Source organism: Equus quagga, chromosome 2 (genome assembly GCF_021613505.1).
Source record: "Equus quagga isolate Etosha38 chromosome 2, UCLA_HA_Equagga_1.0, whole genome shotgun sequence".
NCBI lineage: Eukaryota > Metazoa > Chordata > Mammalia > Perissodactyla > Equidae > Equus > Equus quagga.
Window position 1 is genome coordinate 84,551,020 of NC_060268.1, and position 144,179 is coordinate 84,695,198.

Below are 144,179 nucleotides of genomic sequence, written 5' to 3' on the forward strand. Positions count from 1 at the left end.
GGGTGTGTGTGTGTTGTGGAGGGGGTGGTGTATGGTGTGTCTGTGCGTGTATGTTTTTATTTCCTTTCCATGTGCTGCCCCATCTATGACTAGGAGGGTCAAATCCATGGCAAGTTCATTTCTGGGCCAACTCTGCCAAATTATATGGTGTGAATTGATGTCCACTCGGGCATAGAACAGCAGACCCTGATTTAGGTTCTTAGATTGAACTTGTCTACGACTGTTAGGGTGAAGTTCAGTTCATATCCTTTAATTAGTCTAATTAATCTCAATCTACCTCATTTTATATCTTTTAGGCAATATAGCTATGTGGGATATATTTGGAAAAAGTAGTGCTGTGAAAATCCAGAAATACAACCATCCTGTGGAAAACAATTGCTATTTAGCTATGTTCTAAATTGTTTTTTTTAAGATTTAGGATTTCAGACAGTTTCCTATATGAATTCTTGGTGGTAATCAAATAACTTTATGTGAAACAGCGGTGTGCAGATTATTCTATGGGTGCTGAACCGAAATATGGCAGTCAGTTAGAAGAGTCACATGATTTTGTTAAAGACTACGTCAGGCTAGGATTCTGGAAAATAATTAGTCTTAGACAAAGACTTTCTCCCCGATATAGAAGTTCCATACAAGTATTAAATCTCAAAACAATTTAATTCATGCCTATCACTTGAAATTTTTATAATTTAGACATTTAAATATCAGAGTTCCATTTAATGGGATGAACAGGTTGTAGAGATTTGTTAATTTGAAATTCCATTTGGTAACAGATGCAATAACTTGTCTGGCATTAAAACTGAGTTTAAGGTAATCACTGCACTTGCTCTTTTGTTCTAAGTGCTTTACAATCCTTCATTCACATAAAACATCTGTGAAATTTAGTTAGGAGTGTGGTGAGTAAAATTTAATCCCTGTTTTTATACCAACATGTTCTGAAACATGCGTACATATATTTCAATCTTCCTTGTGTGAAAAACCCATGTGGGAATCAACAGGAAAGCATTTTAGTGAGATTCTGAACCTTTTGGGCAAGAGAAGATTAATGTGCTAACAGAGTTAAAACTATGCCAAGCTAAAGACTATTTCCTCCGTTGATTCTGACACCAAATGAAGATTCGGGGATCACTTTGGTGGCAAAATATGTCTTTGTTAAAGTGAAAGCAATTAGTTTCTTTTGTAAGTCATTGATTAAATATAGGCAAAGTAGAATAAATTGTTTTGCTGGAGCTCTCCCTGTTAGGTAGGAATGGAATATGTATGGCACGTGTGCCACCACCCACACCTCCTTTATCCACCACAGACAACACTAACCAACTTTGTTCTTTTCTGCCAGACCAGGATCAGCCTCAGACTCCTTCTCAGCACTGTACTCCCAGCAGCCATTAGCCGACGAGCATAGTCACCAGGGAGAGCATACTCCAGGGAGAACCTCTCTGAAGTTCCTATGGTAAGTCATAGGAAAGTATATGCCTTGGAAACGTTTTCCAGTGTGGATCTAATAGGAAGGATACCACTAATAAAGCTACCAGAGAATTTAACATAGAAGATGTTTCAAGCAAATCTCATCGCTCAGGTTCTAATATGGAAATATTTATCTAGCACCATCTATGTGTAAGGCATTGTGTTAGATAGACACACACACACACACACACACACACACTATATCTTTATCTATGTCCCACCTCATTCCACAAAGAATTTGTGATTGTTCATATTTACACAGAGGAATATGTTTATGTGTGCATATGTGGGTGTATATATGTGTGTGTAAATACAGATACAAACAAATTTTGGAGAGATGCCTGGCAAAGAAAACAGTGATAGGGATAAAGGACAGGATGAGATGAACAAACCAGGCATATCTTCCACAAAGTGTTGTAGATCTGCTGGAAGTAAGGCAAACTTTTGACTTCACGTTTACTTCTCAGTCATCAAAGCAAAGAAGGAAATTGGATCAGTTATAAAGACTTACCAGATAATAGACCATATGTGGAAACCAAACAAGAGAGGTTTTCCAGATATTAAGATGAGAGGGAAAATCTTCCCATGGATTCTCATTCAGAGAACATTGTACTGTCTGATGAGAAGAAGCTTGTCAATATCCATACAATAATTAAAATATTCAATTGGATGTGACAATTCTTCTAAATAGTCCTCGAAGTATACCAGTGATCTAACACCCATGTAAAATACAGTAAAAGCAAGTCTATGAAGAGGTACAATATTGCAGGAAAAAAATGTAGCTCTCTTATGATCTTGCATTTACCCAGAGTAAAATTTAGAAAACTGACATTCAAACCAAACTACATAGAGGTGATCATTCTGATGGGTGGGGGAAGTGGTGGTTAGTGAAATCCAGAGGGTGGCCATTCATGCCCCCGTTCCCGACACAGAGAACTGTTGTCTTTGATCTGTGTTATACATGAGACTTCTGAGTTCTGCATCTCATATTTAGATATCTAGTGTGAATAAAAGAGCAGAGAGTTTTTTGGGTTTTTTTTGCTGCATTATCTCCCCAAACCCCCCCATACACAGTTGTATATCTTAGTTGCAGGTCCTTCTAGCTGTGGGGAGCAGAGAGTTTAAAGTGGAAATCTTCAGCAAGAATCTCAGATTCAGGAATTATGTAGAGCTAATTAAAGTAGCATCCTAATTCTTTGACAATCAATTCTGGGCAGTGGAAAGTGGAAGTCCTTTTTCTTATGGCAGATATTTTCCCCACCTCAACACAGCAGGATGAGATTCTGTCTCAGAAACTGTTCCTATTCTGCTACAGATGGGAAAATGGGTACACAATGCCTTCAGGTTCTACTCTGCAAAACAGTGTTCTCCAGGAAGCATTATTCTTAAAGGATGATATGGAAACTCCATGATCAAATAAGTTTGGGAATCAATGGGAAAAACAAGGTTCAACAAGTTATTTTCTTGCAGGACATCTCAAGGCCTTTCCTAGGCTCTTGTAAGCTACAAATCTCTAAGAGTAGTCGAGTTTTTTGATGCTGATTCATTCACAGGTCCCTCTTTTCACCAAATGTCTCATTGAAGTAGCTTTCAAGAGCAGTCATAGCACAAGTAATAAATATTTTAGCCTAGAACATTTTCCTAGTAGGCATTGCCAAGTTTAGCATAATGTTTTTGAGGTTCATCCTTGTTGTAGCGTGTATTAGTATGTCATTCTTTTTTATGACCAAATAGTATTCCATTGTTTAGATATATTGCATTTGTTTACCATTCAGCAGATGATGGGCTTCAGGGTTGTTTCTACCTCTTGATTATTATGAGTAATTCTGCTATGAATATTCAAGTACAATTGTTTGTGTGCACGTATGTTTTCATTTCTCTTGGGTATATATCTATTTGTGGATTGCTGAGGCAAGGGAAACTAATATTTAACCTTTCGAGAAACTGCCAGATTGGGGTCACCATTTTACATTCCTATCATCAGCGTGTGTGAGTTCCAATTTGTCTATATCCTTAAAACACTTGTTACTGACTTTTTGATTATACCCATCCTAGTGGGCATGAAATAGTATCTCACTGTGATTTTGATTTGCATTTACTTAACAACTAATGATGTTAAGCATTTTTTCATGTGTTTATTGGCCATTCATATAAATGACTGAGATATAAATTGGTGAGTTTGGCTGCTGGCATTTTTGGTAACATCAATTTACATGTTCCTTCAAATTAAAATTTAGCTCTATTTTAAAAGTGAAAATCAAACTTATGTTTCTAAATGAGAATATTTACTTTTCAGTTGAAAGGGGTAAAATATTACATGAAAACATCTAATAGAAAAATGACCACATAATAGAGTTTGAACTTATGGCTAGTATAAAGAAAACTAATAGGCTTTTCACCTAAGTTCTGCCTAATATTTTGGCTCTAAGCAAAACTTGACACCAAGTAAAGATTCACAGAGTGTTTGATTAGCTTTTCTTTTCCTTCTCAAGCCAAAATAATTAGTTTTAGGAAAAATAATATAATAAAGGCACGTACTGTCTGACCGATATTTCCATTTCATTTTTCTCTGCTTCTCATCTTCTGCCAACCCCAGGAATAGGGATTGTTTTTTGGAATCTTGACCAGGAAGAGACTAGGGAGATCATAAGAGGACAAATGAGTGTGACTCAGTGTTTCATCCCTCAAAAATGTCTTCTTTTATTTACACATGGTAAGAAGAAGTGAAAAGACCTCAGGCAGGATATATGATTCTCTGAAGAACTTTTCAATTCCTAGATCATATGCTGGAATCTAGATTATAAAACTCACAGCACAGGCTAGAACAATACACAAAATCAATAGGAAACTTTCCTTTGAACAATAGCTTTGCTATCCCATTTTCCGTGGTAAATGATGCCTTCTACTTCATCCTGTTTGCAGTATTAAACTTGGTTTACTGCTCTAGAGGCCATGACTACTCCTTAGAATAAGACAATCGCATACAAAGAGACAGAGGGAGGAAAAGTGGGCTTTGGAAATTCAGTGATCAGGAAATCTACAAAATTGAGTTCCCAAAATCATGGGAAGGAAACTGGGAAAGTTTTAAAACACGTGGTTAAAAACAAGATATGCTCTCTTTATCTCCGCAATTCATTAGCTCATTGTCAGTTCATCAAATATGCATGTACAGATAACACAGTGACGTGATTCTTAACTCTTGGACTGTCTAATATCATGTAGCAGAGAGAGAGAATCAGAGCTACTAACTAACCAAGTACATAAGCAAGGGATCTAAATTTCATTCTCTGTTTCCTCATCATTAAAGAGGGATAAACACGCACATTTTCTAGCTCCATCACAGAGAATTTACGAAAAGGAAGTGATATGATGAATGTGAAAACACTGAAAACTGTAAAGTCATCTTATTAATATTAATCCTATTATTACTCAGTTCACTCACTTTTCACATCTTCTAGCTGCTCATTGAGAATCATGCTGAAGAAGGAAGGATGAAGCAACTGCCAAATTCTGATTCTGTGAATTCATCTGTGAATTTCTCTCTTTTACCAGGTATCTCTGGTCATTGAAAGTTGATTCCATTTGTCAAAATGGGAAGAGAAGCTCTGGCACTGACTTACTGAGTTTTCAGTAAATAAATGCATATTTGACAGCTTTAAGATAATGAGAACTGAGAATGGGGTTAGGTGTGGAAATTTGCTCTTTTCAACTTAGGTGGCTGAAGTTTATCTATAGGCAAAGTGATGACACTGTAGAGTGACTTATCAACACACAGCACAGCAAAAGATTTCCTTCCCTAAATGTTCTCAATTCTTGCCTCCTCCATCCCGTTGTGATCCACATATTCCCGAGACTTACCAGGTCCCACTGGTATAAAAGGTGGATATTGTGAAGAGTAGAGACTGCTGACTCTATATTTTCTCCTAGTGTCAGGGTCTCAACTAAAAGAGTCAAATCAAAACTCCAAGAGATGCCAAAGAAATGTCACTGCTGGTCAACAGTCCTAATGAACGCATAGATTTGGAACCTTATTGATGCTGAGATTTATTCAGTAAGTGCTCTTGGAGTCTAAACACTGGAACAAACTGTTTCTTCACTGGTTTAATAACTCCAAAGACCTTGCTACCATTAAAAGGTAAAGAATTGCTTCGTTCACTCACGATTCAGAGTCACGTTTCTTCAGCTCGAATAAAGTGGTAACAATAAAACACCTACACACACACAGGCAGATCATTGAGAGAGTGGCTTTTAGCTTTCCTTCAGCCAAGTAAGCTTGAAAAATTGTCCCCAGTGAAGCCTGGCCAAAACAAAATAGCTCTCCCAGTGGCCCATTAGTTGCCTTCTTTCTTAAAATAACATACCCCTTGTGTATATTCCTTCAGGAAATTTACACACCTGGCCAACCATATTAAGATATTTTACTCTGGTATTGTATCTGCCAAAAGATGTTATTTATGTTCCAAGGATGCTCTCAGATGGACTGTTTTTCCAAATCTGAGCATGAGAATTTTCTACATAATAAATCGTTTAAAAGCAAAATGAATTCCTTATATTGCTAACTAGGAAGAAAAAGAAAACAAAAATAAAACAAAACAAAAGCTTTTCTTTAGATGGCATTCATGCTGAAGTAAACTACTTTGGCCTTTAACAGAGAAAGTGGCAAAAGATGCCCAAACACCAGAATATGACTGTCACCACTTCTTTTCTCTTTAGCGTCTTCTCTTGTTGGCAGCATGATGCTCAAGATGGTGGTTCAGAGCAGTGGTTTGGATGCCGTGTAGTTTGCAGGCATATGTTCCTCCTCTAGATCCCCAGAGACAACCACAGTCTTCAATGAAGTCAAGTCTCTGCTCTTAGTCACAGCGGTTCTGTTTTTATACCCTGGATGTATTAGACAGCCACTTTAAGTTTTCATAGAGAAAAATAAATGTCCATTGCTTGAAAATTATAAAGATTGAAAATTCTTTTTTTTGGAGTCCCAAAACACTGCTTTGTTTATTTTGCTATACCCAGCACTAGCCCAATGCCAAGCATTTATTGAGCACGTAAGATGCTCCACCAATTTGTTCAAAAATGTTTAATGTCTCCAAAATCACTAAGTCGAACAGATGGGAGTCCAGGTTTCGTGTCGTGGTCATGGTCCACTTCTGGTCATGTCATTGCATGGGATCTTTGTAATGGCTTGTGACAGACACTTATAGGTCTGAGGTGGTTGGGTTGCCAAATTGAGCAAATATTTGGCACACACTTATACTAAAAAAATTGTCATTTATCTGACATCCAAATCTACCTGGATGTCCTATATTTTATCTAGCAACCCTATATGGTGGGGAAGTTGCAAGGGTTGAGGTTTGCTTGAAAATAGTGAATTTGCTTGACTCTATTTGGTAAAGAAATTGGGTCATTTTGTATAGACCGCATTTTAAAGAGCATGTCACATGAAGATGACTAACCTAGTAGTTGGAAGAATAACAAATTGTCAGGAAAAATTCTTTTGCTGTTTTGCTGTCAAAGACTGTAAACAATAACATATTTGTAGCCAGAGTTGGCCAAAGCATATGCTTCAAGCACCAGCAAAATAGAGGAGAGAGAGAAAGATCAGCTTTACAAAACTTACCAGGAATTTTGCAGTCAGAAAAATCTCTTAAGGCAGGAGCTATTTGAATTCCAGGAGATTTATATAATACATAATATAAGATTATATATAATCTCCTAAATATATATTAATGTATAATATATAATAAATATAACGATACTAATTATAATAATATATAGTTAATATTACATATACACACATACATAAAATAATATTTTACTTTGAATTTCATCTGAAAGTGTGGGAAGTTTAATTTGGACACCCGTCCTCAATTATTTTTTTTTTTTCTTTTTCTGGGAAGACTGTAATTAGAGATTCCAACATGTAACTGTATGTGCCAGTGGGCCTGATCTCAGCCCTTCTTTGCTATTTTTTGCTTTAAAACTGTTCCAAGCCATGCACCTCCACTTACCGCAGTGCATATTGGGTAGGACTCCTCTAGACTTCTAGAGTCTTCTGGCCTTATTATCCCACTCTAGCTCAAGCTCCATTCTTCCCAGCCTTACTTATCTCACCTAACACATGGTGAAATGCATCTTAGATTAAATTCATCCGTATTAAAGTGTGAATGAACATTTCCTCTCTCCTGGGTACATCTGCATTTCTAAATTGGAAATTGAAGCAATCAAGCCAAGACTCCTGGATACAGGCATTTGAGTACTTGTGGGTTGGAGACCTTCTTCCTCTTTTCCGTTTATACAGGGAAAGGCATTTATACACAAAAGTGTATGTAAAAGCAGTTTAGAAGTACCTATTTGCCACAGAACTAAATGTTCATGTTAAAATTGGCCTTTTTGTTGTTATTACATGGGGCAAGAGTTGAGAACACATCGGTAATTTTGGTGGTGGACTCTGACATTAAACTTGAAAAATAGCTACTTTGAAAGTTCTGTCTGTTGTTAATAAGGCAAAATAAAAATCCTGAAACTTCTTGAGGTTTCATTTAAATTTTTTGGCACCGTCTTCTGATTCTAAGGAGGAAAAAATGGAATGAGGTCAAGTTGAACATTTGAGTATCAACCATCAAATCATTGATCTTACTGTTCTTTTCACACACAGACACGTAATGAGTGTGTATTATACACACACACAAGCCATTTAATCCATTTCTTGCATTATAAAACTTGCATCCTTTGTGCAAAGCCTCTGGGTAGGAGTATAATTAAATCACTCATTACAATATTTTCTTAAAATATAACAGCAGCAATATTAAGAAATAAAACCCAGCCCCTAAACCAATGTATTTTATGTTATTACTTCATCGGTACACTTTACTTTGAACAACTTCCTTAAAATTTAAGTTTTACCTCATGATCTATGATAGAATAGTGGGGCTCTTTTTGAATCTATTCGAAGAGTGAGAAAAGGGGTCAGTGTGGGAAGGGGTCATTTTTGAAAAAATGAACCTGGTTTTTTAAAACACAAATTGCAGAAATGTGTGACTTTGGCTAAAAAGGGATAGAAATATATGTGGATTAAAAAAACACAACTTACCAAAACTGTTAGGTTTATTTTTTAAGCTTCTTTAAGGGAAAACAAACAAACAAGCATTTTAACCTTCAGAGTTTTACTAATATTTCACATATTTCCTAAAGTTTAATACAGCTTCACCTTTCTTGTTTAGCATTACTAATATTTACAGATTTTAAGGTTTCCATTTTTTCTAAGCTTAACTTTCTCCATTTCACATAAACCTGTGTTTTTCAGCATCCATGTTGCCTCATATTGGTTCAAATCTCATGATGAGTGTTCTATGATAATCTAGACACTTCTGTTCATCTCTGTAAATTATGGATAAATTCTAAAACTGTTAAGTTGAATTCAAACTGGAATATATATATGGAATTTATTTATAAATAAATATATATAAGTATATATATATTCATATATATATATAAAAGCCAGGCAATTTTAACACTAACTACAATGGTATATTAGCTATCTATTATTGTATAACAAATTACCACAAACTTAGTGACTTAAAAACAACCTTGATCATGGTGATGGTTTCATGTGTGTATGAATATGTTCTAACCCATGTTAAATATGTGCAGTTTTTATATAACAACAACAACAAAAGTGATTCACGTAAAAATAAATAAATAATGAAATCACACATATTTATTCTCTCACGGTTTCCATGGGTCAGGCTCTTGGCACAGCTTAACTGGGTGGGTCCTCTATTTCAGAGTATCTCACCAGGCTGCACAGTGTTGTCTGGGCTGGCGTCTCATCTGAAAGCCACACTTCAGAGGAATGATCCCCTTCTTAGCCCTCTCAGGCTGCTGGCAGAATGCAGTATCTGGAGAGCTGTTTGACCATGAACCTCAGTTCCTTGCCACCAGACGCCTCTGCAACATGGCTGCTTATTTTATTCAGTCTTACAAGGCCAGAAGGCAAGAGAGTCTGATAGCAAAAGGGAGGTTCTGTCTTTTGCAATCTAATCACAGACATGAAGTCCCATTACATTTTGCCACATTTGATTGATTAGAAGCAAGGGGGTGACTATCAAGAGGTGAAAATGATGGGGGACCATCTTAGTGTCAGCCCACCTAAAAGAGTAGGCAAGAAAATGATAGAGCAAAGTTATGCATCTTCTCTAATCATGTCAGTAAATCTTATTTTAACTTAATCATACCAAGTGTTTATCTACATATTGCTCATACATATTATTTGAGATTTGCTTAGCCATAATTTTTACTTTAGAAATAATACAGACCTTATGGCAAATTACAGCCAATGGAATGTGGGCAGAAGTGCTGTCTGACTCTTTTAGCTTGACTGAACAGCTCCTATGCTCTTTTCCTTCCATGATGACATGGATGAAAGAAACCCAGGTCCCTCAGTTATTGCTCAAAGGAGAGACCCCAAGAGGCCCCCAATGTACATCAGAATATGACTTGAGCTAGCAATTAATCTTTCTTGTGTTAAGCTGCTGATATTTATTCTGATTCAAATAGACTCCAGAAGCACCAGTAGTAATTGTCATCTGCAAAAAGCAGACCAACTGAGGCACTCACATCTCTGTAATAACGTTACTGATACCAAATATTTACTGAGTATTTGGATGTAATAGATTCTGTCCTAAGCATTCACATACATTTAACCATTGCGGGATAACGATATTATCCCAAGTTAAAGATGGAGAGAAAACCTAAAATAAGCTATTGGGTAAGCAATCCATACGCTTGGAAAATACACTTCTATAAGCTGTTTGAAGGTGAGAGTGAAATCTCAAGAAAATTTTGGTTACTAATTTGCTCTACATAAAGAAGAAGCCAAGGAATTTGAAACACAGAATAAGTAAGACAGCAGAGAGAGGTGAGTGCACATTGGTAGAAGAGTAAGGGATTTGCTGGAAACCGTGTGATGTAGGGCCTTTCCTTCACTTTCTCTAAGGAATATTTAATGCTTTCCACACTTCTCAGCAATGTTGTGTGTGTTTGTGTAGAAGCGTGTTTGTGTATAAGTAGATTTTAGGAGACCTCTAAGAACACGAAAAAGGTAATCGCTAAGGTCAGGCCCCAATTGTATGTATGATTAAACTGAAGCACAGAAATCCTAACTCATTCGTCCACAGGCATGTATCTATTATACTTTAAAGCTAGACTTCTAAATGCAAACGCTGATCTGTTGGGCTCCAAGAACTATTTCCTTAACCAATCCACTACATCATGTCTCTCTCTCTCTCTTTCCAGAAAAACTGTCCTTTTTGACCAGGAGGAAAATTTCAAGAGAGAAGCACAAATAAAATAGAGAGGAGGCTAGGAAATATGATTAAATTCCAGAACCAGTATGGAAGTTTGGATAATCAGAGATTAAAATGAGAAAGATAGGTCACAGTTGAGAAATGAAGAGCTGAACTATTAGTCAAGAAAAGAGAGTATAGATTTTGGAGACAGAGTAAAGATGGCATGAAAGTTCTTGGTGGCCATTTGGCTCTTGGTGTTGAGAAAGAGGGAGAAATCAAAAATGACCTTGAGGTTTTTAATTCTAAGGATTAGAAAGAAATAGTGCAAATTAATCAAGGTGAAAAAAATAGAAATTAAATTATCATTCAATTAAAGTCAAACATTTATTGAGCTCTAATACAAATAAATGTGTTTGACATTGTGGAGGATGTGATGATGAATAACACATGGCCCCTAGAAAGATAGAGTGATATCATGTTTCTGTGGTGGAATTTAAGATACTTTGAGAAATTTAAGGGAAAAGACTTAAAGGTGATAATTTTGTGGCCTTCTACATAAAAGTGCAGATTAAAGTAATGGAAAGATAAAATTTTCGAGGATGGAAGTACTAGCTCTTTTTATTTCCTCTTAAAATACAGGTTGCATGCTATACAAAGACCTTTGGACTAGGAATCAAATATCTGAATTATTTTTTATTCTCTGTCTCTAGAAAATTTTTATGACCTTGGAAAATTGGATTAACATCTATAAAAGGATGATAGACTAGGTAAATTTTAGAGCCTCTTTTGGTGATTAAGCTTAGCTGTGAAAGAAGAGACTTAAATTTTCATATGTGTATAATATTCATTACACCATATTTCATATGTTTATGAGATTTTATATGATATCTTTGGTCATGTCTTAGTCAGGAAAAGACTATAGTACACTGTGGTGACAGTTAATTTTGTGTCAACTTGATTGGACTAAGGGATGCCAGATAGCTCGTAAAACATTATTTCTGGGTGTTTCTGTGAGAGTGTTTACAGATTAGCATTTGAATCCACAGACTGAGTAAAGAAGTTTGCTCTCACCAATGTCCATGAGCATCCTCCAATCCATTAAAGTCTTGAATAGAACAAAAAGGTGGAGGAAAAGCATATTTGCTCTTCACTTAAGCTGGGACATCCATCTTCTCCTGTCCTTAGACATCGGTGCTCTGGGTGTTTGGACCATGGACTCCTGGACTCAGAGTGAATTACACCACAGCTTTCCTGATTCTCTAGTTGCAGATGGCGGATCGTGGAATTCTCAGCCTCGATAATGGTGTGAGCCAATTCCTATAATAAATCTCTTCTGATATGTGTATATTAATATATATCCTATTGGTTCTGTCTCTCTGGAGAACCCAGATTCGTACAGATAACAACCTCAAAATTTTAGTGACTTAACACAAGAAATGTTCATTTCTCAGCCATGAAGAACCCTTCCAATCAAATTTGCATTTGGACGAAACTCTGGGCAACGGTTCTGTAAGCAGTAACTCAGTGACCCAGACAATAATCTATGCATTTCATACACTGTCCTCCCCAGTTGCCATGACAGAAGAAGAGGGAGTGGGTGGCTCACACAGTGTCAATTAAATGCTGTAGTTTGTACTTACATTTCACTGGATAGAATTAGCCACATGGCCACTTACCTTCAAGGGGGCTGGGAAATATTTACTTTCATGTACCTTGCCTGCAGGGAAAACAATATTTGTCAACATAAATAATAAAGGCTACCATGCTTACTTGATAGCTAAAAAGTAGAAGAAATCTTTCTGCTCTGTTTGAAAGTTTTCCTGGCTCTAAATGAAGTTTTATTGATACCTCTAAAACAATTCACTTTTCTGTCACCCAAATCTCAGGCTTTCCCCATCTGATCCATTAGAACATATCTTGGAAAGCAAAGCCTCCATCAGAATATGGTATTACATGACATTGTAACCTTTTTCCCCTCCAGAAAACCACCCTTTATGAATAAAACATGGGTGACCTTTAAAAACTTAGCACTTGTACTAGGTGATTGCATATTAACAAGCTTTTTGAAGAAATAGGACAGGCACTGTATGTTTCAGTTAAGGATAGATAATGGAACTATTCAAATAATTTATTATTTTATTCAATACAAGGAAATGCAACAACTATTTTACAAAATCTGCTTACACTTCCCTGAGTGTAATCGTATGTGACTTCCCACTTATCTTAATCGTGCTTTTACTATTAAATTGAAGATTCCCATCGAAATTACAATTCTTCCTATCTACTTGAATTTCTCCATTTTTGGTTAAATATCTCTGAAAATTTTGAGGTTTGTTAAGTAGGAGGCAAAGTAAGGCAGAGTTATGTACAAAGGAATTGAATCTCCTGACTCCCAAACACAAATCTTCAGATTTCGCAGTATCTGGCATACAGAAGATACTGAATAAATAATTATGAAATGGTAAGGATGTAAGGATGTTCTTGGACGTTGAACTAAGATGAAGGTAACAGGCGTTTGCTAGGGAATTCTGTCAACATTATGAGGGAATATTTAATCAAATTGCAAGAAACAGAGTTTTATGCTTGGGTCAAGGAGAGAAATGTTGCAAGGGGAGTGAATGAGGCAAGGGAGATGGAATCAACTCCCCAACAACACAGAGTTAGGAAGAGGCCTCTGCTCAAGGCAATGTGTTTCTAATTCAATCGTGTAGGAGAATTACCTTCAACCTAGGTTCTCCAGAGTTCTAGGGTTCTCAGGGGGTATCTCAAGAGGCACGAAAATGGGGCCAGGAGTCTTCATTCAGGAAAGCTCAGCATTTGTCTGTTTATATAAAAGGAGCTCAACATAAGATTTTATTTATGAAAAGATTCTATTGCTAAAAACAAAAAAGATCTAACAATCATTTGTTTAGAATATGATGATTCTTTTAGGTAAAAGAGGATGTACTTATATCAATCAACAAAATGAGGTGGGAGATAAAAAGATATGTGCCTTCTTTTCCCATCAATCTTGTTCCTACCATCCCTCAAAAATCTCCAAATGCGTATTTTGCTGGCAACAGTGATCTCTGGGAGCCAGAGGCCTAGGGCCTTCTTCTGGCTCTAGGAAGTACACCAACGGGCCTGGAGGCTCCATCTGACTCCCGCTTCCCAGAGGGAGGGAAGCACAGAACTTTAGAAATGTACTGAGACAGTCCGAATTACTTGAAAACAGCTCTGTGTCGACTCTATTAGATAGGTCACAGCTTTATTTGTTCTGTTGTAGTGGAAAATGTGTAGGATTGAAAAGCTCTCTTGGAGACACAAGTTATACCACAGCCAAATCTCCCACTCCTCCATCCCTTATGGTTTAGTCTAGTCGTACCTAGTCAGGCTGTTACCAGTCAATTTGGGCAAATTCTTTGAGCTCCTGTTATTTCAGTATCTTCATATAGAAAATGTACTAGGCTGCTTGCCTGGAGAAAATCAACAGAGATCAAATTCTGAAAAGCAAAAAGTATAGTACTAACCATGTTACAGTTACTTTTCTTATGCAAATCAAGTCTCTGGTATGTAAACTCAGACACAATTAATCCTTTTACATTTTTGGAGACTTTTTGTTAAAGTAGAGATTTTAAACTCGCAGATCCCCTATATTAGAAGGCATTAACAGTGTAGCTTTAAAACATTACAATCTTGAACAGTGATTTCTTTATAATAAGAGTGGAAAAAGTTTCAAAGCTGCTTTACTTAATAAGAGACTACCTCTGCTTTGCAAACAACCCGTGTTTTTGTCAATATATGCTTTAAGATTTTCTTTGGGAAATATATACATTTCTGGATCACTAGCTTGTGTGGACATCATTAGGCAAACTATTGCACTATGTTTGCAGTAACAGGACTAAGGCATGCCTCCAGTCCAGCTGTGCTAGAAGTGGTGTCACCAGGCCACTCTCCTTTATTTCACATAGTCTCATACTCAGGAATGTTCTGAGGATTGTGGCTTGCAGCAGGTGAACAGGAAGAAACAGAACTAGGGCTCAGAAAAGTTTGGGAAGAGGCCAGAAGAGGAAAAGCCCTTCTGAGAATGAGAGCATTGCGTGTCTTGAGGAAAATAATAGGATACTGTTGGTGGGAGGTACTCTATTGGCAGCAGAGCACCTTTTTCTTTCTTCTCTTTTCTTTTTTGTTTTTTGCTGAGGACGATCTGCTCTGAGCTAACATCCATTGCCAATCTTCCTCTTTTCGCTTGAGGAAGACTCACCCTGAACTAACATCAGTGCCGGTCTTCCTCTATTTTGCATGTAGGTCTCTGCCACACCATGGCTGTTGTCAAATGGTGTAAGTTTGTGCCCAGGAACCAAATCCAGGCCACTGAAGCAGAGCACGCCAAACTTAACCACTAGGCCACGGGGCAGACCCCAGAGCATCTTGATAGGGACTTGGGGAAGTTTGTGTTCAATTGGGTAGTAAACTATATGCTTTATTTATATAAAGGGAACTTATACCATTGCCTATATCTATAATTGGCCGCCGAAGTGTCCTACATTGACTACAGTCAATCAAATCATCATCCCTCTTGTGACAACTGCTCAATGTCTAGGATCACCAAATGGAAATTATATGTGCATGAGGTTGAGATTCTATAGAACACTAAAAAATTGTTAATACAGATTCAGAATTGTTATGTATCTAGAATTATCAAACATATAAGTACAGCTTTTAAACCTATAGAAAATAATGTATGAATAACTCATAGACTATCTGATCAATCTTTGCAGCACTCAGCAGAGCCAGTTACATACTTAACACAAACGTTAAAATCTGAGGGGCCGGCCCCGTGGCCCAGTAGTTAAGCTCACGCACTCTGCTTTGGTGGCCCAGGGTTTTTCCGGTTTGGATCCTGGGTGCAGACATGGCACCATTCATCAGGCCACGCTGAGGCGGCATCCCACATGCCACAACTAGAAGGACCTACAACTGGAATATACAACTATGTTCTGGGGGGCTTTGGGGAGAGAAGAAAGGGGAAAAAAAAAACAAAACAAGAAGATTGGCAACAGATGTTAGCTCAGGTGCCAAGCTTAAAAAAAACAACCAAAAACATTAAAACCTGGGTGTTCCTCAAAGCTGTAAGATCCTCAAGCGTTAAAACGGTACTTTTAAATTTTCTTCTGTACTTACAAAAATCCTTATAGTAACAGAGAATTCAATTTTTATTGAAAACTCTGGAATCTTTATACCTATCTGAATATTTCTGACATTTCTCAGATCCTCACCTATTTTCACAGTTGCAATGGGAAGGAATTGATTGCATTTCAACAGTTATCAATACAGCCCACTAGGAATTTGACTATAGGGAGATTTCTTAAATTGTTTAAAACTGAGGGCTTGATTGAAATTATTCCATCTTGTGTAGTACTCCTTTAATTCAAATATTTTAGTAACCTGTTCCTTTTAATCTCTATGAGTAAACTAGGCAGTTTCATTTAATCTACAATTATGGCAATAAGCCTCATAGCTTTGCTTTGCTTTGCTAGGCAAGCTTGGATAAGATTGCCTTTAGGTGGCTCGATGCTGCTTCATCTTTCTGCTATATGTGCCGCCTCTCCAGAGAGCGGGGGATAGATATATCCAAGCATTGAAAAGACAAAATCACTTACATTTGTCATTTTAGCATTTAGGCTCCTAGGATGGTCTAAAGGATTCGGAAATATAGAATAAAGACATCTCTGTGCAAGAGGGAGTCGGGGGATGTTTGCATGGCACTTTCCCTAATGTATGAAGCACACACAGCAGTTCTCTCGGCGCCAATGGGGGGAGGAAGGGAAAGAATAGTGCACGAGGCCCACTTGAGAAGTTTTCTCCAATGTGTCATTAAGGTGTTTCAGAGCATCTGTGTGGCTGCCGTGTGAACTGGATGGGAACACAAAGTAATCAATTTCAGTTGAGAGCGCTAATTTATCACCTTGCCATCTTTTATGGCAAGGTAGAGATCTCAATCTCTTGTTCTCCTGCTCTCTCTCTCTCTCACGCCTACACATATACACACACCTACCTCTTGTATGTGCTCACAAACTCTTCACTCGACTCATCCTTTTTTTTAAATATCAAACTGCCGAACCAGAAATTTATAATCCTTTTTTGCCTTTAGTTCGCTTGGATTTGGGGTTGTGAAGATAGTAGCTTAATCAACATTTTCCTTGCACATATTGGAGGGTATTTACATTATTTTCCTGTGACTCCTAAAATAAGTTTGAGGATGATTACAATATTAACATAAGCCTGCTTCCAAAATACGCTTTCTATCAGTAAGCAAAGTATTTAGTTTCTTAGAGCTGAAAATCTCAATCTGAGGGAACAATTTAATAAAGCGGCCCAAATCTTAATTCCTAGAATCAATATGCCTACAAAAGTCAGACTTCAAAACGGAGACGCAAACTGTCCGACTGCTTAGAAGGAAGCACAGCCTGAAAGTCTGTGGCCCCACACGCTTGTTGCTCCCACTGACACAGCCAGAGCGCCTCACCTCGACCTACACCTGCGGGTCCTTGGGGAGTCTGGCATGGTGAGACCCCTTATTGGACATGGAATAGGGGACAAACTGACCAGCACAGGAAACAGCGTGATGAGATGGCAATCAAACTCCAAAAATAAATTTTGCTGGTCGTAGAAGTCCCCAAGGCTCAAAGCAAACACTGAATTCTTTTTCTCAGCATCGGAAATTCAGATTTCTAAGGAATCCAGAAGAGCAACTGGGAGATTTTGTTTAGCCCCTACTTTTAACCTTTTTAAGCCAAATCTAGATTCAGCTTTGGCATCCTGGCCAGCTTTTCATTAAACCATAATGTAGGAGCTCTCATAATTTGCAATAAATATCATCAGAGTGGGCTTTTTCTGGAAGTCTGGCATTTGTGTGTGTTATTTATATTATGATATGCGGCACCTCCCCCCACCAAAAAACTAAATCTCTTTTGGCCGCTGGGGCCAAAGTTCATCTGTCCACCCCAGATGTGTTTTCCTTCAGAATCCCTATAAGTTCTCAGTGTTTTCTTCGTGAAATCTAAAATCCCACCACAAACATTTTTTTTTTTCCTTTTAACTCCTAATATATTTTTTCTGCAAGCCCTGATGTTCTCTCTGTTACTCCCAATATTTCTCCCTAGACCCCAATTTCCTAACCAAAGCACATTACTGATCTGATGCTTTCAACAGCCTGGTAGCACATCAATAAACTAAAGATTATTGTGCTTTGTCAGGTTTTATTTTGTAACATTATGGGAAATTCTCCGCTGTCTTGGATGAGTGCATAAACTCTGATTGCTTGACAATTAACAGAGCTAGTAATAGAAAAGGCAATGTAATTTACCTTCGTACAAGGGATCTCAGTTAACAAAAATTAAACTATTGAACTCTCCTCTCCAAGGAAAGGGATGTCGCCTCATTATATTAAAAAGAAAAACAGATTCCAGTGGCAAGTGGGCCCTCAGTCTGGCTGGGTGAATTTATTGTTCAGATTATGTGTTTTTCTGACATGCATACAAAATTATGGCTTTTAAACTGGACCAAACTCTCTCTTCATTAAATGAGTATTTCCCCCCTTTGGTACTATAACTCAAAGAGAGCATTCTAGATAAATAATGTCGAGGGGGAGTATTTAAGTGCTTCGTGGTTTGGATGTTGAGGATGTTCCTTATCTACAGGGCTGGAGTACAGCTCTTGCTGTCTCTATCTCTTCCACTCTCTGCATCTCTGTCTTTCTGTATCACAGCTCTAAAGAAGAAAATATACAGTGTAATTAAATACAGAGCCATCACGCTAAAAGTGAAGAACTCCCACAGAGCAGAGCGCTGGGTTTTACAGACTCCCACGGAGACCATATGAAGCTTGCATTCAAAATGGCATCTGCAGCTCTGAGCCTGCCTTCTGCCCTTTCTGCGATTCTGCTTAGTTCAAAGAAATACTGTGTTTGAACATAGACATCCAGATAACTTGGCAAAGTTGCGAGGGAAGTTGAGGCTTTGCTTCCCTCTTCATTGGGAATTTCAACCTCTAAAATCTCTCTGGTTTTTTTAGAGTCCCTACGTGCCCTCCTAACATTCCCAAATTAGACAGCTAAAATTGTTATGTGAATGATGAGCAACTTAAGCTTTAAGCTATGTGAATGATGAACAACTGTTGGGCTCTAGAAGAGACTGTTGCAGTTCTGGTTACCATGGAAGACACACAAAATTGTAAGACCTGTTTCTCCCTTCAAGACGTTTATAATCCTGGGGTCAGGAAACTATGGCCCGTGGGCCAAATCCAGCCTGCCACCTGTTTTTGTGTGATCTGTGAGCTAAGAATGGTCTTTACATTTTTAAATGGTTGAAAAAATTCAAAACAAGAATAATGCGTGGTGTCACGTATGTAAAATCCAAATTTCAGTGCCAATTAATAAAGTTTTATTGAAACACACACATTCTCATTCATTTACAGATGGTCTATGGGTGTTTTCACCCTACAGTGGCAGAGTTTAGTAGTTGCTACAGAGATTGTATGACCTGCAACATCTAAAATATTTACTGTCTGGCCCTTTACAGAAAGAGTTCGCAACCTCTATTATGGGCTCATTGGGGAGCCACTTCTAATAACCATAAAATAATGAGTGAGCAAAGAAATACAGTATATTACCAACTGATAAATTGGGAGGTTGTGGAAAATTGCCATATTTAACCTGGAAAGGTATGTATCACTGAGGATTGTTTTGTTTGAAGAAGCCCTCAAGAAGTGAAAAAAGACAGCAGCACACTTTAAAAGAGAGCGAGTTTTGGATGGGTATGCAGTAGTGGGAAGGACATTCCAGGTAGGGAAGACATGGGAACAAAGATGAGATCTGACTTGGCAAGAGTAAGTCTCTAGGAAGAGACGTTTGTGATCCTCAGGAGCAATGAGGATCTTATTTATTGACAATGTAAGGTAAGAAGGTGTTAGAATCCTAGGATGAAAACCATGGGAGCACACCCACCATATTTCATGCGGCATTTGGGTCATTTTTCTGTAACTACTCTTGAATAGGATGAGGTGACCGCTATAATTTTAATTACATGGTTAATTCCAAACAATTATCTAATAAAATCACAGGGTATGAGAAAAATGCAATGAGCAGTTTTACATATGGTCATTTCAACTTTAAAATAAAACACAGGATGCTGAGGTTAAGAGCATTATGAGCTGTTTGCTAGTGCAGGCCTCCATACTAGGGAACATTGGTGGAATATTATTTGAAAGCTGAAAGGCTTTGAGGTTTAATTAGAAATCAATGTAAAAAAATGCTTAATTATTAAATTATAATACAGTTGCACTAAATTTGACTTGCCATGTAATTCAAATATATTTGTCTTGTTTTCTTTCTATATTGGGGCTTGGGCAACTTCAACAGCAACCTTGCTTTTTATTTACTGTTTTGTCCACAGGATGCTATTTGATCTTATTTATGATATTATTGCATTATTTTAAAATAGTTTCCTCTTTCATTTATGGCTCTTATATGAGGAGCGCAAAGAAGCATATAAAGATTTTATTGCCAGGTGTTTAAGATGCCTTACATAATTCAGAAGAAGTAGCAGAGAAGTTAGGAAAGCAGAGCCAGGCAGCACGCAACCATGACAGTTGAAGGACAGAAGAGATGTGTCTAAAAGACAACACAGCTAGTTAAATATAGTGAATTCAGTCACACGGACATTGAATGTTATGTGTATCTAAGTGTGTCCGGGGGGGGAAGGGTGCATCTTTTTACAACAAGTAGGTGTGACTTCAGTGTTAAACATTTATTGAGCACGTACTCTGTTCTCAGAACTGTGTCAAACTCTACAGACACAGAGGCAAATGAGACAGAAGTTTACTATAGTCTAGCAAGTAAGATAGGCAAGGAAACAGATGATTAAATATAGGGCGATAAGGCTACTGTTAGAAATATGCAGCAAACTTTCAGAGAAAGTCTTCCAACCAAGACCCAGAGGCAGGAGTAGAAGTCAGTGCAAAGGTTTGGGGAGGGGAGCAGGGATCATCTCCCCATCCCATTCCCCGAGCCCCTAACCCCCTTGAGATGTCACAAATAGTTTTGTGTGGCTTCAGTTCATAGTGTGAACTTTGAGGGTGTGAGGCAGGGGTCAGCCATGCTCTGTCTTTACAGCTTTTCTTATTCTTTATTCTCTCTCTCTCTGCTAAAATATAGCTGTGAAAACAGTGACGTCACTGAGGTAGGTGGAACTTTTAGTTCCATTCTCGGAGATTTATAAAAGTACTTGAAATTGAAATCTACCCCCATGAACAAAGAGTAATATGTTTAAAGAATGAACAGTCACTTGTGAAAAAATATTTAAGATCACTGCAGACTTTTTTTTAAAAAAGAATAGAGAGTAAATATAGCTCTTAAATATCTAAGGATACTCTTTTGTTTTGCTTTCACAAATATTTAGCTGTGATAATTTCTCTTGACAAAAAAAGCTTCAATTGGTTTCTAATCCACTAATGCAATCCAGTGTGACCTTGTCAATGCTAATGCAACAGCCATATTTGAACAGCAAGCTTTGAGGCTGTGTAATAGTTCCCAAAGATAGATAATGATGAATGTTATGGATTTGTGCATTGGGGTTTAAAATTGCCCTGTGCTGCCCTGGGCCTCCTTACACATACAAATAATACAAAGAGTTTGAGACAGGGGGCATTGGGCCCGACTGGTGAAAAGCTTTCCTCTTCTCACGAAGAACAAACCTCTATCAGATGTGTTGAAATCTCCTACTTGACCCTTGTCTAACCTTCAGCCTCAAACTCACAAAGTAAGATACGGCTAATCCTGGAAAGCAGGTTTAAACAAACAAGCCAACAGTCTACTACGTCTTTGAGAAGTCTGATTTTCCTACTTTCCTTACACACCAAACAAGAAGGCTGTGACTCTGAGGTAGGTTACGAAGCCCTTGTTGGGAGGTTGTGGGACTCACACTAGCTATTTGAACACGGGTGTCCAAAATACCTGGTTTCCTGCTGCCTGACTTTTCTAGAGTAAGATTCTATGCTTCTGCAATTTTCATGGATTTTCATAATATATAGGAATTTTTAAACTCCTCGCAACAATATGTTAATTAACTCAAAGCATCCTTACTTCTAATTTTAATATTTTAATTTTGGTATTTTTTAAAATTAAAATGGTTATCATTCAATGAAGCTAACCAACAGCTCCTCTTATTTAAAACTTTTTTTTTTGGTAAAGCTGGAGATTTCTAGCGTAGGTAAAGAAAGAAAAATGTGAGCCATTTCCAACTCAGGATGAGCTTTTCATGAATACTAAAGCTTAGAGGATCTTTATTTATGCTGTAACAAATTATGGAGCAAACTAGATATTCTGATTGCACTTGGGAGATAATAAATAAGAATTATAAAAACTTAGTTGCCAAATTATCCATTAATTGTACAAATAGAGATATTTGGGATATTATATATATTTTGGTATAACCAATATATTGCCTTAACTGGCTGATGAAACCTAGAGATGTTTTCACCAGAAAAATCCATAAATTAACATGCATCCATACACACTTATACCAAGTTTTGCACACACCAAATCCTTCTGACTTTAGAATGAATTTAAATTCCTATGTATGTATTTATCTATGTATGTGTATGTATTCATTTTTAGGCCTTTCCATAGTGGGTATCTAAGACATAAAACTCTCAATTCTGCATTCACTATGTAAGTCCAATCTTTGAATAAAGTCTTGTTTGTGAAATTATAAATGTTTTTCTTTTGTCAGTGATAAGGGTCAGGGATTCAAACACTTTGGAAGTGATTTAAAGACCAGCACTTGTTCTAGAATATCAAAGGTTCGTTTATTTCCCCTATGGCCCAGACATGGAAAAGGCACAGCCAAGAGCCTGGAGCTCTTTGAGGATGTGAGTGGAAAACATGAGACCAGTAAGATGCTGTTGAAGAGGATCAGGGAGGCTGAGGGTCTGAACTGAGCAGGATACACATCAAGGGAATGGACCAGGAGCCCACTAAATTGCAGAATCCTTGACCCCCAACCTCTCCCTTCCATCCTCCAGAAAACAAACACAGAAACAGTACGGGAAGTTAGGGGCTGAATTGATAGTAGACCACAGGATTTCTAATTCTAATGTAGTCCTTCTATTGCATGAAGCTGTATTCCCATGATTCTTTTTCAATCTGATACTCAATGACTTTAGCCCCCAAAATGACCAGGGGTGCCTGAAGTCAGCTGTTATCTGATTGTCATGCCTTTATAAGTGATCTGACTTTCTCTTCCAGATTTTGTGAAGTCTATACAAATATCCTGCAGATTTTGTGAAGTCTATACAAAATACCTGGGTATGGGCTTAATTAAATTTATCTTAATTAGTACTTAGAACTTTTAACTACCTGAATTCTTTCTCTTTTCTGAAAATTTCTCGTCTTTTATCTTTCGAATATTGACTTTCTACTCTTCTCTCTAGTTTCTATCTCTGTGCCTCCTCTCAGATGTACATTAGACCTTCTGTTTCTACCTTCCAAGTCTATTTTTCCCTCATCCAGAATTTCTATCACTTTATGTCTCTGTGATATTTTTCTATCTTCCAAATCGTTAATTTTCTTTCATACAGTGTCTACTGTTCTAGCCATCTTTTGTGGTTTCTCCTCTTACAGGGGCTTGGTAAGAACACCAAATCTTTAAGAACATGTGTATGTGTGTGATCATGTAATAGGCATTTGCAACACTCCTTGTGACACATTAGACTTCTATGGTTTGTGTTCTGTTCACCTGTATACATTCATTTTGACTGTTTCCTTTCTGTGCTTATTCATGTAACACTTTAAAATTATTTTTACTGATATAGATTTACTCTCCCCAATTAAGGTAAATAGCATTTTTTTCATAAAAAACCTTTTAATAATCTCATGTAACAAAAAATTATAGCAGTAGGTGGTTCTAGTAGAGGTAGTTTAGACCTGGCTCTCTCTGTCTTTCTCCTCTGTCATCCTCAGAGTGTTGGCCGTATCTCTTCCATGGTCCCAAGACCACTGCTGCAGCTTCAAGAAGCATGTCCTTTACCACACAGGCAGGAGCAGGAAGGAAGATGACGGGAGCCCAAATGTCCTTTACCTTTGGTTGCTTTCTTTTACCAGGGAGCAAACTCTTAGAATCTCCCTGAAGCCTTGCACTTATATCTCATAAGCCAGAACTGCTCACACGTCTGTATTAGATGAATTGTTGGCAGTTGAGAATGGGACTCCATGGTTGGTTTAGGCCATTCATCCTTGGAGTTGGGCAGATTGCAGCCCAAATAAAACCTAGTAGCATAGACAAAGAGAGAAATGGCTCCTATGTTGGCAGCAAAAAGTGCCTCCTTTCCCCCAAATCAACAGATAAACTGCCAGTTCATTTTTTTCTCCTGGACATCTCCCTCTTTAGTCTTCTATCCAGCTTGTTCCTCCTATGGCCTGCAATAGTACATTTTTGAATTAGTCAATGAATTGTGGAATCTTGACTCCGAAAGGAACGGCTGTCATCCTCCTATCTGATGTTTCCAGGCAAAGATCTACAAATTGACACAGCACATTCGTACTGCTCTGTGACTGTTCTTTCATCTGACTTCTTCAATTTACAGCTCAGTCATGGTCCTTCTTATTCTCTTTCTCCCCTTCTCATTCTAGACTTGGGACTTTGGTAGTGGATCTAGTTTGTAAGTACACGGTATAGTTGGGTATCTCACTTTATAGGTGAGGACACCACATTTCAAAATATTTAGTTGGCTTAACTAAGTTCATGCTGATAGTGAGTTGACATGTGACTAAAACATGGTTGTTTGTCTCCCAGCCTCTTCTCTTGCCATTAAACTGCTCTCTATCCTACGAGTGATAGCCAAGTGTTATGCTAAATAGCACTTCAAGCCTTTTGGGAAAATATTAGAGCAAGTTCAGAGTTAATAACTATTTTTTCTTTGGAAATTACCAATGGATAAAACATCTGTAGCTATATAGTCCTCCTGTTTGAAATTTAGTTCTAACGATTGTAGATTGGATGTTAGTTCACTCTAAATCTGAATTACTTTTCCCCTGTGTACACCAGATTTTGAACTGGCAGAAAATATTTGAGGGGGTGTGTCTTTAACATTTTAATTCTAAAAGTTCTTATTCATTCAACTAATAACAATTTATTAAACAACTATCACGTGCTCGTTACTGTCTGTCTTAGCCTGAGTTCTCCAGGAGACAGAGCCTTAGAAAACAGCCTACGTGCTACTTGTTTGGTAGGGAGTACAGTCCCAGGAAAGCAAAATGGAGGGAAAAGGAGAGTAAGAAAGGGAAAAAGGAATAGTTCCTATGAAGTTTGTTATGGAGCCAGCTACCACAGTATAATAGCGCTCACATCACTGCTTTCCAAGACATCATTTAAATGGCTGAGCCTCAGGACAGAGCATCCTGGAGGAGGAAGGAAGAAGACTTTATCTACTGGCTCTGATCTTCTATTGGTCAAAGGTTTGCCATACAGACCACTAATTCTCCTGCATTTTTGACTTGAGTCATCAAGCCTTGGGGAAAGATGAGTAAGAAGTGAGGTGCTGTAGGGCTGTGTATCTACGACACTGGGTGGAGACCTTGCAGAACTGGGCTTTCTAGCATTAGCTGAGATGCGAATGAATAACCAAAGGCCTGGGGCACAAGTGAGCCTGCGAGGATCTGATATACATGCTAAGACAACCATGAAGTTTTTCTCCTTCCAAGGAGGCTAATGATTCAATATGCATACCAACAACAGCAACAAAAAACTACAATGGCTACATAATTTCCACAACAGTGATGCTATGAGACTAAGTATGTGGGCAAATTATTGCAGTTTGTTGAAAGGAGGGAAAGTGATATCTAAACTAATATCTGAAGGTAAGAAGGGAGTTAACTAGTCCAAAAGAGATCAGATAGAGGACAGAGGGAAGAGTGTTTTAGAGTGAGGGAACAGAACGTACAAAATCACAGGTAAGAGTGACCATAATTTGGGGGAAACGTAAAGGGTACAATAGCTCTGTCCAAAACATGTGGACTGTATGTGTAATGATGAAAATTTTTCTGCTTTCAAGCAAATTCATTTAGCACAAAAGAGGCATACCAAATGCATTTTGTAGAAATAACCTTTATGTATGTTATCTATGGGAGAAAGAAAGCCAGTGTATTTGACTGAGGAAAAAGGGTACAGCTCACTGTCTAACAATCCAGTCCCCATCAGGTATTCTTATTATAATATAATAACAATAATTAATAAGGATGATAGACAACCATTTGTATTCGCAACAAAAGAATAATCGTTGCTCATCTTCTTTTGGTAGTTTCCCTGCTGAATTAATCATACCCTTGATGAATTACTGAAACACAGTGTTATGCTTTTGTAGGTGTCCTCATTTTTTGCAGCTGTTTTTACTATGAAGTATTTTAGCCTTGTAATGGCAAAATTAAAGAATTGATAGAGGATGGGAAAAAGATAACTTTTCCGGCTGCTCCTTTAAAAATATGTCTTTTCTTGTGCATGTATGGGTTTAAAGTATGTATACATGTATTATTGTTACTCTCGATAGAGGAGCAATTGACTTTTTAAGAAATCCCTAAGCAAGATGGGCAGAAAAAGGATACATTTTTTTCTCCCCAGTTTTGGTGGATTGAAGCCAGGAGCATAATGACAATTTAATGTGCTTCATGATGTCACATAGAAATATAAAACCCATTAATGTGAAAAGAGACAGAATCTGCCATGTAAGCTCAGGGAATTAGAAAGTGTACATTCCTTAATCATTGAAACCTTAGTGGTTAGTTTAGTTGTTTGCTATTTAGCAGAAAAATTCAATGTGACAGCTTCAAATAGTTTAGAAATTTGGTATCAGTATCCTGTTTTAGAAGCCATTTGTTCAGTCCATTTCTTCCTACTATGCTGCTAAACTAATTCTGCAGAACAAACTCCCTTCAGTGATTTCCAATTCTCTAAATGATCCCCAAATTCCTTATTATGATGATTGCAATGTAACTTTATAAAATGGACGTCATCGTTCTATATGGGTGAAATGCCATAGGGTTGAACAAATATTAAGAACTAATGTCATGCTTTGCTGGTTAACTTTGGTTAACAGTCTCAAAATGGTGGTAACGTTTTCATTGTTGATTATGAATTTGGCAAAGTAACTTGATCTTTTGTTCATCCACAGGGTATTAATTCATATAATTATAATTATAACCATATAATTATGTTAGTGAAAATTCCATAAGCCTCAGCATATCTTTCTACAGTAGCAAACACACTGCAGCCATTATGGCCAAAATGGTGACATTCCTTGGCTGACGCTACCATAATGTCTGATGACATGAAGGGCTTTTAGCAATCGTGTTGTTACCAACTGACAGAATTTTAATGGCATGCAAGAACAAGATAGGTCTGCCCAGCAAAATTTTCCTATATTCAGAAGAACCGTATGCTAGCGCAGCTCGTCATTACATGGATTTAGATGGAAAATGAATCCTATCTTGTCCCTTGTAATATAATTACATGACCATCCGGTAATACGTCTAACATATGAGGCAGCTGTTAGGTTCTCCATTACTGGTATTATAAAGCTGTTCTACTCTACTGGCTAAACATATTCATTCTGTGCTGAGTACCTTAAAAACTGAAGTGCTGATACAGTTTCCTCCTAGAATTATTGTTGAGGTTTGTAGAGGGCTAATTCTGAGCTAGCCGGGAAAGATAAGAGTCATGTACCTTGAGATCAAAATATGTTTATTCAGGTTGGGTTGGAGAGTATTGCTTTAGGTCTGGGAGCCAAGTGGTTTTTCCCACAGTACGCTATTGAATTCAGTTTACTGTCCTGTGTCAGACAGCACTGGAAACCAGGGAGCTCTCCATCGCGGGGTGAGGCATTCTCTGCTAAGCCAACTTGTAGATCAAGAGAGACTACAACCCCGCAGACAGGCAGGGAAGCAGCTGGGCCAGGGTGGGCTCAGTTCATCCCTCCAAAGTCATCCATCAGGTGAGTCCACTTCGTCCCTAGGGTGGAGTGAGTGAGGGAAAGGACTAGATAGTTTTGCCACATAGCCTCACTTCTTAAGGAAAACCTTAAGCCAGGGACAGGATGCTTCTCCCTCATGGCCAACACCCAGGAGGTGAGAGAAGGCTAGCTTAAAGACTTTTTGTACCTTTTATAAGCAATGCCATTCTACACAAATATGACCGAGAACAAGATACACGAGTTACTGGCCATTTAGGCAGAGCAGTTTTTAAGTCCCTATCCTGTAATTCTGGAAGTGTTTAAAGAGCATATCCCTTTTCGCTCCATCCAGTCAGTGGTTCCCTATTGCCCTCGATAAAGTCAAAACCTGTAGGCATTAAATCTAGTGCCCTCTGGCATCTGGCCTGCTTAACCTCACCTACTTGTCTCTTCTGTTCCCATTTGTACCCTAACCTCCATTCTCACTGGATGATTCACAGGTCCAGGAATGGGCCACACTGTTTCTGGGGAAGCTTTGCACAAATGGCTTCCTCAGTGTCTATCTGGCTCAAACGAAATGGCTGCCATTATGATGCCCATTTTGTAGATAAGGAATGTGATGTTTGGTTATGTGAATCTCCCAAGGTCACACAGTGAGTGCCAGAGTTGAGAATTAAACCCATTTGTATCACTCCAGAGGCTGAGCTCTTTATCGCTGGGCTGCAGCCTCGGAATTTAAAGCAGCTCTAATTTGTTCTGGAACAACAGACACTTAATAAATATTTGTCTCCTCCATCACTGAAATATAAATTTCTTTTAATTGTAGTGATTTATAAGTAGGAGATTAATCCATTCCCATCAGCCATATTTCAGATTTGCTATAAAAATAAACTGAGTAATAGTATACTTTAAGTTTCTACTATCGGAGTTGTTTTTGGTAACTTCGGTAATATTCCAGATTGTCTGTAATTTGTAAACAATAATACAAACATCCCACATGTTCTAGTAATTGGATGCCAGCTATGAGATATTGGTATTAGCCTCACTATTCACAAGCTTTAGATAATACTTGATCTACTTTCTCTTACCATCTAGACTTTTTAAGGAAATATGTTTTTTAATGTATCAAGAGAACCTGCATTGTCTCTAAGAATTCCACCCCACTCATAATGTAGTTTAAGTGATAAAACCACTGGGAAAATAGAAACTGATAAAGCTAATTAAATACAGCTAATCAAAGCCATTATATTTTTGAAATGAAGTTTAAATTTTTATTATAAAATCGCATTTTTGTTGTGAAAAAATGGAAAATACTTAAAAGTATCAAAGAAAATATTATCACAATCATGCTATCTACAGATGACTTCTACTGGTATTTTAATATCAGTCTTTTAAGTATTTATTTGTTTATTTATTCCTTGTTTCATCATTGAGATCATCCTATATACAGGATTTTGAATTCTGCTTTGTCCCTTAGCACTTAGCAATTTATCATGTATATTTTCCTTGTTACTACAAAGAATTCATGAATAGAAATTTAATTTATCACTTTACTATGAGGATACTTTCTAATTTACTAACCACTTCCCTGTTGGATATTTTCTCATATCCAAGTTTTTGCCACTATCAATAACACAATATTGATCCCTATGGGGCATCAGGCATAAAACTTCATTTCTTTGCTTCAGATAACTTTCTTGGTCTGTATTCTAAAACCTTGAGTTACTGGATCAGTGGGCATCATATTTTAAAAGCTTCTGATACAGATTGTCAATATGTTTTATAAAAAGAGCAGTGTCAGTTTACACGTATACTAGTTATTTGTCTTCTTTAGTTTCCAAGCTATATTTTCTACATCTAGAATTAAAAAACAACAACAAAAAAACCACTTATTAGGAAGTTCCAATGTGCCGTTTTGTAGAGAAGCTGCAATTAAACCAGTTTCTACAGATGGTCAGGCGTCCTCTCCTTTCAGCATCATGTTGCCTTTGCTTCAGTTTCAAGGCTGAGGGAGGGAGTCCTTGGCATGAATCTCTCTGTGGATATGGTCTTAAGCGAGACCCACCTTTGCTTGGCTACCTGAAATCATCAAGCATGGGAGGAAAGAAGCAGAGTTAGAGGGACGCATGTTGTCAATAATTTTGTCCTTCAACTTTTCTCTCTGTGTTATGATTTCCTTCTCCACACACTTCCAGTTCCAAACACTACTGATAGCCATTGCCATAATCCTGCAGGAGCAGAGAAAATAGTTAAAAATAGATCCAGAAGGTCAGTGTGTATGTATAAAGTAGTGGTGTGTGTGTGTCAGTTTGTGTTTGTGTATATGTGTGTGGAGTGGGGTGTGTGTGTGTGAAGGAGTGGGTAGGGGAGATGTGGGATTACTGGGAAAGAGGCAGAAATGGGGGAGAAAGAAAAAAAACAAAACAAGCCATGAGATATGACACATTAGTTATTTTACCTGAAGCTAAAGTGGGTGATCCCTTGGAAACTATTTTAAATGTAGAATTTGACTGCAGCAGGTCTAATGTAATACTAGATACAACATTAGCCTTTCCATATGGTCTTTTCTCCAAATAAATTCTATTATCGAGAAGGGTCACTTACCCAAGTTTGCATAATTATCTGTTCAGTAAAAACTGAAAGATATGGCTGTTTGAAGATTTTGGCAGAAAAGTTACAAAAGTACAGTTGACCGTGTGCGCATGCTCATTGGTAAAGAAAAATCATTAACCTGTAGCTTAGGAAATTTCTGGCTTGTTTGCCTTGAGCTATGAAATAAACAAGTTTCCCTTGAATTTAGTATCTAGAAGGTCAGTTTGTCATAGCTGACTTTTTGTTCTATAATCTTTACATAGTTGTATTTCTAGTTATCTACACGTTTTTTATTTCTCTTAATCTCACTTAGAATCATAACACTTTGCTTAGATAGCTGCATTCATAGCACATGTGAAAAACTTCATGTCACCAAAGCTTTTCTGTGACTTTCAGGCGTGAGTGAAATCTATCTGATATTTTGAAATCTGGATGTTTGTGCCCTGAGGTGTTTCTCTTCCAGAGTCCCCATCTCCTTAGTGCACAGCATTCTGCATTGTTTTCTGAGTCTTAAGTTGCTTCTGTCTACAAGTTTACTTTCATATCATGTAAAATATTCCATTTTATTTTTAATCTCTAAAATAAATGATAATTGAGTATGGATCACCTGTAGTTTTACAGGAAAATGACACTTTGTATATGTAAAATAAGAACAAAAAACTATGCATTGTAGATCACACACACATACACACATACAGCAATTTAATGGCAATCTGTTTCTTAACTGGGACAAGGACTTTGCCATAGGTTGGATACCTTCAACACACCACACAGTTTGGAGGACGTGGGTTATATTTCCAGGAACAAATAGGTATTCTTATAGAGCTGTAGAATTAGCTTTAAAGACTTCACACATAAATACATCTCCGATCCTACTTAGTTATTTCCCGCCACTGGTACATCTCGTCTCTGCCAGTGGCTCTTAAGTAGGAAATTAGACATATGTGATCTGTTGACCATGTCTCCTTTGTTTTCCTTTATGTTTTTCCACGTGTGCAGAGTAAATTAGGGTTCCAAGAAGTGAATATTTGAAAACTTTGCTGGAACATGTGTGTCAGAGGAGTAAGGTGTACGTGATTGCCTGGACGTCGTTGTGGATCTGGAGTACCTGTTGTTTTATTGTTATAAGATGGATGAAAAGCAATGGTTTGACAAAATAGTCATAGATAAAATGAATACAATAATGTCTCCTGGTGAACTCACAAAATGTAATGAAAAGTTTGCAGTTAGTAAGGCTAATACTTCTTAGGTTAGGACTAATAAGGCTGATTGACCACATACTATCGGAAAATTAACTTTTTTTACTTTAAATAGGGGGCAGGGAGTGGGGCAAACATCACCAAACTCCTCAATATGCACAGGAGCCCTTCATAAGCAAATGCTATTTTAACTTTGATTATCACTTCCCATCACTCTCGTCCGTGTGGCTTTCCCAGGCTGATTCGTGCTTATTCTCTTCCCTTTGCCCTTGCCTAATACTTCTCTGCCTGCAATATAAATCCCTCCCCCAAATTCCTACTCTTCCTTAGGGACCTGACTCAGAACTTGGTTGGGTCTTCTCCAGGCCATCAGTGACTCTCTCCTTGTGACACCAAATAACACTTACCTACTATATTATAAATATTTGTTTACATTTCAGTGAAACTCAAAGGAACTCAAGTAGGAGCTCATATTAAAAACAATCATTATGTCTGATTTTTCCTCCCCCTAATACCTAACACTAGGACTGGAAGATAAAGGCTGATAAATAAATCTTGGCTGAATGGATGATGAATGAATGAATGATGAATGAATGAATGACCTGGGGTCAACCATAGTATCTCTGAAAGATTATTATAATGGCACCAACAAGGAGATAACTGATTTAATTTCACTAGTTTCAGAAAGCCTGGAAGCTTAAGTTTCACGGATACTGATAGTCCTACTGCGTGTTTTAATACAATACAGTATTAACAATTATGTGTCACGTTCCATTAAAGATCAGGATTTTATTCATAACTATATATTTTTTGTAAAGGGTAAATTAATTACAAAGGTGAAAACTATGATGATGCTGAAGAAGTAAGGAAAATCCTAAATAGTTAGAATACTCAAGTCACAGAAAATCTTGCAAATGAAGTCTGAGTATGTGGGTTAGTCAAGAGACTGAGTGCTCAAATCGGCACTTGAGTGAGAAGAGAATTTGAGAAAAAAATCCAATTAAATAGAAACAGTTGAAAAATGGACGTGTGTCTTCACGACAAAATTTCAAACCTCTTTCATAATTATTCATTTTTATCTTAAAAAACATGTTGGTAGTATTCAGTCCCAAATTTCCAAACCTTGTGCTCCTCCTTCGCTGCGATGTTATCATTTGGAAGGGAAATCTGGCCACAAAACTGTTATGTTAAGCACTTTTCCACAGGAACTTATTGCTTTAATAAGTTGGGAGAATGCTCTTGAAGAAAAAAAATAGTCGTTGAAGATTCATTAGAGGAAGAAAAAAAAACCTACTTGATTCTCCATGGAATTCACAGTTTCCTTGCTGTGGAATGCTGCACATACCCTGAGGTCCTAGCAAGGAGTCAGAGTGAGACAGCCACTCACCAGCGGAAAGAGAATTTTATGTTCTCAGGCACAGCCCAGAATGATGAAAGTGTGTACACCCGGCAGTACTTCCAGTATCCCCGTGGACTGGGGATTCCAAGATAAACAACGCCTCACGCAGGTAAGCACTCAATAAATATTTTTTGAAGGGGTGGATGAACATTGGAAAACACATTAATGCTCTTTGATGACTGTATTTCCCCCGGCGTAGGTCAAATTCTTCCCGTGTATGAGCGTATGGGAAATAAATAAAAACCAATTCATATCCAAGAGGATTTGCATATCAGTGGAATCTCCTGTCCTGGAACCTGTTTAGGAGTTCGTGTTTTATTCTATTAGGATTACAGTTTTTAACGAATTCTGAAAGCAGTATGCAACAACACAGCAACAAGCTTTATGGCCTCAATGGAAAGATATGGATCTTTTCTCTGATAAGATTTTTTTTCTAGTTAAACTTACTGGTTAAAACTTATGTTTTAAAAAATGTGTGTAACTGAGAAAGATCAGCTTATGATTTAAAAAAATGCTACTCGTATGAGTCATGTGGGGCGCAATGAAAGGGAAAGGAGGTGATTCACTTTCCCAGCACTGAGCCTTCCTCTGCATTTCCTGGTTTCCCGCCACCTCCCTCCACTGTCCCATAAAACCCCACCCTTATCGAAAGCTGGACAACGCTTGCTATTTAGGCTACAAAGTTCGGACACTTTAGCATGAGGTTGGTTTAAAGTTTCAGACCAATGTGGTAAGAAAGGGCTAGAACAGGAGAGGGAATGGACTTTTGACATCCAGACTCTCTCTGTGACTAAAACCCAATAACATTCTTAGGTTCAAAGCAATCACCCACTCACGCAACGGTCTCTCTGGATGATTAAAAATGGTCTAAGCAAGTACACGTGGGTTTAAAGAGCCACTCAAAATGACTGAAAAGCAGGCCGTCCACAGAGAAGCCATGTCACTTCGTTGACAAATAAGCATGGGCAGAGCAAACGATGGGCTTCCCGGGGGCCCTCAGGCAGGCAGAGAGGAAGCATCCGTGAGTGTGGGAATAATAAGAGAACATAGCATCCTCCCCATTCCTACTATTATATAAATGTTATATTTGTTAGGCTAGCTCCCTCCTTGACCACCCCCCAAGCAGTTCATAGACAATAAAACACCAGGAATCCCAGAAGAGTGGTAAAATGCTGACATGATTTAAGAAGGAAGACTCTGATAAGAAGATAAAAATCTAATAAACAGAGTCTCGAGAACCTTGGTGCGTCTCAGGCGCTTGCCAGTGTAAGCAAAACCCTCCCAAGGAAAACAAAAGGAGCCTTAATCGTAAGGACATTCCACTCACAGACCATCTGAAGGAGAAAGTTAAGGCCATGACCTCTGCAGGCTGCAGTTATGAGCGCTCTGACAAGAAAATATTTGATTTGGTTCAAGAAGCAAAATCAGTCACTGGATTTTTTAATATCTTTTTTCTTCAATAAAAAAATAAAATAACATATTTTGTATGTGCTTGTGAGAGAGTTGTGTGTACACAGTAAATATTTCTCCCACCTATATAGTTTTTCTGTTTAACTTGGTCTTAATTTCTTCTTGGATTTTAATCAACCCCAGGAAAAGGTAGATTCACAGGCCCATTGATTTCCCTTTTTTAATTAACACAAAGCTCCCAAAGGCTAATCTCAAGTTTCACAGATGAATCTGCAAATATGTAAAGACATACATTCTCTACAAGAACCAGAATGAGGGAGTCTACGAGGCCGTGAGTTTATTAACGAAGATTTAGGAAGGACTCAGAGAGTTTATCTGTGTCTTTCCAATCTAGAACAGAGAATTGCATAGAGAAATGCTTAAATGTTGCTTAGACTTCCAGGCTCACTCAAAACAAAACCTATAAAATGGTCGAAATTCCGAACAATTTTGTTGGAACCTTGATAAAACGTGTAATAAGAAGAATATATGTAGTTATGTGGGCATTTGGTATTTAAAGAAAATAAGTAGAATTGATGAGGAAAACTGCAGATGAGAAGCAGGCTCTGAGGACTGGAATTTGCTTGCCCTTTTGAGAGACATTTGCATTTGTGAAGGAAGGGAGGATGACCTTGTAGGGACCTGAAATTGGCCACCCCAGGATGTGTCTCTTTGGCATGGGGATTGTTTGGGGCTGATTGCTTTCAATAAAATGGGACAGGGAGGGAGGCTCTGGGGAATGGAACTTGCCCTTGTTGGGACACATTTACATTTGTAAGGTAAATCTCTATCTGTAAAAGGTGCCTCCCTCTCTGTACCAGGAAGAAGAAGAGAGATGACCTTGTCCATAGAAACTCTTAATGGGGAAGGCAAGAACTTAAGTTGGTTGCTGTCTGGCAATCTCATGTAACTGATTTAGGGTGGTGGCTTCTAACCTTTCTAACCTTTACTTAATCCGATTTGATTCTTGTCTAAAAGTCATGGGATCACCCAATGACCAGACCCCACCTGCACTGATACCATTTTAATTTTTTTTCATGTTCTTTCCTTTGTCTTGTAAAGAGATAACTCACATACCCATGCCTTAGAAAATTAGCCCTAACCCTCAACTCGGGGCAGCAGCAGCAGCTCTGCCTGCCCATGGGCTCTGTCCCCATGCCAGTGGGGGCAGCAGAAGCTCTGACTGCCCATGGGTCCTGTCCTCATGCTATTCTATTCTCTAAATAAAAGAGCACTACTGCCAGATCTTAAGAGTCTAAGAAATCTTTCTTTCGACTCCTCGGCTCACCGACCCCGCATCAGAATTACAGGAGGAGAAAAGTTCTTTGGAGATTTTGAAGGGCTCTTTCAGTACATTTATGAGCTTCAATGCTTACTGACACTAGTTTGCATGATGATCAGCTTAATTTTAAGATTCATGTCTTTTTTTTCACTGATTCAGAGGAGAACTGCATTTATGCCAAGAACACTAATTAAACTAGTGGTGCCGGGCATCGTTAGTTTATTTTTTTTAATATTTACTTTTTTCTCCCCAAGAGGAAGGAAAATGGGACAGAGGCATAAATGGGCATGATCTGGAAGAAGCTAGAGAAGAAATGAGACTGGGAGGGCAGAAGTCAGAACAAAATAGCCCAGGGTGAAATGAAGTGACTGTAAGGAATGGAAGACAGAAGAACAGGCTGAGGTGCTTGTCTTCCCATCCTCTGGGCAGGTAGACCAGGAAACAAGGCTGGGACAAAGTGCAAGCCCTGAGAATTAGCCTAAGCACGTAGGGCTCAGGAGCTCTTCAAGGCCATTTGAGGATCAAAGGTCCACAGAGACAGGTGATGAGAGGCACTGGTGAGGAAGACAAGCAAGTAAGAGCATAGTCTTGAGGCACGTAGCAGGTGAGAGCAGGATTTGCAACCATTCCCTGTTCTATTTGCTTAGAACCCTGGAGAATGTCTCTTGAGCATATTTAAATTTAGCGTTTTAAAGAACTATGAGACTCTGCCAAGAGAAACCGGGGCCAATAGGCTCATGGAATTACTTTCCTATATGGCTAGAACTTTGTTCTTTGAACGAAGCTGTTTTCATAAGAACAAACATATGTAATGCAGGTAATTTTTTTTTCGTGACTATACACATTTCAAAGTGAAGTGCAGATTCAACAATTTTGTAATCAATTTGAGAACATGAGCTAAGAAATTGTTTCTTTTGGGCTTTTGGCATATTTAGTCTCTCCATGTTGACCTATTCCAGAAGACCACCCCTTTATCTGGCAACACACAGACATAGCTACAAGAGCCCAGTCTTTAATATCATGCTTTCTTTGAGCATGAAAGTGGAAGGCCAAAATTGTCTATGATAAAATTGTTAGCAGAGTCTACAATTAGAATAAAGAAAATTGAATTATATAAAATTAAACAACTCTGAACCTTGACATCAGAAATATGTTCACGTGCTTGTTTTTATTCAGATTTAGATATTATATACTTGGGTTTGCCTGAGCTAATGTTATCCTCTTGGGTAATAAGGTTTAGTTTAAGTAACTATGTAATCACAAATATGCTGTTTGGACAACTGGTTTTCTTTAGAATGTGTACTAAAAGCATGGGTCTGGAGTCACGCAGCCTGGGTTCAAATCTTGGCATCATTGGGTACCAACTGCATGATTTGAGCAAATTGCTTAACCTCCGTGAATATCAATTTCATCATTTATAGAATGGAGTAAAAGTAGTGCTTATCTCAAAGGGTGGTTATGAGGATTAAATTAGTTAGTTTATGTAAAGTATTTAAAACAGTGCCTAGCACATAGTAACAATGACTCATTACTATTTTTTAATTGTAAAAGTAATATGTACATGTCAAAATTTTGTAGGATGCAGCAACGTACTTAAAAAAAAAATTCTTATGCTTGACAACTGGGGAATAATCACTCCTTCCCTACTTATTCTGTGTGTTTGGTTGTTGGATGTTTTTTTACAAAATTGGAATTACAGTGTATGAATGCTTTTATTTATTTATTTCATTCCCTTTCTCATTAAATATCATAGATAGAAAGATAGATAAATAGATAATATTATCTCATAGATGTAATGAAGTTTAGTTAATCAAATCACCTGGATGTCTGGATGCTTTAGAAATATATATCATCATAAATAATGCTGCACTGAACATCTTTGATACAAACTCATTCCTGTTTTTCCTGTATCTTTTGGGTGATTAAAAATAAATATTATTCTACTATGTGAGGGATGCCAAAATAAAAGAGAATGGTCATTAACTGGTTTCAACTTTGAAAGCAGGAACACAGCAGAAGTTGAACTCCTTAAGGTCTCTGTTCAAATTTAGGAAGATCAAGGTATCTATTACTTCTGCCTCATCACTCCCTCAAAAATCAATCCTCTGGATTTCTTGAAATTCACCAAATAAATTACTGAAAACCTAGGTTAGAAAGATTTGTACACATTAACATATGTAAGCTTAATTAAAAACTAATATGAGCAGTTTGATTTGATAACAAAAAATGAAAGATGTAGACATCTCAATTGAATAAACAATGTACAAGTTTGTTTGCAAGCTCCATTTATACAATGTAAAAGTAGCATGAACTAAAATGGATAGAGTCTGCCTCTCAAACAGCCTACTTTGATTTTGGACACACAATGACATTTTCTGCTGTGTCGTATAATGACTTCTGGGCTGAGGTGTGTTCCACACTGTTCAACGTCATGAAGCATCATGAATTATAAAACATTCTATCAGGTCTACTTGAGATTAGGAATATTTATGATATTTAATCTCAGTTTTAAGATTGCAAACCTTTTAATTTAAGACTTCTTCCCAATTCCTAGGATTCAACGTTATTTCTCAAAGGGGGTAGCTCTCATTATAGTTTTAAGGAGGCTGAACACTGAGCATTTCAGACCAATATAAGTGAGTTCTAATTTCCAAAAATCGATAAACATTTATGTATGCATCTTTAGCGGTCATTTAAGTATCAGTCATTTCCTAAGTGTATGTAGTATTCTAAATACAATTTGGGTTTTTTCAAATTCAGGTAGTATGGATTTTGTCTACATAATAATAAAATTGAAAAAAAACCCTTTTTGGTAAAAAGAGAGGTTAAGAATAAAACTCTCAAATATTTGTAAAGACAAAATAAAAAGATGAAACACAATAGTAGATATGCACAATAGAATGTTTGATGGATCATCCCTTTTCTTGAGTTTAGAACAAATATATTTTGTAACCACAATGTGCTCTTATTATCATTTTAAAGAAACACTTATTATTACTTGGCAATCTTTGAATATCAAGAAATGCCCTGGAAAGGGAAATTTATCAAATAGGCATGAAAAAGTAAGGATTTTTCAAACACTATTCAAATGGTTCTTTTTGATTTATTGTTCACTTTTCTAGAGCAATGTGAGACAAGATGTAGATACTGTTCTATTTTATTTCCAAAGTAAAGATTGCTTATTCAGACATGTTAAAAATTGCCAAAAAATTCTATAGTCTTTTCCTTATTTTAACTTCTAAATATTTCATCTCTTAGAAAACGACAAAAGTTAAACATTTGGTTATTCACTTCATAGCATAACAAACATAAGCATATATATATAATTTAGATAAAATTATGCATAAACTTGTAAACACGAAACAGAATCATGTCATACATATTATTTTGTAATTTGTTCTTAAAAATTATCATTATATTAAAAACTTTTCCTTTTCAATATCAACAATTTTAATTTTTTATTAGTGTTTGTATTTAGCAGTGAATGGGGACTTTGTTTTTACATCTTGCTATGATAACTGGTTGAAAACAAAAATTTCAGTGAAATAATTTGGGGGTTCTTTGGAGGAATTTTGATTTCAGAGGGAGGCTAAATGATTGTGTAGTTGGATTAATGATATTCTTTGAATTGTGTTCTATGGAGGTAAGAAAAACTTACCCAATAATTTCCAATCAAGGATTATTTGTTGGTCTGCCTGATTCCACAACTGCCTATTTTGCTTTGACAAAAAACAGATTGAAAGATTATAATTGCCATGAAGATTGTCTAGAAGGAATTAATTAAGACTGCAGAAGACAAACTCTTGAGAAATCAATTTGGACAGAATCTGAGAGAAAGATGGGTCACCTCAGTTATGTATGTCTCTTCTACCCTGAGCAGACTGAACACATTTCTCAGGCTGCTGTCCAAATGATGTGTGGCCTGCAGTGTGGAAGAAATGGCTCGAAAGTAATGGTCCTTATTCTAGGGGAAGCTGAAGGCCCTTATCCCATTTGCTGGATCTCCTTATTTCTTCCTCTCACCATATCCCAAGGACCCAGCCTTCTCTAATTGCACTATGATCTCATGATTCACCATCATTTGCAAGCAGAGCAAGCCCCCGGGACAGAACCTGCCATCATAACTTGTTGCCATTTTTCCCTTCAAAAGTGGTGATGCCTTTGTGACTGTTAAACAATTAATCAAAATTCTCCTCTTTTCCTTTTCTTCCCAAAGAGTTTCCAGGTACTGCTCTGTGAAAAATTGAGACATGCATTTGCTTTTTTTGCTGATAGCCAGTGAGAAGATATAGGCCTTGAGGTAGAGATAAGGAAGAAAAGAAAACTCCTTTGCTCAGTGGAAAAATGGAAGGGGAAAGGGGAAAATGACGTGATTTAAAAATACATCTAAAGACAGAATATACCAGAATCCAGGTAAACAATAAGATTGATCTATATAAAACATCTGATGCCAAAGACATTTACCCAAATTTTCATGCACTGTGTAAAGTCTCTACATCAGAATTTTATGAAAAAGAAATTTGCATGAATGCCTTCCTTTCTCTCCACATCACACACATAGAATTCTATAAACCAATTTATTCCTTTACTTCCTTCTCCTCTGTCTCCACCTTCTAAGTGTGTATTCTTAGACCAGGAAGAAGTCAGAGCCAGTTATTGTACACAAATCATCTCCTGGCTGAAGTTTTTGGTGGCAGCCAAGAGAGGAGAAGGGAAAAAAATTAGAAAAATTTCAATTTCAGGACCATTATTATTTTCATTAATCATAAGAGGCGCTGTCACCCCTGTCCTTATTCTTTCGAAGGAGATCTATTATACGGTCCATTTAGTCCGAGCCATATTACCTCATATGTTTTCCTGGCTGACCAAATAAGACTTAAGAGATAAAACAATTTACTGTTCATTATGATCCGTGTCACTGGAATCAATCTATTAACCTACATTAACTGGATATGTGATGATATCTCACATACACGCTTCCTCAGTTTAAAGAAAAGGCGAGAAAATGGGGAGGGGGCAGAGAGAGTGAGGGAAAAGGAGAGGGAAGGAAATCAGGGCCCATAAAGTGCAGCAGACGTATAATTTGCCAAGCGAATACAACTTCATTTTCCAGTGCCCACTGCTGCGCCCTCCACATCTTCACGCAGCCCCTGACCTGTAAAGAAGTCTAACAAATTGGCTTCTATTGTGGAGCCAAAAGGTGCCATCAAAGAAGGGACGGTTCGCTGGTCCTAAAGTATGATGGGAAATCTCAGGCTGGAATAAAGAGCTGCCGTTTTATGAAGTTAACCCATTAAGGTTAAAAGCAAGCAAGAAGCCGTGGCCGGTGGGGCAGCAGCACCAGAAAGAGCCTTCTTGTTCAAACACAGGAAAGGCAGCACGAGGTGAAGCAAGGGCCACACAAAGGTAAAATAAAAATCAGCATCATCTTCCTATTTTCAGCAATAAAAATTCCCCTGCTGTGTCTCCGGACAGCCCCTCTGTTTCATTCTCACTCCCTTTCCGTAGAGGAAGGGTCATAAGCATCTCAAGGGAAGGAAATGAATCAATGGGTGGTTTTAATGCACCCCTGCGTGAAAATGTAACTTTAGACGGTAGAGCAGTTAAGGTGGCAGGTACATCGCTAGAATGTGGCTCTATCATCCTGTTTATCCTACATTTGTAACCACTTGTTAAGAGCTTGTCTGGGCGTTGGCTTGTGTGGTGTAAATTTCCTTCGGAGACTCCAGAGCCCAATGCAAGGCTGCCCAGCCCACAGGCAGACCCCTCCATACACGGTGCACTAATCCAGACCATCCAAGTTGTCAAGGAGTTGAGCATTGTTAACTCACAGCCGGAGCAGCTTGTGCATGGTGTGGGTGAGCCACCACCTGTTTCCCTTGCAGGATGGAGGGAAAAAACTTCAGACTGTATATATTTCCCTTTCATGGGTGATTGGGCCCACTAATTACCATAGGAACCTGAGGGATAGAAATACAAAACTCTGTTCTTCATTCAACTTTCTTAGTCCCAGGAAGAAGGAAAACATCGGTGATCACTGGCTGCTTTCTAGCGGGTATAATTGGTGTAGGAAAACTTCCCCGGGTGGGGCTGTGGGTGAGGGGTGGGGAGAAGGGATGCATTTCTTGGCAGCTGCACCTGAGTTATTGCTTACTGACATATCCTGTTCTGGAGAACAGGAAATGAAAGGCAGTTGGAATTATTGGTAAGCCATGTCATTCCTAACTAGTAAAAGGCTGGGATCACACACACATTATTCACAAATATAAAAGTGCTGAAGAAGTATCCAGTTATTTTGCATGCTGGTGCCATCATTATACCTCTTCATGGGTTTTCATGGGTGTATTCCTGGGTCACCTCAGTAAAATTATACTCCTTTTGGTCCATATCAACAGAACTGTTTTTAAAAAGACCTCGAGGGATCTCTTCTGCTTGAAGATACACATTCAGCTCCTTCTTCCTTTCTCCAAAGTACCCACAGAAAAAAAAGTAAATGAAGCTAGCAGCGGAAACATCTTTGTACCCTTCGTTTCTCCACAAGGTTGTTGAGATGAGAAAAGACAGTTGGAGCAGTATTTCAACACAAATGAAACTTCCCGTTTGCAAACTTTTAAATCACTTAAAACATTTTATGTCAAAGTTTGGAGTGTTTTTCTTCATTCTCTTCATTTTCTCTCTCTCTTTATTTTCCCAGCACCAAAAGTAGGGAATATATCCTTTACTCTCTGTACTTGCAATGCTAGTGAGAGAGAGCGAGCAGGCCCTCCACCAGTGTTTATGGAATGAAGGGGAATTGTTAAGTCCTTCCAGAAATGAGTGGAGGGAGAAGTGAGTGCTGTGCCCTCCTCATGGGGTACGACTTGATTCTGATAACCATCTGCATTTTGTTTGGAGCTCTTCTCGTGGAATTTCCCTCACTCCTTTTCCTTCAAGTACCTTTCCCTTGGAGTCAGTATGTATTAAGACCTTTAGCAGGTGTGCTTCAATGAAAAGGTGAAGACTGAGGCATTGGGGCCACTTGGATGTTGTGTCCATCAGAGGGGAGTCCATAGTCATGAGAGTATTTTAAGTAATTTCAATCTTTTCTTGTTGTGGGCTTATTATACTGAGAAAAAGCAAGATCAGTAAATTAAATTGAATTAAATGTATTCATTCATTCAACATATATGTATTGAGCACCTGCCTTATGACATGTTCCAGGCAGAAAAGGTATGATAGTGAATAAGACAAAGCCCTGCCTTCCCAGAGCTTTTATTCCAGTGGGGTAAGGCCATGATAACAAATGAATAAGTACACAGTAAGCCAGATGGTGATAAGGGAGCTATGGAAGAAAATAAAGCAGGGGAAGCAGGATACGGAACATCACTGTATACGTAGGGGCGAGGGAGGGATACAGTGTATACTGATTTCTCTTACAGATATCTATTGCTGCACAATGAAACACCATAAAACCTATTGGCTGAAAAACATGTTTCACTTCTCGTGATTCTGTAGCTTGACTGGACTCAGCTGGGTAGTTCTCGACTGGGATCTTCATGAAGTTACAGTCATTTGGCAACCAGAACTGGAGTCATCTGAAGAATTGGATGGGCTGCGTGTTCAAGAGAGCTACTTTACTCACATTACTGGGCCAACAGGTAGAGTCTGGCTGGGCGTCACTTTGCCCCACACGACATATCCATGTGGCTATCCTGGGCTTCCTCACAGCATAGTGAGCTCAGATAGTCAGCCTTCTCAAGTGTTGGCCAGCTCCCCCTAGAGCCAGTATTACAAGAAATCCAAATGAAAATGGCAAGGTTTCTTATGACCTCACCTTAAAAGTCATGAAGCCTCACTTCTCCCAAGTTTTGTTGGTCAAAAGCAAGTCCCAGTGCCCCTCAGATAAAAAGGGCAGAATAACAGAAGATTTGGTTCCCTGGGGGGGCATCTTTGGAAACTGGCTGCCACAATTGATAAAGGGATGGCTTCACAGATAAAGTGATATTTGAGCAGAGCTCTAGGGGAAGTGAGGGAGTAAGCCATGTGACATCTGTAGGAAGAGATTTCCATGCAGGGTGAACAGCATGTACAGAATCCTGAGGCAGGAGTAACCGCGATGCATTTGAGGAAAGCCGGGAGGCCAGAGTGGCTGGAGTAAAATAAAGTTTAGTGGTGAGAATTAGGAATTAAGTTAGAAAGGGAGTGAAGGGGACAGAAAATGGACAACCTTAGAGACCACGGTACGGACTTTGGATTTTATTTTTAGTTATATGAGAAGCCAATTGATGATTTTAAGCAAAAAAACGGTATGATCAGTTTCATGCCCCAAGGAACTATTCATTTATGCACACTTCTAATTGAGGACTTGAACAACCAGTTTGTTAAAAGCATCGTGAGGTAATCAAATGAAAGCAGGATGGATAACCAAGGGCCTGGGTCTCGGTTGTAGGCTCATCAAAAACATATCTTCTGAAAATGGTCTAACTTTTCCTGGCTTTAGCTTCTCCTTCCGTAAAATGAGGGGCTGGGCCAGATATGTGATTTCAAAGAGAGCTCAATAGCCTGTCCCATGGGTGAGAGGGGAGGGTCCCATTGATTCTCCTTGTTTCAACCAGAGAGGCATTGTTTTATTGGGCTTCATATATTGAACTTCCACATAAGGTTTTGTTTGAGGAGAGATGTTTGTCATTAAAATACATTTGAAAATCCACTGGACTAGGTGAACTCTAAATTCCTTTCAGCTTGAAACTTCTGTGAGTCTGTTACTAAGCACCCAGATACGGGTACATTGAACAGAAGATAAAATGCATATAAAAACGTGTGTGTGGGGTGGGGCGGCTTGACTCCTATTCACAAGTAGAAGCAATAAAGTTCCCCTTGGAGCCCCCAGGCTGGCTTACTGCAGGACACACTCCCTCTGTGGGTTCTTACTTCTCATCGTGAGGGGAAGAAATGGAGAAGAAAGGTTGGCAAGTGGAAGGGAAAAGATAAAATGCTAGTGGAATCAAGACCAATCCTTAATTTTTGGAAGTTGGGAAAACTGCACCTTGGGGGCTTTCAAGCAGTTTCTGTCTTCTAGGTGGAGACTGGAATTTGCCTCTCAGACCAACCCTCTTTATAATGGGAAGGGCCCCTTTGGTGAGACCTTTTAACGAACCTTTTGTTCCCTGGGGAAGCTTCAGTGCTTCAAAGCTGGTTAGTAGTGAACATCGAAGGGTTTGATAAAGCTGTGTCCCAGCAGAAACCCAAGTGGTTCACCATTTCCATTCATAGTTGTCGCGTCTACAGTGTGGTACTTCCCATACTCTCAGAGCTTCATTAAAGTGCTTGTAAAAGTCTAACCGAGTCTCAAAGGCGATGTGAGAAATTAGGGAAACCAGTATACGTGCCTTCCAAGAGACCAAAGAGAAGACCAACTGTGCCCAGGGAACTCTGCTCTCAGAAGGGTCATTAGTAGAGTGTAAGCTCCAGGAGACAACGAGTTGCCATGTTCACAGTTGCATCCTTAGCCCTAGCAGGTCTCAGAGAGCATGCACTGACTGCCTGCGTACAGAAGCTGGGAGAGTGGTGGCAAGAATTGGAGGGTGGAATGGACTTGTCACAGGGCATGGTAAGGCAGTCACAAGGGAGCCTGCAGAAGGAGCTAGGGACAAGTGGAGGGGAGTTAATGTCCAGAAATTATGCAGGTGGGTTTTACAATAAAATATTCTGCAAAAAGGGAGGGCGACCTTATTCTGTAGTTATGGGATGATAGAACCAATGATACATTTATTACAGGAGATCGAGGAAAGATTCAATCTTGGATGCAAAGCTATAAAAACACCCAGCCAACAGAACTCCAAATGGACAATTTAATCACTCTTAGATTCTAGTACTACATAGCATGTTCTAGTTTGGGAGATAGACAAGCTCTAGAAATGATATCTTACTGCTGTATCTCCCTCATGCGTTGACATTTTCTTTGTATCCCATCAATGATTCTCTTGCATTAAAGTGAACCCCATTCTTCAAATGAAATCCTTTATTGATGGAGAAAACAACTCTTCCTCTTGCTTCTCTTTTCTCTGCTCTTCTTCCTTCTTCCCCCTCCTACTAAAATCCTTCATAGACTCACACACAATAATTAAATAATAATTTGGGAGTCTGTGAGGGAAAAAGATTACTTGGTGTCTTAGCTCAATACCGGGGATGTAGTAATCACGTAATATATGAAAATTGTTATTTTTGCCATTATCGTTCTTGCTATTATTATTATTAATATTAATATGTCTCCCTCTAGTCCAAAGTCTAGGTCAGCACTATCCAGTAGAACTTTCTGCAATGATGGAAATGTTCTATATCTGTGGTGTCTCTTATGTGGCCATTAGATACCTGTGGCTATCGAGTACTTAAAATGTGGCTAGTTCAAATAAGGAACAAAGTTTTTAATTGTATTTAATTTAAATGAATTTACATCAGAACAACCACAGGATAGTATAAGCCTAGACTCAATTTTCTGGAGTGAGTTGGGCCATCTTATTCTTTAAACCTGTAGTTTTAGAACTCTCATCAGAACACCTGGAAGATTTGTTAGGCTCCAATCCTAGATTTGCTGACTGTGTGTCACAGGTATGGCCTGAGAATTTGCATTTTAACAGGTAATGCTGATGTTGCTGGCCCAGGGACCAGACTTTGAGAACCACTGCTTTGGAGCCATCCATGGTTCTCAATTCTAGATGAACATGGAAATCACATGTGGGATTGATGCCCAGGCTATGCCTCAGAAAAACTAAACCAGAATTTTTAAAGCTCTAAGTCATTTCTTTATATAGCCAAGAATTCAATACAATTCTTAAATCAGGGAGCATGTGAAATTAGGCGAGTGCTTCTCAAACTGTAACGTGCTTATGAATCACCTGGAGAGCTTGAGAAAAAGCAGATATTGATTTACCAGGTCTGGGACGAGACCCAGGATTCAGCATTTCTAACAAGTTCCCGGATTATGTTGACGCAGCTCGTCCAACGCCCACACTTTGAGGAGGAAGGGGTTAGACGGTCTTTGCGGTTGCTTCGAATCTTTAAATTCTGCAATTCTAGAACTGGGCAGGAAATCAGACTCCTGGCCTGCTCACCAGAGTCTAGTGCTGCTGGAGGGAGAATGAGAATGCAGCAGAGTGATGACAAGACTGGCGAGCCCTGGAAGGAGGAAAGACAAGTGGCTCACTCAAGGCAGCTGGGTCCTCGCTGTGAGGCTGCCAACTGTAAATTATGCAGTTGAGCTCCTTCCTCAGACTAGGAGGGGGGCAGGCAGAATCAGACTATTGCTATCAATTTCCTATAAGGCCCCACGTAGAGTTCAAAGTCTATAAAATAGCACCACTGATTCCCTGCCACAGGAGAGGGAGCTGGAGCCCGGACCCGGCCACGGTTAAACAGGGCAGCTCCAGGCTCAGAACTGTCAAGTTGTCCAGTGTTGGAATCCCTTAAATTAAGAAAGCAAACCAAACATTGAAGGCTCTATTACACGATTGGATAATAACCAAGGGGCAGTACAGTACTTGTAATGTCAAATAAAAAGAACGCTTAATGTTTCTTTTGCTCATTTCAGGTCAAAGGTGAGTTACAATTGAGGCTTCAGAGTTAAGCAGTTAGATAGCGAGGTAAAGAGGATAAAAGAGAATGTGGCAATCCACCAAGGAGGGACCCAGGAAAGACGTGGCAGCGTGGAAGTTCTTTTCATCAGCCTTGGGGTGTTTTATTTCAGGAGAGGGGAGGAAGATAAAAATAATTGAGAATTCAAAATCCTATCAAAACTATTCCTTTGCAAAGCTATATTTTCTTTCCAAAGTGCTTGCTAGTGGTGCCCTCCAATCACATCCTCAGACAAAAAAGAAAAAAGTTTATTTCCATACAATTGTAGTCCATTACTATGATTGGAAATATAATTCATAATGATGATTGCCTGGTGGTCCATGTAACTGGTTTTCATTCTACCAAAAGAAGAAGATGACGAAGAAGAGAAAATTAAGGAAAACCATCCAAAGCAAGCAGCTTATCTAAATTTCAGGTAGATTACCAGTTAGGCCGCCCAGGAGCTATTACAAACAGGTATTCAACGGGGTTTCAGATAACCCAAAGTGAATTTCTCTGAACGTGTTCATTTATAAAAACCTTTTAATTCCCTCTTCTCTGTCTCTGTCTCTCTCTTTCTCTCTCTCTCTCTCATACACGCACACACATACACAGACACACACACACAGTCACCTACAGAGCTGATATTATAATAACCCACCATGCCAGAGAGAGGGAAAAATGTACAGGAATGCAAAGAGCGTTTTAAAGATAGAACTCAACTAGGTTTTTCAGCAACCTTGTTTTCCGCTGAATTTGGAATTTCAGATGAGAACATTTCTCTCTTGTCTCCAGTAAAAATGACTCTATTTGTTCTTTTTCAGGGACCCCGCCCCCCAAGGGTCCTGTCCCAGAATGAAATGAATAATGATGCTTTATTTTTCATAGTACCTTTTTCCCAAGAAGTTCACAATGCTTTAGAAAACTGATCTCATAAATCTTTAAAACACCCTTGAGAGGTGGAAAGCAACAGTCTCACCTCCATTTTACAGGTGAGGAAACTGAGGTGTAGTGAGTGAGCTTTTAATGATGGAGCTTGAAAATAGCTGATCTTATCTTTCCTAAATCAGTCCGCTGAGTGCAGGCATGCCTTCCTTATTAAGGCGTCTTTGATGCCAATATCCATAGGCATAGAGTACTCATTTGAAGATTCCAGAAAATGTCTCCACTTTCCTTTTTTTGTTAGTGCATTATACTAGTGACAACTAAATTATCTAAATAGTTGCCAGTGATGCAGATTGCATTAAATAAATGCATATGAATGTGTGCACATTGATGCTGGTTCCATATGTATAAGGAACATTGTCTTGGGTCCTGGAATTTACCTGAACCCATTTTTAGTGTGTTTTGAAAGACAAGAGCCTACTGAAATCTGTTGGCCTCTAGACTGAGCTGAATTTCCTCCTTACGGAGGTCTCTCCTTTGATACCTACACAAAACAAGTTGCAGATGTTAGTATATTCAGGGCCATAAGTGATGCAATTGAGACCTCAGTGACTAATCGGTGGCTCTCTGTCCTTACATTTGTCACCCTTTCCTTCAAACTCCAGCTCCTGCAGCATTCGAATTCTCACTCAAGAAAGGTTCAAGGCTCCCTGAGAAGCAGGCTCTCTCAGCAGGAATATCACAGGCACATTCCTTGACATTAGCGCCCCTCCGCCTTTGGTTCCAGCCTTTTACAAAGCAGAGAACGTAACGCTTAGACTTGGACATCTTGTGGTTAGGCTTAAAGCATGGTGATTGTCTTGAACAGTAATATAAATGATTAACTTATGACTCTCCATGAGTCAACCCATTCAACCTCTTAAAGCAATGTAATTAATGATACCCTTCTTATTGCTGGAGGGAAGAAGAACCAAGCTCCTGGTGGCTTACTTGTCAGGAGACAGGTAGCTCAGGATGCCTTAGGCTAGTGACACCACAGATCATTAGGAAGAATTTGAAGGACACTGGATAAATAGAGGTGAATTCAAGGGGTATAGATTCCTCAGATGATTGAGTATTTAAAGAGTCATCTTATCTCCCATGTCTAGTACTTAAACAGTGAGAAGATGCCCACTCAATCAGCCAGAAAATATTCTTTATTCCTTCCTGAATCTTTTTGCCCCTTTTGACCAGTTGGATACCATCTAATCAATATCAACCTCATTTTTATACAGTTTGTTAGAGTTAAAAATCTCTGCCCTATACAGAGAAAGGAGATTGCCAATACGCTTCTCTCTCAGTTTGGGGGTCTCTGAACTCAAGGTGAACGCTTGTGGCTCAGGAGCTCACCACTTCACAAGGAAACCACTGCACTTCAACTGCTGGAAAATTCTTTCTTATTTGGACACCAAATCTCCTTCTCTGTCACTTCTACTCATTTGTCCCAGTTTAGTCTTCTAATCAATATAAGTCTCTTCTCTCTTTCAAGTATTTAAAAGCAGACATGACGCTTCCCCAGCATCTCTTTTCAAATGTTTCAACTGCCATCCCTTTATTACTTCTTTTTGAGTCAGTTCTATGGTATGTTAAGCATTAATATAAGGAAAATAAAGGGCAGTCCTTTTTAATTAAATATAGAGTTAACTCACCAACTTAGACTCACACACTATTCCTCAGGAAGATCACAGAGGAATGACATGGCTATTGGAAAAGGACATCTAAGCTCTTTAAAGCTAAGGAAGATGAAAGGAATATTTCCAGCAGGGTAGGGGCTAGAGATGGCACAAGCTTAAAAGCACATGGGGTAACTGAGGCTGAATTTAGACAACACTGGAGAATAAAACGATTGGGAAAAAAAGGATAATTATGTCTTGCAATGATTACTCTGGCTCTGAAGCAAAATTAGCATAGTCCTTTCTAATTTAAATGTGTTGAAAGTGGCTGAGCATGACAGCAGAAAATTACAAGGTTTACAACACGGGCTTTGGTTAAAGTGATGGCAATCGGATTATTGTAGCTTTTTTCGGTTGATAGCAATGATTGTAAAGTTACCTATAAATACTGTTTAATGCTAGATGAGGTTTACTTTGCTGACAAGTACAGAGTCATTCCGTACTTTAGGGAGGCTGTGTGCATTTTGTTTTTACTTAGTTTAATTTTGGCTAGTTTTAAATTATCACTCATAGGTTCAATTACATTTTAGTGCCAGACAATTGTTCATTTCTTCCCTCCCTCCTTCTCTCCCTCTCTTCCTTCCTTCATTCTCCTTCTTTCCTCCCTTCCTTCCCTCTTTCCTTTTTTTCTTCTTTCCAAGAGGAAAGTGAGGAATTCTTAGAGATGGGGTTTGAGAAAAGGACTTCTTTCAACTTTACCCACTTTCCCATAGTAGGAATCTTATTCCAGTGTCTCAATTCCCAATTCAACTACAGCTTCATTTCCAATCAAACGTTCACTGAGCTGCATCACCATCTTTATTTCACTCTCCAGCATCATTGTCTTAACGGTTGTGTCTGTAACAATGAGCCTTTTCATTACTTGGTGCTTTCTTGTGTTTCTTCGTATTATTCTACTTTTCTGTAGGAGAATTCATCGGGCTGATACCTGGTTCATTACCCACTTCCGCCATCTAGTCACAAAAGTAAAACACACCTTTATTTAATAAACTTTACCTTATGATGTAAGGAAAAATGACCATTTTCTGTGTAGGCAAAGTCAACAAGTAGGCTCACATTACAAAAAAAAAACATTAATCAACAGTTAATGGTTAGGTGGGCTGCGTAAGCAACTTAATTAATAAAGATTTAACCCAGGGCTTCTTAACCTTGGCACCATTAATATTTTGGTCTGGATAATTTTTTGTTGCAGGGCTGCGTCCTGTGCACCATAAGACAATAGCAGCATGTCTGGCCTCTACCCACTAGATGCCAGTACAAGCACCCCCTCCCCCAGCTGTGACCACCAAAGTGTCTCCAGATGTTGTCAGATATCCTGGGGGGAGGGGGAGAAAACCACCCTCAGTGGAGAACCACTGATTTAAGCCAATCAAAAAGAGTCTTCAATTGTGGGGTAAAAAATAACACACTAGTCTTAATGGGATTAGTTTGTCTGCTACATATGTCCAATTACCGGCAACAGAAATTTATAATGGTCTGAATCACTTAGAAAAAGTATGTTGAGCTACTAGTATCAGAGACAGGAAATGGCAGTAGTTTAAATAAGATAGAAGTTTATTTTTCTGTTGTGCTAAAGGAGTCTGGAAGGAGCCCCTTCACTGCTGGTCAGGGAGTTCCATGGTACTATCAGGGGCCTTTTTGCTTTATCATCCCCAAAGCTTGGCTTTCATAATACAGCTCCCAGATACTGGTGGAGCGCCAGCTGGTTGCTCCAGTCCAAAACTGAAAGCAGGAGCAGGAACTCATAGGGCAAAAAGAACCAAAGAAGGCCCACAACTACCTGGAAGATGGAAGGAAGGTTAAGACATATTTTTCAGCTGAACTATTGTCTAATATTTTGATAGCAAGAAAAAAAGGAGAATGTATATTGGGTTCATAACTAACAGGGTCTCCTATTCATTTATACTTTTTTGTATTTAGGCAAATGCTTCTTAAATATTTTCTATGTGCTAGATACTGCTAGGCACTGGAGATAACAAAGAATAAACTTTGCTATCTGGGAGCATATAATCTATAGAAATAGGAAAATATTACATGATTCATTAAGTAATTAATCAATAAACTGCAACTGTTATAAATGCTACAGAAACATAGAAGATACTCTAAGACTTTTAGAGGCAAAATAGGTTTTCGTGTTTCTTCAGTACCGTACATAGTTTGGCATATAGTATGTGCTCAGTGAGTACTGGGGATAGATCTGGGGACTGTCTGATCTGGGGCTCATCAGGCTGAGGCAAACATTTATGTAAATTGTCCTCATATAAATTTCTGAAATCAAAATAATAGCATAGCTATACAAGTCAAAGTCAGTCCATTTCCACTTTATTTTAGTTTCACAGATTGTTTTCTAAGCCCAGGTTGCAAAACATACCATCTTAGGTAAAGTCCTGCAGAAATTCTATCCCCATATTAAGTGAATTCATCTCCATTGATGTTTGCACCACAAAGGTCAACTGCTCAAAGATTTTATTTATTAAGTTATCTCCCCAGTAAGTTAATATGAATTTTTCTCGACAACTTTACAACTTGGGCGTCTCAAAAAACAAACCCGAACTCAATTGTTCCTCTAGAATCTTATTTTTATAAGAATTTTTTCTATTTATCTCCTACTTCTTATGTAAACAAGCTCTTGTAGTGGGTATACAATTTAAAATTGTTTTAGAGGAATCTAGAAATCAATGCATTTGGGGGATAAAAAAATTCATTTCAACCATATTAACCTTAAATATTATTCTGATGTATGTAGCACTGAAACTTACCCACACACATATACAAACACATCCAGAGACACATAAATAAGAGACTGTCAAAAATAGCCCCATTATTATCCAGTACCATCCAGTCAGTTCAAAAAACAATAACAATTGAAATATGTCTGTACCAGAAGACACCTTCCTTTTATTGCCTTAAAGGATATTTCTCTGTGGCTTTATTTTGCTACAAGACAGCAATGGGCAAACTCAGGAATTTTCTGTTTCTTTTGTGAACCTAAACTAGCCCGCTCTCTTATAGGGATTATATAAGTAAACCAATATTCTGAGATTTTGTTTTTCTACTGCGACCCAAAGGTTGTTAAAAGAAAAGTCTTAAAGACTGTAAGTTTCCCAGCATCATAGCCATTATCTGGTTTAATCTCTAGATGTCAAATTGGCAACAAAGCTCGTCTCTCCCCAAAAATCCAAAACAGTCAAATGTATTTTAGCTCCAAAACACAATGTAATTTAACAGACCAGTATATCTCCTACTATTTAGAACTAGAAATGAATTTGTCTTATGGACATTAAACTTTATTCACATTTGATCATTCTTGAGAATCAAAAACCTGAAACTATTTAGAAAATTACATGTACAGTTCATCAAAATACATATGGACTTGTAATTAGCCAGTGTGGCAATTGGAAGCACAATTGTTATTAACAAAATGAGAAATAATTGGCTGAAGTTTGGTATGAAAGTTATGTGTAATCCTGAATGGATAAAGCATTGATATAAATATTCACATCCACTGAATTTAATGTTTCTACCTGTACTACTTAGATAATTAAGGCAAAATCTGGTGGAATGTTTTATTGATGTTATTAGCTGAATGATCTCCTGGCATTATGGAGTCTGTACCGTTAGTGCTAAGCTGGAAAAGGGCAATTAGTTAGTATTTAACAGGTAATTTTTGTACTTATCTGAACTCTTTCTGCATTTCCTAGGGCTTGACCTTTAAACTGAAGACCCATGGAGGTCAAACTTCAGGTCGAAATCCAGAGTGGAGGTGAAGAGAGAAGGCCAATTCGTGGGCGCCAGGTAAGAGTGGATCGTATTAGCCAGATTGGTCACTTTTGAAGAAATACATTATTTGGACTTTGAATGTGTTGGCCTAAGAAGAGATTTGAGATTTAAGATTTATGAGCTGATTTTTTAAAAGAAGTGTCATATCCTTCTTTGAATTCTTGAGATAGAGTTTCAACCCTCCATTTTTCTTTCAACAACACTAATAAGCTATTTCATTATAACTGCAATTGAATATTTAAGTATTTTGAAATACTGAAAAATGTAGACATTTGACATAATTTGAGTTAATTTTTCAAGATATTGACCTAAGTTTTGTTTAATACACTTTTTATTTTAAAACAGTTTTAGATTTACAAAATTACAGATTTACGGAAACTCAGTTTCCCCTATTAATTAACATCTTACATTAGTATGGTACATTTGTCACAATTTGTGAAGAATATTGATATATGCATTATTAACTAAAATCTATACTTTATTCAGATTTTCCCATTTTTCTCCTAATATCCTTATTCTGTTCTAGGATCCTATGCAGGACACAACATTACATTTAGCTGTTGTGGCTACATAGGCTCCTTTTACTTGTGACAATTTCTCAGACTTCCCTTGCTTGTGATGACCTTGGACATTTTGGGGAGTATTAGTCAAGTATTTTGTAGAATTTTCTTCAACTGGGATTGTCTGATTTTTTTTTCCTCATGATTAGACGTGGGTTATGTGTTTTAGGTAAGAAGGACACAGCAGTAAAGTGCCATTCTCATCATATCATATCAAGGGTACAAATTATCCATATGACCTTATCACTGTTGTTAACCTTGACCACTTGGCTGAGGTAGTGTTTGTCAGCCTTCTCCACTGTGAAGTCACTCGTTTGCCCTGCTTTCCATACTATGCTTGTGGAAGGAAGTCACCACGTAACAGCCCACACTTAAGGATGACGAGTTATGCTTCTCCTCTTGAGGGCAAAGCATCTACATAAGTTATTTGGAATTCTTGTGTGTGCGAGATTTGTCTATTCTCCCTCTTTTATTTATTCAAAATGTATTTATATCAATATGGGCTCATGGATATTCATTTTCTACTTTGAGCTCTAATCCAGTATGACTTCACTGACACTCTTTCAGGTGACGCTCATGTCCCTTTGATGTACTCCCATCAAATGGGGTTGTTTTTTGAGTACTTCCTTTCTAGCCCTACAGGCTCAGCTTGTATCTGTGCTAGTCCTCAAATCAACCATTTCTCCAAGGAGCCCTGGTTCCTCTTACTGGAGAATGGTATTAAAAACCAAGTTCTGGTGCTACGTCCTAGGGTTTTAGAAATACTGCTTTGTATATTACTGTAGAATAAATGCTTAATGCAGCTTAACCAAAGCAGATATTCTTAAAAGGAATGAATCATTGTTAATATTGCCTTCCGCATTTTATTCAGTATTTATTAAAGCAACTATATTATGTAAAATTGTAGTAAATTTTCCAGATAAGAGACTCCGTTTTACCTATCCTTTTTGTCTTATTGTTAAAAATATCTTCACTTTCATAAAGACAATGGGAGGAGTTGGGGCAGGGGTGAATAAAACACCATGGTGTGGAAGTGGCATAATGAAAACAGGTTTGTGTTAGCAGCGAGGCAAGGGTTTCCTCGCAATGTCCTTATTCAGCTTTTATAACAAATTCTTCATAAGATGAGTGCTCTAGTGTCTCACATTGATTGCATTCTGAAATGGGAAAATACATTTTAAGATGCATGTAGAAGCGGCACCCATATTTCTTTCTAAGAATACACACATATTCGTATATGAATATATTATATAATATAGTCAGCAAATTTTGATGTGCCTCCTATGGGTAATTTACAGGTTGTGTGTGTGTGTGCGCAATGCACATATGCACATACATACACAATTGAAAGAATCAGAAGTCCGTGATCTTTGTTTTTCTTACTGTTCATTTTGTCACTGATTTTTATGCATATGCTCATTTACTTTGCTTAGGGGGAGAAAAAGCTGTACATAAAAACAGATTATCTTTTAGAGCACTCCAGGGTTAGTTTCATTTTCCCCTCTTCTTTTTATGAAGAAAATGATAGGAAACATAAACCAGCGCCCTTAAAGAAGAAAATGCATGAAATGAAACAAGTAGGCTTTCAAAAATACGCAAAACACGACAGGCAGACCTCCAGCTTAGCGGGAGGGCTGGAGGTGAAATATGCACCGCGTACACGCGTCCAGTATATCTTCGGCACTTAAAAAAAGATAAAAGTGGTCTTGAAAGTGAATGAAGTTGACTCTCAAAAAGTGCGTTTTAGATGTTGAATATTTAATTCACTGATAAAAGGGACCTGATTTCCTGCACACGGCTGCCATAAATAAAAAAAAGCACATCTTAAAAGAGAAGCAATGAGCAGAAACTGACCTTTCTGTGAGCAAGCAGATGAGAGAAGGTATTTGGCTAATCCCAGCTGTCTCTGATTGGCCAGACAGCACCGTGTTGAAAATGTCTCCATCTGGGCTAATCTGCTCTCAGTTGGATGAGCTGAGGCCTTCAGAGTTAACCTGACATTTAACAATAATTACCCTTTCGAATGACCCTGGCCCAATCGCCTGCTCTCTTAGAAATCTCTTTTTTTGTGCGTGCTCCCAAACCCCTTGACTTTTGTGTTAGAGATAGGGAAAAAAAAAAAAAAAGATGAGATGATATAGCTTGTGTGTGTAAACACACAGAAGTGTGGTGGTGTGTATTTATATATCTGCACATTATATATAAATACTTATATAATATCATGCATGATAACTGGGGATCTCCAATTGGTTATGGAGCCTGATTTACTGGTTCCATTTTACTTTCCTGAATTCTGAAATTTATCAACGCCTTGTGGTATTAAAAAAACAGAGGAATAATATCACCAATTAAAGTGAGAGAGAATTTGTTTGCTGGCTATTTTATGAAAGTCAAAGTTCCAGTCTGAGCTTGCTTGAGCACTTGAGTGTCCCTTATCAGACACCAGGAGAAATGGTGCATGAAAAGAGGTTCAGATAGAAAAACCAAGTTCAGGGGTCACAGAGGCTAACTGTAGATGAAATGTGGCCATTTCTTTTTACCTGAGGCTGGCTTCATCTTTCTTTAGAAAGGTCATTGTGATAAAACAAAACACATCTTGGAAAGAAAATCCATTCTGGGGTTTTATTTGCTTAAAAAAAATAACGAAAAGCCTTTCCCAGTTTAGACCTGCATTTTTCCAGAGCTTTCCTATCAGAGGCTCTTGTAAGACAAGGCATTTCTAACACTAATATTTAGTAAGGAACTTCCATAAGGTTGAAGGTTTGAATTAGATAGCCACCCAGAAGTTCAAGTACGTGTCTTAACCGTGTCCAAAATATCAGGCCTGGTTAGCTTGACCAAAATGGTCTGGAACTCCCACAAGTACAATTTCTTTTAAACTTGGTGTTATTTGCTTTTTTTGTCCGCTTGAAAAATACCAAGAGAACATTTTCTAAAAATATTTCTCCATACCTCCTCTATAACTAATACAAAAAAGCTAATATGGAAATACACAGAGGTGTAATATACTCAGGTAAGAAGTTTGGTCAATGGCCCTGCTCCTCCAGCGTATTTTGTTTTGAGCTGACCCTTCAGGCCCACGTGAGGAGAACAGGGAGAGCAAGTACACAGCCTGTTCTAGTGCACACTTGCCAGGTCCATACAGCCACCCGCCAAGGGTCTCCAGCCCACTTGTCTTTAATCTGGGGAGTTCTTTCCTTGAAATAATCCCCAGAAGCTTCTATTACTCTACCTACCAGCTTTCTCGGTTTTAATTGACTAGCCAAATATTTCTCTTTCCTAGCCCAAAACTTAACTGTGGTCACTACCAGCCAACCTGGTAGGGCTGTTGCCGTGACCTGAGCTGCGTTAGGAACACTGCCAACTGGACAGAGGCTTATGGCAGGATTCTGAAGGGTAGCGGAATGTGCCACCCCCAAACATTCTGCTTCGGTTATTGATCATTTTGAGCTGTAGGCACCGGAAAAACAGCAAATGCAGGGAGAGGCTTTCTCTGAACTCCCCTCATCTGCCTAAAGATAAATCCTCCAAAAGGAACTCCATTGTCATGAAGCCCCTCCCGGGCAGTTTCATCAATTAGGGAGGATTGACCCTTATCACAGGAGAGGAGACTAGAAGTCTACGTTACACTTCAAGTTTGTCACAAACTATCATACTCTCACCTAGTCGTCTATGGGTCCATTCATCCTTCCTAAATATCATTTACTCTCTCCTAAGAGGCCTATATCTCCCTTTCTCTACGTGATGGTATACAATCCTGAATTCCAAAGCCACTTCTTTGAGTTACTCATTTTTCCTGGATATGTTCATTGTTTACATGAGGTATACGTGTACTGAACTTCTGTTCACTTTTCTCTTATAAATCAGTCTTTTATTGCTGGGGCCTCAGTTAAGAACTCAGAAGGGTAGAGGGAAAATTATTTTTTCTCCCCCACAATTCCGTTCTTAACCGTAATTAGACTCTGTAGCATTAGAGTTAAGATTGAAAGACTTTTCCTCCACATCTAGTTCTTTGTCTCTCTTCAATAATAATAATAATAATAATAAAATAATAATAAGCACTACTTCACTTTTTGTCACCATCGGCCCCCATAAACATTGCAAATTCTCAATAAAGTGGCCATTATCTGTTTGGAACTACGTATTAACCAATCACTCTTCTTGTAACAAGAATGCTTTTGCATAAAACGATGCCTAAGAATATCTCTTTGACATGCTCAGAACCTTCATTATCTCAAAGTTTAACTCGAAAATAAATCGTTGCGGTTGAGTATGAGATGCTGGCAGACTTCACTGGCTATATTATAACAGTTGGATGATTTCCAAAATGAAAAAGATATTGGCTGAGTTTGCTTTGCCATGCAAGTCCTCAAATTCCCCACTTCCTTAATAATAACAAAAATGGACATATGGTTACTGTCTTTGCAACAAAGTCTTTCTTCTTTTAAAAACAATATTTAAAATATTTTGTCCTTTATAAAATTAATTATGCTCGTTGGAGAAAGTTTGGAAAAAATTAAAAAGTTGAGGGAAGAATAAAAGTCATTTAATTACCCGCATTCCTTTTTCTACTCCGAAAAATGGGAATGATAGTAGTAGATAAATCCTATAACTGCGTTGCGAATTCACTAAAAGCCAAACCAGATCTTCTGTATAGATCATCTCATTTACTTCCCCAAACAATCCTGTTCAGTAAGTATTATTGTTTTTGATGTTTAGATTTAAACAAAAAACACATTTAGAGAAGTTACGGAATTTGTTTATGGCAGTTTCCAACTCTCAGCCCTATTGACATTTTGAGCTAAATAATCCTTTGTTGTGGGGGTGGCCCTGTGCCTTGGAGGATGGTTAGCAGCATCTCCATGCCACTAGGTGCCGGAGCACTCCCTCCCCGGTTGTAACAACCAAAAATTTCTCTAGGTATCACCAAATGTCGCTTGTGCAGCAAAATCATCCTCAGTGAAGAACCACTGATTCAAGGTCATTCTCTCAGTCAGTGATAGAGGCAAAACCAAAACCACTTCTCTCTCTCTTCATAGTTGTAATCTTATTCCAAATACATTTTATTTTTCTCATTTAACACGTGTTGTAATGGATGTTATCATTTCTTTTTACTCAGCGTTCCTTTTTTTGGATAATACAAACAAGACTGAATAATTATCTTTATGCATAATCTTCTTTTCTTCTAGCTTTATCATTTTCCTTATGCTATGTTTCCCAAGCCGAAATTTCTGAGTCATAGTACATGAATTGTTTACGACTTCCAGTTTTCTTCTTTTCTCCTTGTCTGTTCTACTTGGAGTATATCTTCTGACTTCTTACACCTCTTTCTATATTTTCCCCTATTGTTAAGTCTGATATCTACAAGATTGTTGCCTCGCAGAGATTGAAGAGAATGATGGGAGAGGGCCAACAATTCTAATTCTGCTCTTTTCATTGACTCACTCAGTCCTTGCATTGAAATTGTAGTCATCAGTTGTGGTGACCAGTTGTTTCCTTTGCAAGTTTTTCTATATTGTTTTAGAACCACCATATGGCCTGATAGCATTATTGAACTTGTTTCGCTTCAGTTGACTACCTTTCCCAAACTGTACTGGAGTTTCCAAAAAGAGATCTCTTCACACCACTGCATTTTCCACTTTCACAGTCAATTAGTAATGGCTGCCAACGTTGGGCAGGGCAGAAGAATTGGAGCACTGCCCTTGAGAAAATGCCATGATGAGAGATTGCCATAGAAGCATACGTCATCAAAGGTAATAAGATAAGGGAGGCATTCTTATGGAAGCAAAAGCAAACGCTCAAAGGTTTGAAAATTGCTTAGACATACATATCTTTACCACGGACTTTAGCAACTGGGCTAATGAGAATGAAATAAACAATAAAACCTGAAAACATTTGAGATTAGGAAATTAATTCAGCAGAGGCCATGAAGTCAGCATTCATAAGCAATTCCACCCTTGCCGTACATTTCAAACAAGATCTCTTAATCATTCATCACATATCATCTATGAGGTTCATTGACAGGTCAGAAGTGTGGCCTTTCTTGCAGAGTATTTTAGGGTCTTACTTCACTCTTGGGGGCTACTCAGAGAACCCCAATAGGCCAATAAACAATTATTTCTTTACAATACTCAGCCACAATCTATACAGCATAAACATGTGCATTAGTCACTCATCTCTACTGTGCTATTTTCTCTGTGGTGTAATAAAAGTAGTTAATTAGATCACACTAGAATGCCTATCAGTAAACTGCAGAAGTAGAAATGGCCCCTTTTAAAGCTGTGGAGCAGAGAAAAAGCTCCTTGTGAAATTCTTCTGAAATGAACACTTGTCTATTCAGAAGAAACTTACCTGCATTTGTCCCTTTTATCTACGCACCCCTCCCCCTGCTTTATTTTTTAAGTCACCCAGACCTTGTCTTCCCAGTAATGTCATAATCAGCAGGCTGAAAGCAAGGTTGCTGATAATTGTTCTTTATGTTGCTCTTTGTTTAGTGTCTGATTCAATACATCTGTGGGGACACCATTTCATCACCTTCTTAGTAACAGAGGTGAAAAAAATCAATGGCAATCAGATTACCTTGTTAACAGAAAGGCTAAAGGGCCAGTGTGTTAAGTTCACAGTGCATCACCTTTCATTTAAAACATTTCACTTTTTTTATTATTTATCTTTATTATTATTTATAGCGCCAAGCCCAAAGTGTTTCCTAACACAGAGTGTGGCCTTGCATTTGTCTTCCGCAGAGCCAAGCACTGCTGCCACATCACAGTCTAGGTCGGGGACCCCTCCTGCAGAGAGCCCACTGCTGCCATTTCTCACAAAGTGCTTTGGACCAGTCCCGAAGGACTCCGGTTGCAAGGCTGATTTTGTGATCTGAGTTGTCATATGATATTGTATCTATTGTCGTGTTTGTTATTTTCTGTTGGTCCTTATTAAGATCACTGTTATTATCCACCAGAGCAATGTTCCGGGGGCTATGTAAGGGGTATTATAATGTGCCCAAAGAACAAAAACTCAACGGGGAACTTCCAGATGAAAGACTTGATATGGGACAGCACAGGCCAAAACAATAGGGACGGATGCACAGTAGTCGTACACAAAGGGTTAGGTGATTACTGTAAGAGGAAGCGCTTTGAAGAACAGGTGGGCATGGAGGAGGTTTTTGAAAGTGGAGAAGGATGTGTTATTGCAAACATGTTATTGTTTGAGTTTAATGGAGGATTCAACAACATTTTTAAAAAATCAAAGCGACTAGTGGACCTAAAACTCTGAGACTCACTGAAAGACATAAAAGGCATATAGGCAAGAGGATAGTTTTATCGCAGTTGATTTAAAGACCAAATGTTATGGGAGTGACCACTCCTTACCCTTCGTTATAATGCAAATGGCCAAATGTCAGCTACTTTTGCTTAATTAGGAGACTTGCAAATGTCCGCTTGGGTTTCTTGAACTTGAGCTTGGGTCTCTGCATCCTTGGGATACTCAGGGACCCTCTGAAACCTCTGGGAGCATGAACTTACCCTGAATTTCAGGAGGTGAGGCCCCCAAGTGAGCTGAGGTAAGATGGTCTTCAAGGTTGGTATGGATAGGAAGCTGATTCCACTCGAGAACTGGTTTTTTTTTGAAACACAAATCAAACTCAGGTCATCACCTGTGGTCATGCTAAATGTTCAGATTTTGGACTGAATTCTGCAGGTCATGCCTCCTGTAGCCCCAGGTTGGCTGTAAGATTGACAGGCAGGCAGAAGTATTGGTTGCTTTCAGAGATCCATGAGATTTAGAAACTGGATTCAGCTGACTCATCATAATACTCTCAACAAAGTTTGCACGAGAATCCCCACTTACAGATGGGAAGGGGAAGCTGGGCTCATGTAAATTTTAAGTAGTGGAATATGGGTTTGAACTCCGGCTCATTTGACTTTGAGGCTCTTTGTACTACCCCATTGTTGGTTCTTAGAGTATGATCCCTGGTCTGATAGGCTCAGCATCCTCTGGGAGCTTGTTAGAAATGCACATTCTTACATAGGAGGCTTTGCAGAAATATGAACAAATGATTAGCCTCATCTTTTCAGGCTATGCTCTGCCCAATAGACTTTTGAGGTCACCACAGATCTACTGAACCAGAATCTCTGGGCAGGGAGTCCAACAATCTGTGTTTTAGTAAGACTTCCAGTTGTTTCTGATGCACACTAAAGTCTGAGAACCACACACTCCATCCAACCAGCTCTGCAGAACTTACAGTCTTCAGAATCATTCTGGGATCCTGGTATATAAACTAGGAGGACAGGACACAGTGGAGGACCTGGCAAGATCTCCACACATGAATGCTATCCATGTCTTTAGTGCCACTAGGTCAAGTGCAGAACAATTTGAATTCCTTAGGAGAAGACACTTTGATATTATGGGATTAGGCATAGTTCTTCATTATCAGCTGAAACATAATAAAACCATATGCAGATTAGATTAACTAAGAGAGACAATCTAAGACAGGCAACCAATGGTGTTTATCTCAGAGCAGTAAAAGCTATTGTTTCCTCAAGATAGCTATTGCTCTGCCCTGTATTTTCAAATTTATAAGGTGACTTTTATACACTAAATTCTAAATCCTCGTCGGAATTTTTAATCAGTTTATTTTTTATTTTAAATACAAGTCATGCAATTAGTGGTCAGGGCTCCTCAAAAGTGTCAGAGATTAAAAAGAGATGTCATACCTAAATGAAATAAGTGATCTTAGATTAGATACATCCAAGGAAGGACGTGAAAACCCATTGCACTTTTATTAGTGCTCCAATTATCCCATCTTTGACCTCTTCAGGCTAGATCTTTGAGTGTTTTTGACATAATTTCACTGGTCTTTGATAATTCCCTGGCTTCCTGCTAAACCAACATTGTTTTGTTTTTTGCATATACAATTATTTTCTTTTCTTCTCTCTCTTTGCTGCTTATTGTATTTTAGCTTTGATAATGGTTTTCATTTCAATGTTTCTGGGATTTTACTGTAAAACATCTGTACTATAAGTAAACAACCCATTCATATAAATACATTCTAAACCAACAACTCTTCAGGCGTCATTTTGGCAACATATGTTAAAAATGTTTGTAAAATATTCAGGCTCTTTGGCAGAGAACATATATTTCTGGGAGTCTATCCTAAAGAAATACTCACGAATTTGGAAAAAACCTTTGTATACAACACAGCAATATTATTTTTAAAAGCAAAAAAAAGTGACAAAAGCAAAAACTGAGACCTATAATCCTAAAGTCAACAAAGTGGGATGAATAAAGTGAATAAAATGCAGTATTTAAATATGTAATTAGGAAAATAGTTTAGCATCTTGAAAAAGTACTTATATAATTAAATGTGTAAAAGCACAACACAAAGTTGTATATACACCATATTACAATTTAAAATACATATGCCTATGATAAAAATATTTCAGATGATAAACATGAATGATTGTATTTGTAGGCTAATGGTACAAAAAAGTTTTTTTGGTTTATCAAAGTTTCTGTAATGCTATCATATTACTTTTACAATTTTGATAAAATTATTTAAAAGAGTCAGCCCTGTGGCATAGCGGTTAAGTTCAGTGTGCTCCACTTTGGTGGTCCAGGTTCGTGGGTTCAGATTCAGGGCACAGCATTACAACACTCATCAGCCATGCTGTGGTGTTGACCCACATACAAAATAGAGGAAGATAGGCACAGACGTTAGCCCAAGGCTAATCTTCCTCAAGCAAAAAAAGAGGAAGATTGGCAATGGATGTCAGCTCAGGGCAAATCTTCCTCACCAAAAAGAAAAAGACAGGAAAAAAATTACTCAAACCATTCAAAATGGCCCTGGTATAAGAATAGTTGAAATATGTTGATCATTTCTTTATTATAATTGTTCATCACTTCATTTTTTATAGTCTGAGAATACTACCTGAATTAAAAGAAAAAAAAAAAGAACCACTCTGAGCTCTCTTACAAACACTTGCACTTTTGCTTTGCATGGCCACTTCCACAGTTTCCCTTCTTCTGAGCAGCTCATCCACTGTGTGACACTTACACTGCCCACTATGTGAACCTTTCTTGACTCCATTTGTCTGGGACAACTCTTGCTGAAAAGCAAGTGCTATTATTGCTTGTTTATACAACTGCATCTTAGAGACGGAATGAAATGGAACACAGTTGTGTTTTTCATTGATGCTCATTAAATACACACAGATAGAGATAAATACATAGCTAGATAAATACATAGCTAAAATCCATTGAGGCAATCTATAGATTCAGATCTTTCTAGGCTACTGAATCTATGTCTCAAATCAAGATCACACTAATCATATAAATTCAGTCAATTGTTATTAAATTTTGATTTGAAGTCCCATATGCCTTTTATTTTGCATCTCAAAATAAACTTAATTTTGAGTTTGAGTTTGGGTAGAACTTAATGAAAGTATGACCACTAAATCTTGGAACTCTATAGCTGACACTGTCCAAAGGAGTCTCTCCAATCACACCTGAGGATGGGATAGAAAAATACTGGGTTCCTGGCAGGAAAATTGGATGTGAAGCATGTTTGGACAATCACGTGTAAAGTTGGGTGCCCTTAGACATGTCCCAATTTCTCTATTTCTTCACTTAAAAAAAATGGTTTATAAAAACTTGCGCATGTTTTGTACTCATTTGAATTCATAGTGGGGAAAGCAAACTAAAAATTGTGAGATACAGGGGCCAGCCTGGTGGCATAGTCATTAAGTTCACCTGCTCTGCTTTGGTGGCCTGGGGTTCATGGGCCCAGATCCTGGATGCAGACCCACACACTGCATATCAAGCCATGCTGTGGTGGCGTCCCACATACGAAACAGAGGAAGATGGGCACAGATGTTAGCTCCAGGACCATCTTCCTCAGCAAAAAGAGAAAGATCGGCAACAGATGTTAGCTCAGGGTTTATCTTCCTCACAAAAAGAAACAACAAAAAAAGTGTGAGATACAAATGTAAGGAGTCACTTTTCTTATTGAACTCAGGAAGATGGAATTCAGTTTAAATTTTTTTGCACTGCTTTTTTTCCCCATTGCTTTTTCTTCATTTTTTTGTTTTGTTAATTTTATAATTTTATCACTTTTTTAGGGTTTCTGAGAGTGGGAAGAGGCCATCCAGAGAAATTCCGTGACCCCCAACTCACTCTCTGGATTCAACAAAATAGTAACAATTAGAAGAGAACACAAAAAAGGTGTGTTTCATGTTTATGAGTTTACAAACCATACCTCCTACATGTTTGAAGAGTCATTTTTGCCTTCACATCTAAGGGTTTACACCCATTTTCATGTACTTGTTGTAGTTACTTTCATTGATCAAGCAAAATGACAAAATCTTGTCAGATTCGATGTGTGCTGCCATTGCCAAAACCTTGCTTATTTGTCCATTTTCTGTGCTTTGACAGCAGGCTGCACACTCTCCTGACCCATAAAACTTTGGAGCCTATGCTGAAACAATCCAGTGCTTTTCTTCTCTGTCCTCACTTTAAGTTTCTTGATAGCAGGGACCATTTTTTTTCAAGTATACAATTCCAGGACCCAGCATGGTTTCCAGCTGATTCTAAGCAATTGAGGAATATTTCTGCAAAGTCTTTTGAGGAGATAGTTGACCAAATGAATTGGAACGAGAAACACTGGATATAAATTGAAGATTGGTGGAGATGAAAGAAGGCCTTAAATAGATGGTCAAATTCTTCAGACTTTATCCGAAAACAATAAATATTTATTGAGATTGGTGGAAGAAGGGTTTTATGAAGACTAATCAGGTGGAAAGCAGTACAAGTCCTGGATAAGGAAGGAAGCCAGGAGATATTGTGCAAGTTAATAGGAGCCTCAACTCCAATTGTAGATGTGGGAATAAAAATTCAGGGAAAGAGAAAAAAGATGTTACCGAAGAAACATCAAATTACCATTGTGATTCCATATTTAAATGTCAGCCGTACTTTTTCAGGTGCTATGGTAAGATTTCAAAGGTGAAGCCTATTTTGTTAGCTTTAGTTACACTGGACTTGGTCTAAGTTCTAGAAATCTTGATGAACTAGATATGAATATGTGGCAATGGGTTTGTTCTTTAGTTGACAGAGCTGTTTAAACGAGAATTTCATATCAGTGGTATGGATGTCACTCTCCATAGCCGCATTTATCAGACCAGTTGAGCATTGATCTAAAAGATATCATTTTGATGACATGAATTGGATACGTACTTTGGTATTTTTTAACTAAGAAAAATTATCTTATAACAAAGATTTATCGACATTTACTACCATCTTTAACGTCTGCAAACCAAATGTATTTTGGATCTTCATTTAGCAAAAGAAAATAAACAAATTTATTAAATCCCAAAGGAAAACAACATATAGGAGAAGAAGAAAAAATAGGCAACTGATCGATTAAATTCAACAGGGTCTTTGTTTTTCACTCATTAATGTATGTTTAAGTATCTTTCGGTTTTAAGTAAATTTCAGGTTGAATCACATGTAACTGCTAGGAACCTCTCCACCACAGAATCCCACGGCCAGAGTCATTTCAATTAATTAAGTGCTGCAGACATTAGTAACAATTTTAGGCTGCAGAATGAAATTATTTCATGAAGTGGCAAGTTCCTCATGTGCTTTTTTCTCCCTTCATCTGGATTACAGCAGGCAGAAATTGAATTTTGTCAGTAGATTAAAAAAAGCCTTATGCCTGGAATGACTTCAAACAAATCTGATGACTTGTGTAAAAAAGGAACGGGAAATAAACAAATAATCACATAGAATCAAAAGTAATTCACTCCCAATGGAGAGCTTCTTGCAACTTTCTGATATGTGGTTAAGATCACATTTTCTTTGCATAAAAAGTATCAGGCATATAAATGGATGAATTTGGTTGTCAAAGAGAAGTATCATAAACTTCCCCATCTTTTTAAAGTTTATAAAATATTGAAGAAAAATCAGTTTCTTGTTCGATTCTTAATACCTAATGTACAAAACAATTTAAAGGCAAAATAAAAAAAAAAAAAAACCCCAAACGATCTATAAATATATTTTGAATTCATATGTGAAGCCCAACACTGTACTAGTTGAAGTCAAGAATACTAGGAGGGCTATGATCTTCCACTCAGGTAGTTTATAGTCTTGTTCGTTATTCAAGATGTGTACATAGACAACACTTAAAAATAAAGGCAGTATGTAATAAACAACTTATGCAGTGAAAGGGAGGAGGATATGAAAGAGATGAGACAACTAAAATTATTCACTGCTTACTTTCTGACAGACCTTGTGCTAAAAGTTCTAACTAAAAAAACAATTTCATTATTTTTCTACCAAAAAAAGTAATGAAAATAATTTTTGCTACATTTTCTAAAATTCGGAAAATATGTGGGAATAAAGGAATTGAAAATCTCCTGTAAATTCACTATTTACCAACATTAAAATCTTAATGTATGGCATTTCTTCCAGAATTATCTATGATAATTGCATATCAATATATATCAATCGTATCACATAAGCAATTTAACTGAAGTTTTCACTTAACAATATCAAGAGCACTTTTCCAAGTCATTAAATGTTTTTCTATGATATTATTGTAAATCTCTGAAACATTCCATTTTATGGATATGCCATCATTTATTTAACTAATCTACTAGGAACTCTTAAATTATCTCATTTAATTCTAGCAATCTCTGATTTTAAAAGTATTTTCCCACCTCACGCATCTATATTATAATACCATAGTTATTTACTATATTAAATTACTATTATATGATATAATTACTAGAGCAGTGACAAAAAATTAATGTTGTATCAGAAATATGAAGAAACTTGAAGGGTTGTCGCTCTTCACATGAGTCTAAATTCCTAGAAGATGGTATCTGTATGCCAGCCATCCTCTTGGCTAGTGTGATGCACCTGGTAGAATCAACAGATATTCCTGATTGATAACATAACTTTATATCAAGTACAAATATTCTCTTCTTTGTGCATGTACACTGGGGATAAAGAAAGAACGGGCTGCCTTAATTGATGTATTAACTTGCCAACTGGCTACGTAATAAAAGAAGTAGAGAATTGGCACTAGACAAGTAAAATTTTTACTTTGGAAGCTAAAGAGACAAAATACAAAGAAAGAAAGAAGTCAATTGGCTCAAACACATGGAAATTAAAGACAGAACATTGTATTTGATGGAATTCCATAAAAGAGGGTGGTGGTGTAATTAAACCCAGAGAAAAGAGAAGAGATAGCAGGGTAACAGTATTCAAACAGGAACAGTACTAGGAGTTATGCTAGAGGAAAGGTGAGGGAGGACTTCGGTTTCTAACCAAGGGGATGTAACAGGGAACAGATTTACTCTCTTGCCTGAAACAACCAAAAAATCCAGACAGAATTGATGAAAGCAATGGTTTCCATAATACTGGATGCCAGACAGAAGAACAGTAATGTCTAAGAGATAGGAAACAAACACGGTGAATCCTCTGCCTGCCTCAGCTTACTGCCTTGAGGGAGTTTCCAGGCTGTGGACAGCGAGAGGAAGCCAGGCAGAGCATGGCTGACTTCCAGAGCTGAGGAGACAGAGATGAACGTCTGGAGAGACTAGTTTGTTGAGAGTTCACAGGACAGGAACCATAAAGTGGAGAGCTGTACGAAGAGAGAATTCCAGAGATCTGCAGAGGGCTCCCCTTGAGCATTTAGCAGAATATTGATCAGCACATGTGTGTGAGGAAGCTACCCAATGCTGAGAACCACCTGAAAGGAATAGAGGGAACCGTATCCAACATGGCACCCTTTCATCCAGGGTTGAAAATTGTGCTTGCTCCCTATTACCAGGCTGGGAAACTTCATAATTCATAAATTATTGGATAGAGTACTTGGAAGAGGCTTGCCTTAGTAGTGAGGAATAATTGGCCCTAGATACTGTTCTGGCCTTGCCTGGCAAGCATTAAAAGTAAGACTCAAAAAGATGAGACTGTTTCCAAGTAATTTAACTGCATCCTAGAACAAGAGCTCAAGAATATTTATAGGAATACAAAATGACTCAACAAGGTAAAATTCACAATGTCTGGCATCTAACCAAACATTCCTCAAAAGGCAAGCAAACCAGAAAATAGGAATCCTTTTCCTGAGAAAAATCGATCAATTAAAACTAATCTAGAACTGACACCTATTTTAGAATTTTCAGACACAGACATTAAAGCAAATATACTGTATTTCATATGTTCAAATGGTAAGTATTAACATGGAGATATAACAAAGTCCCAAATCTAAATTCTAGGGGCCAGCTCAGTGGTGCAGAAATTAAGTTCGTATGCTCTGCATTGGCAGCCTGGGGTTCACAGGTTTGGATCTCAGGTGCGGACCTATGCACTGCTTGTCAAGCCATGCTGTGGCAGGCATCCCACATAGAAAATAGAGGAATATGGGCACAAAATTCTATAAAGTCTGAGATAAAATACACACTGGATGGGGGCTGGCCTGGTGGCATAGTGGTTAAGTTTGTGCACTCCACTTTGGTGGCCCAGGGTTCATGGGTTTGGATCCCAGGCATGCGGACATACACACCACTCATCAAGCCATGCTGTGGTGGTGTCCCACATACAAAAAATAGAGGAAGATTGGCACAGATGTTAGCTCAGAGCCAATTTTCCTCACCAAAAAGAAAAAAAAAAACACACTGGATGGGTATCTGACTCAGCTTGGGCTGCTATAACAAATTACCATAGATTCGTGGCTTAAGCAACATACACTTATTTCTCACAATTCTGGAAGTGGAGAAGTCCAAGATCAAGGTACCAGTGTATTCAGTGTCTGGTGACTCTCCTCTTCGTTCTTTGCAGACATTGTCTTCTGGTTGTATCCTCACATGGTAGAGAGAGAGAACTAGTTCTCTGGTCTCTTTTTATAAGGGCACTAATACCATCATGAAGAGACCATCCTCATGATCGTATCTAAACCGAATTATCTCCCAAAGGCTTCACTTCTTAACACCAAAACATTGGGGGTTAGGATTTCGAAATATAAATGTTTGACAAACATCTAGTCCATAGTAGTGGAATTAGCAGCAGATTAGACATAGCAGAGGAAACAATTAGTGAATTTTAATACATGGCAGTAGAAACACTCCAAAATAAAACACACTGAGAAAAAAAACTCTTAAAAGAGAAAAATGAAGGCATTTATCTAACAGAGCCAGAGAAGTTGCTCTCTGCTGCTAAGGTTTTCACTACAGATGCAAGAAAAACATGTCTGTGAGCTTCCTGTCTCTGAGTGCAGCAGCCAAGATTGAAAGGGGGAATATAGGAATTCTAAAACCATGGGAGGGGGATAATTTTGTAACTTAGAAATGACCTTGCAAACAGAAAGGAGTCTGTTTTTACCACAAAAAACAAATCTAAAATTTGAGAAAATCTAAAGTTTTCCATTTATACGGCATTAGCCAGGAAAATAGACTTGGAATTTTTGCCTCTAACCATATTTTAGTGGAGTTTTAAAGTATGTTCTAACTACATTCAGGTCAAAGTGACAGGTCTGACAGTTATGTTGTTGGAGGGTATTAACTGATGTTAGAAAAGTATATGTAAATGTTAGTGGTAGTGATATTTGGATCTTACCAAGGGAAAGGAGTGGTTATATTTTGAGATGCAGGACAAGAGTTGACGGAAGAAAAGAGAGTAGGAGAAGGCCCTGGGGAGTGAGTGGTCCTCTCCCAGGAAGTTGAGGGGTTGACTGGTATGAGGCAGGTGCCTTCTGGGGAAAATAATAATCCCCATTAAGTTTTAGAATGATACAGATAGTAGTAATGTCTACCAGATTTCTCTTTAGACTTGGTAGTATAGGGTGCATGTTTTGGCAAAGAGCAAGGATCACAGGATAAGCGGTCAGCAAGCTCAGAAACATAATAGAATTGCTAAGATCAAAGGAAGAAATGCAAAAATGTCCCGTGTCCAATTTGTGCCTTAGGAGACGCAGCCCATGGGTATCTCTGGGACAGAGGTTTTAGCATCTAGAATGAATTTGTCTCCAGTGCAGAGGAAAAAGCCATCTCCAGTGGCGAGATCTTGAGTTCAGCTGGTGTCATCGCCAGTGGTGAGCTTCCGGGCCAGGGAGAGTCCATCTATGAGGTGGGACTGGAGTTTTCTTTTTTAAGTGGATACCCACTTGGGTTGATGTGGGTCTCAGCATTTGCCATGTTTGGTTGAAACAACAGCTTATTTGGAGGATTTGGGCCTCCAGATTGTAAATCAATGAAACACCCAGACTGGGAGTAGTAAGACCAGCAGTCATGGGAATAGTGTGTGGCTGTGCCTGACAGGATTTTTTTTTTTTTTGGTCGAAATTTAGGTTCAAATGGGTTGCCTGTCAGATAAATAGCTACCTGGCTCATGGCACAATCTATGGCTAATATATCCCAGCAGAGCATGTGCCCTCAGTCTGGCCTCCAGCCCTGATGAGATCCAGGCAGGTTCAAAAATTTGTAAAGATAAGTTAAAGTCTGAGCAACATAAAGACTTGTTTAGGGGTTTCTCTGATGGTCTGGATTTCAAAAAGAGTTTTTGAGGAGACTCCTATGTCCCTCAGTTAAACCCACTATTTGGGACCTACCAGGGACATGTGAGTTTTGAAGACCTTTTCTAAGAGCCCTGCATTGTACATTTTGAAAAGTGAAATGTGTGTCTTGGTTACTACCAATGATGTCTCTAATCCTAAAAGAAATAAGGAATGTCCTGACAAGGCCTTGTATTGTGGCCTTAGCATATGAAGAGACGTGTGAGATTTTGATTTGCATTTTGGGTATCTGTGAGGCAAGGTTCCCAGAGTCTTTTACCTCAAAAGGGACAATTTTTAGGTAATGGCCAAATAGCTTATAATAAATGTGAAAATGGAACCATTAATCGGCCAGGGCATCCAGTGTTAAGATGACTGCCTGAACTTAACTAAATATGTTGCCTTTTGGGTCCTATCCTTTATCAGGGATATCTTGGCCAATCAATGGAAAGCCGCAACATTCCATGAGCTCCATCACATATGATAGTCAATAGTACCAATCACATAGTCTAAGAACTCCCATTGCTATTTGCTGGGTTAATCCCAAGGGGCTTCTTAGGTAGCTAAGCTGTCTGGTGGAAGGGTAACCTCCTTCACCACCAAGGCATCTGCCAAGGGACTGAGGACAGGAGAAGCCACCCCCTCCCATAGGTGGAATATGCCAGAGGGCTCAGATATGACTCCATCCTGTCTTGAGGAGGCCTCTATAGCCATGCTGAGTTTGTGAGGTGCTCCTTCCGTGACCCAAAGTATAATGGGCAGCTGAGTATGGAGAGTCACAGGTTCAGGGTCTGTAAGAGTTTCCATTTCCAGGAGATCCCAGTATGAAGCTATCAACTGTTTTAATGGTACATTGCATAAAGCCAAGAGGAACAGTTTCTTGTACCAGAAGCCCCTGAGCAACTAATGGCCATCCTAGGTAGTTCAGAGACTCCAGGTGGCCTGAGGAGAGAAAGAAAATCTTTGTGACTTTGAGTTAGAAATGATTTCTTCAAAATAAAACCAAAAGCATGATCCATAAAGATGAAATAAAAGATAATTTAGCTTCATCAAAATTTAAAACTGTGTTCTTCTAAATACACTGTTGAAAAATTTAAAAGATAAGCCACAGACTAGCAAAGGATTTGTATCTAGAATATAGGAAGAATTTTCAAGTTTCACAATAAGAAAATAAAGAACTCATTAAAAAATGTGCAAAAACGGTGAACCAACACTTCGAAGAAAGTATAAAGATGACAAATGAACATATCAAAATATTTGGCATCATTAGTCATCAGGGAAATAAAGTTAAAACAGCAATGAAATACCACTACATTCCAATTCAAACGTCTAATATCATGGAGCCAAAAAAATTGATCATAGGAAGTGTTTTTGTGGATATGGAGGAACTGGAACTCTCATCCATTCCTGGTGGGGATATAAAATGGTACAACCACTTTGGAAAACAGTTTGGCATTTTCTTAAAAAGTTAAACATCCGCCTCCCATCTGACCCAGCCATTCCATAAAAATAACTGTATACAAATGTTCATAGCAGCTTTATTTGTAATAGGTCAAACTTAGGAACAATCCAAATGCCTATCAATATGGGATTGCATAAATAAAATTTGATGTATCCATGAAATGGATTAGTACAAAAAAACATAAAGAATATGCAACAAAAAAGAATGAAGCATCAATGCATGCAACAACATGGCTAAACCTCAAAATAATTGTGCTGAGTGAAATAATCCAGAGAAAAGGGGACACACATTGAGTGATTTTATTTATGTAAATCTGTAGAATATTTAAATTAATCGAAAATGACAGAAAGCAAACAAACAGTTGCTTGAAGGTGAGGGACGGGCAGCGACGGACAGAAGGAAAAAGTTCAGAGGTACAAGTAAACTTTTGGAGGTGATGGCTGTGGCAGTGATTTCACAGGTGTATCTGTATGTCAAAATGTATCAAAACGTGTCCTTTGATTATGGCCACTTTATGCCTCAATAAAACGATTATTTAGAGATATGCAAGGAGCACTAGTTGTATTGGGATGGGTTGGACTCCAAAGCCTGATAGTCCCCAAAACTGAAAAAGAAAAAAAAATAGAGCAACTGGCAATTAAATGTTTTAAAAGGGAAGAAATCTGTTGCTCTTGATGATGGATAGATTTTCATTGCTAGTGCCCTGGGGTGGATTTCTGCTGCTGGCGACCCTGTGTCCTGCAGAGCGGAGCACTGTCTGTTTTTTTTGCACCATCCTCTCACCTTGCAGCGGTGCTATATCAGACAATGCTCTGCTGCTCTTCATAGGGTGTTCACTACCGAGGGTTTTAGAAGTGGGTGGCCAGGGCCTTCTTCATAGTCTGTCTTAGTCTGAAAGCTCTGCTGATGATTGTTCACCAGGGATGATCCTGCTGGTATATGAAATACCGGCAGCATAGCTTGTAGCATCACAGCAGCACACAACATCCACAGTGTGACAACCGACAGACAGGTGGTGTGGTTCCCTGACTGGGAAAGGAACCCAGGTATGGGCGGTGAGAGTGTGAAATCTTAACCACTAGACCAGCAGGGCTGGCTGAATGGCCCTGGACAAATCATGGAGCCCCTCTGCCACCCTGCTGTCTCCTCTGCACCTGCCTGGGGCTGGGGGCCCCATGGGGCCGTGTTTAAGCCCTGCCCTGTGCTGAGCTGAAGCCTCCGCAGGTGACTCTGACCAGCAACCACCCCGTGGAACTGGGCCAGAGCCACTGCCAGACACCTGGCAGAACCACTGATCAGATGCCCCAAGGATGAGCATCCCCATCAACCTCCTGTGTTTGAGTCTTGGGGAGGCCAATCTTTTCCTCAGGTCCCAGGTCTCATCAAAAGACAGTCGGTGATGTCAATAATGAATCTCAGGACGTGTGGACATGGCTCCCCAAGGATAGAGCACAACCGGGAGCCTGCAGGCATGCTCTGGGCCTGCGGCACACCTCACAGCATTTGAAGAGGCCCATGGCTCAAAGATGGGATGGGGTGTAAGGTAGAGGCTCCTCCTTCATAAACTTGCACTGATCTCAGCCCTTATAACAAAGCCCTCAGGAAATGAATCCAGGTCCCAACCACTCCCCAGATGGAAGTTCAGATATGGGCAGGATCCTGCTTGACTTGATTCCCTGGCTTTGTGATGTCATCAAAGACCCATATTCTTTTCATATCTCCACACTGCCACAATTTCCCCTGGGTCTGTCACACTTCTGCACATCTTGCAAGCAGAGGCACTGACAGCTTTTGCTCCAGACCATCTTTTCAAGGATGCCCTGTTAGGGGCCTGGGGAGCCCAGCCAACTCAGCCTCACTTCCACACCCTGTCACCTGTTTTTCCAGCTGTCATCACCTGGTGGCCCCAGAGTCTTCTTGGGGACCAGATGAGGAGCAAGCTGTAGCCCGCCCTCAGCAGGCCCCTCACCAGGACATGCCCTGTACCACCTTGGACGTCCTTGTCGTGGGTGAAGACAGGCAGCCCTGGCATTGGGGCAGGCTCTGGATGCTAAGCGCCTCCTGGAGCCCACCCAAGCTCCCTCCCCAGCAACTCCCTGTGGGCAAAGGGGTAAGGTGAAGGGAGAAGATAGATAGATAGATAGATAGACAGACAGAGAGGAGACTATAGCCACAACAAATGGGCTGTCTTCCTTCTCAGCTATTTAGCTATCACAGTAAACTCCATAATATAGAAGGGTCCTCATTTTACAAAGGGGGCATGCCAAGGTAGAGAGGGTCATTGGTCCTGCCTGAGGCTGTGAGGCTACAGAGAGGTCAGTACCGGAGTCCCTTCGCGTTATTCCTTCTGGCTGTGATACAATTGGAAAGGGCTGGAAAGGGCTGAGAGGGAATCCCTCCTCTCCTACCCCTTACGCCCAGAGCTTTGTCACTCTGAAAAGACACTTAACAGCAGACCCATATTTCTCATTTAACCCCTGTACAGACTTAACCGTGCCTACCCAGGATCGTAACATGAATTTCTTGAAAGTTCAGAATGTTCTCAGCATATGATGCAGCAACTCTGCAGGGAGATTTTAGTTCATTTTGTGGCACTTCTGCTGCTCTAACAAGATATACAATAGCCCTGAACTACTCATCGGATGATTTCCAGGAACAAAGCACTTTGCAGATCTATTAGGAAGCCACAGGGTCAATGCCTAATGCTTCTGTACGCCGGGGCTTGGGCCTTCCAGTTTTCCATTCTGTCCAGGCTCTAAGGGAAAGAATAAGGTTTTTAGTTTGGGAAAGAAGTAGGAAGAAACAGTTATAAAATTTCATAATGGGAAACAGTGTTCCTCTTATCTTATTAAACTCCCAAAACTTTATCACTGGGCATCACTCCTGAATTTGAAAAGCAAAACTAAAATAATTATCTGGGGCTTCTCTTTTTAAAGTCAAAGATTAAACCAAAAAAAAAAGTTGTAGAGCAGAGAGAAAGTGTCTGAAAATTTAAACCGTCAGATAATAAAGTCTCTGTAGCAAAAGAAAGGAGAGCAAAAATGTGAGTTAACTGTGGTTAATTGCATTAGATTGGTGTGTCTGAAGAGAAGAGTTAACTGTAAGAAAGACTGCCAGGAAGCTCAAGAAATACTTTTGGTTGAATCTCTCTCTCTCTCTCTTCCCTCCGTCCACTTTCGTACAGCCAAAAGAGTGATTCTTAGCGGTAATCGAATAAAGCAGTAGCCCAATGTAGAATTCTAGAGGCATTAGATGCACCACAATAAAGAATTTGGGTTATATTTAATTTTTAACACTCAGAATATCATTTACTTTATCAAAAGTTTGAAAATACCACAAATTTTACCCAGAATGCTCCTAGTATTATTAAATTGTCAGAAGTCAGACAGAGAAAAGTATTTCTGTCCATTTAAAATGAGAAGTAGAGACATTCTTAGTACAGTGGTGGGGCAAGGAGGATGTTTCTAACGTATAAATATATACTCATCCAATTCAAATTTTGATGAATAAATCTTTCTACCGGTATCTAAGACACATCTTTCTGGATAGGATCAATGGGTCTTAAATTCGTTGTTCCTCTCAGGTTGTAACACCATGAGACATTTTCTCAGGGATTCTATTAACTTCCATGATTATATCATTAAAACCTAAAAATACGTCTCATATATCCTTGACTTCATCTAGTAAAACCATGAGGAGCTACTATTATCTATGATTTTATCTAAATCCCCTTGAATATTTATATATTCATTATCTTACCTTACACCGTTAGTATAGTACCTAGGATTTAAAAAAAATGTACTTGCTTATAAATGATTAAACTAATATGGTGAGCTCTTTAATTTAGGATCTCATTTAATTCTCACAATAACTCTGTATGGTAAATACTCTTACTGTTCTCTTTTTACAGATAAATCTGAGGCATTGACAGAATAAGTAAATATCCCAGGGTTACAAAATTAGTTGATGCTAGATTATGTTATGAATTCAGACATTAAGATTTTAATAGTCTCCATGCTTAATTATTGCCCTGTGTTTCAAAAATTATCTCTTGGTACTGGTTTTCTGAGATTTGAAGGAAAGTTATATATTGATCTAATATATCATTATGACTTTATGGAAAGAAAGATCCTCACTATAAATAACCAAAAATGACTCAAGAATTGATTCTACCACTAACTATATTAATTTTCAGGCATGGATCTATCTGTTTATGGAAAAAAAATCCTGTTTTTTTTAATTTGCATCTCCATATAAACATAAACTATTATTGTTATCATCATGATTTGTTTAGAACTTGTAAATTTATTTATGATGAACATTGTAGAAGGAATTTTAGCTATACTCCTTTGTGCTGTGTTGGGCTTCAAAATTAAATAGAATTTTAAATAAAACAAATTAAATTTAATTGAACAGAACAAGTTAAATAGAAATATTACTCTGTTGATGAAATGAACAGAGATGAATGCAAAGAAATAGTTGGACGGTGTCATTGGATGGAGTATCTTGGTTAATAAAGATGTTGCTGTTATTTCAATAAAAAAGATTTCTCTTTGTCTCTAGGTCTTGCTTTTCATCTGTTACACAATGGTATCCTATCACGGTGGATGGTGAAACTCAGCAATGCTATGTGTGTGGCTCAACAGCTTCTAAAACTACTTAAAGTAACAATACTCTCCACTGTGCATTGTAAATGAAGACCTGAAATGAATGTAGTACCATTGCATTTAATTGGAAGATTTAGTCAGGCAGGCAAGAAAATCCCCTAACCAGAAATAGCGACATGTGGGCTAGTGTTCTAGCCACTAGTAATTGCTTAATGGGACAGAGAATCCCGGTGAAAAGCCCACAAGACAGTCTTACTATTAGTGTAAACCAAATTCAAATCTTTGGTTTGCTTGCTTGGGTATTATGTGCACTTATGAGATTAGATTAATAATAGCCCAAACGGGTTCTGTTATGGCAAGTACCTTCTTAATGTTTCATGGCTTTAACCATATTATTTCAGCAAGTCCCAGGTCTTAAATGAAACTCATTATTACAACCTAAGTGACTTTGAATGAATTCAATACCATAGCAAAAAAATGCCCAAGTCTTTTCTTCCATTTCTCCCATTTCGTCTATGGTCCTATAACCCTATGCTCATCCTCAGAACTTCAAGTTATCTCATATTCCACTCTTCCCTGTAAAGGCTCAGGCTAGCCCAGTTCTCAGTACTCCCACAGCTCCTTTCATATCAGCTCTTTTCTATCCACTTCCACATTACAGATCTGCTTTAAGCTTCGTCATCTTACTCCTGATGGAAACTAGAAGCTTGCTGTCTAAGACTGCAGACCCTGGACTCTAGATTCTTCAGTCACGATGGTCAAATTCCTTTTCCTTTGGGGCTTAAAAATCTTAGAGACCAATTCCCTCTTACATCAAATTGTAACTCATCAACTTCTCTGAATAGGGAGTTAACTTCGTGTTTGTGATTACATGCTTTGTTAACCCTTCTTTCCCTTCCCATTTCTCCATATCTGTCAAGATCACGTTAGAAAGTTACCCAGACCGGAAATCCAGGAGTCCCGTGTGAACTTTTCCTTCATGCCCATCCTTTATGACCTAGCCAGCCAGTCCCACATGGTGCTCCTTCACACTTGACTCTGTCTTTTCCTTCCTATTTTGTTCCCATCGCTTCAAACCTGCTCCACTTTACGCCTATGTAAACTGTAGTCATTTCTGGAATGACCTTTCAGACTTGTCTCTCTTCTCCTAATTGCATACTGTTATCCGTCCAAACTTCCTCAAAAAAACAAACAAAACTAAAGTTTTAAAGCATTCAGGTTAAACAGCGCTTTCTCACATTATTTTTATAATGTAGGTTTTCCCACCTGCAATGTATATATAAGACTCTGTGAGTGCCACAGGTGGGGCAAGCTTGTTTGGGAAGTCACAGAGGAGTATATGGACCACACACAAGTCGAGGCCTGCCAGGACAGCCTCATCCTATTCTACCACATGGCCACCTCTGTCTTGTTATTTACCTTCTCAGAAGTGGTACAGCCTCATTAAAGAGGCACTAAGTAAGTAAGTTTCTATAAAGTAAAGATCTTGTGCAAGCTACAGTTAAAAAAAGTCTCTTGTCTACGAAAAAATAAAGTTCAAAATGTGGTCTAGCAACCGTGAGCTGTTCAAATAAGTTATATTACAACACTGAATCATGCATATTACGCTTCTGAAGATGATTTACTGCTATGAGGAAATGTTCATGATACAATGCTTTGAAAATGATATTAATAGGAATAGTCATATGAGTACTGAGCTTTCTCTGAATGCTCGGCCCTTTACCCACATTCCTTTTTCAAACGTTCACTGAAAGATATAAAACTGCTTAAAACTGGACATTTTTTGACCCATGTGCATTTTTCTAAATTTTGTAAATGAGCACTGTGTTATTTTATTAATCATACAATTATTATTTCAAAAAGCTAAATATTAATTCAAGTCCACACACGATTAGGCACCTCATTTATCTCTTGTCACAGCAATCTTGCAAGTGCCCTTAAAGGATTATTAACCAAACCCTGTTATCATCACCTGTATCATTTACTAGAATATATATTCCTTACTGAAATGTAAGTTTCATGATGGCGGAGATCTTTTTGTGTTTTAATGCAGTGCTGGGCATACCAGGCCTTCAAGGGACATCCATAAGGACAAATAATCTTGGGCTGTGATGGTGGGAAAAGTTTGTGTTTTCTAAATTTTCCACAATGAATATATGACCACATAGGGAGCAAGAAAACAGCTATTATTTTAAAAAACCAATTTTGATTGTTTCTAGTAAGAAAGAGACTAAAGAAGAAAACAGTCAAATAAGCCACATCTCCATAAGCTTATTACTCTTAACCATGTTGATGTTAATTTATAAGATAAAAGAATACATGTGCATGATTAAAAAATGAAAAACAACCGAAGTAGAAAGTGAAAACTTCCCTCTCAACAAATTCCACCAAACCCTAGTTCCAACTAGTGCCCGTAATTTCTCATGATTTCTTCCAGAAGACAGCAACATTTGTGAACATATTATTTTATGCAATATATGCATGTATATATATATATGTGTTTACATTTATACATAATAGTAGAAATACGATATTTGTGTCTGCGTTTATATGCATGCCTGATGAAGAATGCACACATAAGAAATCATATACCTCATGGTGCATTTGATTTTTTAACTTAATATGTCGAAGGATCTTTCTATCCAATGGAGTTTATCATAATTTAACACTCTTCTATCGATAGATTCCCTGATTGTTGTCAAAATTATATACGGAAGATATATTTATACGTATGTGTATGTATATATGTGTGTATGTGTTTGTATGTGTGTATAACTTGTACGACTCCTAGCAGAGTTTTATTTTGAATCTGGAAATGGATAGTAAATTGCTCTCTGGAAAGTTTAGAGGAGCTGGTAGTCTGTCTTCACCCTTTCTAGCTCTGGGGAGAAACCAACCTTCGCATTTGGTTTGCCAGAGAGATGGAAAATGGTAACCTGTTGTTATTTTGGTTTGTAATTTGTTAAATTGTAAGTGAAACTGAGAAATTACATCTATTTATTGGTCACATGTATTTATTTCTCTGTAAACTGCCAGTTTTCCATTTTTTAAATCTATTTATTTAAGCTTTTATTAATTAAAAAAATAGACCTTTGTCAAATGATGAACATATTTTTTTCCTAGGTTGGCTTTGATCTTTAGACTTTTAAAAATTGTGGTGTCTGTTTTGTTGTTGTTATCCAGAATACTTTTAGTCAAGTATATGTATAACATCTGAATTTTATATTTATTAGAAAGACCTACCTATTCCAAAATGATAAACAAATTTACCCACGCTTTTTTCTGAATGGTTTATTGATTGATTGATGCATCCAGATTTTTAAAAAAAATTTAATTTTACTTATATTCATATTTTTGGTGTATAGAATGTGAGGTCCTAGCTTTGTTTTTCCATATATTTAGCCAGTGTCCTCCCTACCTACTCCCTTCTCACCCCTCCCACACCCCCCACCACACCCACTACTCTCAACACTCCATATATCCTCTCCTAGGAGATACAGTTTGAGGGCCGGGTTTCTGTAGCCTGAAAATTAGGGATAGGATTTCTATGTAACTGCGGTTGCTAGACTTGCTATCTTCCTTCTCATCTTGTTAAATGTCCAGCACCAAGGCTGGTGTCTCAAGGATGTATCTTACTCTAGTAGGAGACACACATAGTGTAGGACCTGGAGACTTATCTGCATCCGAGATAGCATGGACTGTTCAATCTTCTCTTCATTTTTCACTCCTCTTAAACCCAAAAGGCAAAAGACTTTTGACCTCTCCCTTACCAATGGAGAGGTCTGCAAGGAACAGCACCTGGGTCTCCCAAAATGCCTCTCTGCCCCTTCCTTGCCTCAGAAAAGCAGAAAGCTCCAGCAGTGTGTCCTGGCTCCAGTGGATGCCGGGCGGCTCCCCCCAGTGCTTCCTGCCACCTTTACTTAGTGATGAGGATTATTGGAAACTTCTGGCCAGCAGCCCTTTCTAAGGTTTGAGTGCTGCTGACGTCATTTTGTCATTGCTTGTTTGTTTTCATTATTCTCATATAGCGATGTTGGAGGGTGGGAGTGGGAAGCATTTGAGATCTGGTTTTACTCCTCTATCTTAAATAACAGGAAGTTCAAACTATTGTAATCATTTTTAAATCATCCACGGCCATGGGAAAATGGCTAAAATAAATAGCTCCCAGAGATGGCTTCTGTAAAGAAAATTGTGTCTCTTGAGAAAAGATACTAAAATCCCAGGAAATGTTCAAAAGGAAATTTTGATCAATGTTATTAATTGATCCATACTCATATAGGAGATCCATTTCTTATTCAAATCTTCTTTGGAAATAACAATTTTTACCAAATTCTTCAAAAGGTACTTAAACTTGAAAGGATACAACATTAATTCTTTTTGCTCCTGCTTTTTATCACTGTAGAATCTGGCAGAAAAAACAAAAAATTATGAACTTACAATACTAATGTAACAATGGAATCCATGTATTTTTTCCCATGGCAATTCAACAGCTGTTCTATGGGGACCAAACCCCTTTAACATTGAAGCAATATGGGAAACTAATAATTCTGAGCACAATTTAGATCACTGCTTTGCTTACGAGTTTTCAGGCTCAAAACAGATTTTAAACGTAGGTGAACAGGCTTTAAACAAATGTCAAAAAGTTGTATTACTGCAGGAATGGTTTGACAACGCTGAATATGGAAGCCTTAAATTTTTCATAGCACAGATTCCAATAATCATCACTGGAATTCTATTCTTTCCCCATTTTTCAAAATCCTTGATTTTCTTCACATTTAGAACAGTTGCATTTTCACAAAGCTGATGTGATCCGATTCTTTTTTTTTAAGAAACAGGTGAATCTGAGTCCACGGTTTGGGCTATGACTCTCATATGAGCTTCACGTTTTCACCAGACAAGGCCCATGGAAAATGCCCTTCAGCACAAATTTTCTTCTGTACCTCCAAAGATGAAAGACTCCTACCAAAGGGAAGAAATTTGCCTCAAGCTTTCAAAATGTGATATCCACATTCATTACTTGTGCGCCATTCCAGTCAACTGGAGCGAAATCCAAGCAGAATCACCACCCGCGACCTTGTCTGCCATTTAGAAAATGATTTCCCAAACCACAGAGGGTTAATTCGGGGCGCACCTCTCCATACGAGGGTTTGTTTTTATCTCTGAAGAGTCCAAGCCGGTGATAACCAAGGCAATATCTTGTCCGACACTGATATTTCTGCTGTCAAAAAAACAAAACAAAAAACCATAGTTGTTTTTTTTTTTTCCCCTAAACCTCCCGTATAAGGTCCCAAACTACAGCCCTGGGCCTGTGGGTTCCTCAGAAGCTACCAGATTGTGCAATGTACTATCACAGAATGTCATATTAGAGCTCTGCTATAGTCGCATCCAATAAGTAATCTGGCATGAAGAAAAGTTAACTGAATTAGTGGCCAATTGGGACACTTGGTGACCTACTCTTTAGGAACTAAGTCCTCTGAACTTTTCCATTCCGCTCTGCCTTCATACTTTAATAGGGACCGAATCCCCATTAACAATTGAGTGGCGACAATAAGTGCCATCAGGAAAAGGAAATTCAATTTTCGTGGGGGATGACAGCCTTACCTTTTCGCGCTTAATTGGCCGTATTGTCTCCAAAAGTTAATTGGTTACTTAGTCCAGGTAGTTAGTAAAATGTTTAGCTGCGTCAAAAAGCTCAGGCTCCCACTGTTAATGGGGCATGAAATGGAATGTTTGATACTGCAAATAAAATCAGTGATATTCAAGGATGTTATGGTAGGTAATGCGTTGAAACTGCCATTTAATGGGTCCTGGAAGATTAGGGTAGTGTCAGCCGGAACCGCCCGGTCTCTTTTCTGACATTGTTAGTTGCCTCTTCATTTACTTAACGGCTGTCTGCACTGATTACATAGGCATAAAACTCCCTACAAAAAAACAACAGAGACACGCTCTATTAGCAGTCCAATTAGAACTATTTGCATATTACAGTTCATTTCTGCTTAAGTGAATCCCTAATACAACTTTAGGAAAAAAATTCTATTGTGTCATTTGAAAGAAAGAGAAAAGAAAAGACTTAAAGGTGATCTCTCTCTTCCTTTCTTTTTCTCACTTCATTTTTTTTCTCGTCTCTCTCTCTCTCTCTTTCTCTCTCTCTCTGCCCTCCACCTCAAATATCATCTACTTTGGGTAGGAAAACAAGAAAATAAAAACTTTAAACCTGAGACATTTTTGTGGATACTCATGAAGACAAGGACATCCTCGTGATAGTTCAGTCCTGGAAAAATCCAGAGTGGTGTCATGTCACTGCTATGCTTCATTTAGAGAAGGTGGATACTTTTGAGAGATCTTTCTGGTTTGTTTTAGATCAGCTATTGCTTTGAATTTTCGAGCAAAGAGGTTAACATCCGTAACAACGTCCCCGGCTAATCAGAGCCCTTTATGTTGTTGTCCGTGTCACTTACCTGCACAATCGAGAGAGCAGAAATAGAGTTCCAGTGTGTGCCTCTGGACCACTCAGGTCTCTAACCATATATATCTGGTGGATGTTCAACTGCATTTCATATTAACACTTATGAAATCAATGCCTGTGCACACAGGTGAGGGTAGTGATTAGTCTGGTTAAAGCAAGACTAGAGACTTCACTTTACCAGATGTTTCTCTGATTTTTCCAAAACTTAGTCCTTAGAAATAACATCACTTGATGGTTATTTACAGAGACATTAGGAATATTTTATTTATATTAATATTAATAATGATGATACTATGGAATCAGAGGGCCTTTTATTGAAGTTGGAAAGGAGTACATCACTAGCATAGGCTATGATAAATGCCAGTGAATTAAAAGCAGCACACTTTCTTAAACTGATGCTTTAAGAATGTAAAGAGTGTTTTAAGACAGCAAGTGCGCTTTGCAATGAATGTCTTCAAGATGCTCCATCGGCATTCACGTCATTCCCAAATCTCGTTGAGTCCTGTGAGTTAATGGGAGACGGGGAGACTGTAGAGATAGTTCTTAGGTGGTCTAGGAGGCTGTCTGTTGGAAAGGAATAATGGACTTACTATATTGTGTATGTGTTAGGTCCTGTTGGTGGGAGGGGGAGGACAGTGACTGGGAGGTCCAGTGCTTCTGTGGGAAGGTCTCCTGGACGGCAAGAGAATGGAGACGCCATGTTAGGAAGTCCCAAAGCACTCAGCATCTCACATCAGTCACTACTGTGGATCCTGACTGACGGCTTTTCAACGGAATGCTGAACATTTTATTTGGGATGAGTAAATAGCTCCTTTAAGTAAATAAATGAAAGGAGGGCTGGACTGGAAACCACCTTCAAAGCATCTAGACTAGACAGCAGAGGACTGAGGAGCCTGAGAGGGAGGGGACATTTTCATTTTGAGGATTATTATAACAGTGAACCTCACGGGACTGGCATGTCTCCTTTTAGACAAAGCTCTGGGTCCCATCTCTGGCTTAACTACATGCCCTTGAATTTTCTCATGTCCAAGACCAGTGAAAGCCCCCACATCTGACCACTGATTGGTCCTTGCATCCTGAACAGATTCTAAGATGACATGCGTGAATGGGGATGAATTGCAGCCACGTGCTTAGCACTCAGAGGAGTTAACTAGAAGAGCTCAGGGACACCTTAGATGTTCGCTCGGCTACTAAATACCGTTAGTGTTTCCAAGGCTCCTGCCACTCAATTCCTGTTTTACCTGCAGCCCTAATTTCACAGGTCAGCCCACCCACCTCTACAATTATCTGGATTTGCCAATAGACAGAGGAGTCCAAGAGTGGAACACAGCAATGGGGGAATAGGGAAGGGGAATCTTAAAGGTGATGAAAAACTATTTGAGAAGGACCAGCAATTCCTAACGGGCCCTCTTTCTTTTTTGTGTCGAATCTGTTATTTTAAGTGTAACATGTACACGATTGTAAGAACACGCAGAGAGGAGAGACAGCAACGACAATAACAGCCACGCAACCCCAGAACAGTGTAAACAAACCAAACAAAAAAGCCTATCAGAGGGGAAGGTAAAATCCTCAATCTGTCATTTTCAATTCTTTTCACCCCATGAGCGGAGACGCGGTGTGAAATGTGTTGGCTCTGCCTGCCATCGGTATTGTTTTGATGCCCCATCGGGTCCTTTGTGCCCTCCCTCCCCCTTTTATCTAGCTCTCATTAACACCACCACCAGATGAGCACCGTCAGAGGCAGAGGCTGACATGCCAGCCCATTGCCTGGGTGCAGTGGCCCTGCCAGTGGTGGCAAGACAGTGCCAGGGATGGTGAGCGAGACAGCATCGAGACACGCACTTTTGCCCTGGAAAGCAGTCTTTGCACCCTGCCAGGAAAACAGCTCTCTGGAAAAGCACTGCCTGCTAGTAAAATGGACTAAATCAGTAAACAGTGATTAAGGCTCTGGCTCCACTGACTGTTGTCACCACCTCAGACACATGGCTTCTCCTCCTTCCACACACACACACACACACACACACACACACACAAAGAAACGAAAGGAAAAATCTCAGTCTAGCCAAAGCTGAGATCTAGAGGGCATAGGGTGAGAAGTTAGGGAGAGAAAAGAATTCATGTTCCCTGGAGGTGAGATGTTTTGTGGTCTTGAAAAATAAAATAAAGATTTCAGGATATTCAATTCCCTCACTTTGTTTTTCTGGACTTGTGATGAGAATTGCCTTTCTAAATAAAACATCAAGCAATGAATGGAAGCAGTAGTCTGTTCAATTCAACACCCACTCCCTTATTTGTCTGGCTCAGTAATATGCACAACATAATCTCAATCCCTTGAATAGGTGGGAGAAATCAGAAGCAGCAGGACAAGCCTTGATGTGTGCTGTTTAGTAGAAACATGTCACTTCATTGAATTGCTTTCTTAGGTCAGAAGAATGAATTCCATATGCACAAATATACATTCATATCAAGCCATTTTTCTATTTACAGACATAGATAGATTTTACACATATATATATACACAAACATATATCTTACTTTTTAATCTTTTTTATAATGATATAACGAGAATAATTGAAAACATGTTTGGTTTTCATCATAAAAATGTTTTTACCTGGAGCATACTCATTGTACCTGTGCTTTGAACCAAACAGAGAAGGCTGACTGGAACTCTAGAACACAGGAGTATAATTCAAAAAGACTCTGACAACTCGGAGAAATGGTCAGAAACAAGCAGAATGAGGTCTTCTGAGTGGAGAGTCATACATCAGAGAGGAAAAAAAATGAACTACACAAATCTGGGAGCTAAGGCTCATAGTCACTGACCAGCTGCCCGTGAATCAGAAGTATGAACCTGTGTAGCTTAGTGGCCGCACAAGAAATTTCTGCACCCTGGTAGGCCCTTGGAGGGATTGGCTCTAGCCCTAGACTATCAGCTTGGGATGTAACCCTGATCTTGGTTCAGAGTGGGATGGTCCAGGGTTACTTACGAAGAGTTGAGGAAGAAGGATTTTTTAATCCAAAGGGAAAAACAAGGACAACGACATCTCAAAAACTGAATGTCTTCACATATGTAGATGATAGTCCTTGAAGGAAATTACCAAATATGTGCACAGATTCTTTACTAAATGCCTCTAGAAACGGCAATTTAGGAAAAGCAACTCTGTCTTGTCGGAGGAACTGTCAAAATCAGGGGCGCCCAGCATCTTCGTTTGTGGTCCCTACAGCAATGCTGACACTGTTCATACATGGCACTGAGTGCTGGAAACCAGAGGGTAGAGGAAAGAGGAATAAAGAGATGGGAAAGAAAGGCCAAGAGGGAGAAGGAAGAAAGAAGGAAGAGTTTAAGCACACTTACGGATGTTTAATCATGACACTCAGGGTGTGATGTGGGCGGTGGGGCTATGAATGAACGAGGGGATCTTGATTTCTTTTATTTGATCCAGAATTGTCAGTGCGGTGTAATAGTAATAGCAGGAATAATAAAAATAATAATATTCACAAAAATGTTAAAAACTCTGTTGATCCTTAACAATCATTCATATCTCCAATTTGGTCATGAGAAATCTCAGCCCCAGAAGAGTGCTGAACTAACTTACTAACCCACTATCTCTAGCGATTTTTGACTAGCATTTAATCGCTTCCCCGTTAACAACAAATGTATTAGGAAAATTCTGTAAACGTAGGCAAATCACCAAACCATTACAAGGTTTATTATTTCTCAGTCTAAATTGGGTTCGTGTCTACGTTGGGAGCGGTGGTTAGAGCATCAGCAATTACTGAAGCCCTTTGAGGTGGTGAGGCTAGTTAATGTTTGACGGCAGCCATCATCTTGTGCCTTTGTGCCAGTGTGTACTTGTGGGACTGGCTATTTAATTTGTAGAGTCCGGTGAAAAATGAAAATACGAGGCTTGACTGAGGACCTAGAAGTCCTCTACCCAAAGGCACATGGGCCACCTAGTACACAGAGGACAGCCCTCGATTCTCACGCCTATCCTCAATGGATTGCAACCTCTGTGCTGGGATGCACTTGGTTTCCAGATTGGCCCATGCCCATTTGCCAGGGAAATTCACCCTAATGCGGCCAGAACAGGTCCCTGGAATTCGCTGGTCATGCTCCTATCCCGACCCTCCCCAAACCTGCGCCCAGGCTCTCGGGAGGTGGAGGACTATGCTGGGATGGAGACCTGCTCTGCCCGTGAGGCCGGCTGTGTGTGTTGCAGAGGTGTGTGTGTGTGTCTGTCTGTGTAAGATATGGTACAGTAACTTTTCTGGAAAGTTTAAAACATATTTTTATTTTGAGATAAAATAAACATTGCAGAGTTGTCCCAAGTAAATACTACCCTGAATGTTAGGCCTTTTATGAGGCTATGAACTATTTCCAGCAATACTCAGAATAGGTCAAGGCTGCCTCATATCAACGTTTGGGAGCCAGTTTATAGGCTCATCCCTGAAAGTCATTGCTTTCCTTTACATACAGTAAGAGTATTATTAATTATTAATAATATTATAGATAAATATATGTATTTAAATATATATATTTTAGTAAAAGAAGTAGATTATATCAATTCTGAGTTCTAATTCGCAGAAGACTACCTTTCTAGGAAGTGGCATCTTCATTAGTCTTTATATTAATAGACAAACCCAGTAACACACTACACAGCAATTATTAGGGAGAACGTGTCCCATTAAAATTATATTTTTGAGAAATGGTAAATAAGTTTGAAACCATCATAATTTGATAACATAATGGAATATGATAGCTTCAAACACCTCTTTACTCTCATTTGACTTCTCCCTTACTCACGGATAATCACTGATGTAACTCATTGTTTATAAGCTTTTTAAAAAAAAATTTAGAAATCATTTTGCTTTTGAGAAGTTCATTTGGCGATCTAGAATGCCATCACAAATTAACTGAAGACTCCTTTTGCAAATATATTTACGTTAATACTGTTTACAACCAGGCAGGATAGTATCAATCCTACAAAAGGTTAGTGGCAATAAATTGAGGCAACTCTTGCCTTCTTGCCAAGCTTCTTTCTCTCTCAAAGTGTGAGTATGATCAGGGATGGAGGTGGCAGGTAGTCTTTCAACTCTGCCATGTAATCCCAAGTCCAAGCAGAAGCAGGGTCCTTGCTGTGTAAACATGGTTTCAAAACAAGCCTCCTTCCAATGATTGCTACCCAAATTCTCTCCCATGTAGACATTTGGAGCTGCCACTGTTCCCCATCAACAACTTCTAATGTTAAGAGAGTCAAAGTTGTTAATACAGAATTGAAAGGACATTAGGCCACTTACTAAGCCTTCAAAGTAAACACCTCTCCCCACCCAAAAATATCAGACATTAATCAAAAGAACCAGCTATGATGATCCCTCTCTAAACACCTCTTTACCCTAGAAGTCAATCTTTCACACCAGCCAAGGGAATGGCCATTTTATATTAGCTTATCTTTTCCCCAAAATTAACCCATCTGAGTTCCTCTTTTGCATTAAAGAGTCGTCTTAAAAAAATACCCAATGAGGGGCCAGCCTGGTGGTGCGGCGGTTAAGTTCGCACCCTCCGCTTCAGTGGCCTGGGGTTCGCGGGTTCAGATCCCGGGTACGGACCTAAGTACCACTTGTCAAGCCATGTTGTGGCAGTGTCCCACATATAAAGTAGAGGAAGATGGGCACAGATGTTGGCTCAGGGCAGTCTTCCTCAGTGAAAGGAGGAGGACGGGTGGCAGATGTTAGCTCAGAGCTAACCTTCCTCACAAAAGAAAAAATGTTTTTAGGAAAACAATTTAGCATCTTGAAAAAGCACTTATATAATTAAAAAGACAAACAAACAAACGACAACGACAAAAATACCCAATGACTGTCAATGTCATTAAGGTGACATCATGTTACAGTGGAAAGGGCATAGACATTAAGTGATTCAAATGCTGATTCTATCAGCCGTGTGAATTTAGAGCAGTAGTTTGATGTCCCTGATCCTCAGGTTCTTTAACCAAATATGGAAGTGAGAACAATAAATGACATACCTGTGTATCCATGCTTTGTAAGTTACAAACTGACATACATGTTTGACTATTACTTAGTATAAAAGTACATAAAACAAAGTAGCGTTATATTTTTTCCATGGTCAAAAACCTAAGGAAATGGAAAAGAAAGCCAGAATATTTTTATAGATTTAAGTTGGGATTTAGAAAAAGAGGAAGGCAGAGCCAAGTGGAGCAGCCCAGTTTAAGTTTCGGACAACTAAGATGTTATCCAAGGGCACTTTAATCTTGGAGAAGAGAGAAGGTAAATAGAAATGGAAATCGACAAGAAAAATTGGCTTACTTCCCAATTTCTCGCACCAACTTCACCCAAATTCCTAAATTATCCCACTATACAGATTGTCACATGGTGGCTCACTGTCCTTTAATAGACAAAGTTAGTGCTGTTCTGCATACAAAATGAATCCGTTCCATTACGAAAAAGTGATCAAAAATGATTTTACTCCCTATGTGCACCTTTGTTAATGATAAGATATAATTCCTAGGAGAAAGCATTGGTGGAAGAGAATTCTCCTGGTGTGGTTGTGGCCCTTAATCAGAAGAGCAGTTTGAAACTGGAGCAGATAGTCTTAGAGTGAAATGCAAATCAAATGCATGAATATACCCACATATATTCACATACTATTTTGGTCATTGATTAACCAGCCACATGACCTTTTCAGTAAGGGAAATAATTGGCAGTTTTAACAAACGAAAAATTGATCCCATTACTCAGGATAGAATTTTCCACCTTTTTCAAAAGAGATGCTTATTAAAGAGGTCAGCTCCTTTTTTTTTTTCAGGGTCATGCATATGTAAGTAAGCTCGGCTATTATGTGCCATCTATGAGAATGGACGGGTGAGCCATAAACACAAACATTCAGACGCAGCCAGGTCTCTGGCGTTCCTGTTCACCAATTACAGTAATGCTGATGACATATCTAGTTTAATGCACATGGCATTAAAGTAGTCCCCCCTTTTCTAGGAAAATCTAATTACACCAAACCCAAGCACTCAATCAAACCTGTTATTCTGTGGCTAAACAGTCTGGCGTTAATGCAATTTGAGGAGATCCAGGCCGTGACTGGAAACGTCATGTATTAACAATATCTAATGGGGGCTCCCGTAGGTAAATGAATATGCTAACAAGCAAGATCACTGCTAAATCTAATATCTTTAAGCTGTTTAATTCCAAACAGTCCCTTAATAAATCAATTGACCGGGAGAGCTGATGCCCCTATCAATTATTCAAGAGGGCAAATAAATATTTCAGATGATTTGATAGGAAGGCTAGTGCTGGTCTTATAGAAAGCTTTGCATTTCATTAGCCTCTTGCTAAAAGTTTTATAATGAGCAGAACACAGGTGGCATCTCTACGGCAGAAATAGGAATGGGAGAAATAAGAGATTGGAGATCAAGACTTCCTTCATCTCTGCATTATTCTATTTTCCATACTTTTCTTTTATAACATGAAAATTGGAGTCAGGTCCCCCAAAGAATTATCATTCTCTGCAATCACAAAGGAAATTAAAATGATCAAAAGTATGTCATATTGCAAGGGTCTTAATTGTAATTCCTGTTGGAAATGCAATTATCAGATACCAATATCATGGATATAATTTATGCAGTTCCACATCCAAGTAGCCCTTCACCAAATATTTAATATTATCAATTCCATTTTCCAGAATAAGAAACTGAGTTCCCCAAGTCATTTATAAAGTGCTGACTAGGTCACCTGTGTTTGAAAGCAGGCACTTTTTTTCAGCTTTAGAAACCATTATTCATATTGAAAGCATACATTCCTGTTTAACATGAGATCTGTCTTGTGAATATTCTTCATTCAGGTTTCTGATCCTTTATACCGGGGAAAAGAAAAAGATATTAATGTGATTGACATCATTTTCCTTAATGTGCGTAGGAAAGTTTGTGTGTTTAAAATGAACTTGGTAGAGAAAGATTAGAGGAAAAACATGGCTGAAACCAAGTTACCCATCCCTGAGACAGCGGACAGGGAGAGAGTAACCCTATTGCTCCTCATTCTCTGCTGTGGGTGTGGTGACCCAGATGCTCTTGGAAATGCTTGAAAACTGCTGGTATCTTAAATACGTATTTCCATATTACCTGTGAAAGGAAAGAATTTGCCTGTTTTTTTTAAGCTTTACAATTGATCAAAAAACAGATTTATCAAATTTTCCAATTGCAGGCCGTGAAACTGAAATGGCGTGTCATCTCTTAACAGCATTTTATAGTTTACAAATGTAAAATTCCTGTTAAATTACTGTAAGCATCATTGTTATGAGAAGTACTGTAAAAGAGAAAAAGAATTTAGATTATCTGAAAAATAAAACTTAATTGTCAGAAGGTTTGAATATAAAAACAGTTGAAGACTATTTTTCTACATGGAAAGATCCATATAAAAATCACTGAATGAGGATTTTCTGTGCAGGCAGTTATACTCTACAAAATACTCAATGAGCTATGAAAGAGACATCTCAGCTACAGAAAATCATAATTTAAATGTTAGGTTTGTTCATTTTCAGCTTCATGAATCAATAGAGTAAATCCTTTATATTATTCTGTAACTAAAATCTGGTCATGTTTAAAATCAGATTTTGGTGCTTCTACTCATCAGAAATATCTTTTCAGGGAGCCATTTAATTAAGTGTTTATTTGTTTAATATTCTAAACCCCACAGGAATCATGAAGGATTTGAACAATATGGCAGACTTAACCCATGAGGCAATGTCCTCATCCTATCCTTCCCCAAATACCTAGTAATTACGCAAAATAAATATATATTTTTTTAAAAAATAGTAACTCCCCCTGAAAAAAAGAGGGGAAACTCATAGTGCATCAGAAATTAAAAATAAATCTCAAAGATGAAAGGGATGTGGAACTGGACTGAAGAAAGAGGCAAGAACCAGAAATTTATCAGGAAAGAATTACTGTAGAAGGTGGAATTATCTCCTCAAGTACTGCAAAGAGAGATGGCAGAAGGGTCACCCCATGGAGTGACACTTTGGTTACCACGTCAGAAGGATTCAGGGAACCGAGCCCACTCCAACTCTCAACCTTTGCGACGGCATCAAAAAACAAAGTATGGTGACACCTAGGCTGAAAGAGACCCCTCCATACTCAGAAGACTAAGTATTAGTGTTGCCTCGTCATCGGGCAACTCATAATATGTATCCACACCATTGCTGGAGGAATACCTCTGTAATTAGATACATAAACTTGTGCACATGTCCAAGAAACAAACACGGTTGTGCAAAGGCAAGGAGGGCGCCTACCTCCACAAAGTACACTTTGGGAAAGAAAGAGAGTTAAAAGAGAAAACAGATCAACGTATTAAAATAAGCACTGTTAAAATCCTAAAAGAGATGTAAGAAGCTATGTAATCCACTAAAAAAGCAATTAAAGATTTTGGAAATGAAAATCCTGATGATAAAAATATTGTTATTATTAATACTACAAATAAAGTAATACAGTTTCAATCCAATGAGCAAATAACAGACTAAGCACAACTAAAGAACACATTTAGTGATCTGAAAGACTGTCTAATAGTTATATAGTCATGCTCCACATAATGACTTTTCAGTCAATGATGGACCACATAGACAATGATGGTCCCATAAGATTAGCACCATATAGCCTAGGTGTGTGCTAGGCTGTACCATCTAGGTTTGTATAAGCACTATAAGGGAGGGAGAAATTTTCCTCTACCCTTCTAAAGTTTTCCTGGCTGGTCTGAGAATTAAGTTTACATGAGACAGATTAACAGGAGAAAAACAAACAAAAGTTTAATAATGTACACTTGGGAGAACCTCAGCAAAAGTGAGCAACTCGCCAAGATGGCTGAAGCCCCTGCCTTAAATACCACCCTCAGCTAAAGACAAAAGAAGATGTGGAAGGTGGGGAGAATCAGAGACTTCAAAGGGAAGGAAGGCAATTCATAGGTAGGTGAAAAGAAGCAAAAGTTTGAAAAACAAGTGTTTGGCCACACAGAAACAGAAGAACACAGATGAGAGCCCAACAAACAGTCTTTTCTAGGTTCCTCCCTGTCTACCACCTAGTTCATGTTATGCTAAGGTGATAGCTCGCTTGCTTCCTGAGATTGTTTTTTTAATCTGAATCCTTTTAGGCAGTTAAGGAGGAGGTAACAAGAAAAACTTTCTGGGTCTTTTGTTTCTTAAAAATAATCAGCCTAAAATAATCCTCATGTTAAAGAGATGCATTTTGGGGTGGCAAATTTTGTTCCCCTTTGGTACACTCTATGATGTTCACACAATGTGGAAATTATCTAATGACACATTTCTCAGAACGTATCCCTGTCATTAAGCAAGGCATGACTGTATAAGCCCCTGTCAGAGTATTCAACTAGAAACTGATCTTACACTAACTTTTGCCAAGGACAATCTTGAGACATGGTAGTTCAGAAGAGTGGTTGAGGGCACAAATAAGCCATCCCCCTACCCCTCTAGAATCCTCAAGTTTTATTCCCAGATTAAAGTAAATGTCAGACTGCAATTACCAGGGAAAAACATGTTAATTTTCCAGAGCAATGCCTTCTCTAAGTTGAGATTTAATATTATGATCTGAGCTTTCATTGAAGGATATTGTAGCAAATGTTTTTTGAAGAATGTTCTGTGCTTTTGGAAGATCAGAGTTGAAGATATTGCCCACTATATTACTAATGTCCCTTAGATGAAGATTTATAGGATATGTTTTGTGCTAGACATTTGGCACCAGAAAAATAATTTTTTCTCAGGTGATTTCCTTTATTTGATGACAAGAAACCTATATTTCAATATATATCCCTTTTGCTTTGTCTGTCAGGAAGACTCTGGCTAAATTTATTAATTAACTAACTGATTCCAGATATATGAATATATATTTTTATGGTATTCATAATGTTTAAATTTGTTTTATTTTTAAAATTTAATTTTGGGATTTTAGAGAAATAGGGCAATTAAAATAAAAAAGATGCTTGATATTTTAAGCTAAAATTTTGTAGAACTGTACTATATGAAAGTGTATAGTAAATAAATAATAAGCCATAAATTTGATATAGTGCCATAATTCATCCAGGAGAACGGCCTCTAAATCATGTATTCGGGGCCTACAGCATATTATATTGAGTTTTCACTTATTATAATCAGGGAAACACATTCTAACTTCCAATTACTGTCAATACTGATCAAATATTACATTGTACAACTCTTGAAGACTTTTTTCTCTCTCCTCTAGCATCTGTAACACCCCAACTTCTTTCTCATTTATAGCAGACGATTTCACATCCTCCTCAGAAAAATAAGCTTTGCAAAGAAATGCCTTCTTTGCCTCACTACCAGTTAGGTAAAGTCACTTAGATTTTCCATCTCTATCCTTTCAAAAGTTACATGTGAAAGGAAGGGAATCTGGAGGAGGATGTGGAATTTGGATTGTATTTGTATTTTATTTTATTTTCCAGTAGAGATCTATAAGAAAAAACAGGCCTTGAACAACATTATAGACCAGTTAGACTTAACAGACATATAAAATACTGTACCCTATGTGAACAGAATATACATTTTTCTCAAGTGCATATGGAACATTCTACAGTATAGACCATACGTTAGGCCATAAAACAAGTCTTAATAAATTTTAAAAGATTGACATCATAAAAAGTGTCTTTTCCAATCACAATGGAATGAAACCAAAATCAATAGCAGAAGGAGAACTGGATAATTCACAAATATGTGATAAGAGCATTTCTCAATAATAACAAGAGGAAGGAGTCTTCACTTTGAAGACTCTTCAAAGTTTCATTCACTTTGAATGAAGAATATAGATGGATTTCCATAATTTGGCATTTAGAAAGAGAGGACTTTTATTGAAAGTAGGGTATAGAAGTTTCCAACCATTATTGTACAACTGTCTAATTCTCCCTTCAATTCTGCCAATGTTTGCTTCTGTTGTTGGCGCATATATGCTTATAATTGATATATCTTCATGATGACCCTTTTGTCAATATATAATTTTCTTTTTCATTTCTTAGAATAGTTTTGTTTTAAAGTCTATTTTGTCTGATATTGTTATAGCCACATCAGCTTCCTTTGTTACTATTTGCATGGAAAAGTCTTTTTCCATTCTTTCCCCTTCAACTTCTTTGCGTCTTTGAAGAAAGAAGTCTTACGTAGACCACATAGAGTTTAGCCCACATGCTTGTTTGTTATTCATTCTGCCAATCTCTGCCTTCTGATTGGAGAGTTAAATCCATTTATGTTTAAGGTAGTTACTAATAAGGGAGGGCTTACTTTCACTTTTCTGCTATTTGTTACCTATATATTTCATCACTTGTTAGTCCCTTATTTCTTCCATTATTGCCTTCTTTTGTGTTTAGTTTGTTTTTTGTAATGACATGTTTTCATTCCCTCCTCGTTTCTTTTTGTGTAAATTCTATTGATATTTTCTTTGCGGTTTGCATGGGGATTACATATAACATTCTAAAGGCATAACACTCTAATTTTAATTGATTCCAACTTAACCCCCATTGCAAACAAAAATTCTACTCTTATTCGGCTCCATGCCCCTTTCTTTAGGTTACCGATGTCACAAACATTACATTTTTATACAATTGTGTGGCCCAAAGAATAGATTTATATTCTTTATGTATTTGTTTTTTAAACCCTTTGGTAAATAAAAAGTAGAGTTACAAACCAAAATTACAATGATACTGGCTTTTATGTTTGCTCTTCTATTTACCTTTATCAGGGATCTTGATAACTTTACACAGCTTTGAATTACTAGCTAGCCTCATTTCATTTCAACCTGAAAGATGCCTTTTAGACTTTCTTGTAGGGCATATCTAGTCGTGGTAAACTCCCTCAGCTTTTGTTTCTCACAGAATGTCTTAATTTCCTCCCCATTTTTGCAGGACTATTTTGCTGGATATAGTGTGTGATGTGTCACTTCTCTCTCACTGCTTTCAAGATTGTTTCTTTGTCTTTTGACAATTTGATTATAATGTGTCTCTGTGTATGTCTATTTAGTTCTTCCTACTTGGAGTTAATTGAGCTTTTTAGACTTGGAGGTTCATGTATTTCATCAAGTTTGGTAAGTTTTCCACCATTATTTTTTCAAATAATCTTTCTTCCCCTTTCCCTCTCTCTTCTCTTTCTGGGACTCCCATAGTATACATGTCAGTTTGCTTGGTGGTGTCTCACAAGTCCATTAGACTTTGTTCACTTTTCTTCATTCCTTTTTTTTCTGATCCTAGACTCAATAATTTCAATTGTTGTATCTTCAAGTTCACTGATCCTTTCTTCTGATTGCTCAAATCTGGTATTGAAACTCTTTAGTGAATTTTTTATTTTAGTTATAGTAATTTTCAGCTCCAGAATTTCTGTTTGATTCTTTTTTAGAATTTCTGTTTATTGATATTCTCATTTTGTTCATATATTATTTTCATCATTTGCTTTAGTTACTTGTCTGTATTTTTCTTTAGCTATTTGAGCATATAGATAGTTAATTTAAAGTCTTTGTCTAGTAATTCCAATGTCTGAACTTCTTTGGGGATGATTTCAGTCATTTAATTTTGTTCCTTTGAATGGGCTATGTTTTCCTGTTTCTTCATATGCCTTGTGATTTTTGTGTTGCTGAAAATTGGACATTTGACTATTATAATGTGTTAATTCTGGAAATCAGATTCTCCCTCTTCCACAGAGTTTGCTGTTTTTGTTAGCGTGTGTGTGTGTGTGTTTGATTGTTGAAGGCTGTAATAGTCTACTTGTTTGAGACTTTTCCAAATTATTTTTCCAAAGACTATTGCTTGTCATGTATGATCACTAAAGTCTCTGTTCCTTTGGCTATGTTCAGCTAATGTTTTGACAGAGATTTCCTTAAATGCCAGGAGCTCTTCTAGTCTTTGCAGATTGACTCTGCTCTGGGCCACTCCATCAACACTTACTTAGGCCTGCCATGAACCTAACAATCAGCCCAAGGTTAAATCTTAAGGTCTTCACAAGACTTTTCTGAGCATTCATTTTGCCTTGATGTGTGCTTGGCCTTCTAAGTTACCCTTTTAGCACAGCTTCTTTTGAAGGTTCTGTCTTCCCTAATTTTACTCCAGCTTCTCCTCCAGGCCCTAGATGGTCTATAGTCCATTCAGAATCTTTTGTTCCAGGTATCTGTGGGTCTGTAGCTTTTACAAGCAATCCCTGCTGCTTTTCTGCCTGAATTCTAGATTAGGCAAAATAGAGATAAGCGCATTGTGTTAGTCCTTTGGGTATCCCCCGAAGAGATTAGAACAGATGTCCATAATAATTTGCAGATAAGGTCTGCTCTGCTCCTTCTAGTTTGAAGAGGGAACTGAGAACCAGGCTGATGCCACTTAAAAATCAAGGCCACTGTTGTGCAGGGGAGAGAGTGGGGCAAGGGTGAATTAGAATGCCACAGAATTTTCCTACCATTTAAAGATGTCTTTTTCTTGATTGGCTGTTCACTTGGTTGCTGGAAAGCTTTGACAGTTTTCTAGAGTTACGACAAAGTTAATTCAGACAGTTTCCACTAGTTTTATTTTTTGATATTTCTTTTGGGGGGAAAAAAGCTCAGAGATTCCTAGTCTACCATTTTGTTCTCTCTGCGTATTTTTAAGCTGTCACATTGCTGAAAGCCTTAGACAGATGGGTGGATAAGCCAGAACACTAAATTAAATGAAACAAAAAGCAAGTTACAGTAGCTTGAAAGTGTTATCAGATTTGAAAATAAAATCACTAAGCCAATAGATTTTACTCAAGCTAAAACTAAACAACGTAGAGACTGACAGGCTTTCCCACTGTCATGGCCTGCTTGTTTTTATAAAGGGAGATGTTTAACTTTCTGTAATCAAAATATTAAGAATAAAAAGAGACAGACAACTAAGAGTATATGAAGTTTGTTGAAAGTTAAAGGTTTCCTCAGTTGTGATTTTTTTCAATTATTTCTAAGACTGTACACAGCTACTTTTGCTTAGAGACTATTTTCAGTAGATGCTAGAGGTAGATTATATGAAAGGTAAGTGGAAATGGTCCATTTCAAGAAATCAGGTTTATCTTCAGAAAAGACAAGGAGGACTTAGAAGCAATTGATTCCTCAGCAGAAGCTATAGATAATATCATTATCTGAAAACTGTGCTGGTCATGAACCTGTTATGCCATCGAGAGAACCTTCCTAGTACATCTAAACATGCCACAATAAACAAATGACTCGTTCAGAAGCGCCAAGAGGCATTCATTCTCTTCAATCCATCAGTCACACATTGCTGACCTTGTCCATGCAGCTGAGAAGAATCAAAATTTTACATTCGTCCAGTTTAGCTAAATTAATTTTAATGAAAGAAGACGCTCTGCCATTGCTTCTGAGGAATGATCAAAATCTCCCACTTGTAATGAACTCTTGCATCCAAACGCTGTTGTTGGATTAACACTTATTGAACAAGTCTCCATTTTTTTTATGCATTATCTCAGACATATAGTATTTTACTTTCATTTTAGAGAAGAAAACATTGAGCTTAATGACTTAAAATCTCTTGACTAAGATCTCAAGACTAGTAAATGATAATATTGGAATTTTTTATGGGTCTTTTGATGCTAAAACCCAAGCTGAGAGTCTTTATGTTGTGCCTCCGATCTGATGCTGAACCTCCCCCATGGAATCAATCTCTCTCTCACCTGTGACTGGCCACTTTATATTTAACAGGAATCCATCCTCAGCTTCATCCCCTTGATCTTAACAGACCTTCACATATTTGATGATGTTCAGCACCCCCTCTCCCCACCCTGGGCCTTTTCTATTCCAAGCTAAATGACTCCTCATTTCTTAACTATCTTCCACAGGTGAGTCTCTATAGTATACCATCACATGCAACAGGGAGAATGACCTGGAAGCTGACAGCATCACTTCTGATGGTAGACATCCTAGCTTCAAACTTGGCACCAGCACTTGCTAACTATATGGCTATGAGAATGTTATTTACCTCTCCAAACCTGAGGCTAAAAGTGATACCATCCACAGTGGGCTGATGTGAAGGATGAATGGAATAATCTGTATAAAGATTTAGTAGAGATTTGATACATAATTTATGGCAGTTATTACTAATGTTCTTTTTACTCTTTTAAAATATTTTAGTTTGTCTTTTTTCCACCAAAACCCTAGTACCGAGAACTGTACAAAATATTCCCAGGTTTGTCTGATTAGTTTTGAATACAGTGGGACTATTCCAGATATAAACACTTTGTTACCTCTCCAAAAAATCGTAGTACTTTTGTAACCACATCTTTCTGATGACTTAAATAATGCTTACTCTTAATTTAAGCCCTTAAATATTTTTCTCTTTTAGCTTATAGATAGATAAATAGACAGATATAGATAGTCTTACTATTGCTAAGCCACATTCTCTCCAACCTATTTTTCAGAATTTGGATTTTGAAACCCAAGTACAAGGCCTTACATTTTTGTAAATTTTGTCTTCTTAGTTTGAGTTAATTTGGGCTATCAACCAGCTATCTAATTTTTGATACTATTCTTTTTATGCCATCAACAGATTCTATTAATGTCTTTTATCTTGCTACAAGTAATTGACAAAAACACGACAAAGATAGCTATTTATAGAGAGTCCTATGACATGCCCCAAGTACCCCGGTGAACCTGTCACTTAACATATATTTACACAACATCAGGGCAGAGTAATAAAAGTTACATTTTTTAGAGCTTACTCTTTTTGAGGCATTGCATAATTTGGTTTATAACAATTAACACTTTCAAGCATTACAAAGAGCTTGAAAATGATCAATGTCCTCATTTTGCTAATAAGGAAACTGAGTCACAGAGAGGCTCACAGATTTTCCCAAGGTCACTCAGAGACCTCCCGCTTCTCTAACTCATCAGGATTTATTGCCAGCAGCCAATTATCACTGGGAAGGCTGCATCAGACGATGACTTACGAAACAAACAAACGAAGACTCGAGTCCTTTAGAGAATTACTTCCCTATTCTTACATTCCACACTTTCGATCTGTCATCTTGTTTTGGAAATTGTAAAAAAATTCAAAGCAGTTTGTTATAAGAGTCTTCAAATGACTTTCTGACATTGGGTGATTTGTGCTGTGGATTCTAGAAACACTGCACAAAATCGTGAAGTCCCCCCATCAATATATCATTGTAGGTGAGTGAGAGGCTCATTATGCCCCATTGAATTTAAAACCTGATGATAATTTTACTCATGAGTGTTACAGGTGCCATACAGATATTATTTTTATTAATATTTAGTATTCTAGGTGTAATTTCCAAATGAGATCTGAAGGAGCATGAGAAGGAGATGTGCAAAAGTTAATATATTTTAACTGGTGTCTTAGACATCCATTGAACCTCAGAGGGGATGTGTTGTTTATCTACACATGCTTTTCTTCTCTTTTCATTAATTTAATTTAATTCCATTTATATGTAACCTGAGAGTACCATTCCCCTGCAGTATGCCCACTCCATTTGTAAACTGAATTGAAGTCATCATCCTTGCTTTAATGGCTGTGAAGGACTGAGAAATTAATAGCTCTCTCTTGAATTAGTAAATTATATTTTTCCAAAGAGACAAAAGTACCTAATAAAAATAAGTGACTAGAGTCACTTTTATTTTATTTTTATAACAAGTCTTTTTATGCTATAGTTTTAAACCGCTTTTTACAATAACATCTTACATTTATATAGCGGTTTATACTTTTTGAAGCACTAGCATGCACATTATCCTATTTTATCTTCAAAACAACCTTCAGACTTAAGTAGAGAAGAGCTAAGAGGAAGGCCGTACTGCAGCCTGAAGAACTAAGATGTGAAATAACTTTTCACAGAGTCACCTGATGGGTCAGGCCTAGATCTTCCGGCTGCTAGTCTGGAATGTTCTGTGATATTCCCACTGGCCAGGAATAGTCTGATAGAGAAAGTGCTAATGGAAAAAGAGTTTCTTACCAGGATGTGTATCCAGTGATAAAATATTAATATATTGCCAAATCCAATGTGTTCATAATAATAAAATAAGGGAAAGTAAGTCTTTAAGAACATTTTTACCTGAACTGAGGAAAATAATGTACACTTCATATTTTAAAACCTTAATACACACGTGCACATCCAAATAAGCATATTTCTTAATAGTATGAAGAATGAATCCATGTTCTGATTTGAATAAGGAAGTCTAGTTCAAAAAAGTTACTTTTTTAAGCTGTGTATTTTTAATTAATATTCTAGTTTTATAAGAAAAAGGAGAGAATACACTAGCTTGCCTTTTGTTTTTTAAAAAACTTCCTTTTAACATATTCCTCCATTTTCATTAATCACTAGATATGCTGATTATCCTAAGTACCATGTGCTATATAGAGTTCTTATAATATCTATTTACACTACTTCAGGGAGACGCACTTTGTTTCCAGAGTTCACAAAATCTTACGTATACATAAGTAAATTTCCCATGATGTTTGCTGAGTTCAGTCATACAGAAACACATTTTGGTTTTTTTGAGTACCTATTATGTCCCAGGCGCCATCCTAAGTGATGGAGTTAAAAAGATAAATAATACACAGACTGCCCAGTCTCTGCCCTTGGGAGGGAGACACTTTAACCACTAATGATAAGATAGTACAAAGCAAATATAAAGTGCTGTGGGAAGAGCAACCGCAAAATTATTAATTCGTCCTGAATTCTTCAGGAGGACATTGCAGAGGACAGAATATTTTGTTTGTTGAGTTTTGAGCTGAGTAGGAGACTGCCAACAAATCTGGGAGCAGGAAATGCCAGTGAAAGAAGTAGTGGAGCAGAGCCAGAGATGCTGGAGCCCACCAAGGAGGGTCAGAGAGTGAGAGAGGAATTGGGGGCAGAAGGAGGTTTGGGGGCAGGGAATAAGGAACTTGAAAGGAGAAGCTAGAAATTATTAAGTTTATGTCACGTGAATTGTGAAACCATCAAAGAAAAAAGTAAACAATGAAATTCAATCAGAATAGAAAAGTATTACCAAGATGCTTTAAGATATTTTATGTATATGAAGAATAGAAACTCATTGAAACTAACTTAAATCTCATGATCTTCCCCAACACACACACACACACACACACACACACACCACCCAAGGGCACAAGCTTTTCCTAGTGGCCAAGGCCAGGAAGTACACTCAGGAAAACTCAGAAACATCATGGAAGAAAGAAGCCTGGAAGGCTCTCAGGGACCCAGGAGACTTCCGTTCCTTTCTCTCTTTGGGCCTTGTGGGTCTCTCTGTTTACAGATCTGCCAACCACTTTGTTCTCTTTCTCCACAAATTGTCTCCTTGACCATGGCAGACAATGGATGCTCCACACTCCTGAGTTTGCATGTGCTCTTAATTTGAGGTCTGTGCAGTGTGATTTGTGATGAGATACTCTGACTGAGCTAGGTTGCACTAGCCAAATGGAATAATGTTTTGTGGCAGGGCGTGGAACAAGATTGTTTTTCGAGGCTCTTTACTATAGTTGAAGGGACATGGGGCATGCTAGATCTTGGTTAAAAGCACAGATGCTGAATCCAAATTGTCTACATTCAAATCCCAACTTCAACTTGCTTGTTATGCGACCTTGGGCAATCTACTTGACACCCGTTGTTATAAACCACATTACCACCATTTTACTTGGATAGGACCACTGAGGCACAGAGAAGTTAAATAACCAATTCGGTGTATGCATGGATAAGGGCATAGCTTTGCAGTCCAGCACTTGAGCACAGGCTCGTAACCACTGTTATTCCAATTGTAAGGGAACACATTTAAATACTTTATTTGCTTTGCTAAGACATTTAAAAATATTTCTTTGCTATCTAAAGAGGACTGTAGTCAGGCTGGTAAGCTAATGATAGAGCAGTGAGGGAGAAAGAGTTGGAAAAGAAGGTACTTTACCTATAAAAATAGAATCTCTGAAAGAAAATAGTATAATGAAAACTTTTTGCATCACTTTCTATTTAAAAGTGTTTTTTTCCAATATGTATATTTGTGGTTCCAGATGTATCTTTCCGTGAAAAATAGCCTTTAATATATTTCTAGTAAACGACTTGGATAGCAAATTCTTCCTAATTCCTTTACTCTCCTCAACTCCAAAAGACTAGCTCACTGTCAAATTCTGGATAATTGTGAAAATATGTAGGCTAGTTTTATAACATTATTTATCTTTATTGCTGAAAACCCAGCAGGTGAAGAAAAATGAAGACAATTTGGTAAATAATGGATGCAGAGATGACTTATTGTTTTTCTGCAATGAGAAATAAGCACAGTTTATTATGTGACCTTTCTTCAAGCACCTGTCAAGAACTCAGAAGTAATAAAGCTTTAACTTGCAAAGAGTGACTGATTAAAAGTAGATATACACTTAAAATGTTGTATCTCTTTATTAAAAGCTAATTTTCTATTTGTGTGTCCACAGAAATAATGGGAGATATAATTTCTCTCTCAAAAAACCTCATGACAATCCCCTACATAAGGCACGCCAACTCATCTATATTTTCTCATTACATTTTTCGGATATACTTCAGTATAAAATGCATTAAAAATAAGATGTTCTGTAACGTACGTGTGTCTTTTCTCCTTTTCAAAAGGTCATCTTGGATTCTGATCATTTTTCTCCTCGTGGGGCTTGAAGGTAGAAGGATCTTTTGACTTTTAAGGTTCCTTAGTGTTCAGCTCCAGGCTTTTATTTCTATTAATAGGCAAAGTCTTACGAGTTTCTTTTCAAATATCAATTCTAGGATTTCATCTAATTAGGACATTTTGAAACTAGATGTATACAGCACAGCACCTTAGAACGACCATGCATGCCATTAAATATTATTGCAGTGACACTTCAGGAATGCTTTGTTAAACAATTTGGTGTATTGAAAAGATTTTCTTTTGTTTAACCCTCTTGGTGTTCTAAATTTTTAAGATGACTCACAAACAAGACAAGATGAGTTTTGTTTTAAAGTCATAAATATTTAACACATGTTCCCTTTGTCAGGCCAAGTTTTTATTAAGATCTTAAATAAACGTTCTTTTCACAGGGAAAGTTCTTATTAAATATAACAGCAGAAATGCTTTCTCAAAGAAATACAAAATTAATAAAATTAATGAAAACACAAAAATCGTAAGCCAAGTGACAACAGCAGAGTTTACTTATTGTGGCATATGGAAGGAACTGTTTTCTATTTTTATTTTATTTTCTATAAAGAAAATGAGAAACTATTTTATAGAAAACACTCGTTTAAATGTGTAATTAACAGGATGTCGACGTATCGTCCTACAAAAGAACGAATATACTGGGTTCCGGGGATCAAAATTATCGCTTGACCAAACACACATACACAATGAACACACACAAATGATAGTAAAATCTTTCAGTTTCTAAAAATGTCAGAAATGAGAGAGAGGTTTTCTTTGAATTTCATAAACAATAATCTCATAAGCTTTTAAGTAAAGCTAATCATCTAAAAAAGAAGAAAAATTAAGAAAATAGGAGTAATCCTTTATTAAAGTATATTCTATGCCAGGTGCAGTTTTGTTTTGTTTTCATACTTTGATGCAACTGTTTGGCTTTGAGTTTTGAAAGGTTTTCTTAGAAACTGCATTTTACTTCCTTTTGCTTCGTATTAAGCCTAAGCTCTGAGGGAATTGGGAAAAAAAAGTAGAAATAAAGAAAGAAAAAGGGAAAAAAATCCCAAATAATGAAAGCTTCCGGGGATAAATTACTAAGTGTTTAAAACTTTTTAAAAGAATATATGTTCCACAGCTCTTTCTTTTCTTCCTTAAAATGATCAGGGTTTGAAAACCCTTCTCGGTTTCTTCAATGAGAGATAAATGGCCTTATTTTCATTCAGAAGAAACCTTACATTGCAATTTATTTGCAAACTGACTCGAAACATTTGACATAAATAATTCTTCTAGGACATCCTAGTCGCAACTGAAAAACAAAAGAACAGAAAAATTTGGTTGTGTGCTCCTTTGAATTACCAATTTTAAGCGCAGTGCTCAGGTATGTTTTTATTGCTTCCAGAAGAAATAATCAAAAATTGTGTGCGTGTGTCTGCGTGTGTATGAAAGAGAAAGAAAGAATGCATGTGTGTATGTGTATGTATGTCTTGGGTTCGCTTTGCATACTGCTAACTCACCTGGTTGGTCTGATTGCGGACATGATAGGAAAGCCAGACCAAACATAACCGGGGAACAAGGGAATTTACCAGAGAAAGCTGAGAATCAGGGATAAGAAGTTGTATTCGTTCTGTAGCCATCTCATCACAGAATAGACGGCTTTGTGCTACATTGAGGATATTAGAGGTTCAAAGATTAATAAAAATTACAAGTTTGTTTTTGTAAGTCTCCTAAACCATATCAATCATTGAGTCCATCACATTTGGTGGGGAGGGGAGCACTCTCCCCAGCACTGGTGGAGTGAGGTAAAATTAGAATTATATAAAAATCTAAAAACGTATTGTCAATTCACGCTGTACCTTTCTGTATTCTCTTCTTTGTTTTTCTGTTTTTCTACACCACTTTCTTAAGACATACATACACACATACACACCTTCTGACACCATATAAATGCTGGTAACGCATAACCATACAAATTATTCCTAAGTCTTCGCTTTATTTCATTCTTTAAAACTACATTATAGTGAATGAGATGGATGCATAATTGCATTTGTGTCATTACTCATCTGTACCTTCAGCCTACAGTAAGGCCTGACTTTTAAAATATAGAACTTAGGATTTAGAAACTTCTACGTTTGATGTTAAAGCATGTGAAATGCGTCCTGTACCTTTAATATGTAAATCTATTGAAATCCAGCCCTCCACACTGCGAGGGTCTCCCCGCTTATTACTTTATGACATTTCCAGGCTGAAGGTGCAGGAGGGGCTCACATTAATTTGCTTTATGTTTGACTAGAGAAGCTTCCCATAACTATTAGAGCCCACCTCAGGCCCACTTCATTTTAGACTTGTTGTCAGTCATTTGAGAGTGAGCTGGCCTGTGGCCTGGGAAGAATAAACACATCATATATTAGGCAAAGCTTTGATGTATGGGGCTTGCCGAATGCCAACACCTCTTTCTGAGGATACAGAAGATCAGAAAGTGGGAATGAGATTAGGGTAGGAAGGATTATTAAGGACAGGGGTCCAGCTAGTTTTCCTGGAATACTCCAGCTCAGAATAAACTGAGTGGGCAAAGGCGGTATTGGTTTCATTTTTGCTTTGGTGTGTTTGTGATGGTCACTCTGAAAAGAGAAATAGGATAGGGCACACATTATTTATTTCTCTTTCCAATTATTAAACCTGAAATTGAACAAAACATTTAAGAACTGATATTGCAAGTTAATTTGGAACATTTCAGTCTCAACTACTCTTAACAAATGGTTGAGAATTGACTAATTTCTCTGAGTCAGTATTTGAATCCACATATTCCATCTTTTCATACTCTCAAATGATCTGTTTTACACATTTTTAAAAGTAGATTTTTAGAAAAAATCAACTTTTGTTTTAGAGAACGGGAAAGTGATTTTTTGTTCCAGAAATTACAAATAGCTTTTTCTCTCCCGGAGCTACAGAATGAATTAGTGACTGCTATGTTTTTAAGTTGGGAAGTCAATGAATTACAGCAGTATTTAGTGAGAAGTTTCAAAATTTCAGTAAAAGGAAATTTCACCCAGAGGGATCTGTTTTATTTTTCCATATGTTCGACATCAATTTATTCTAGCTTCTCTCTACTTCATCTTGAAATGATTGTCTGTTAGTCTGATTTGAACACAAACACTTCCACTCATGTTGCATCTGGTTTTGATGCTAGGCTACATGTTACGTATCAAGTAATTATTTCATACAGCTTTAATACTCTTCAGAGTCTTGAGAATCCCAACGAATGATGATGGACGTATATTATTATCTCACAGGTTGTATTAAGCGGCCATATCTCACATCCTAATTGCAGTGCCACTGTGCACGCCTTCCTTGCTTTGGGTCCCTTATGTCCACGAATGGTTTCCTCTCCTATTCCGTCTGTCATCTTGGTTAAAGAAACACCACATTGCCTGCTTTTTTTCCTTCTGAATGAATCAAGGAAGCTCCATTTGGTAAAAGGAAGACACTGTTTATGAAATTACAAATTAAAATCTCTTATTACTCTCCCTAGGGCTACAAATCTGAACCTATGGGAGGGAGTCAGCCCCGCTAGAGGGCTATCCTTCTCCTCTGTTATTTGCCTTAAACAATCTAACAGCACATTTTTTACTTAGTTAAAAGAAGTGAGGAAAACAGGGTAAGTTGAATTTAGTAGAAGTGGTTTTATGATATATATGTATATGTCAAAAATTATATATACGTGAATATCAAGCAAATTATATATATAAAGCAAAGGAATATGTAAATGTTTCTACACATTTTAAATAACCCAGAAATAACAGTGAGCCACAATGATGAAACTATTTGGAGGTTACAATAAATAAAGACTAAAACAAAACAGTTTCTGTCCTAGAAGAATGGGAAAAAATAAGAGTAGAAAAATCCACATTTGAGTTCCAATTTTCTTGCAGATGGATCAAGACTAATAGTTTCTTTTCTTGAGTCATCATGATTAATAAATAAATACCATTCTTACTTTCTTTCTATGGACCTCTCCATGTTGGTTAGGGTATCTTGAAATATCTAAAAGGGATAGGATTAAACACCTTAAAATCACGTGTACTCATGTGTTTGTAGCATTTATAACAGTTAACATTTACCTACTGCTTACATTAGCTGACCACTGGGTTAAGGACTTTTCCTGCCTACCATGGTCCCAACCACTGAGATTGTGTTACTTTTAGCAATATCCATCGAGTCATTTAGTTTCAGAAAATTAGAAAAATAAAATAAAATGAAGATGTCCGTGAATGGCTCTCCATACTGACATCGTCTTATCAACATTGCCAATAAGGTTTTATCAGCTTCAAGCATGAGGCAATTCTATCTTATTAGTGTGAAAACTAATGAAAGATCATCCTGACAATGATAATTAATTGCAGTTGTTGACAAGGACTCGGTTCCTCTGTGCTCCCTTTTCTGTAGCTCTTTCTCAGTCTTTCAGCTCTCCTCTCTCAATTAGACATATGAAGAGTGTGCCCCCCCTCCTTTGAGAAAGAAGCTTTTAGATTAATCATATTATCTTAAGGTTCCAAATCTCCATGCCTGCGTGACCTTTCTTCCGTTAGAATCCATTATCTTAAACTATCACAATAATCCTGGCTTTAGGGAGGGAGAGAGGGAAGAAGAATCAAACCTAATAGATGGCAAATAAGATTAATCTATGATCTAAGTGCCGATTACACTTGGCCCTGCCCTTGAACACCCAGGTGTAACCTTGAAATTCACATTCGCTAAGACACGGCAATTGGATTGAGTGTCCCTCAAGGCCTTGAGGGCAGCTGGCCAAACTTTACCCATTACTCCCCAGTGAGTTTCTGAGCTGTCTCAACCTCCAACTCTTTTTACTTGTGGAATTTGGCAGCTGTGCCTTTTCATGTTTGTTTTGGGATAGTTCACATTTTTTAGATAAAATACTTATTTTGGGTCCTTGATTTTTGTTTGTCAGAAGCACCCGGCCATGGAGGGAATGAACTTTTACCTGGACCTCACAAGAGGAAAACAAATGATCCAGCTCCTCAAAATCTGATAGCGGCACCAAAATAAATTCAAGTCTTTGCTTCTTTCAAAACACTGACATACTGATCCTTCGAACGACATATGTTTAAGAACAACCAAGAGGAGGAAAAAATCCCCCTGCAACATTTGTCTTCTGAACTTTGAGCTGATTATTTTTCTTCCACATGGCCTGGGGTCTTAGAAAGGACACCCTTTTGGTAAGATGGAACATGACATCGGCAAGTTCGAGCTACTGGTGACATGGACAGGAAAAAGGATTGTGCTTAGAGAAAGCAGTTTCAGCCAAAGAGAAATATCAGGGAGTCAAATAGAGAAAGGAAACCAAATCATAATGCGTTCTCATTAAAAATTGGCCAAGTCTCTTACAATTCAAAGTTGACCAGATAGAATGTTCTCTCCTCATGAATCTGTGCAGTCAGACCTCAGAATGTGTTGACACTATGGAAGATAGAATATGCTGAAACCCAAAATAAAGCTGAGAAGCAAAAGTTAGGTCTAAAAAAGAAAAAACAAGTAGTCTTCAAAAAGATTAGAGGCAAAACTTGGTGGGCAGAAAATATGACCATTTCTTCTGAAAAACAGAGCAAAATAAAAAATGCGGGAGACACCCATTAAGGAGCCCATCCCTAATCATTCTTATCAGCATCAAGCTGATCTCAGGATTCTCCCTCTGGCGTAGCCTTGACCACAATTTCTCTCTCAAAACAGAGCCACTTCGGCACGGTTAGTTCTGAAAAGCCTTTCTTGATTGTTTCCACAGAAATGAACAAAAATTTATCCTTAGTTCATATTGAGACCTTTAGGACAAGGACCTCAGCTCCACAGTTCCTGAGTGGTTATTCTGTAATTTTCTAACGTGATTCCTAAGATATCAAAAATAAATTCAACCTTATAAGTAATTTGTTTCTTTTTTTGTCTTTCAGAATTAAATTACTATATTATTTTTTTTTCCTTAATAGGTTTAATATGCAGGTCTAGAAATAAAATTTTTCAGGGACCACCTTTTGGGACTTAGTTCTGAAACTCAATTTTTTCAAAGACCTGCCTGAGAAGACATCATGGATCCAGACGAGCTGCAGGATCTTGGACTTTTTTCATAATATCTCTGAGTCTCAGTTTGCACAAAAGCAAAAAGCGATCTGGAAATAATTCTGTGTCTATTCTGGCTTGAGGATTCAGTAACTGTGTATATAAAAGTGTGTGATAATGGCTGGCTGAGTGAGTTGCATCGCAGCTCTGCTGCTTATCAGCTGTGTGACCCTGGGTAAATTGCTTAACTACTCCGCATTTTAATTTTCTCATCTCAGAGTGGGAATATAATAGTATTTCCCATAGAGTAATTTTGTGAGGGCTTAAATGAGTTAAAAGAGGTAAATTGCTTAGAAGATATTTAATAAATACTATATAACTGTTTGCTATTGTTATTTTGTTATTGTCCTCGTTTTGGCCATTATTAGGGTCTTGGTGGATGACACTTTTTTTTTTTCTTGCTATGAACTTGAGAACACTGGAAAACAACCATACTACTGGTTTCTTAGGTTTTTGTAAGGATCGCACCTGAAATAACATCAACAAAATGAAGGAATCTGGACGCTCTGGTAAACACACAAAGGATTCTTCGAGGCCTCCTTTCTCTTGTGCGACAGGACACTGGCATTTTGACTGAACGAGGAGCCCTTGTCAGCTGTCCGGGGAGGGTTAACTCACACCTCAGCGGGAGCCTCATGCCATTAAGTCAGGGAGAGTAATGAAATTTCATTTAATTTGTCAGGAAGAAAGTGCTAATGTTAAAAGGCATTTAATAAAAAAGGGAGAGATTCTTTGAAAGGGAGTCCTTAAGTAATTGCTTCAAGTGTCTTAGGCCTACTCACCAGAATATTTACATTAGTGTCTTACAGAGCCAGTGTGTAATTAAATTAGCGCAGCATTTACATTCCCTGTCTTTTTTTTTTAAGGAAGTGTGATTTTATTAATAATCCTTCTTTAAAAAAGAAAATGACTTGATCTAATCAAATTAGATGTTGGTGTTTTTTTGAAATGTTCTTACTGAGGGAATTGCCGAGTGAGAGTTGCGTGTGTGTCACAGAAAGAGGAGCTGGCTCCAGTGTGGAGTGGCTGTGCTCATTCCTCATTTCCACTTGGAAAGATGCCATCTTTTATCTTCTCAGACCTGACATGGCGAGTCAGGTCAGCAAGCGCGGACTGTCAGCATATTGCTGTGGATATCCTTGCTTGTCGAGCCCAGTTCTCGTTTCAGCTCATCTGGGAGGAGAGGATGCATATGGATGTGTGAGTGAAAGGAAGTACTTGTGAAGCAGGGTGAGCAGGCTCATCCCTCATCACTCCCCCTGTGTGCAGGAGGAAGCTCAGCGCCATCACCACCAATGGCAAGAGGAGATAACTAATGTGCTGGGAGTGGTGGGTGGCCCATGGGACCACGGCCAGATGGATTTGGACCTCCAAAGGCAGGTCACATTTGGGAAAAAGATTCTCAAACATTTCTTTGGAAGTAACCTGCTGCTGTTTTCCAAACTGATTTATGGAAGGTTCTCACACGTGAATCTGTGCACAAATATCATGTGAATGTCGTACTTTTATCAAGTTTGTCTTCTGTGAGGGTGTAGTGTACGCACATAGGTTGCTGAGGTGAAGATAAAGTAAGTAAAGATATATAAAAGAAGATAGAAATATACCTTATATAGTTGATTGCAAGATTAAATGAGGTCAGGTTATTGGAAAAGTTTCTAAATAATAAAGCGCTGATAATTCAAGCTATTATTATGCTACAGCTGGAGTGATTTTAGTAACGTGCAAATCCCATCATTTCACCCTTCTTACTATTGTTCAACAGCTTTCACTGCCCTCAGGAAAAGCCTGAACATTTTAGTAAGCCATGCATTGCCTCTGCTAATTTCCAAAGTCTCATCCTTCATAAATCTGCTCTTCAAAATATCAGGTCTTCAATATTTAAGAACCCCCTCACCTCTGGATCCTCACATGTGTTTTTCTCTCTGTCTAGTGCTCTGCTGCCCAACATATTAGCCACTGGGCTCACGTGGCTATTTAAACCTAAATAAAAAATAAAAGCAAATAACACCAAAAATTTAGTTTCTCCTGTGCGTTAGCCATATTTCAAGCACTCACTTGTTGTATGTGGCTAGTGGCCATCATATTGGACAGCACAGCTACAGAGGTCCATCACTGCAAGAGAGTTCTCTTGGACACCATAGGTCTACCATGATCAGAAGATCACCACCTTCTGACTTCGTTAACCTTTCAGCTTAGACATCACTTCCACAGGAAGTCTTTCCTAACCCCACCCCAGGCCTTAAAGAAGAGTTTGATTGTCCTCTTTAATATGAAAGTTGCCTTTGTGCTTCTCTGAATTTCCTGATCAACCATGAGCTCAGGGAGGTCAGAAATTCATCTACAGTATCGATCAGCATCATACTGTGCCCATAGAGAGTAAATCATAGCAAAAACATTCATTGAGCGTTTACTGGGCCCCATTCTATGCACTTTATATGTATGATCTCACTTAATACGTAAGTAAGTACTATTTATCTCTGTGAGTCCATAAGTGGCTACTGTTTGTTATCTCAATACTACAAATGAAGGGCCTGAGGCACAGAGACGTAACCCACTAACTCAGGTCTTGCAGATTTAAGAGGAAGAGTGGCTGCAAGGCCAGGCATCCAGACGCCAATGCTTAGGCTCTGATTCTACCTGTTGTTAGCGCTCACACAATTTTGCTGAAAAAATGTCGCGTCTCAAGCATTAAGGTAGACAGTAGGTACTCTTCCATAACATCACTGCGTTTTAAAATTGTAGCAGTTTTCCCGCCAGCCTGACTATATAACATTGTTTTCTTTTAATCAGTGATTTCCACTCTCTCCCTTCAGCTCTCAACTGGAGTGTGAATAAAGAAGGTATACTACACGCTCTACGGTTAAGAAAGCTGATGTGCAGAGCAGCGAAGGAAGGTGAGAGGCCAGTGGCTTCACACTGTAAAGTCCGAGTGAGGCAGTCTTGGCAAGAATTCAAGTGACATGATGCATACGGGCAAGGAATCTGTGTCATCGACTTTGATTTTTCTTAGCTTTAATGTTTTAGTTTTCTGAACACCCAAGTCATATTAATTAGCAGTATCGTTTCTTTCTATAGCGGCATGTGTTACTGATGTTAATTGTTAGATAATGAAATAACTAGACATTGTTTTCAACAAATTAAGATGGTGTCTATAAATAGGTCCCCACTCAGACATTAAGCCTCCTTACTACTGTACTACTATAGCTATTAATAAATCAACACTGAGGTTATCCTCATAGACTGTTATTATCGTTATAATTGTTATTATTTCAGATTGAATGTTATCACAAAAAAGAGATTTTTTTTAAAGTAAACATATATAATACAAAATTTTAGTTAAGTGAGAATCTCAGTATAACTAAAACAAGATTTTATGTCTTTCTGCAGTGTCCAAATACACAGGCACATACGAAAATAGAGGATTAATCGAATCCCCAATGAGACTATATTCCATTTTGTTAAAAAAACTAACATGCCAAAATAGGAAACTTTACGTTCTGGATTTTGTACATTCAGGGGATTCAATATCAGGCAAGCAATATTCTGTGACCTTTATGTACATTGACTCATTTGTTCCTGGTAAGAAACCTCTAAGATTATTATCCTTATTATGCAGATAAGGAAATTGAGGCACAGGACTAATTACTTATCCAAATCATATAGCCAGCGAATGACAGACCTGGGATTTGAGCTTATGCAATCCAGTTTCAGAGCCCATTTCTTAAACCCATGCTGTTTATCGCCTCCCCATCAAGAGGTCCAGGCACAGACACATAAATACGTATACACAGAAGTTTATACATACACAAGAAGTTTAGAATCACATTTCTAAAGAAACAAGGAAAGTGGAAAGATTCTCCTGTGTTTTTGAGGGTAGCATTTATGTGCCAAAAGCAGTTTGGAGTGTCAACACATTTAAAAAGAGAAAAACTTGTGTCCATGTCTAAATAGGAATATACAAGAAGAGATTTCCAGTAAAACTGAGCCCTTCAATTTGACAAATTTACTTAGTTCAATAAAGAAGGATATCAAGGAACAAATATTTTGTAATCCTTTTTATACTTCTATTTTCTTACTCTAGAATGTATCACTTTGTTCCATGGGACCAAAAAGCTTCACTTGCTGTTTATAGAATTTTTCTAAGTTGGTGTCACTTAGTGAATTTCAATCCTTAAATAACCATGTGTATCTGGCTGCTGTTTAATATTGGGCCACATAAAGCTAAAGTTACAGTCTCTTTTCCTAAACATAAAGGAAAAAAAGAGTAAAAATACAGCAGCTTAAAAATATGTTCACAATTTCTTATTAGCAACAGCTTCAATCCAAACTCAGATTTTTCTCCTAATCATAAAGTGTTGCTAATGACATTTTACAAATATATGGATTGTATTCTTTCTGAAGAGCTATTTATAAAGAGCGCACAGTTGTTCATCCTGGTCTTTGGCCATCTTAGTTACTTAGCAGGACTGACTGTAGGTCCCATCTGATCCGGTCGGCTGTAATCCGTCCTTTAGATGAGACAGAATGGAAAAACCGGAATCTCTGGAAAAAGTCAATTCAAGTGAAAGGAAAACAGGTGTTTGCTTTTGAAGACCCCCGAAGTTGTTGAAATAAAGGTGATGGCTGCTTTTGACCCCAAGCTCATTCTAAGGCGGAGGAAGAAAAGAACAACAGCCTTTCGAAAGAATGCTTTTTGAAAAATGTAGCATTCCCCGGAAGGACGTAAAACAGCTAAACCCTTTAAAAGCAATTAAAACAATTGCTGACATTATTTGGAGTTAAACTACTGGCAAAGAAAACATCAAATGACCAAAAATCATGTTTACGACGTTAAAAAAAAAAATATTGAAATGGGGTAAACGGATTCAGAAGAAATGAATTGTAAGGATGTGGTTAAAACTATTTATATACTGAGTTCTATTTGTTTTACAGCTAGTGCTGCACGGACAGCATGAAAGGTTATCTTTGACAAGGTTTTAGCTATTATTTTCTTCCAGTGAAATGGTATTTCTGGAGAAAAAAAGGTCTTTGGAACAAAATAACAATAAATCCTGATTTAGATACATAAACCTGCCATTGATATCACATAATATCAGTGTTCTTTCTCACTCGATACAGGCGTTTTAAAGATAAATGGTAAAACTGAACTGGAAATCCATCTGGCCGGCTGCCTGCTCTAATGAATAACCCCACTTTGGCTCGTGCTATGTAAGCAGAAAGTTCTCTCCCGGCCTCTTTCGTCTGTCATGAATCTACGAGACAGCCGACATAATATCTGGGCGACAACGGTGCGCTAACAGTGCAGTGACTTCCATTTTCTTTGCTTTCTATTGATTTTCACTTAATAACTGGCGAAATACTAAACGTCCGCCCTGAGTACCTAATAAATCCTGCCTGAGCTTTTTATTGAGGAGAATTTAATAAAAACAACCATTGCGGCTGAGGGATTTTTCTTCTGGACAGAACATAGGGGTAGGGGACAGTGGGGTTGGGGCAAGAGGAAGCCATTTGATTTTTTTTTTTTTAACGGGACTTTCTCCCATTTGGAAAAGCAGTGCCATGTCAAGGATGCCTGTGTGTTTGAACCCGGTTCCTTCCAGAAGCAACCCTAAGTTCTGCATGCAGGCTATCTGGAGAACGTGAGGAAAGGAGGATGCAAAGTCTTGGCAAAATCCAACTTTCTGGTCCTCTGGTGTCCCCTGACACCTGATTTCAAGTTTGGCTAAGGACTTCCTCGTTGTTATCAGTGGCTGTCAACAATATATAGGAATATGCATTTTGCTATACTATTTAATCACTATTTTGCATTTGAAACTAGAAATGCAAGCATGACATGCCTGTTGGAGTCCTCAGATACATTTCACAGAATTCTAGATGTTAAAAGAAGTGGTGAACACCTGAGGGGAGAGGGCAGGCACACACAAGATATTCCATTTAATGATGATTTGAGGCTTACAATTGACTTTTGGGCCATCAAACAGCTTCATCTGTGGCTTTTTAAAACCCAAAGAAAACTGGAAAGCTTGGGCTTTGCACCCCTCACCATTTTCTTCTGCATAAACTTCTAGAATAATTTTCATTGTTGATGCTTAAGAAAACGTCTTTATTCTGCTACCTGGTCTTTTAGAAGCATTTGACAGCTCGTGGCTCCCTCTGCCCTCTTCATTTTAATTGATCGTGAGGATATTTTCAAATCACTGGGCTTAATGAGAAAGTATTTTTGAACTTTTTCCTATATATACACTCATTCTATTCCATTCTCAATAAAATTTCTAACCAAGAACCCACATATTTAGAAAAGCGAAGAATAGAAATCTTCCTTTAAAGAGAAGGGTTTTTTTGGTTTTGTTTTTAAACAAAGTCCATGGATCTCAAGTTTGGATATCAATGTTATATAAACCACAGTCACTCAAGCAAAGCTACACAACACTCAATTATTCATTAGCAGCTCCAGGGCAGTTATTCCTTCAAAATATGGGCACAGAAGCAGTATGACATAGTGCATGCAGGCTTCATCTCAAAGGACCGTTATTGAAATCTTGGCTTTCCCTCTTCTGAGGTTTGGTTACCTTGTCTATGAAATGGGGATACTATTGCGGGAGGAGGCTGGGTGACAGCACCTTGGCAAAAATCAATAAACATATGGGTGCTCAACAAATGATGTGATTTATTTCACTGAGGTACCTCGATAATGAACAGTGGTTGATCAATGGGATTAGGGTTTGAAATTGGCCCAATTGCAGGACTCACCCATTTTTCTTCCAGCTCTCTGACTTAACTCTTTTGTGCCTCAGTTTCCTCATTTCTAAAATGGAGCTAATATCAAAGTTTTTGAAACTATGAAAGGACTTAATGCATATTAAGTGCTTAAAAGAGTTCCTGAGGTAAACTATGCACTTTGGGTGATAATGATGTGTCAGTGTAGCTTCATCAGTTGTAAAAAATGTACCACTCTGGTGGGGGATGTTGATAATGGGGGAGATTGTGAATGTGTGGGGGCAGGAGGTATGTGGGAAATCTCTGTACCTTCCCCTCAATTTTGCTAGCAACTTCAAAAAATAAAGTCTACTAAAAAAAAGAAAGAACACAACAAAAAAAAGAGTTCCTACACATAGAAACATTCAAGAATGTTTGCTTTTATTATTTACCAATATTGCTCAAGAAAGCTGAATCAAGTGTGAATCTTTACAAAGGAGAGCCTCCTCATTATTCTGATGATGCAATTTTCACTTAATTTAGATATTGATGCATTTCTGTTAATCCCAATTTTTCTTTTTTGGTATTGTATGCTTTCTTTGTCTAGTTCTTACTGAAAATAAAGAAGATTTAGTAAAACCTTTAACATTTTTCTTTTTCTGATCATTTTGTTTGGCCCGCTTTTCAGAGGAGGGTTTTATTTTTTAGGTTCTTGCGAAATCTAGTCTATTCTCTCCTCAGAATGTTTTGGTTCCATCTAATCTGATAGGCTAATACCGCCGAAAATTCAGCAGGCCACAGTGAACATCTCCGAGATGAGATTTGGGGAAGGACATTTCAGACTTGATACTTTCTGGGTTTTGCTGGGCTGTTGGGTGCAGGCCCAGCTAAGGGGTTCCCATAAAGGTATATTGCTATTCAGATAATGTCTTCCACTGCTCAACAAAAGGTTGTTGTACTGAGCTGTGATTGTGACAAATGATTTACTATTAGGAACATTCTGTAATTATTGTTCGGTGGGACCGCAGACCGATACATCATTAACGTGATAGACGGCCTTTTATATCAGCAAAAATAACTAAATTAATAAAAATGGCTTCATTCCAAACCCTGTCGGAAAGCCAATACTCAGAACAATCAAGTAGCAGTGATACCTGAGAAAGCTATAGTTTATATCCCCCAACAAATCATGTTTTATGCATAAGTAATAAAATGTTTGTATATATAATCTCTATAATATGGATCGGTGTAACATAACAGATTTTTATAGATGTCAGCTCTAAACAAAAATATGGGATATTTAAATATTTTCTCCCAAGTGATTTAGACTTAAATTTATGCTTTTATGTAATTGGATTGCAGCTTTAGAATCTCGGAATCTGCGCCCGACGTCTCTTCTTTCAATTCTCAAGCATTCAACATTTTAATGGGGGCTCCTGCAGACTGAAATGTCTTTCCTTGGTTTTCCTTCCTTCCCTTTCTCCTTCCTTCCTTCCTTCTTTCCTTATAATCTCCAAATTTATCCTTAACCTCACATTTCTTACTTTTTCACACAGAATTAGACAATTAAGCATTTTATGATGAAAGCAGTTTGCTTACACCAAAACATCTCAAAGCCTCCAACAATACTTTATCCAAAACTGTCTCACTCACACCTGATTTAGGCCCTCTGAAAGAACTGACATATAAGCCATGATATTTGTAGAGAAAATTAGCATGGCAAGATTTGATGAGATTAACTGGTTGTCAAAAATATTGGCCTCTGCTAATCTTGCAATTGCTATTGTGCAGAGGCTACCATGGATGGAGATCTCCAGGAACTTTGCCTAAATTCCTACAGTCTTCCCATCAATTCTATGAGGTAGCTATTGTGACTGCCACATTACAGAAAAGGACACTGAGATTTAGAATGGTCTGGAACTTGCCTATGTTCTGTTTCTGCTTGATGTTCTCACCATACACACACTTTGGGTCTATGTCAAAAACCAGGACACACAGAAATAATGACTGAAGGCTAATCACTAATGGCCATAAAACGTACCACTGCATCTTTCAGTACATTTGCTCATACTGCTGTGATTTTTACATTCAAAAAAGAAATTATTAACCATAATATTCAGTACGATTAAGTAAATAAAAAATGAATTTCTTTAAACATCTAGATTATCTGGTAAAAAAAATCTAATATCTTTAAAAATATTGTATACTTTTCCAGTATGTTTTTCAATTAAAATACCCTTCGTCTTGCATTGGGTGAGCATTGGAGAATGGAGACATCTGTCTCACCCCTCAAGCTTTATTCCTTGTGTATGAGGCACGTGTGTACATGTGTGTAGAAGAATGCAAAGGTGGGCAAAGAGAATACAGGAGATATTTAAACTGAAGATTGAGACTAAGCAACCAAAAGGAGAGAAGAGAAAATATTTCTAAAAATTAAATGAGTATAGCTTGCCACACTTTATGTTTGAATGCCTGTATATCTAGGACACTATTTGAGAGTTACAGGTATAAGTAAGTTTCTGGGACCTCCATCTGCTGGCTGGCAGTATTGCTTGGAAACCTTCAAAAAGAACAATTAAATGCCTTGCTTCTTTATTTTAATGAGATCTTAACATGTTGAGGTAAATGCATAGAGCATAAATGTAATGTTTAAAATTGAAACCTAGAAGATATAATTAGTCAGGCTATTTTCTGGGATCTAAGTTTGCTAAAACTGAATGTACACTTGGTTTTCAAACATATTTGTTGTCCTATTATTCTAAAGCTTTGAATCGTGCTGTCATAGTCATCAGTGGTATAGAGGGAAGAGAGGCATGTTTCTGGATACAGAAACAAAATGTAGGCTATAGGTTTTATATAAAAACCTTTAAGATATATCTGAGTAGAAATCACAATTATGTTACTAAGATTTTGCACTTTACTACTGACAGTAAACTTCAACAAAAAATGATAATGGGGATCTTCATGGAAGTCTGGAACTAGAATCTCCCAAGAAATCAGGGAAGAGATAAAATAGAACTCGACTGTTTATTTTTCTAATTGTTTCTTCCTTTCTTACTTCCTATCTTCCAATATATTTGGTCCACAATCCTGTGTCCAAAATTCTTGGGGTAAAACGTGTTTTATCACTCAGAACTGTTAGTATTTTGGAAGGTGACGTTGCACATGTGTCCATATATTATCTACCAACACCAGTGGGATCTGGGGTCGCATACATTAATATGTCTGCAACAACACATAGGAACACTCACGATAAGTGTGATAAACAAAGACTATACATACCCTACATCATTGGTGTCACATTTTGTTACATATGAGTTCAAGTCAGTTCAGGTTGGCTGCCATACAGGTCTGCTCCCCGCCCCCCAAAAAGATAGATAAATGTTGATTTCCTGGAGACTCTTAGATCAAGAAATTGCACACAAGGCATTGTGGATCTATACACACCAAACCTGCGCATTCTGTTAATTTAAATATAATCTTAATTCACTTTTGCACATTTTTAAAAAGATTTTATTTTCTTAGAGCGGTTTTAGGTTCACAGCCAATTTGAGGGGAAGGTACAGAGATTTTTCCATCTGCTCCTTAGTCCCCCCACACATGCACAGCCTCCCTCATTATTAAAAACCCCACCAGACTGGTGCATTTGTCACAATTGATGAACCTACCTTGGCACGCCATTGTCGCCCAAAGTCCATAGTTTACATTAGGGTTCACATGAGTATTCCTTGTCATTATACCTTTGTCCTTTTGCACATTTTTACAGGACTTTTCCACTCTTGGTAGTAGCTTAAGAAAAACAGAAGTTTCCCATTTAGTAGGTGCACAATAAAATAAACTTATTCATTGAGTAACTGATGTTATAATATAATAAACTTTTGAGAAATGCGCTCTTGCGATTTCATTCTTCTACAGAAATTTTGAATGATCTAATGTTTCAACCCCTGTTAAACTCTGCCCACTGCCAAAACTATTTTCAGAAGCGTTCATGCCTTAATGGAAAAGGTGCAAACATAGTCTATAATTGCCTATGTACAAGATATTTTATTAAATAAAGACACGGTTTTAAAAGCAAGATTTCTATCTAAAAAGATTTGGGGAAATCTTGTTATGGTAGCTCATTTCTTCACATTCTTACAGCGTAAGTGAAAGCAGTCTCAGAGGCTGGTTGTAACGGGAAATGTGGTCCGGAATTGTAGCTCAAAGACACTTAAATGATATTAGAAATCCTCTTAATTCTGAGAGCAAAGAAAGTAAAAAAGTAATCCAGTCAAGTATCGAGCAAGGTGAGGGAGGCATGTAGGTAAAAGGCCCAGAGCGACCTTCCCTGGACAGACAGGGCAAGAATCACGCAATTGTTTTTATGGCTCAAGCTTGATTGAGACCTATTTTAAACCGAGTCTTTTCTGCTTTGGCCTTCTCTTAGAGGAAGACAAATGCCCTTGAAAAGGAGTCTTAAAAGTATGATTCACGGACTTGGGAAGAATTACCGGATGCCGACGGCCTAGAGTGGTGCCTCCCCCCGGAGGAGTTCACATTTCCTTCCTCTTAATCTGAGTGAACCATTAAAAAGTTAGTCAGTTCCCCAGAGGCCCTTCCCAAGGAATCTCCTAAAAGGAAATACCCTGCACTGGAAAGGTAATTTACCTAGATAGGAGTTAAAACGCGAGGTTCCAGTTCAGAGATAACCAATGACTTCACGTGGGCTAGTGGACTGAACCTTTAAAGGATTCTCCTTGAAGTTAGTTGACAAATCGAAGAGGTAGGCAGAACCAAAAAAACACACTATATTTATGTATTTTTATAAGCAATTAAATCTCAAACAGGATAGTTTCACAGCTGTTGGAATATCAAACTGTAAATATATAATAAATTGATTATTTCTGAAAAAAGACTCATATTCAAGCCATAGACATATTGTTTTCTACGCTGAGAATGTTTTTAATTATTTTATCTGGTGGGAAAACTCTTTTGTTAAGGATGGGAGGGTGGGAAGGGAGCAAAATCGGTGCTCTGGACCTTAGGGAGTGCTGTGGTCACTCAGTGCCTGAGGTCTTCTTCGGGAAGCAGGACTTAAGAGCTGATTGCCTTTTATGGCAAAATGACTCTTACGAATTTGCCTTTTTAAGGTCCACTGGAAAATGGAGCATGGCTACAGAAAGCTGCAGCTGTGAATATTTGTAAAGCAGCTTGGTTTCCCATCTCTGGCAATTCCCTCTCCCCTGCCCCCACCTCCAAGTAGCGTCTTACCTAGTTTTAGAGTAAATGATAGAACAGGACAGAATGAATGAGGACTTTTTGGATCATGTCTATTCCTAGTAACAAAGTAATTTATTTTCTAGTGTTTTATAGGCAACAGATAGGAAACTGACCACTGCATGACAGTTAACAAGAATGTTTGCATTTCCTGGTTCCAGGCTCACCTTAGAAGGAATTTTACTGATGGTCCTGAGAATTCTGTCACAGTTTTGTTGCTCAAATAGCATCAGGACATGCATTTAACATTTACACACTCTTTCAGTTGATTGCTTAAAAGTTGTCTCCTAGCAGAAAATGGAGAGGAATTGTAAACACAGAGAAATGTGGAGAAATGAAAACGCTGGAGCTGCCCCATGTAAGGAAGAGGCTATATACTGAAATCCAGTGACAAAACTGAGAGACTGGACTGGGCAAAAGAGGCAAGCTCATTCTCATCTTTTACTTACATTTTCTGAAACTGGAAGGACTAGATTCTGAAATGTTGATGGATTGAAACAACCACAACAAGCATCTTATTTCCTCAAGGAACTTAATGTTTCTTAGCTAAAGGGCAAGGATTTGATACTATGTTACCAACCAAAGTCAAGCAAGAAAGAAGTTTTGGGAATATTGGGATTTGTATATCTGTAATAAATATAAACTCTTAAGCATGTGAAATGAAAGGCAAATCATGGGAAAATGTGTGTTTCTATTTATCAAATAGTCAAATTTAAATTATCTGATTATAGGGCAAAATTGGGAAATTTAAATTATCTGATTGTAGGGCAAAATTGGGAGCAAGATTTTAAAGCTGCCATTGTAGTGCTTAATTTGCAGTTAAAAATAGTAAAACTATTGATAAGCATTTGTGCCATTATTTCTTGTCCTGTGAAATACGAAAAAGAGCTAAGAAAAAATCCCCTTCCATTTTTTTTTCTTTTCAGAAAACTCAATCCACAGGCCTGCATATTGCACTCACATTTTTCTTGTGTGCTTCCTTCTGTATGTTTTGGCCGCACTGGTGGAATTTTCTATGATAAGAGGACCACCAATCCAGTATGCATGGTGTGGGGTTGGCCCAGTTGAGTGGGCCCCACTGGGCCTCCGAGGAAGACGGCCAGGAATTCACAGGGCTTGATCACTACTGGGGCTTTTTCTGCTTTTAAATTAAGTCTGCTCTTCCTGGTAAGTGAACGCCTGGACGTTGGGGCTTTAATACCAACTCAGTGACTGAGCAAAACTCCGTCAAGAAGAAGCCCCAGCAATGCTTACGTGACATTTCTCTAAGCTTGCTTAAAAGTGAAACGAGAAGGAGTCTAAGGGCAAAGGGGGTCATTTCGTGAGCTCCTATTAGGGCCTCAAAAAATTTTAAACCAACTTCCACAGGGGAATATGTAAATATAAGTAAAAGTGTCTTCATTCATAAGGGACCAACAGTTTGTCTTTAAAGCTCTTCATTTTATGCTCATAACATATCTGCCTACTATTCATATTTTCTTTTAAAAAAACAGTATTAAAAAGAAAGCTATCAGGATTCTTCCAGTCTTGATTTCTTTATTGCCATCTATGATCTGATCTAATTTGGTAAATATTTATGGACCACATAGGCCATTTAAGTTACTGGGCGTGTGTTGATATAAGGGTGAAGAAAGTAATATTAGAGTTTGGTCAAATGGCTCTAATGGTTAGTAACCAATTTTCGACTCTCTTAATATGGTTACCAGCATTTTTTTCTTGACAGTTTGGTTTCATTACTGTGACCAGTTTTCATCTCTCCTTGTGTCTACACCCTTTAATATCTGACTTTGTCATGTGACAAGGGGGAAGAGTATATCTATTTGTCCTTTAACTTAGAGTTACTCATAAGACTTGCTGTGGCTAATAGAATTGGGTGACAATGATAGCATGCCTCAAGGGGCTTTGCAGGTTTCTGTTTTCTTTCTTGTGCTTCTGCTGTGGCCTTGAGGAGCACATGCTTGGGCCATACCGCTGGTCCCTAGAGGAGAATAGAGTCACCCCAGTTGAGTCATCCCAGCCAAACTCAGCTTTGATCAACTAAGCCCCAAGTGACCTGCAGATACACGAGCGATAATAAACCATAGCTGTCTAAAGCCACTGCATTTGGGAGTGGCTTATTGTATAGCAATAGTTACGTGGTAGAGTAAGAGTCATTTGTTCATTCACTTATTCATCCTTAAACATCAGCTGGACACCTAAGCCGCAAGTTCTGTGGCAGAGGCCTGACATACAAAATGCAAACTTCCAGGGGAAAGAGATAAACGGAGCAGTAAATGAAATAGATGCACAGAGTGCCAAGATGAAGGTGTGCCTTGGCTGCTATGATGACTCCCTAATAGGGTGCTACAAAAGACATCCTAGAAAAAGAGGAATAATCTAAAAAAATATTAAAGAATAAGTAGGTATTAGGAAGGCACTAAAGCCGGATTCTGAAGGGGAGAAGTGTGGGAAAGCATTCTAGGCAGAGAAAGCACACAGTATTTGCAAATATCCTAATACTGAGAAAGAACCTGGTGCTTTGAGGCATAGCAAGGAATCTGCCAGTGGCAGGAACCAGGCCTCACATTTTCTTAAACTCCACATGGTGCTTAACATAGCACAGTCAGGTATGGCTCAAGAATGGCTTGACTATAGTATTGGTCCCTGTCTCGAGTGGAAACTAGAAACAATGTATAAGGAAAGTCACCTTAAAATTACCCAGCTCTCTATCTAAATTCAGACCTGACTTCTTGAGAATGTCAGACTAAGGCAGGAAGCCTTTTGATTATTTGTGGTGTTTTTCTCTTCACTTCCTGCTTTAATCTTATAGCACAGGGACCAAACTATTCTAAGGGGAACTACTTCCTTGGTATTTTTGGCATATGCCTTACCAGGAAACTGGTGGAAGTGTCAGGGGTACCCTTTTCAAGAGATTTCCACTTCAACCAAGGGGGGTTGCATCCACTTCCTAACCATTCAAGGCTTCAGCCATTTGTGGTTTGCACATGTTCACTGTCATGAAGCCTTGTTGAGAAAAAGTCAGGAAGTCCTTAAAGGCCCCACAGCTATGTTTTCTCAGCTTCCAAGTTATTAACTCTGCCATTTATATGAAACAGTCATTTAAGTAGAGAGATCTGGAAAATTACTATGTTCCAATTGGAAAGATGCTCTGAGGTCATCGGGCCCAGTCTTCCCCATTTACCAAGTTGGAAGGGCCTGCTCTGGGGACCAAAAAAACGTGACTGGTTCAAGGTCTCATTAATTAAGGACAAAAATGCAACCGGATCCCCTGGTTCCCAGGCCAGGGTGCTTAGCATCACAGCCCATCGCATTCTTGACTTTTTATACTGCTCATATTATCTAGAACACTAAAGATGAACTGTAGACAAAACTTATAAAGAGAGAAATGCAATGCTTCTAGTATCTTAAAGCAAGAAAGAACAAGTGAAAAGAGAAAACGGTATCCAGGACTTTTCACAGAACTGAAGGCATGTGTTTGACAGTTATGTTGAATATTTTACAATGGTAAAACTGTTAGTAAACTTGAGTTGTGGGTGTATGAAGTGGAGAAATGGACAAGAAAGGAAGAAGAGGAAAGAAGACACTACATCTTTAAATTGAATTGAATGTTCTGTGACTTTAAATGAAAGCTCTTCTGTTGTTGGGCAAATAAATTTAAACCACTTAACATGGCAGAGAAGGTCAGGCAAGCTTATTATAGTGATCATAGCGTTACAGCTATTGCGATTGACCGCTGCTCTCTGGAATCACCAATAATCAGAGACCGCAAGCTGTGTTTGCAGAGAAAGGTCATCATTCATTTTTTTCAAAGCATTAATATCTTTTGTTTGTTTGGCTCAACATGAAACAGGAATCGATAGAGGTAATTCACAGAGCAATTAGCCCCTCATCTGTCAAACGGCATCTGGGTGTATTTAACAAAAAGACCTTTGGAAAGGTTTAAAAAGGAAGAAAGTGCCTGTACCATCAACAATTTATATTTTCTACATGACATGTTGTGTATGTATCTGTGAAAAGGGGGGCCTTGGGACTAAGAAAATATACATAAAGCATGCCATAAATCTACACTTCAATGTTATGGTGTCGCAGTGTAGAGATAGACCAAAAAAAGCTCAGATTACATTCTCGCCTGGTTCCCATGAAGATAGCAAGTGGCTTTCAGGGTTTTTGTATCATGGACCAACGCTGTCTTAGTACCTAGATTTCTCAGAAAAGAAGACCTCAAGGAAAAACTTGCTGTGGGTGTCGGCAGTATAACAAATTGGAGGGGGTCAAACATCAGGGACAAATGCTCCCTCTTGGCATCAGAGCCTACGACTTTTGTGCCTGACTAGACTGCTCCTGAGCCGGGCCACAGCCATGCTGTGTGACCCATTGCGTGGAGACAGCTCCCTCCCAGATCAACATCAGCCACACCACACTTGGTTGGCCTTATCTCAACATCTAGTTTGCCTACATTAAAATAAGAAATGAAAAAGTGAAATGCAAATGAACTTAGAAGACTTCGGTATTTTAAAATGAATCCTGTTCCGGGTCTATTTTTCTTTACTGAATTTCAAATGTGTGTACTCTGGGATTAATGTAGTAAGTATCAAAGAGGTAGGCTTTTTTTTAAAAAAAATTTCAGCTTAGGGACTTGTCCACACATTTACACAAATGCTATTACTCTCAGCAGGACCAGATGTATTTCTGGAATGTGGTATTTTCTTTTCAATTCTCTGGCTCTTCCTTCTCATTTTTTCCTGACTTCTCTCCCCTCCACCCCCCTTTTTAGCTTGGTCTTCACCCAGACCATAAGATCATGGCCAGAAAGAAGTCAGGAGATAAAAAAGAAAGTTACAAAAGTTTTACTTGTTCTGTGACTTCACAAAATGTGTCTTTTGGATTTGAATTTAGCTTTATTCTTAACATCCAAACATTCTGAAAGGTTGCTTATCCATCTCTAAGACTTTTCCAAGGTAACTGTGAACATCTGATCCGGAAATTACGTTATACAGTTGATTGAAAATGCAAGAGACTACACTGAACTTTGAGTATAATTAGAGAATACCACAGCAAAAGTCTGAAAGGAAGCAATCTTTAAATAATGCTGTCTTTGGGCAGATTATGGAGGTTATTTTTGTGTCATTCAACATTTCTATATTTTCAAAATTTCTTATATAGACATACTGCTTTTTAAGACTAAAATATTACTTAAATTTAATGTGGTAACACAAACAAGGCAATCATGTCTTTGCAAAGTCATTATGTTTCATACTGACCTCAGATAACCAGAATTTTACTTTTTGTTAATACTGTCAAACACTCTTATAGAATTTGTCTCATGGCTAGCACTGAAACCAGTTCTTAGAGCCTCATGAAATTGTACAGAGCATGTACAGTTCTAGTCTGACTGTAAGATTGAAGTTGAAGCCAGTGGGGTAGCAGGAAGTAGCCCATGGAACATCTGGATTTCTGAAATAATGAAATCCTGTTATGAAAGAATTTCATTGTCAAGTATTTGAGCTCATTTTATTTTTTCTGAATGTGGAATTTAATCTTGGAGGCATTTTGACATGGTATTCGCCTCCCCCCAACCTCTCAACATTTTTGTTATTTTTTTCTGTTTACATGAGCTATGTTAGATGCTTCCAAGCATTCAAAAAATAACATGGCTTCCTTTAATTAGAAAGTTTCTTTGTAATCCATAGACAATGGCTAATAATTATTTTCCAAACTTCCACTTACTAAAGCAAACATCACAGTCAGCAGTTGCCTAGGGTCTATTTTGCTTTCATGAAAATACTATACTTCAACAATAATCCAAATCATCACTACTTCCAAATGGTTATTCACAAATAGGGGTCATTATTTCCTTGTTAGACTATCTTAGGGGTGAGTTTGGCCTCCATGGGCTTTGTACATTCTTCTGATTTGTAAATCAAACCTGAGTTAGAAAGATGGACCGCCACCTCCTCCGGGATCTGCTCAGTGTCACAGGGGTACAGTTCATCAGACAAACACCTCATAAGCATCAGTTCTGGCTGCCTTCCAGGGAAAACCATGTCATGCCATTGAATAACACTTAGGACCCAATCTTTCATCCTCCTCCTCCATAACTAAATAAATTGGGTAAAGGTCTTGCCCTGTCTCAAGATAACAAGAAGTTTAAAGAACTTACTAGTGTTTCATCTTGCAGACACTAAGCTTTAGAAAAGTGAACAAAAACAAGATGGCGGCTTTCCTGAAGTTCAAAGGCAGCTTTGATAGCAAACGAATACTGACAATCCTTTTCGTTTTTCTGATGGGCAAAAATAATGCTGCTAAGAACAGGGTGGGGATTGGGATTGAGGGCTGATAGAAAATGAGCATAGACTTTTCCTAATGTTATCCTACTCAAAACCTAATCATCCAGAACAGGACTCAGCAAAGTTTTTCTGTAAAGGACCAGATAGTAAATAGCTTATGCTATGTGAGCTATACCTATATCTTCAACAGCTACTCAACTCTGCTGTGGCAGTGTGAAACAGCCACTGAAACTTGTAAACAAATTTCATTTGACCATGTTCCAATAAAGCTTTATTATGGACACTGAAGTATGAATTTCATAACATTTTTATGTGTCACAAATATTATTGTTCTTGAGATTTTTTTCCCAGCCATTTAGAAATGAAAAAACCATTCTTGGCTCACAGGTGATACAAAAGCAGCCATTGGGCTGAATTGGACTCTGGGGTCATAGCTGGCCCGCCTCTGCTCTAGAGTTTGGAAGTTCTAGTTCAAGTTTGTGAATCAGATCTTATAGAATGACAGGCTCTTCTTGGCTGACTCTGTTTAGCGATGGCTGTTGTTTACCGTTTAACTACCATTTCATGCAAATAAAGGTATTTTTCTTTAACTTGAATCTTTTGTTACTTCAGAAAAGACTCATTCAACTTTTTAAACTCATTGAATTTAGGAGAGAATCTTAATTATGTGTGACTCAGGCACTGGCTGAGGGGAATATGCATATCCAGACCAAATTAAACTGCATAAAATCATGTTTTTCTATATTAAAAATAGATTTTTTTCAGGTCAAAGTCCAAAACAGTCTAAAAGTCAACATCAATTTAAATTATAGTTTATTCAGGTAATGACTACATAATTATTAAATAATTTTGAAAACTCTTTGGTGACAAAGGGAAATGTAAGCGGAAATAAATCTGAGTACAAAACTCTACATTCATGCATATATATATATATATGTATTTCATATAAAAGAAAGTTATAAATTAAAATGTCAACAATATGTATGGGGATTATCGGGTTAACTATTTCTTTGTGCTTTTTTTCTTCTTTCCAAATATTTCACAATGTGTGTACTACTACTATAATTAGAAAAAAACAGCCAATGTTATAAGAATAGCCTTTGCTCCCAACTTTTAAAAGCATTTCATGGACAGATCTATGCCTCTGTAGCAATCCTGGATGAGGAATCATGGAATATTCTGTATAATTCATTGACCACCGGAAGACTTTGTGAGAGCATTGAAGGTAACCTCCAGTGAGCTCATAAAAATAATTACCTTAAAGTTGTACAAATTCAGCATTTTTTTTACTGAGGAAGATTCACTCTGAGCTAACATCTGTGCCATTCCTCCTCTACCTTTTTGTATATGGGACACCTCCACAGTATACCAGGGGAGTGGAGTAGGTCAGCGCCCGGATCTGAACCCACGAACCTGGGCTGTCAAAGGAGAGTGTATGGAACACTAACGACTCAGCCATGGAGCTGGGTCCAAATTCAGCATTTTTATGACATGCAAATAAAGAAAAGGAAGGAAGAAACGTGAGATAACACAAATAAGATCTCATAAAAGGGACAGCGATAACTATATGTAAAAAGAAGTAATGGATGTTAGGAAGTTCTGTAAAATTTTGGCAGGTCAATAGAATTGAATGAGAGAGAGCCAACAAACCTCCCTCACTCGTTATTCAAAAGAGGCACAAAGCACTAATTACGCTCTGGCAACGAAATCTTATTTATATTTATGACCAAAGTTTTCTTAAAAGCTTGTCTTCCTCTTCATTTGTAAGTTTCCTAAAAAATTGGCTGAGGCCAAACAATTAAAGTTTCATTCATGGAGACAATGTTATAAATAGGGATTCTGCCATGCATTTTTTAGTGCCTTTTTATTCCAACTTTTTGAAGAAAGCAGATCTCAACCGACAGACCAACACTCGATTCCTACCTATATCTTTATTCCTATTACATTCTAGACACCACCAGGAAGAGGTAAATGTAGTTTATTTTCTCCTTAATTGAAAAAAATAATGAGATCTTGAAAGGATGTCTGAGAAGAATGTTCTCTTAAAGATACATTATTAAATGACTGCTTTAAATTATCAAGTATCAAAATGGCTTTATTTATGTTGTTCACTGCTTGGAAGACAAGTAAGTATAGGAGAATAAGAGTGGCTTCTCAGAAGTAAAATAAAGGCACTAGAGGCATTTGATAAAAGCTGAGATTTAATCATTAGATTTGGTATGTCAATCATTTTAGACTGAAAATACTAATAGTCATATACCTGAGAGAGATATTATGGATGGCCTCTGTCCTCTCTCTCTTTTTCTGCTTCCATCTCATAGAGACCTAGTTCCCAAGTAATCTACTTGACTGACGGACTTGTAAGGGAGAAGAAATTAGAGCGGTAGGATCCACCTATTTCACTTCACCTTATCAAACGCACTCGCCAATTTAGAGTCTTAGCAGTTCTTCACAGCCTGACAAGAATTAGGATTATTCTGGGGCTTTGTGAGCCCTCCTCTCTCTCGGGATGGCGACATTCTGTCTTCACAACTCACATCCAGCCACCAGGTACCACCCATGGTCCCCTGATGGCTTCTTAGTGCGTTCTAGCTGAAGTTAGAGGAAATGTGACTACACACTGCGCTTTCTACTGCTCTATTTTATGACTTGTAAGTTTATTTTAATGTTCAAAACTCATCTCAAAAAGATCCAGTTCTCTATCATGAGCTGCTGATTGAAACCCTACCATAAATGAGAATCATGTATGTTACGGATGGTGGACACTGCTCCTATTCTTCTTGGGGACCTGCCATTTACTCACTAAGCACAAGTGCTAACTGAGTTGTATAGAAAATGTATTTAGAGATTGACATCATGGCTGCCGAGAGAGAGTTATGAGAGACATTGTAGAGGAACTAGAATGGGAATTGGGTCTTGAAAGATCAGCAAGTTGGGATGGGTACAGAGATAAGAGGCACGAGAAAGTAAGGACCTATGTTAATGACAAATATATTGTGTCTCGGGGTCTGTTTGCGTTGCTGTACACATGCTATCCCATTCAATTCTAGTTAGATCAGAAAGCTGAAGCTCAGAGAAAGTAGCGTTTTCCGAAGACTGCACAGCTAAGAAATACGGGAAAATGGATTTGAGCTCAGATCTGCCTCATTTTGCAATTCGTATTCTTTTCAATGCACTGGAGTGTATCAAGGATGTTTTTTGGAAGGCAGACTGATGGGAGCAAGAGTGAGGAGGTCTGAATAAACACCAGCTTTAGGAGGACAGAGCTTCCTTCCTGGAAACAGTGGTTGGGATGGAGCAACAAATAAGGAAAAAAATGTTTTCCAGAAAGAGTTGCAAAATTGGATTCCACCTGCATGACAAACATTTGTCAAACCTGAATTTATCTGTTGATTGCAAAAGTATTCCATGTTAGTAATGGAAAATTAGGAAACTATAGAAAGAGTCACCAGCTATAGAATCAACCAGAGCTAGCTACTGTTGATGTTTCAGTATATTGCCTTCCAATCTCTTTAGCCTTTTTCTTCAATAAAAACATATTTATATATATAGTTTTTGTGAAATTAGAATTTTGCTTTTCATATTTTCTGTAACCTGATGTCTGATTTAACAACATATCACAACTATATTCATCCCATGGTCTCTTTGAAAACATATTTTAATGGATATAGAATATTCCATATGTATAGATTACCACAATTTATTAAACTTCTATCATTGGATATTGAAGCTATTTCTGGTTTTTCACTCTTTTTAAGCTATAAATGATGTCTAATTTTTCCTGTCAATTGTTTCATTCATTTCTGATTTTCCCTTAAAAAACAATTTTAAGAATTCAGCTTGTTTTATTTCCTGTGATATAGAAAATTGAAATCTAAATTTCAATCTTATATCATCCTAGAAACTGAAGCCTAGGGAGGACCCCTGAGGGAACAAACAACATCCTAGCAGAAGTTTGACCTAATCATCATCATCATTATCATCTTCATTACTTTAGGAAATGAATCATCCTCTGTTATCAAGAAGAGGGAGAGAAAGATTGACGAAAAGGCACATAGGAAGAAATGGAGAAAGAAAAGGAACCCTGATTTCCCTTCTTCAGAAAACAGATGTATTTTCTCTAGGTAGGCAAACTTTTTTTAAAGTGCAAACTTCCTGGTAGTCTTGGCGGTGGTGGGAAGCACCCATTTTATTTATTTTAACTTTTATTTTGAGGAAGATTAGCCCTGAGCTAACATCTGCTGCCAATCCTCCTCTTTTTGCTGAGGAAGACTGGCCCTGAGCTAACATCCGTGCCCATCTTCCTCTATTTTATATGGGATGCCTACCACAGTATGGCTTGACAAGTGGTGTGTAGGTCTGCACCTGGGATCCAAACTGATGACGCTGGGGCTGCCAAAGTGGACATGAGAGCTTAACTGCTGTGCCACAGGGCTGGCCCCTGGAAAGCACCCATTTTGGATTTTGTCAAAGTAGTTATTGGCTTTTTAATGCCCAGTAGCATTCAGAGATGGTACATCTATATGACTCTGCCAACCCTTCTCCTCGTTCTGGAACATCACACAGTGAAGGAAACCACCTGGGTTTGAACCTGGGCTACTCAGTTGAACAGGTCTGTGACTTTAGACAAGTCCCTTACTTTCTCTGAACCTCAATTTCCACAGGAGCGAAAGGAGATAATAATGCCAGCTGGGAATGTTTGGATCATGATGATTAAATTAGATAATGTATCATCAGGCAGTCACGCATAACTGGTTCCTTTTTCCCTTTCCTCCACAATTTTCCTTTTCACAGAGGCAGGAAGCTCCATCTTCTTCAGGAGCTTTCTTCAGTTTAACAACAGAGTTCAGTTATTCCAGAAAGTTTTAAATCCCTGGGCACCAAGGATTCAAAGGCATTACCCCATGTCCTTATAGGTATTGCAGTCCAGTGAGAAAGACCGGATGGTAACATAGTAATGAGCTAAAATGCCAAAGGGAGAGAAGTTGTGTATGTTCCTAAACGGTGGAACACACAAAGTTGTATATGTTCCTAAATGAGAGACGGCCAAATCTATTTGGAGAGGGGGCATCAGAGAAGTAATTTTTGACATGAGACTTACAAGATGAGTACATGCTTGCCAGGTAGGGGAAGGGAAGGCAACATCCCTGGCTTGGGTTTTTGCTTGGTCCTGTGGTGGTGGGGAGTGGGTTGGTGGTTGGCACAAGAGTCCCTAACAGAAGCTAAAAGTTATTCAAATGTCACTTCCTCTGCAGAGCTCTGTCTGGTCCCTTATACAGGAAACCCTCTCTACCGCCTAGCACTTTAATTGCGCCACATCTGTGGATTTCTTTGACATATACTACTTCCTGCTTTGCCTTAGAGATATTTGTGTACTTATTTTACTTTCATTACACACTGGAGAAACCAGAAACTACCTTATCCTTGTATTCCCCACAATGCCTTCAACTTAATATACATATTTAGTGTATACATACATCCACAGGTATATGTATGTACATATATATAAGTATATATATTTTATATATATGTAAATATATATATTTCTTTTTTAAAGAAAGAAAGCCAATATATTTCACATTCACTCTCTTAATCACAGTAGGGTTCTTGTTCCTTTATTTATGGCCTTTGTGTTGGTGAAAAGAGCCTGTCTTTTTGTTATACAGCTTATTGCATGTTAAACTTTGATTGACAAGTGATACCCTCCCCTTCACCTCTGAAAACTGGCTGAGCAGGTTTTGCTTCTGTGATCAACTAAATGATTCTTTTCTAAACAATGATTCTTCTAGAATAGACAAATCAATCTATCTCTTCTCTACCATCCATGCAACTTAGAGCTCCTGAGGCAGAAGCTGGAGCATGACAAGGGAATGCCCAAAAGAGGATGATTTGCTAAGTTCCCAGCAGAGATGGAGAATGGCTGGGATCCTGGGTGGTTGTGTGACCAATTCAGGGATACTTTGTCCCTCAATCTGTTGGGTTTAGATCCCCTTCAATCAATTAATGGGCTACGGTTGGCTCCAAGTCAAACCTGCCGAGAAGACTGTTAATATTCACCTCATTATCTTGATTATTATCGGTAGTAATAGAGGTAATAATATATTACAAGACTATCATTCATAATGGCTTACATCTATTGAGCATTAACCATGGCCAGACACTTTCTAAACACTTTGTCAATACTAACTAAATTAATACCTAAAGTGATTCAATGACTTGGTTACTATTAACATCCTCATTTAATAGATGATGAGACTGAGGTGCAGAGAACTGAAGTATCTGTAACCTGCCCATGGATCTCACCTGGTAAGTGGTGACTCCAGATTTGAACCAAGAGCAATTGAGCCACCATCTCATTAATCCACCCGATTGAGGATGTGGGGGATCAGAATTGGCCACCCCAATATGTGTCTCTTTGGCTTGATTAATTTTAAGAACAAAAGACTCTGAAAGAAACTTTAACCTCCCCCCCCCAACTGCCTAAAATAATTTAAAATAGAAGGGCCTGTTCCAGGAAGGAGCTAATACCCTAAGTTAACTGTAACGTAACATAAAATGTGTATCGCAGGTCACGTTGTCTGTAGTTGGCCCATTTACACTTCCATCTCTGCGTGAATTCTCTTCTTCCCCTCTGAAATCTCAAACCACTACCCCCAACATTCTCCTTTGTCTTTAGCTGATGACGGTATTTAAGATGAGAGCCTCTACCATTTTGGTGAGTTGTCAGTTTTACTGATGTGTCCCATGTATACATCTTATAAAGCTTTGTTTGTTTTCTCCTGTTTTTCTGTCTCATGTGAATTTGATTTACAGTCCAGATAGAAGGACAAGAGGATAAAGGAATTGTCTTCCTTCTCTACAAGGAATTATCACTGTCCCTATTTTATAAATAAGATACAGAGACTTTAAGTGACTTATCTAAGTTCACACATTAGAAAATGGTAGAGCCAGGATTTGGAGCCGAGTCTGTCCAATTCTATAGCGTGAGTCTGGGACTCTAGGCTTCCCACTCCCAGGCAAGTTTTACAACACTTCTAGTTATAACTACATGGTATCTTTTCCTTACCTACGGGCTTTATCAAGTGATGGTTTCCTAGGATGAGAGAGAAATGAATAAGGTGGCTTCCGAACACTGGTATAGTAGTCATTGAAGTCAACTAAAGTAAGATTTGATGACTCTATGAGTGAGTTAATTTCAGGATATTTGAGATATTAGGAACGTTTCCTCTAGGATCTGTCATGGATGACTGACGTCATTATGCTCTGCAGTAAAAACTATAGTTATTTTACTACATTTTGTTATGGTCCAGACTTCAGACGATGGTTTAGGACAAAAGGAGTCAAGAATCCAGGTCACCGTGTGAGAAGGAAATATTCCAAAGTGGTATAGATACAGGGCACAGTACATCAAGATACAATCATCTTCTGAAACACTGAATTATACAAGCCAAAGACTAGGGAAGTCACATATGCCTTCATGCCCAGAATAAAGACTGGCCTGGGTGCCTGAGCCCACAGGCCAAGACAAGTAGACACCTCGAGTGTGTTTGGCAGAGAAGTGGAGATGAAAGCTGCTCCAGATTCCGAGCTCAGATTTGAGTACAGCAGAAAATATATCATAAATAAAAGTGGTTGACTGATGGATGCCAGCATAATTTATTGTTTATTGAATCTTGGATGGATACCTCCTTTTCTCAGATCATAGTGGGTGTATTAATACTCCACCAAATCTGTGGAGTCTTGAAAATAAAGTAAGGAATTTGATCACCACAGCAAACTTCTGCTAATTAACCTGAAGTATCTATCTTATGTGTTTCTTTCCTTCAAGCAAATATATGATAAAATTGCCCAGTTGTCATTTTATTCTCTGAGATACCAAAAGAGACTTAGCAGAGTATATAGTGCAGGGTAAGATTTCTTATCTCTGTTGAGGGTGAAATCTGTGATGTGTGTTTACTTATGGATGGTGCCTACAATTGTCCTGCTTAAATGAAATCTGACAATTGTAAGTGACTGCAGGAAATGACAGTGAGTGCTCCTAAATAAGTAAGGTTGTATGGAAGCAAGGGACTTTCTTCCCAGTCATGTAACCAAATTTGACAAAGCAGTCAGCCATCAACAACTAGTTATATGACAAATAATCCCTTAACAATCTATTGAGGTCATCCTGTTGCTTACATTAAACTATTAAACAAGTCAGAAAACAATTATTTTGGCGAGACTGGCAGATAGTATACTTAACTTCTTAGCAGTGTAACAGGTTTATTAAGGAACTTTAGCAAATTGAGTTAGAAACAAAATGTGTTCTTTTTGTCATGTTTTACTATGTTTGCCGATCCTGGTCTTCAACTATGCTATGTCAACATCCCCCTTTCTTATTCAACATCCCCCTTTCTTATTCTTGAAATTAACTTGGCAAGGTCCTATAATTTTCCGGTCCTTCTCAGATATTAAAATTCAGTTTAGCCTGTTTTAAAACTGAAATCTCATATTGGGTTCAAATTTCTTCTCTTCCTTTTCCCCAACTATCCTCAGAACAAACCCAATCCTGGGTGCTTGCATTGGAAAAGGGAGGCAAGAGATTTCCTTTACACTCCCATCACTCTCTCTCTTCTGGGTTAAGCTCTTCTGCCCTTCCTAATGTGACTCTGACTAGGAAGAATTGAAGGCACATTTGGCTTCCCCTGTCCTTGCCTGACCTTCTGGTGTTGGGAGGAGAGTGTCAGGGAAGAAGGGAAAAGAGGAAGGATGTATCTAAATTGCTAGAAAAGTCAGTTTGGAACAGGGTCCTTGTTTTCATTGATTCTCTTTGCAACTGGGAACCATCGCTCATGAAGAACTCTTTCTCCTGGAAGTAGCGTAGTTTAACTCTCAGATATCTTTGTGAAGATCCTGTATGCCCTTGGTGTCTCCAGAAGTTCTTGTTCTCTTCCCCATTGGCCTAACAGCCTCGAGGGCAGCCTGTGTCTCCTGAACCCTCTTTAATCTCAGTGCTTCCTCACTTGGAGACAGAACCACCGAGTCTTCGTTGCACACTCTGAGGGCCAGAGAGAACACTGGGTCAGGGGGGCTCAATCTTCTTCCCAGGCACATTACATCATCGTCCCAGCAGGCCCTACTCTCATAGGCTACTTTAGTCTACTTTCTAGTAGGCTTCTTACCTCTGAGCACCTCTTGACCAACACTGGGCCCAGTTTCTATGAGTATTTTGCCCCCAAACACAAGTAGACGCATGTCAAAGCCACACAAAATTTGCCTCATTATGTTCCTCTTTTCTTTCATGGCAGCACTGGGACATGATAAAGCTTCTTGGTTCTGAAAACACCCAGCTGGAGAGTAAGACGTCAGCTCCCCTTTCTCAAAGGTAGTTCCTCAGTCTACAAGTTATTCTTGTGAATTTTCTCCCTAGGAAATAGCCTCTCCCCATGAACCTGCACTCTTCAAAGAGTGGAGGGACTTTCTTCTCTGTGGGGCCCTTTGTGGGTAGACTGGGAGTGAGGTGTGAGGTTGAGTTGAATGATGTCTGGTTAGTGGTAGCAGACTCCATTCACATTACCTCGGGAAAGTGTGGCCCCAACTGTTGTTGGCTCATTGGTGACTTGAGAGTGTGAGGTATCTGTGATTCATGTTTTCAGTTTTAGCCCTGATTTTTACTTTAGTCCTACTACAAAAAAAGTCCCATTATATATATACATGAGAGAACCAGAGTGGGTGTTATTTCCAAGGGTCAAATGGGTACCATGTTACTTCCACTTCTCTTTTCTACTGCATCCTCCATTATCTGAAAAGCCAATGCATTTAGAATCTCCAAAATAAAGATGCTGGTCCTAGAAGGGAGTTGCCAACTATCTTCCACAAATTAGCAGTGAAACTGGAACACTTTCCCTCCCTCTCTTCTTGATTCGTCCTTGCTTCTAATATTTGGCGGAGCAAAAGCATGGAAAATAACACATGTGGTAACGAGGGTGGACTCTGTTTGTAAGGGTCAAATGGGTATCATGTCACTACTACTTCTCCTGTCCACCGCATCCCCTGCTTCCTAATGAGCCAATGCATTTCCTGCTTCTTCTCCTCAAACATCCTTTAGAGTTGCCCACACTGCTTGTTAATAAGCACAACTCTGCTGCTTGCGCTTTACTGGAAGTAGGCTCAGTGCTGACAGGATCTGACCTCTTGGTGGGTGAAGGGGAATGTGGGGTCACAGCTGCACATGACCTTCTGTTCTTCAGACTTACTTCTTAGCTGAGCAGTCAAATTTTGATTTAAACTTCTTTTTTCCTAGGCCCTAGATCAGTTCCTTACCTTGGAGCATGTCCCCTTTGCTGATCTCATACATTTTTATTTTATTTGATACTTGATGCAATGCTTGGATTATAGAACTTCCATTCAGTAAAGGTTCTGTAACAAATTGTTCTTTTGTCCAATTGCCAACTATCTCAGACTAAAAACATATTGGGGGAAAAAGCTAGAGAAAAAATTAAATGGAGTCAAAATTAGGGGCCGGCTAATAAAATCAGATTTTCTTGACACTTTTAGTCAATGCAAAAATAATTGTGGGAATATAAAAGGTTTTTTATGGTCAATTATTCTTGTCTTAGTAAGAATCTATAATCATAGCCCCCTCAGAATAGGTAATAATCCTCCGCAGAGAAAAGTGAGACTTCCCTGCAGATCCATAAGAAACGTAAAACGTTATCACATGCATGCATAAAATATATTAATATTGAAATGTGCTGGCTTTAAGGTCAGGTGGGCAGACATCTTTTTTCTACCCTGAAAAAAAATATATACTATCTGACTTTATTGGGCTGCTGACATCCAATTGATCTGCATTATTCTTAGCTGGCAAGAGCCTATATACCTAAATGCCTCAGATAATAGGTATTACAGTATTAGGTAAAAACCCGCCATGCAGTCTGTAGCAATATCAAAAAGGTAGAAAGTGTAAAATAAGGGAGATTAAGATGAGACCAGAAAGCTTTGAATGAGGTGTCATTTTGCATTTAGAAAGACAACCAGGATAGTTAAGACAGAGGGAAAAAATGCCCCTTTCTCACTAGCTGCCCTTAAAGGTTTACAAATGATCTGTTAACAGAAATGAGTTTCTCTTGGGCTTGAGACACCATTTATTACGCCGGGACAGAGACAAAAAAAGGAGATGGAAAAGACGGGCAAATTATGCTTATTTGAAGGCAAAATGCTTCCCATCAGCAACATGATGAAAATGTAGCAAAGGTGTCAGCCAGATGTTGACATGTTAATATTTTTCATGAGGTCTTTCACTGAGGAATGAGTACAAAGAACTTTTGGGGTGTTCTTTAGAATATGAATTGAAATGCTTTGTTAGGCTAGAGGGCTTGCCTGGGAAATCACGATTATATTTGATGATGAAGAGGAAGAGGAAGTCGTCCTAAATAGGGGGCTTGAACCTCGATTCCCTGGCTGCCTCCCAGATGTCTTGTGCTACGAATGGGCTCATCTGATCTCTCCTAGTCAATTTCATTCTGGAAAGTAGCCAGTGGGCCTAGTTCACGACCCAGTGATGTCATTATAATTCATTCTCTCTCACCACAAAGACTTCGGAACTTTCCAATTTACAATGGGTCTTTTTAATAAAGAAGAGTGTCATGCACAGAATTTTTAAGTGTTTCTAATGATTGATCTTTTTTTCTCTTGTAGCCTCAAAATGGCCTATCTTATTCTTATGAAGACTTGACTATCAAAACCGTTCAAAGAATTGTATATCTTTGTTAAACTGCATAGTATGTCTTGTAGGCCGAACAAGGCTAACTGAAGCTTATTATAAGAAAGCATCTTGTCCAAACAAAAAAAAAACTTTATATCTTATTCATAAATCAGGATAGGGTACCTAAAATCAGAATGGGGCACATAAATGTTCATTTTGACCACTCACAGAGCATCTCTAAATAGGGTAAATGCCATCTTTAGCAATGTTCTCTGAGTTTTGAACCTGCTTTTTAAGTAGGGAGAAGCCAGGGGCTCACAGAGACACATGTGAGTCATTGAAGAGGGCTATGCCATCAACTGTGTGTTCTCTCAACACCTCTCGGGGGCTATAAGGAAGTATTCACTGATGAAGATTATGCATAAATAGCGCTGAGCACCCAGGAGTTAGGGCCCTCTCCCAGAACCTCACCTCTTTGATCTTAGTGAACCCTCCTTGCTAAAATAAACTTTGCTGAGACGACTTCACTTATCCCTGGCACAGATCTTTAAAACCCTGGGTAGTACAAGTTGAGTGGATGATCAATGCATGTGAGGCCTGTGCTGTAATTTAACTTGCTCTGTCTGACAGGAGATGTGGAATAGCTAAAGAGAGGCTTTACTTGTAATCTTCTTATCACCTTATCCTGGAGTGTTTGTGAAGAGCGAGGCCTTCCCTGCACTAACTCCAGTTGAGGGTTAATGCTAAGAAAGAGAAATTGCCCTTTCCTGTGTCTGATGGAACCAGCTGATAAAGCCTTCGCTGCACACCTTGGGAACCCTCATCTCTCAGGGCTGAATGGACATTAGCTTTCCTGACCTAACATCACTTCTCTTTCCTCTACACGCTCATTAACAGAAATAATTTGCCATAATTATGATGTGCCAGGAAAAATTCTGTACTTTCTTTTTCACTCCTTTTTCTAACAAATAGGTTCTAAATAAGATCTTCCTTGCTGGACCATTGTTAACAAGAGATGGTGAATGAGAAGACGGAAGTGACCAGACCACCAGTGGAGGATGGGGCCAAGATGGGACGACCTGAGTGTTGAAACGACAGTATAGAAAAGGTCAGGACTGACAGAAGGAGTGAGGGGTGGGAGGAGTATAGGAGGAAAAGAGAAGAGAAAAAAAAAAGAGAGAGATAGATAAAGAGGAGTGGGGAGAGATGTTTTTAATAAGAAAGAACACAACTTGGAGGAGCTCAGAAAAAAGACAGCTCAGGATATGGCAAAATTGAGGAGGGTTGCATGCAGAGGGAGGGCTGCACAGAGAGGGGGCATCGACCTTTTCAGGAGGCAGTTTGCTTGTTTTTACAGAAAGCTGAGCCACAGCAGAGTCTGTCAGCCTCAGGTTCCCCAGTGCCAGGTAGGTCACACTCTTCCTGATGACTTTGAGGTCTATAAAATTCTTGGAAGTGAGCGCTCTCTGAGTCTGATCAAGGGAGTGTTGTCTTTCCAGGCAACAGATCCTGGATTGGATGTGCCCTCAAAATGACCACATATTAGTGGGACAGCTAGTTCTATCAGCCAGCAATCACCACCAAGGGTAAAATTGTCATCATAGCCATAGATATGAAGGGTTGGGGGGACCCAGAGAGTAAGTAGAAGGGGTCACAGGACAAGCTTCACAGGGGAGAGGCAACAAGGATGATAGTAATAATAATAATAACAGCAACAATTTTAATGACAAAATTAATATCAGCTACTGCTATTTTTTAAAGCCCCTATTATGACTATGTGTCTTCTGTAAACACGTCTGGCTGTATGTGGATCTGTAAATATGTATGTATGTATGTATGTAAATATGTATGAATCTATAAATATGTCTATGCTCACAGAATCCCTCAAGGTAAGTATTATTATTATTTCAATTTTATAACTGAAGATATTAAAACTTAGAGAGCTTGCAAACTTATCCAAGGAAACATGCCCACATATTTGTAAAATTAGATCATCGTATAGTGAATAAAAACATACAACTATTATCTATGAGATCCATGATATCCATGAGCAGAGTGAGAAAGAAGGGAAGGGGGAAGGTGGTAAGTGAATGAAGACACAACTGGAAGATTTGTTGGAAACTAGCTTGGTGAATGGTTCATATGCTGCCCATATTAAGCTATATTCTATCTTATAGGCAATAGAAAAGTAGAGGAGGTTTTTAGGAAGGAAGTCATATGATTAGAGTTACATTTGTGAAAGATAACTGAAGGATAATTGATTAAAGGAGGGGTAAGAATTCAGTTAGGATGACAATAAGAGGTTTATGGCAATAGGCCAAGCAAAGCACAATATGGGGCGGATAACCCACAAAAATAAACACAGGGACTCATTTAATCCTAACACTGAGTGCTATCACTCCTAGTACCATCTCCATTTTATGGCAAAGAGGGTTTAAATCTTCCCACAGCAGCAAGATTAGTAACGGCAGAGCTCAGACTCAAACCCAGGTTCTAGAACCTGTTCTTGTATTCACCACACCATATTTTTTAGAATGATAACAAGAGTAGGGATGGAAAGTGAAAATATGAGCCAGATTCGAAAATCTTTAGTGAATTAGAGGACACGATGAGGACATCTGTAGATAAAAGTGGAGAGGGTAGAGAGTCAATGTGAGAGTTTTTATAAGAGCGTGGGGAAATTATGGTCAAAAGAGGTTTTGGGGATGAAGACTAGTGACCACAATTCTGACACTGAAGAATTTGTAAATAACTAAAAATCATCCTCTAATTTTGGGGTCTTCAGAGGGGAGCAGTGTCCTTCAGGACCAGCCCCTTTCTACAAATTCTGATTTAATTGGATTGATGTTGACTACAAGATATCAGCTTTTTTCCAAGCTGTCCCATAAGTATAAAGTGAACCCTCCAGAGAGAACCCTTGAGTAAAGTCAAGGAAGGGAGAAAGTTTTCTGAAGAGTAGAAGATAGAGGAAAATTTGCTGATCACAGAATGGGAACTCTAGTAGTATAAATGGAAGTATTTGAAAAAGAAGAAAACACAGCCATTGGAGTTGCCAATGCAGTTGTACAGATATCTTTGAAACACTGCCTTCTCCATTACTTGTTTTTATATTTATTCCATGATAATGGTTCAGTCTGGTTGCATTATTCTTTTACTGTAAGCATCCAAAAATATTTTTGATAAGAGAGGAGTAGGATGCGAATACTAAAA

The 144,179-nt window shown here is 38.2% G+C and overlaps 2 long non-coding RNA genes across 4 annotated transcripts; both read left to right on the top strand.

The window, feature by feature from the left end:
• The first annotated feature begins 32,735 nt into the window (after window positions 1-32,735).
• On the top strand, window positions 32,736-116,466 carry LOC124233703 (uncharacterized). Of its 3 annotated transcripts, none has more exons than XR_006887127.1 (5): window positions 32,736-33,027; window positions 43,144-43,286; window positions 53,537-53,630; window positions 113,858-113,938; window positions 116,163-116,466. It is a non-coding gene; the product is annotated as an uncharacterized LOC124233703 (long non-coding RNA). The 3 variants fall into 3 exon arrangements; XR_006887125.1 differs by lacking the exons at window positions 113,858-113,938; window positions 116,163-116,466 and adding exons at window positions 65,290-65,392; window positions 109,885-110,815; XR_006887126.1 differs by lacking the exons at window positions 113,858-113,938; window positions 116,163-116,466 and adding exons at window positions 65,290-65,392; window positions 77,743-78,091.
• LOC124233713 (uncharacterized) lies at window positions 39,873-42,272 on the top strand. The gene is made up of 3 exons (XR_006887128.1): window positions 39,873-40,062; window positions 40,763-41,055; window positions 42,045-42,272. It is a non-coding gene; the product is annotated as an uncharacterized LOC124233713 (long non-coding RNA).
• Window positions 116,467-144,179: the final 27,713 nt, after the last annotated feature.